The sequence below is a fragment of the Thermobia domestica genome, chromosome 6, assembly GCF_964235325.1.
Source record: "Thermobia domestica chromosome 6, izTheDome1.hap1.1, whole genome shotgun sequence".
NCBI classification, from domain to species: domain Eukaryota; kingdom Metazoa; phylum Arthropoda; class Insecta; order Zygentoma; family Lepismatidae; genus Thermobia; species Thermobia domestica.
The window spans coordinates 39,782,884-39,927,062 of record NC_137459.1 but is presented as its reverse complement, the minus strand read 5'-3'; the positions used below and the strand labels follow the sequence as shown (position 1 = coordinate 39,927,062).

General features: G+C 36.5%; 1 protein-coding gene across 2 annotated transcripts; it reads right to left on the bottom strand.

Moving 5' to 3' along the window:
• Nucleotides 1-27,601: 27,601 nt before the first annotated feature.
• Nucleotides 27,602-103,703, bottom strand: LOC145687955 (protein YIPF1-like). 2 transcript variants are annotated; one of them, XM_081761555.1, is made up of 8 exons: nt 103,553-103,697; nt 94,788-94,830; nt 93,142-93,263; nt 56,136-56,319; nt 53,302-53,418; nt 47,202-47,356; nt 42,324-42,506; nt 27,602-28,202 (listed from the first exon to the last, which is right to left on the bottom strand). In XM_081761555.1, the coding sequence occupies exons 1-8, from the start codon at nt 103,586-103,588 to the stop codon at nt 28,119-28,121; spliced, it is 924 nt and encodes a 307-aa protein (XP_081617681.1). In that variant the 5' UTR covers nt 103,589-103,697; the 3' UTR covers nt 27,602-28,118. The 2 variants fall into 2 exon arrangements, with proteins under 2 accessions (XP_081617681.1, XP_081617680.1); XM_081761554.1 differs by lacking the exons at nt 27,602-28,202; nt 42,324-42,506; nt 47,202-47,356; nt 53,302-53,418; nt 56,136-56,319 and adding an exon at nt 80,686-83,139 and having other exon boundaries at nt 103,553-103,703.
• Nucleotides 103,704-144,179: the final 40,476 nt, after the last annotated feature.

Below are 144,179 nucleotides of genomic sequence, written 5' to 3'. Positions count from 1 at the left end.
CTATCAATAAATCCAAATTTAGCCCCTCCAGCGTGACAAATAACTAGCCTACCACCTTTTCCAACTGGGATTTTAAGTCCACCTCTACTGTCACTTGTTTGCCAAATGTGAGTTTTGGTATGATTCTGGTTAATCCATGTCTCATCCAAATAAATCCTAGGTCTTGTATCTTGGTTTTGGCGAAGATCGTGCATCTTCTGAAGAAATTTAGCTCTGTGTGCCACAATATCACTTCTTTCCATTAGGAAACGTCGACCATCGTTGCACTTCTTATACTTAAACCCTAACTTGTACAAAATTCGATACATAGATGTCAACGACCCTGAATAGTTTATCTTTTATTGAAGGCAAATACGAAACTTATCTGAGGTAGGAAACTCACTTCTGTCGTACATTTTGTCTCACGACATCCTTTTCAAAGTCATCAAGCTTTGTGGCGGTTTTTTTAGATTTGTATAATCTTTTCTTAGGAGAATGAAAATGTCCATCACGTTTAATTTCACAATTTACTCGTTGAACAGTTCTTAACTCTATTCCACAGGCTTCAGCCGTCAGTTCTTGACATTTTGACCAATCAATATTTCTTCTTACATTTTCATCAGATAACTTCTTAAACCAATTATAAACATTATCTACAATTTTCTTCGAGATTTTCCGATGATCAGGTGTCTTCTTTTCGGTGTTACAAACTCAGTTGACGGACCGGGAAGCACATTCATAATGTATTTCAAGTAACCACTGACTCCACATATAAAGCATTATTACTTACATATTAATGAAGGTAAAGCAAACACAAATCAAATACATAAGCAGTCACATGGAATCACAAATCACAGAAATTAAAATATGAAGTAATCTAAATGTAGTAAGCTTCCAAACGCGCGCGAAACATGAAACCTTGATAGTGACTGAGCAAGACAAATGTAAATGTGGCAAGTGCGTAGGTTGCTAGTTGGCTGTTGCTCTCTCCACCCACTTTTTGTTGCGCGCGCAACCCGCCTATATTTTTAGCGTTTCCTTTAGTAAACCATATACTTCGATAACGTAGTCACCCTGAACCTTTGCCTACCCTCGCGGGTAAAAGAAATTATCTCCGTCAAAATGACATTCTTCTATCTTTACTATTAAGCGCAAACATAGAGAGACCATAATTTTTTACTGGCACGTCTCGTCTCCCGTGAGAATTAAATTTTTATTTCGCCCGGCCAACATGGTCTGTGTTTTATAGGGACATATATCGCACGACATAGTAATAAAATAAAACTTTAAGCAATGCGTGAAATAAAAGTTAAAAAATTACATAACCTTTACTGGCGAAAGATTACACGCAGAACATCCGTACTTTGTAGATTCGTGTTTGACGTTAATTAATATTTAGCGTGAATAAGGGAAAAAAGTAGAAAAAGTCTTTATTTATTTTATGAAGCATTCATGGGTCACTGAACCATAATTTCTCGTACAAATCATCACTGGAAATGAAACGTGGATTCATTACTTTGAACCAGAGAGCAAACGGCAGAGCATGGAACGGAAGCTCTTTGGATCTCTCGTCAAGAAGAAATTCAAGAGTCAACCTTCTATAGAGAAAGTGATGCTCACACTGTTTTGGGACGCACAAGAGCCAATCCTGGAACATTACCTAGAAAAAGTCAACAATAAACAGTAAAAGGTACAGTGATATACTGGTAAGCAAGTTCACGCCTCCAATTGATAATAAACGCAGAGGTCGATTGTCGGAAGGCATTCTTGTGTTGAATGATAATGTGCGTCCACATACCACCACCCACAACGCTAAAACTCTTCAGACGCTGCGTTTCGAGGTGTTAGAGCAACCTGCATACAGTCCCTATCTCGCCCCGTCGTATTATTATCTGTTTGGTCCACTTAAAGATGCTCTTAGAGGCCATCGATTCAACTCCGACCAACAGATAAAGGAGGCGATGCGTTCGTGAATTGCTGCGCAAAGAAAACCTTTTTTGCAGAAGGTAACGGAAAGTTTGTGCAACGGTGACCAGGTGCATTGAAAAGTAGGGTGACTAGGTTAAAAAATGATATGAACAAAAACATTATACTACTGTGGCAATAAATAATAAAAATTGCTTGCAGATACTGATTGATTTACCCTTGTATTATGAAAGTGATTGAGAAAATATTTTTTTCGGTTTAACGTCACACGACTATGCCCTTTAGGCTAAGGAAGACGGACGACTGATGATGGAAGAATTGGTGGGATAAGATTGTGGAGGGAAACGGGAGTACCCCGAGAAAACTCACAAACACGATCCCCATGCCGTAAGCGTCGGTGGACCACCGATAGGCAACTAGCGACATCTTGCCAAAAATTGACGGCCCCATTTCCGTTTTGAAAATTATATCACCAGTGGCCTACCAGCCACAGAGACGCCACGAAACACCAATGAACCACCAAATTACTCTTTCAAAATGTTAAATCGCCTATAAGCGTGACTTGTTTACATTAAGGTTAGTCTAAAAATACACTAAAAAAGTATCCCGGAATAGGCGCGAATCACCAAGCTTATGACTAGTAGGTGCACGTTCTTCCGACTTCGCCACGGAGGCGACGAAGAAAACCTCATTTATAGAGGGATAAATTGTTGAGATCTTTTTAATTTGGCCAATCAGAGTGCTCCTTTAACCGTGTATATACGACGATAACAGTTTGGGATAAGATAAAATCCGTTTACCATGTAATTTTTTAACAAAATGACGCGCGTCTATATACTTTATTTAATAGTTCTACGATATTTACTTTCTAATGATTAGCGACACTTGTCATCTAAATCTATACAATTATACGCACTCATCTCAAGATTTTTCACTGCATGATGTAGAGGCAGGGGTTACTCCTTGACCTCCGGAGCTCACTATAGGAATAATTTGTCAGGAAAAAAATAATATATAATAACCTCATGCACATGACTGGCTATAGTTCGTGTTGGTCCTTCGCGATTTTCCGCGACGAATCGAAGGAGCGCGGACCAAAATGAAGTACTCGCTGCTACCCGGTGGGAACTTCGAAACCCCGACTCTAGATATCTGTTTCGATTCGACGAAATCCTGCCGCCAGTGGCACACTAGAGGCAATCCTTTGACGCGTCGCTATATCGACGATCGACATTTGCCGGCAAGTGAGCCACTAGGTGTTGGCGAAGTTTACGGCATGGGGATGTTATCCATCACTAACTTACTTGGCCGGGAATCGAACTAGGGACCCACGCACCAGAGGTAAGCGTATGGTGAGAAAATAAATAGCGATTTAAGAAAAGTTAGTGACTGGTTTACGGCTCACGAGTTAGATTTAAGTGCAACAAAAAACCAAATACATCGTAATTGGCTCAGTAAGAATCCTTTTTTCTGCGAGTTCCAAATACGGAATTGACAAGCACTGTTAATTCCAATCTCTACAACCTGTCAAAAACTAAGGGTGACATAAACCAAAATTTCTCCTGATCAAATCAAAAAAGTGAAGTTTGCAAAAGGGCATTTTGTGCCTTGTACACAAGTTTTATTTATTTATTACCGATATCTCTGGCGATTAAAACTTGTCAATGTAATAGTATTTCCACATCTTGACCACTGACACGTAGCATATTCTGATCTTCCGTATGATCAACCAAAGCGCTTACAAAGGGAAAAATACTTGCATTCGATTTACGTTCAATTTAAATTACAGTAAACAACTCACACTATTTTATGGTTTATTATGGTTGAGTGAGAGCAAAAAGAAATTCAGCCGATCTTATCTGTTCGTAAAAATACTTACATCAGTACCGATGTATCTAGCCCGTACATTTTCATATTTATCGGATTTTCATTAACCCTTTTGGGACGTACCCACACAATTGTGCGGGTACAGTCCGCAGCAAAAAAAAAAAAAAAAACCCTGCAACACGAGCATGTAAGTTTATTGTCAAACTACACCTAACAGCCAAGGGAATCAACATAACGTCTAAGTGGCACGAATCACGCCAGGAGGAACATCTGCTTCCTCTCTTGCACACTTATTTTGGAGCAAAAGACTTCGTCGTTTCACAATAAACTTACATGCTCATGTTGCAGGTTTTTTTGCTGCGGACTGTACCAATTTCAATCACTAGTAATTATATGTTTCGGAGTTGCATTTTATTTCATCCGCCGGGGACGGGTCGCTACAATTTTGCGGGTTACATGAATCGTAGATGCGTCAATTCCGTAAGAGCGTGAGTACTTCTTTCGTTTGTGGTTGAAGTTCGGTGGGAGGTTAAACAAAGAAAATACGTTAAAAAATATTTGTTGTCGTGTTATTTTTATTTTTGCTTAAAACATAGTGGTGACAGACATATTTTAATTCTAAATATTGCACTGAATAGACGTAACTAATCAATATTAATCTATATTTTACGTTAATCTGAACAACTTATAGGCTAAAAATGGTGCGCCATCACAATCGTGCGGGTTAGGCCTAAACTCTCCCCGAAAGTGTTGTGTAAGTGCTATGTTTTTCTATTCAATAGTTTCTGCTCTGTTCAATAATTGTTAGAGATGATGGATCATTTCCATAAGAAACTGGTTACTGATGAAGATATTATCCAGTTTCTTGACGGTAACTCCGAAATAAGTTGTTTCAGCGATGGCGAAGACCGACACCCAGTCTTACCTTAGTTTTACGTTTGTCTTACCACAACACTAGATTGGTAATTCTATTGCTGAAAGTGGTGCTGAGACGGAGGGTGATGACCTAGTAGGTGCTAGGAAAGATATATCCAAAAATCAGACTTGTCAGGAACCCGGCCATAGTTCTAAAAACAATTATGACACGATATCTACGAAAAACCTCATGGAGTTGAATTGGAAGTGAAGTTTCAAGCAAAAGGTATCCTTGGTCCGCTGGATACAACTAGATTTCAGATAAAGTTCTTCTATCAATTTTAATTTCAATTCAGGTAGAGGATCTTTCACTTCTGATTTAAATTCGTCTATGTTTTGAGAGTCGGTGTTTTTGTTGCTTAATAGACACCAAATAAACAAACGGTTTAGATGAGATGTTCTGATTGACGGCTACAAAGACAATGAACACCTACCTCAAGCAAAGAAGAGTAAGTTCTTCAACCTATGCAGTAAAATATCTTACGATAAAATGAATATGATCATGAACCTGATGTCAACGACGTCGCATCACCATGAATCTGCGGTATGGAAGGATGCAGTAGCAAATTAAAATTACGATGTGATAAATGTAATATACACTTACGTCTGTCAAAAAAAGACGAACTATTTTAGCAGCTTTCACAAAAAGTAATTTCTGTGACAAGAGAACAGTTTTGTAAAGATGTCAAATAAAAGCATTTCCCTTCAATCGTTGATGATATATTTTCAACCCAGCTGTATTATCAGCCAATTTCTAGCACTTCTGTAATTGATTCGTTAAGGCCTAACCCTTACGATCGTGTGGGTCCATTTCTTGCAAGGGGTCGGTGGAAAAAAATTTAACATTGTTTTAGTCTTTACTAGAACATTGTTTATTATATTACAATGTAAAATATTTCTAAAGATCTTAAAAATTTTCCCGTTCGGAAAGGGTTAAAGAAGTATAAGATCACAAGATAATTTTCAACTTCCTATATGTCGCCATAAACTTGTGCTCATCATTTAAAGCCAAATAATACTACACGTCTCTGAAATATTTGATTGGAGTTTAATGTCTTTTTACAGCGAGGTTATATGGGACGTAGATCTACAGCTTAACATGACATCCCACTGGGAATCGAAGCCCGATCTTCCGGACCAAATCCCTGGAACAGTTTGGCTCCGCCAACACACAATGCATCGACAGTTGTAGTTGCCAAGTTTTTAAAAATTCCTTAATTCTCTTCTTTTAAACAAATCAAAAAGTAGTGGCATATATAGGGTGGCGCCGAGCCGACTGATACATTTCAAATTTAAATATTGTGCAGCAGGTCCGTATCCACGGGAGGTAACCCCCTCCTAAATTTTTGCTTCCCCCTAAAATTTTCACGGTATGCTTGCAAATGAACTATAACATGGTTGGATCGGCCCCCCTAATTTCTACCGCCCCCCTACAGTTTTGGGCTGGCTACCGGCCTGTTGTGTAGGCGTAATGACTTATATTATATTGGTTAGCGGGGTGGGAACTGAAAGACGAAAGAACGCCACATTATATGGTCAGTCGCAGTGGAACACAGAACATCTAGTTACCTAAGTTTGTAGTTATTACGAAACTAAGTCTATGCCAGAAGTGCAACGTTTTTTCAGACGAAACTTTAATGTTGGTTGACATAAGGTTCCGTCTCGGAACACCATATTGACTTTGGTGAAGAAATTTGAAGAGACTGATAGTGTTGGATGTGAAACATGGCATTCCAAAAACAGTTTGAACTCCTGAGAACGTGACGAGACCAACATTAAAGTTTCGTCTACAAAACCGTTGGCACTTCTGCCACAGACTTAGTTTCGTAATAACTATGAACTTAGATAACATGATGTTCTGTGCTCCAATGCTCCATTACGGCTGACCATATAACGTAGCGTTCTTTCCACTTTCAGTTCCCATTCCGCCAACCAATATAAGTTATTACTCTGCTCAATATTCAAGTTTGAAATGTGTCAGTCGGCTCGGCGCCACCGTTATAATATTCCTCAAAAATCTTCATTTTATTAGCATACTAGCTGAATATACCCATCCTTCGCATGGGAGTTGTATTTGGAAGTTAACGCCTGTGGGAGTATCACCATTCATTTCATCGACCGCGAAAACTATGGATTTGACACTAATATCGGTCATTTTGGGCTACTTTTACATGTCTCGGTGCCTCCCCCTCCCCGATAACCCCTGACCCGCATACAATGGCAGCTGAATTTACAAATCATCGCTAATGGACGTGTCACCATTGATCTCAGTGACTGCAAAAACTATGGATTTGACACTAATATCGGTCATTTTGGATTATTTTTACATGTCTCGGTTCCCCCCTCCCCCCGGTGACACAAGGTCCGCAGCTGAACAGGGTGAATTTGGATGTTAATGCGATCAGAGTTTGACAATTGATCTCAGCGACTGCGAAAACTATGAATTCGACACTAATAACAGTCATTTTCTACTACTTTTACATGCAACTCTATCCATCACGACTCTGGAACTCACTAAAGAAATAATAAACACTTCTGACCAGAGTATATACACTTGTTTATTAAAAACTAAATTCCAGTGTAACAGTTTCAACAACGTAACGTTGTCTAAGTTAGTGTCTGATGAAGACAACGTTACGTTGTTGAAACTGTTACACTGGAATTTAGTTTTTAATAAACAAGTGTATATACTCTGGTCAGAAGTGTTTATTATTACTTTTACATGTCCCGGTAAACGCCCCCCTGGTTCGAATTTTGACGAAAACGCTTCGCCTTGGTCTGGGACCTGGACCAAGGTATCTGCAACCAAAATTTGGTAACTCTTGGTCTTGTCCCCAGGCCGGTTCCGGTAAACGCCCTCCCCCTGGTTCGAAATTTGAAAAAATCGCTTCATCTTGATCTGGGGCCTGGACCAAGGTACCCCTGACCAAAATTTGGTAACTCTGGGTCCACTCGTCTGGTCCCCAGACCGCAAACAGACAAACAAAAACAGAAATAAACTTTTTATTTTATTTATAAGTACTGAGGAATGCGCGCACACACACACACACACACCTTATTCAGTAACATCTTCGACCAATTTGTACAATTCTCAATTTCATATTTCCTCCTCTATAGTTTTATTTTAGTTTGTATTATCTCTCCATGTAAATTCATACTTTCTTTCATAGTAGTTATAGATTGTTTTTTTTTTAACATTTTATTCTTTTATACAGTGTGGACCATTTAACTTGAAATGCACTTTTAAGTTTTAAACTAATAACGAAAAAAAACTAAAATTTTGTACAGGGAAATACTGTTTGACATATTCTGCAATACCACCAAGTTATTGGTGTTGCTAACCTAAAATAGTTACTTTCTTTTTTATTTCAAATAGCACTACGTCGAATTGTTACATACTTCAAATCTACATGTTAAATTAAAGCTAATAGTATCACTGTGATTATGCTATGTGTTACCTATGATTAACATAGAACGAACGTACACGAGGGGTATCATAGTCATAGCAATAACAAACTTTTCTTAAAAATCTAAGCATCGATAATTCATACAGCAACATTCCTGAACATACTGTTTATGTGAAATGAAAAACTAAGAGTTTTGAGGGAATGATTTTAATAAGTGTAATTCTGTTTATTTCTGTTTGTTGAAACTTTTTAATTATGAGTAGGGGTGGGGTGGGGATTCTGCGCCACTTCATCATTTCCAATAACAATCTAGCACACCATCAATAATAATAGCGCACCCCTAATAACAATAGCGCATCCCCCTACCTCCAAATAACTTCTAAACTACCCCTAATAATTTCTACCGCACTCCCTACTTCCCAAATAACTTCTATCACATCTCAAATAACTTCTATCTTACTCATAATAACTTCTAATGCATTCTATCACTAAATCTAGTTACAAAAAAGTCACTAAATTTGGATACAAAAAATCATTAAATCAAGTTACAAAAGCAAAAAAAAATCACTAAATCTAGTTATAAAAATCACTAAATTTAGTAAAATAAAATTACAAAACACTTTTATGATTTTACCATAAAAGTTAACTAAATTCTACATAATTACATAATACTTAGAAATTAGTATATTAATAGTTACAAGTTCGGATACTGATAATGGAATCTTCTGCTAACCTCGTTCTCTATAGGAAACAATGACTTCCTAAACTCTGTCCACTGATCATAATTCAAACTGAATAGACAGCCGTTAATATCAAAAACAACTTGAACTTCGGTTTGCACATTTTTCACAATTACATTGAAGTTATTAGTAAGTATAAATTTCTTTTGAGGATCCATTCTATTCACTCCATTTTTTACTTCTGACAACATATTTTTGATCATTTTTATTATTTTTTGGATTCACATACAGAACTCAAGAGTTGGATAGTTATCTTTTAAACCAGTGTATTTGATTTTTATTCCATCTTTAACGATCTCATCAATCATTTTATCTGTTAAGTGTTTTGTAAATCTAGGTGGAAGAAATACCTTAAACTCTTCACATTCAACTAAAATGCTCTTTCCAAACTTAGTTTTAATCTTTTCCATTTTCACAATCTTATATTCTGTATTTAATTCTAATTCTCTTAATCCAATAACCTGTTTTTGTTCAAGACTTCCAAGTTTATTTAAAAGTTCAATATGACTCGCCATCGTATTTATTATATTAAAACTTTTTAAAAATCAGTTTCTAATAGCCTCGAATTTCGTTAAGTATGTCATTGATTCTGTTAACAATATCTCTTACATTTTCATCTGTTAATTCACCATTCATGAGCTTAATTACATTAAGCTCATCTTTAAACATCCCAATTCGATTCACCATATTTTTATAATATTCTTTCTTTGAAGCTATATTAAACCGTGTTGATAGACCAGTGATAACAGCAGAAGCCGAAGCAAATGCAGTTGTAATAATTGAATACACTGTAACAGGAATAAATACATTGATGAACCCTGTAGAAGCTGATAATAGAATTGATAACGTAATAAGAGTAATATAAACACATTTTATTCTCTTAAACTTTCTTTTGTTTTTCATTAATAACTTCTCAAGATTTAATATAGTATCTTCAATTAACACAATTAAATTCTCACGTGGAATGTTATCTGGAATAGTCATTTTATTAAATAAGTTTTTATGATATTATCATAAAAACACTTACAAACTAAACTAATCTAATAAACATTTAATTGATTTATATCTTCTCAATTATTTTTTCTTTCTCAACATCATACTCTAAATTTTTCTTACCAATCATAACAACATAGCAAATTGTTTTATCTGATACATCGCTTTCAAAATTAACAGTCAGTTTCAAATTAGTTCTATCACTTACAGTTACTGATTTATGCTTGCTTGTGTTAATTACGAACATCGGCCTATTTTCTAAAAATTCCTTAGGATAATAAAACATCTCAGTATTTCCAATTGTAGCTCGCTTATATACCGTATACATTTCATAAACTTTCAAATACTTATGTTTTGCAAAATCTAAGTTTAAAGATTCTAATGGGAAAGATTCATTTCTAGAATTACGAAAATGGATATTCTGAACTTTACAATGATCAAAATAGCTTGAATCTCTTTCTTGATTATCATTTCTATCAGTTTGGAAAAAGGCAATCACAAAATTAGGCATATCAAATTCACTTGAGTTAAATTGTGTGGTTAAATCGAATTCTAAATACTTTCCACTAACTGATTTCTGTAAACATTGATACGTGTTAAATGAAATAGGAATCTTACCTTCTTTTAACATATTAGATCTTAACAAGGTGGCATAGTTAGGTTCATAATTAACAATAGGCATTCTTAACTCCATATTTGTAATCTTAATTTTACCTGGATGTGGTTGATCATTCTCATATGTTCCATCCTGCTTTTTTGTTTTCCAAATAGCAAATGCATTATCATCAGAACCACTTCTTTTAAATGTATATTTCAAACCTCCTTTCCACATAATATCTTTAAAATCTGAACAAAATCCTGGCAAAAGTCTGAGCAAAAACACTATTTCTTCATCTGTTCTTGCCCACGTAATTCCTTCCCATCCACATTCATCATAGTGATTTGCCTCTGGTTTTGAAATCGTACATGTGTTTACAGCTGTTGAAGTTAAACCAGGATAATCTATAATATCTAATATCTGTCCATGCTTACTAACTTGAATTTGAGAAAACAAATGTGGGAAGAAATTATTAATAAGTCTAATATTTTGACCAGTAGTATATTCTCCATCACCATCTCTACCTCTAATTTCAAAAGTTACATAAATATCAGCATAATAAGGATGTATGAAGCCATCACCCACGTCAATATCAAATTCAATAGACCTGTTTGGCTTATTTAAATTCTCGATTGTTTTTTGATTAGGTTTAAAGGACTGTAATTCATATGATTCTATCTTATCCATATTTATTATAAAAAATATTTATAATCGTTTTATTAATTAAGCCCATAAATTAAACCCATAAAACTTAAATATAACTTCTCCAAATATCCTTATTCCTACTCACCTGACTAATAATTTCTGAAAAACTATACCCATCTGTAAACATTTTTAACACTGTAATGCATAAATGTCCACAAATTACCTCGTTAAAATGTTGTATACGGCTGCTATTGTACTTTATATTATGACCAAGATATTTTACGAGTGTTTTTGGTGGATTACCTCCAAATGAATCAAACACATACTTTTTATTTCCTTTTTTCCAATAACAAATCCAATGCGTTCCTATATTTTTAGACGTATCAAAATTAACAATACCACACTCATTCTTCCTTGGTTGTTTAGGCAATTCATCACTCATAAATACACCTCTAAAGTTTCTTATCTTAAGTTTTTTAACAAGTTGTATTAGATCTAAATTACTTAAAGGTTTAATTTCTTCTTTTTCTTTACTCTTTTGGAGTTTACGTTTTTTGAAAGCTTACCACCTTGTTTTTCTTCCATTGCTAAGTTATGTCGCTTTTGTTCTTCTAATTCCATTTTATTCTTTTTTGCATCATCTACAGTCTTAGCAATAGCAGCCGCACCTCCAGCAACAGAACCTAGAGCACCTATTAAAGCTAAAATCGTTGGAATAGTAAATATAAAACCACCATAATGAACTTTATTATCATTTGCCTTCATTTCTTTGTTTATTTTCTTAAGTTGTGGTATAGAAAGAGATAGAGACATACATTGTCCTTTACTTAGTTTTGCCTCCTTTTGTTTGAGTTGTTTGTTAGTTAAAATGTGATCTATATTTAATTGTTTAAGTTCCTGATTAGGAATCGTAAATGTAAAACCTTTTAACTGCATATTTATTATATAAATTAAAAACTTTTTATGAAAAAATTCCATAAAAAGTACATATATAAACCTAAATCTAAAAAATACTTATAAACCTAATCTTACATTCATTACTTATAAACCTAAACCAAATCTTACTTTTGTATTCATCATTAAAGCAGTTCCAAGAGCAGGTAGTTTTTCAGTTATTAAATTAGCATCTTTATCAAAAACTCTTTCCCAAGCTTTATTTTCTAATTCCTTATCTGCAATATGTCTTGATTCTGTATCTTTATTATCCCTATAGTATATATCATGTTCTTTACAAGCCTCATCTAATTTGTTAATACCTTCATCACCTCTTTCTTTCTTCTAACTTAGTCCCAGGCCCGCAAAATCTAAATCCTGGAATATGCAACTCAAATGGAAGTTTATTAATCAAATCATTTACTAATCCTTTTCCATACTTTTCACTATTCCAAAATTTTGGTGGCAGCGTATTCAATATCTTTATCAAATAACCTATACCTTTTGGATCATTAGGTATAAATTGTGCAAGTTTAGAATTAATCATATCCATAATACCTACTTTCTCATTATAAAAGTTATCATTTCCAGATTTTTCTTCCCCATCAATAACAATCAAGCGATCAATCAGTTTTCTCACATCATCCATCCATATGTATTCTTTTGATAATTCATTATATACCTTTATTCCTTCTCCAGATTTTGGTGTCATTTTTGAAGGTGGTGTTGGTTTTATATATTCATCCCAAATAGGTTTGATAATTTCTTTATATTTTTTACCTTTACTAGATTTTTGTTTTCTTGTACTTGGATCATTATTATGAAATGCAACACCAGAATCAATTACTATTTGTTTATATTTTTCTAGATCATCATCATTATAATTTGTTGGATTATGTTTTTTCAATAATTCCCATAAACCTTCTGTTACTGTATAATGTCGATTATTAATAACTAAATCTCACCATGAATTTTAACTTCCGCATTTCCTATCATATGTATAATTTTCCCATCTTCATCATATGGTTGTATTCCAAAACTTTTATCATCTCTAGTTGCATAATATCTTGAGGCAATATTACCAAAATGAGTTGTTGCTAAAGATTCTATTCCTTCTACTTTATATTTAATTTGTTTTTTCATGTGTTTTATTTCTTCTGTTATAGGCGTATCACTTTCATTTATAGAACTATCATACATAGGCGGTGTTTCTAATAAGCTTGAATCCACTCTAGCACTTTTATGTACAACTGGAACTAACTCTTGAATTAGATTTTTATTTTCTTCTGCTACTTTTGATATATCTTGCCCTAAATCTTTAATTGCATCAATAACAGGCTGATCTTGTTCTTTAAATTTTTCATACTTACTTCGATTACTTTGTTTAATTTCCTTAAATCTTTTAATAAGTTCTTCTTTTAACTTAATATACTTCTTAGCTTTATTAACATCCATTTATTATATAAAGAAAAAAAAATAAAAACATAACATAACATAACATATACGTTCACCTGCATTCATGTACGTTTTGTTTACATTTTTAGAAATTCTTTAATTTTATTTCTATATTTACCATTATTCACCTTCCTAGTCATATCTATTGTTAAGAAACCATGTTCTTCACTCCAACACTTGCTACATAATGATTGTAATTTTTCAAACGACATATCAGATGCAACAAATTCATCATATATATGTTTTAAATTTACATTATCCTGTCTAAATATACAAAGAAAGTTTAAGTTGTCCCTAATTAATTGTTTTGGCACTTTAGAATATGTTTGTCCAAGATAGAAACAGTTCAAACCCTTATGACGCCCTCGAGTAAAATATTCTCTAACGTGATTTTGTTCTTCTAATATGAAATCATCAAATACTACCACAGAATAGTCCTCACATTCATCTAATGGAATAATCTCTTCATTGTTTCCTTTTATTATTGCTATTGTGTCTTTAATATTACGTTCTATATCTCGAAAAAGTTGTATTAAGTGTTGGTATTTAGGTTGATTTAAACTTTTAGAATATATATAAACATTTGCATATTTTAACCATTTAGGTGCCAACAAAAATTATCAATCATTAACGTTGTTTTACCACATCCACTAGGCCCAACTATTAAACATCTTATATAATCAGGTAACAACTCTCCATTCCTCTTACTCTTCGCCGTTTCTTCTGTTAACCTTACTTTAATATCCCAATTATCCATTTTAATTATTTATTATATAATAAATGAAAGTATTTAATTTAAATGGTTATTCATCTGTATTAAACATGTCTTTGCACTACCCATTTGAAAACGATTTAGAAGTAGCTGTTGCAGGATTTTATACAACATACTTAACACCAAACATTACAGAAAAGAACAATAAATTAACGTTTTGCACTGAAGAACCTGAAGTTACAAGACAAGCCATAGTTCAACCTGGTCAATATAGTTTAAAAGAATTAGAAGAATATATTAAATCAAACCTTCCATTCTACACTGATGAATTCAAAGATACTTTTGAAATTACAGAAGACAGGAAAAGAAATAGAGTTAAAATATTTAGTGAGGTTTGTGATATAACCTTAGATACCATTAACACTGTATTAGGTTTTAGTGATACAACTTGGCTAATAACATAGAACATATTGGAGATAAACCACCAAGGTTTCATCCATTTGATACTATAAATATTCATTGTGATTTAGCAGAAGGTATGATTTTAAAACACAATGATACAACACACAACGAAACAGACTTAATTGCAACATTTAGAACAAATGCAGAGTTTAGAGAACCAATTATATATGAACCTAATGAAAAGATATTTTTCCCAATACATCACAATAAATTTAATAATTTGAAAGTTTCAATTAAAGATGAAAATGGTGATTTGATTGATTTTGGTGGAGCTCGTATAACTGTTTTACTTGTTGTTAAATAATTTGAATTGTTATATAATAAATATGGATATATTTGGTAATACTAAAACGAGGACTACAAACCTCAATCATGTAAGTGAAGTTTTTACATCAAATATAACATGGGTTGATTTCAAAAACAAAAGACTTGTAATGTAAGTGATGCAATTGACCAACAAGATGTAGTAACTTTACAACAGCTAGATTCAATAAATAGTAATGTTAATAGTCAATTGGAAGGTGATAGAAACAAATTTGAAGATGTATTAAAAACATTACAAGACACATATATAAAGAAAGATGATTTTCAAAAGATTAGGATGGAATACTACTAAATTGATTATGCAGAAAGAAACTATACCCCTAATATGTCGATTGAGAGTTAAAAATGTTAAGGAACCAATCTTTAGAATATTTAATCTCTCTAATGGTTACAAATTTCTATATAATGGGAAAATAATGCACATGGAATTAAGTTTGGATAAATACTTTCTAGAGATATATTTAGGTGATACTTTGATTGAAAATTTACCTGTAAACATTAAAAAGGGTGATATAATTATGTTTCAAGCAAATAAGAATTCAGCTATGGAAGAAGGGCAACCATTGCAAGTTATTATGTATATAGAAAGAGAACTTTCATAAAACCATTTGCTATATTCAATCTATATAACAACATTCTAATTCAATCCATATATATATAACATTTTAATTCAATCTATATAACAACATTCTAAATTGAATTATACAGATGAATTATAAATTGTTAAATAGATTGAATTATAAATTGTTATATAGATTGAATTATTGTTTGAATTATAGACTAAGTTATAGAATGTTATACTGATTAAATTATATAGATGAACAGTGTTTGAATTGTAGAAGTTATTATATAGATTGATTATAGATTGAATTATAGATTGAAGTTCATGATCAATTATAGTATTAATCAACAAATACCAACAACAGCATTAATTATAGTATTAATCAACAACAGCATTAATTATAGTATTAAACATCAAATATCGACACCCGTTAATTATAGTATTAATCATCAAATATCGGCAACAGCATCAAACAAACATATGCTTGAATTATAGTTTGAATTAGGCCGATCTTTAGAATTATGTTGTTAGTTGATATAGTGTTTGAATTATAGATTGAGGTTAATAATTTTCCATATAATAAATAGTATGATGTATTGTGTTAAGTGTAAGAAATCAACAGATACAAAAATAGATAACATTAGAATAGAACAGACAAAGAATGGGAGATATGTTAAGAAAGGTATATGTGTTGTATGTGGTACTAATAAATCCCAATTCATTAAAAAACCCGATTGACTATATGAAGGTGAAGGTATTAGAGAAGACATTATAGAAGAAATTCATAAACCATCTAGAAAGAATTATGCTAGGTTAAGTGTTATTGTTAAAGGTATAGATGATTTATGGCAAGCTGATCTTGTGGAAATGGATAGTGGTGTGTTAAAAGGTGTTTCAAAATTAAATAAAGGTTATAAGTATTTACTAACAATTATAGATGTGTTTTCAAAATATGCGTTTACTGTTCCTGTTAAAGATAAGAGTGGTAAGAATGTTACAGAAGCATTTGAATCAGTGTTAAAAATTAGAAAACCTAATAATTTACAAACTGATCAAGGTAAAGAGTTTTATAATAAAGAATTTGAAGATTTGATGGGAAAAAACAATATCAATCATTACTCAACATATAGTGGTAAAAAAGCTTCTGTTGTTGAAAGATTTAAAAAACACTTAAACAAAATATGTGGAAAAAATTTACTGTTCAAGGTAATTATAAGTGGTTAAAAATATTGCAAGGTTTGGTTGATGAATAACAAAGTACATAGAACAATTGGTGTGAAACCTGTAGAAGTGAATAAGAAAAATGAGCATGCGATATTGAAAAAAGTGTATAAGAAAGAATATAAGTCTGTTAAGTTAAAGTATAAGATTGGTGATTATGTTCGTATAAGTAAAATTAAAGGTTTGTTTGAAAAAGGTTATACACCAAATTGGTCAGCAGAAGTGTTTGTTATTAATGAGGTTATACCATCTAATCCACCAACATATAAAATTAAAGATTTAAACAATGAAGAAGTTAAAGGAAGATTTTATGAACCAGAATTATTGAAAACTAAATATAAGGATGAGTATTTGGTTGAAAAAATATTGAGAAAGAAAGGTAATAAAGTGTTTGTTAAATGGTTAGGGTTTGATAATTCACATAATAGTTGGATAGATAAAGAAAATGTTGTAGTGTAAATTTAATGTGTTTAACTTTTATGAATATTTTCATACAAGGTAATAAAGTGTTTGTTAAATAATTAGGGTTTATTAAATGGTTAGGGTTTAATAATTTACATAATAATTAAATAAATAATTTGCATTAATAATTAAATAAATAATTTGCATAATAATTAAATAATTAGTTTATTAAATGGTTAGGGTTTAATAATTTGCATAATATAATATTATAAATGTTGTAGTGTAATTTAATGTGTTTAACTTTTATAAATATTTTCATAAAAGGTAATAAAATGTTTATTAAATGGTTAGGGTTTAATAATTTGCATAATAATTAAATAAATAATTTGCATAATAATTAAATAATTAGAGTTTATTAAATGGTTAGGGTTTAATAATTTGCATAATAATTAAATAAATAAAAATAATATAATATTATAAATGTTGTAATGTAATTTAATTTGTTTAAACATGAAAAATATTTTCATAAAAGGTAATAAAGTGTTTATTAAATGGTTAGGGTTTAATAATTTGCATAATAATTAAATAAATAATTTGCATAATAATTAAATAAATAATTTGCATTAATAATTAAATAAATAATTTGCATAATAATTAAATAATTAGAGTTTATTAAATGGTTAGGGTTTAATAATTTGCATAATAATTAAATAAATAAAAATAATATAATATTATAAATGTTGTAATGTAATTTAATTTGTTTAAACATGAAAAATATTATGAAAATGAATTAAAAAATCTGGTGAATATAAAAAATGATACAGTGTTTTTTCATATAAGGTGTGTTATTATATGGAAAAACACTGTATCATTTTTTTATGTCGACATTAACAGCTGTATTAGAAAAATAAGTATGCTAATGTTGGTATAAAAATATTATGAAAATGAATTAAAAAATTTAGTGAATATAAAATTACGATACAGTGTTTTTCCATATAAAATGAGTATGAATAATGTTAATTTTACTGGTGAGGAGATGAAGGAGATGTCAATTACAAAACTAAAACAAATATGTAAAGTCAAGAAAATCCGCGGCTATAGTTATTTAAATAAGAGTGAATTAATCAAAAAAATCGAACAATACCAAAATGAACCAGATGAATTGAAAGTTATATACACAATGAAAGTTGATGAACTAAAAAACCATTGTAAAAGGAAGGGGATAAAAGGTTATTCTAAATTAAGAAAGGCTGAACTTATTGACCGTATTATAAAATATGAAGATGAACAAAACAGATCACAAATTAGAAACATATTTCCATTTAAACAAGATGTTTTTGAAGAATCCAAACCACAACGAATACCAATTAAAGTACAAACAAAGGAAACAGCAATACAGAAACGATTACAAACTATCACAATCGAAAACATAGGAGGATATAAGGATCCGGTGAAGTTTTTAAATATAAGTGGGAATGTAGTTATTTATAAAATCAAGGAAGAATTAAAGCACCATCCATTAAAAGTCAACCTTGTATTCATTTGTGATTATATTAAAGATAAAGAAGTACAAGAACGCAATTTTAAAACTATGAATGAAAGAATATTACAATCAACTGACTTAGATGAATATATAACCAATGCTAAACAAAAACTATGTAGAGAGATGGAGGAATTTCAAGGAAGAGGTTCAAGTTGGTCATTACATCAAATTAAATATTTAGAAATCAGATTAAATAAATATGTACCATTACGAGCTTCTTCCTATATTGACCTTCCTAAACCAATTAAAGATAAAAAAGCAGTGATTAATGTTCAAAATAAAGATAATAAATGTTTCTTATATTCTATTGCATGTTATTTAAAACCTATAGATCATCAATCACATCCTCAACGGTCTTCAAACTATACAGAAATTGTGGATGAATTACAAGAGAAATATTGTAAGGGTATTGAATTTCCTGTACAATTAAAAGATATAGTAAAGTTTGAAAAAAGAAGTAACATATCCATTAACGTGTATACCTATGATGATGAATATAATATATACCCACTTCAAATCACAAAAAATAAGCAGGATAAACACATCAATTTATTATATGTAAAAGATGAAAATAATGATCACTTTTGTTGGATAAAGGATTTATCAAGATTAATAAGAAGTCAAGTAACAAAGCATAAGGAAAAATTATACTTTTGTGATAGGTGTTTAACAAGACATTTTAGAAATGAGATACAATTACAAGAACATGAACTATATTGTAAGGAGCATGAATCTGTTAGAATAGAACTTCCAAAACCATATAACAATCAAATACAATTTCAAAATTATAATAGATCATTGAGGGTACCATTTGCGATATATGCCGATTTTGAATGCTTGTTATGTAAAATGGATGTAGACCATAATTGTTCTAAAACTGTGAAGTATCAAAAGCATTTACCAATGAGTTTCTGTTATTACATCAAATACTCAAATGGTGTGTATAAAAGGCCTGTTAGTTATATTGGTTTAGATGCTGCAAAGGTGTTTGTGGAGAATTTAAAACAAGAAGCAATAGAAATAAAGAAAATATATAACAAAACAGTTGAAATGATTGACCTAACTAAAGATGAGGAAAATAGATATAATAATTCCAATAGTTGTCATATATGTGAGAGAAACTTGAATGATTTACCACCAGCAATTGAAAAACAAATAAATATGATAAATATGTTAAATAAGAAAATAAAATTCGCTAAAAATAATGATAGCATGGTTGGAAAATTAGAAGAATGGAAACATGAATTAGGTAAATGTTTGAAAAATATAAATATAAATAAAGCAAAAGTAAGAGATCATGATCATTTAACTGGAAAGTTTAGAGGTGCAGCTCACAGTTATTGTAACTTAAGCTATCGAAATCCTAATTTTATTCCAGTATTTATTCACAATTTAAGTGGTTATGATACTCACCTGTTTGTTAAAGAACTTGCTTATGATAAGAATGAAATAAAACTAATTGCAAATAATGAGGAAAAATATATAACATACTCAAAATATGTGAAGGTTGATAAAAAGAATGGAATTAATTTACGATTTCTAGATTCATTTAGGTTTATGTCAAGGGGTTTAGCAGAACTAGCAAATAACCTTACAAAAGAACAATATAGAGAAACGTCAAAGTATTTCACTAATGATTTATTAGATTTAGTAATTAAAAAAGGTGTGTACCCATATGATTATATTGACTCAATTGAAAGATTAGAAGAAACAAAACTACCTTCAAAAGAAATGTTCTTTAATAAACTTACTAACACCCACATCAGTGATGAAGATTATGAGCATGCGAAAAATGTTTGGAAGTCATTCAATATTAAAAATCTAGGTGAATATACAGAACTTTATAACAGGACAGATGTATTAATATTAGCCGATGTATTTGAAAATTTTAGAGATGTGTGTTTAAAGGCATATGGTTTAGATCCTGCTTGGTATTTCACTGCTCCTGGTTTATCGTGGGATTCAATGTTAAAGGTGACTAAAATCGAACTAGAAATGTTAACTGACTATGACAAAATATTAATGATTGAAAAAGGTATAAGAGGTGGAATTTCACAATGTAGTAAGAGGTATGTAAAAGCAAATAATAAGTATATGAAAAGTTATAATAAAGATGAACTTTCAAAGTATTTAACTTATCTAGATGCAAATAATTTATATGGATGGGCAATGAGTCAATACATGCCTTACAAAGACTTTAAATGGGTTCAACCTTACATAAACATAATGAATATTCCAGATGATTCAGAAACTGGCTACATATTAGAAGTTGATTTAGAATATCCAGAATACTTACATGATAAACATACAGATCTACCATTAGCTCCAGAAAATGTGCCCACCAGGATCGAAACAATCAAAATTATTAACAACGCTTTACAATAAAGAAAGATATGTTATTCACTATAGAAATTTAAAATTATATATGTCACTTGGAATGATATTAAAGAAAATTCACCGAGTATTAGAGTTCAAGCAATCAAACTGGTTAAAGGAATATATTGATCTAAATACAAATATGAGAACGCAAGCTAAGAATAATTTCGAGAAAGATTTTTACAAGTTAATGAATAATAGTGTATTTGGTAAAACAATGGAAAACATTAGAAAGAGGCCATCAATTACTTTAGAATGTGATCCAATGAGGGTGGAAAAGTTAATAGCGAAACCGAACTTTGATTATAGAACAATATTTACTGAAGATTTGTGTGCGATACATATGAAAAAAGAAAAATTGATCTTCAACAAACCTATATATGTTGGTATGAGTGTGTTAGATTTATCAAAACTATTAATGTATGACTTCCATTACAACATTATGAAACCTAAATATGATATTGATATAAACTTATGTTATACGGATACTGATAGTTTTATATATGAAATTGGGACAGATGACTTCTACAAAGACTTAAATGAAATGATTGATTTATTTGATACAAGTGATTATGGAAAGGATAATCAATATGGAATACCATTAGTAAACAAAATAGTATTAGGAAAGATGAAGGATGAAAACAATGGTAAAATAATGACAGAATTTATTGGGTTAAGGTCGAAAATGTATGCCTTTAAAGTTGAAAATAAAGAGGAGAAAAAAGCAAAAGGAATAACAAAATGTGTAGTAGCAAAAGAGTTACAATTTGATGATTATAAGCAAACCCTATTCAATGATGTGAAAACATATAAAAATATAAATCTAATTCGAAGTTGTAAGCATGATGTGTATACCATAGCTGTAAATAAATTAGCTTTAGATTCGAATGATGATAAAAGATATATATTAGAGGGTGGTGTAAGTACATTAGCTTGGGGACATTATAAGATATAGTTAAAATGTATTTATGTGTAGTTTAGTTTTAGGTCATATTTAATTAACTTTTATGTATAGTTTAGTTTAGTTTTAGGTCATATTTAATTAACTTTTATGTATAGTTTAGTTTTAGGTAAATTTAATTAACTTTTATGTATAGTTTAGTTTTAGATAAAATTTAATTAACTTTTATGTGTAGTGTAGTTTAGTTTTAGGTCATATTTAATTAACTTTTATGTATAGTTTAGTTTAGTTTTAGGTCATATTTAATTAACTTTTATGTATAGTTTAGTTTAGTTTTAGGTCATATTTAATTAACTTTTATGTATAGTTTAGTTTAGTTTTAGGTCATATTTAATTAACTTTTATGTATAGTTTAGTTTAGCTTTAGGTCATATTTAATTAACTTTTATGTATAGTTTAGTTTTAGGTAAAATTTAGTTAACTTTTATGTGTGGTGTAGTTGATAGGTGTTAGTGAGTAATTATGTATAATTTAGTTTTAGGTAAAATTTATATTTTTGTCATAAAAGTTGTTTTTGTAATTTTATCCTTAGACATAGGCAACCAGTAACGTGTTAGAAAAAAATTATAAGAAAATAGAAACCATTTACCGTTTGAATTTTGAAAATCGGTTAATATTTGATGAAGTTACAGCAAACTCAAAATTTCGGGAATTTTTTACGGGTTTATTTTTGAGTTTTCGGGAAAATGTTATTCTTTAAAAAAGTGTTAAAATTTTATTTTAATTATGGTAGTATTTTTATTTTTTCGATTTGTTGAAATTTTGTGGAGATATTGAAAAAGGGAAAAGTATCCTTTGGGTTATGCAGCCATTTATGCATTTTAGAAAATTGGTTATGTTATTAGTATTCATTTGCCGTTTGAATTTTTGAAATCGGTTAATTAGGAGCCGAGGAATTAATTAATAACGTTATTTGGGGGTGGCACTGTAAGTGTTGCCAACTCACTTTTAACAATTATCATATTTATTAGTAGTGGGGTGAATTCATCCCGATATGTTTTAAAGCGATATCTTGAAAAAATAAAATCCTGGAACGTTCCGAAAAAATATATGGAGTTGGATACACTGACTTTTTCTTTTTTGAACATTAATGTTTTAGCTATATTTACCATCTAGGTGACTATGATCAATAAGTTACTCACCTACTCAATAGATGGTGTGGCATGTAGTATGTTTCAGAGTAATAAAAGCTAGAGAGTTGCGAACAGATTTTGTATCAAGAATTTTCTTCAAAGTGATGACCGTGAATCGAAAAAAGCGGGACTGACAAGAAGCTGTGACACCTAGGACAGACAGCCAGGACGGACAGTTTTGGTGTTGTTATTATTACATACTCAGAAGAAAGAGAGAAGGAAACTGAATTGTAAATGTGTGCGTGTGTGTTGTGTTGGGTTGTATAAATACAGGCGGCAAAATGCTAAATTCGTTATTTTTTATCCGATTTTGATAATTCAAACGGCATTTAAAAGAGTATGTATCAGAGTTTAAAACGCAATTGTTCATTCTTGTTAAATGTTGTTAGATTTAGTGATTTTTTTGTTTTTGTAACTAGATTTAATGATTTTTTGTAACCAAATTTAGTGATTTTTTGAAGTCAAAACCGGTTATAACCAGATTTTGTAACTAGATTTAGTGATTTTTGAAGTCAAAACCGGTTATAACTAGATTTTGTAACTAGATTTAGTGATTTTGTAACTAGATTTAGTGACTTTTTTGTAACCAGATTTAGTGATTTTTTGTAACTAGATTTAGTGATAGAATGCATTAGAAGTTATTATGAGTAAGATAGAAGTTATTTGAGATGTGATAGAAGTTATTTGGGAAGTAGGGAGTGCGGTAGAAATTATTAGGGGTAGTTTAGAAGTTATTTGGAGGTAGGGGGATGCGCTATTGTTATTAGGGGTGCGCTATTATTATTGATGGTGTGCTAGATTGTTATTGGAAATGATGAAGTGGCGCAGAATCCCCACCCCACCCCTACTATTATGACCAGGCACTGACAAATATAAAACGAGTACATACCTTAGACTTATGATGTAAAATTTATAAGGGTAACCAAGAAAGTTCTGTCGCTTTTTCACTCACCACCTCCGAACATCGATATGTCACCTAAGACGTGCCTGGAAGATCAAAAATAGTCCCCATCAGCATCGACGACTTCCTGCCAACGTTCTGGAAAGCTATGCATTACATCGCGGTAGAAATTCGTGGGCCATGAAGCGAAGAAGGCATCAAGTGATTTTTACACCTCTACTAGGGATTGAACTGGCGTCGTCCTCTGGGATTGTCCAAGGAATGGAACAGGTTATAATCGGACGGTGCAATGTCCGGGGAGTATGGCGGATTCGTCCAAGGCGTAGAATGATGTCCCGAGTCATCCTATCAACGTGGAGCTTACCGTTGTCCTATAACAGGAGGATCCCTTTGCGATTAAGAAGTTCTAACTCCAGAATTTTGAGTTTTTCTTGAACACGGCTTAACTGCTGACAGTACACAGTTGCATTGATGCTCTGACCAGCTGGTGTAACGATGTGCGCTGGTGCTGGTTCCCGATGCACGGTGCCGCGAGCACTCCATCAAACGCATGGCAGGACCTACTTCTGGTGCAGTGCTGGTTTGAGCTGTTTTGGAACCGGTTCATGGGATGCTAACTAATGATTGACAGGGTCTTGGAGCTTCGTACAGGACCCAGTTCTCATCACATGTCAACACCCTGTCCAGAAATGGCTCCTTCCTCAGACAAGACAGCAAAGAAACAAAGATGTCACGTCCTTTATACTTGCTAAACTACCGCTACACTGTCCGCGTAGTCATGACACCCTCACCAGAGGCCTGGCATATCTTCCGCCCCACTGTAGCGGCATTTGACCTCAGTTTGTAGTCGTACAGCATACACGCCCTTATGACGGTCTGTGGAAGTCCCATGTTCACTCTGTCTTTACGCAAGTTCACGTTGTAACTGACCTGCCACAACCAAGCAGTATGTTGGATATACCCACACCAACAACTGACCTTCGCCTTATCTCCATTCGCATTCAACTCTCGGTGTGAGGGCCAATGGAACACAGGCCTCCACAAAAAAGCGACAGAACTTACTTGGTTACCTTTATAGGTACAAGTCCAGTAAATCAATAACTTATATTGGTTAGCGAGGTGGGAACTGAAAGAAGAAAGAACGCCACATTATATGCCCAGTAACAGTGAAGCATTGGAGCACAGCACATCGTGTTACCTCAGTTCGCAGTTATTACGAACCTAAGTCTGTGCCAGAAGTGCGAAAGTTTAATGTTGGTTGACATGGTAAAGTTCTGTCTCGGAACACCATATTGGCTTGGGCGAAGAAGTTTGAAGAGATTGGTAGGTGTTAGATGTGAAACATGGAGCTCCAAGAATTGTTCGAACTCCTGAGAACGTGGAAAGACCAACATTAAAATTTCGTCTGCAAAAACGTTGCACTTCTGGAACGGACTTAGTTTCGTAATAACTGCGAGCTTAGGTAACACGATGTGCTGTTGCCCAGTGCTCCATTGTAACTGATCATATAACGTGTTCCTCTTTCGTTTCCCATTCCGCCAACCAATATAAGTTATTACGTTTGTGCAATATTGAAGGTTTTTTTTTTTTAATCAATCAGGTCTGGTCCCAGCTCCGGCACGATGTTCTCTTCTTAGTAAATTTTGCGTCGCAACTACTACCGACTTACGTAAGCGAAGTAGTTCTGTTTCTCGACTTGTACTGAAATCATGCACTTCCTGTACTCGTAGTGAAATCCTAAGTATGTGTACCTACGAATATACTTATCTCGTTCTATTTGTCCATGCATGTACAGCTCACAGATGACGAGAAGAACCCTAAAACAGGGGTAGCGGGGAAAGGTCAACATGGTCTAGTCCATTTTCGGTTTTTGAGGTGTGGTGTATACTTAGATGTCGTCTGCTACTCCGGGTAGTTATCTGTGTGCTATTCCGTGGTGTCATTTGAAACCCCCCGTGCGAAAAGTGGGCGAGCCCATACCTACGTCACACTACTTTTGCTAGGGTTCTTCTCGTCATCTGTGAGCTTTACTTACAAGATAACTTGTGTAAGGTAAATGACTTAAGTACTTGGAAACAAATTCCAAGACAGAACTACATAGCAGTTTTTTTTTTTTTTTTTCAGATAAAGAATTAGTTAATTAATTACAATTGAGTTTTGAAATATCCAAATGTTTCTTTTCACTGTTCTTGATAAGTCATTTGAAGAGTAATGAACTAAAAATACAATCATGTGAGTCCGTTACATCACATTCATTGTTCTCCGTATACACTGATACTATAGCGGCCTTAACTTGTAATGCTGAATAATAAATGTGATATTGTAAGTTTTTGTTTAATATGTATAATTGAACTATGTAATAATCTGACGCAATGTCACTTTAAAAAATACAACTTTCTGTTGGTATCGCAGAGTATTTCTAACAATGTTCCCCTGTTGTTATTTGCATCACACCGAATTTCAGCGTTTATCTAGGAGTTTAAAAATTACGAGAACATTTCAAGACAATGCTCCACCCTGTATATTAAGAATATGGAAGCTATTTTGTTTATTGTTATATTACTTACTTTTGTAACTGTATTCTTTGTGTGTTTCACATACTTTCAAATCAGTAGAAGCTCATGTGTGTGTACGTGGTTAAGTGTTTGGAGAGAGCTGCAGAGCCTTAACTTCAACACGAAAAATAAATGTTTTTCTCATAGAAAAAAACATTAGCTGAAAAGAAAATAAATACATACATATATCAAATTAGTAAGTAAAACACAGAATATGGTAAGAACTTACACAAACACACTGTCTCTGCTTGTTTACTTACCAATTTGAGAAGCTCGTAACATAAAATCCTTTTAAGATGCTGCAAAGAATTGCGTTCTGGAAGCATTTGGCAATCGATCAGTCAATTGGCTAGTTTTCCATTCTCTCTCTCTCTCTCTCTCTCTCTCTCTCTCTCTATATATATATATATATATATATATATAATATAGAGTGTTCTAAAAATGGCATCCACGGACTACAGAACACTATTCTACAAGTCAAAATAAAGCGAAATATATATATATATATATATATAATTGTACAGTTTTCTGGTCCTTGTCTGGAGACGCAAATTGCACTATGTGGCAACGCCGCAGATATAGACCCATACAGTATATCTACAAATCAATCAAATAGTAATATCAATTCTTTCCAGATGGCAGCTAAAGTCGATAGCCGTTGAGACTAGCACCATATATTAGCGTAACTATCGATGTAACTGCTTGATAGATTCGAGGAGCAATGCTAATGATTCCAAGTTAATCTGCGACGTTGCCACATTGTGAAATTTTGATTCCCCATAGCGGCTGAAGGGCACCCCGGAGGGTATACCATAATATAGTATTTTCGCTTTATTTTGGCCTGAAGAATAGCGCTCTTTGTCCGTGGGCACCATGTTTAGAACACCCTATATATATTCATCCCTAGCAGGGAGTCTCCAAGAGCTTCACCCGACGATTTGTAATTGGAGAATCCGGTGGATTTCATACGCAATATGTAAAATACCACAACCTTTCAAGAGTTTTGTAGTAATGTACAGAACACAAACATATATATTAAAAATACTTTATTGAACACATAATGAATACAGAAAAGTGATCCCAATACTACCAAAGATAAGAGTGCAAAACAAAAGCACTCACACTCTTTTGTGGATCACACCGCTGTAACTTTTTATACGTTCTTTACACCTCGAACACTATTACAAGGAGTTAATTTGCTCCATATACACAAAAGAGTATAAGCACTTCTTTAAATGTTGGCAATTTCTGTCTAACATAATTCATCTTGAACTCGGAATCATTAACTTACTTTTATCACGTAATTGTGGACTCAAATACTCACTCAGCTCAGCGTAGTTCCTTTCGTTCTTAACAATTAGTAATAACATAATCACTGATAAATTTCTCTATATATTGGTCACGTTCCGTCACGTCACCATCTTCAAAATATTGTCTCTGCACAAAATACTTTCACTTCTTAAGACTAGAAACAATAACAATCTCAAAGTCATTAAAAACTCAAACTCAGCGGTCACCAAAAGTGTCTTGAAAAATACTTAACTTCATTCACGTCGTATGCGTAGCAACACTGGTAGATGGAATTGGTGAAGATGATGGATACTCCATGTCTGGGGTGTGAAAGAAAAACAACTGAAAGTACAAAAGAAAAAAAACCCTTAGTTACTGAACGATCTTTTTCGATGATAAAATACAATCATATAGCAAATCAATCTATAGACGTCAAGATCTTAAACTACAACGGATAACCTACTTTTATGAATCCAGATGGTTTCTAGTTATTAAATTATTTGACCTCGAAGGGTGGGGAGGGTTGAGTTGAGTTTAGTTTAACGTCCCTCTGAGCCGCGAGGGTATATGAGACGGGACCTACCTGATTAACGTGGAATCCGAATCACATGAGCTCCCGCCGGGAATCGAACCCGGGTCTCCCACGCCGAAGGCGCGTACGCTAACCGGTTACCCACGAAGGAGCTCTGGGAGGTGATGGATTTTACAAGTGTCACCCATTTATTTTTTTGAAGCGTTGGACGGAAAGGCACGAAAACTTGGAATATGGAAGCCTCTTGAAACACTGATAATTCACTTCTATGAATTTCAATATGCCGAATGCAGGACGATGGAGGTTCTTTTTTCTAGTATCTTTGTGTGTCCAATTTTCACGTAAAATAACTGTAGATCTTTTGCGTCACGACAGATAATGAATTTTGGACGTTTCACATTGGAAGAGAGTAAAAAATGTTACTACATACTAGCTGAACCAGCACACTCTGCACAGCGCATCATTCACATATCAGCACAAATCTCCTTGTCATTCCTCACAATATATGTACATGTCCCTTTACAGACACAAGTGAAAGACGTCTTGATAAAAATAGGCAAGGGGTAACATACAGGGGAGATTTTTTTCAATATCTCGCACTGTTTGCAAGATTTGAGCCTACTTCTGGTTGGAGTTTCTAATTCATGTATGATCAGTGTTTTCTTTCTTCTTGCATGCACTACGTAATAAGCAAATACACACACACACAATTAATTATATCAGTAATATACGGTGTTCATTGGGCAAAACACTCCAAAGAATAAAGATTCATCTTAGACTGGAGAAATGGTTATCCTTCTTTTTTCGTTATCATTTAGCCATGAAACAAACGCCTGAGAGATATACTAACCCTGTATACAAATTTGTGATGTTGGAATCTATAACTCGTAGGATATTATTTTTTTAATTTCAATACTTCCACTGTACCCCTAAAAAAATGTAATAAAAGAAATAACGGTCATTTTTAAATATTCAATTAGAACTGAACAATCTACACAAAATCTGCAATCGATCAGTGAAAATGGCATCTTTATAGAGCTTGCGGTTTCCGAGATATCATTGTCGAAAGGATTGGAGAGAAACATATAAACTTTTCTTTCAAGACCTATAACCGCTACCAGGTTATAGAAGGATTTTTGTGGACACTCTGTATATTTCGTAAAGAGACTGATTATTATTTTCAATTTATACTTTATTCTGCAACGCACATAAGTTCTTTCTTGGTGGGAATTGCTTCTTTCCCACACAATTGGACAAAGAATTCTTTCATCGTTTTTTCATATATATATTTAAAACATTGCTTTTGCTGAGAACATTTCAGTTAGTGACTAACCATTTCAGTGTTTCTCCCTGACTCATTATATACACAGTATATATTCTATAGTTATTGGGAACTGAATTAAGTGCTTTCGTTAATCGCTTATGGAAACATTCCAATAGATTAGAGAAATACGGGCTGACCAGATGTTCAGTAGCCAAAGTGGCACCAGCCTCACAGTTTTCGTAGTTCGTTATCTGTACTTTCTCACGCCAGTGTTATCGCCGTGTCTAGTGCATTATAGGCAGTTGACTAAAATTAACATAAATTGTTTTCTATATTCTGTTTGTATGTGCATACAGGTGAGTTAACCGAGTGATTTTTGAAATGAACTGCCAACACTTTTCTGTTGACCATTGCAACCCGTAGCTTGAGCTTGGATGCTCGGAGAGTTTGACTCCAGGTCTGGAAGATGCAACCACGCATCTCGCGTTGAACTTCAAACATAAGTTGTGTTAAGGGGCACAAGCTATTTAGCCGGTGAAGGACGATTTCTTACGGCTAGCCCCAATCAGTGAAATCCCAGGTCCTCAGACCTTGTGCGTTTAAAATGTTATATACGCGCCCTCCAATATCTGTATTCCATTGTGGAGATCTTCTTTTGTGTGTTTACTGAAGATTCACCTTTACGCTGCAGGACTGTTCAGCGTAACAACTGGATTCATCGTGGGACGATCCAGACAACTTTTCCCCAGTGCGAATCCCCCAAGTGTGTTAATGGTGTGAGCAAAGTATTTATAGTGATACCTGAATTATAATCATATATATAGAAAGGGCTCTATTTCCCGAAAAGGGCAAAGCGTAATTTCAGCGGCAAAATTTATTAGTGTCCAGTGTTGTATTCATTTCTCTTCGTTATTTTTTTTTCAAAATAGTGTTCTAATAAATAAGTATAGTGTCATTTAATTCAGTGTGTTTTCGTTGTTTGTATGAGTGATGTTTGTGTGCGTTATGGTCTGGATGACCGTCTGATCGTCCGTGAGGTTTTCGAGACGAGACACCCGAACCTCTCGGCGCCTAATGCTCATCTCATTATTGAGACCGACGAGCTTTTTGGGAAACAGTTTGTAACCTTTCTTGGAGAGGTCTTCGTCGTCCTGTCCAGGTAAGTTAAAGTATCAGGAGTATACTTATTGGTAATACCACAAGCCGAGGACAGCGAACAGAACTATAGGCGGTTACAAATAAATGACAGCCCGAACATGGACCCAGACCTCCAGCCGGTTACAAATAAATGACAGCCCGAACATGGACCACGAACTCAGGACCGGTTACAGACCAACATACAAACCTAGCATTTTAATATATAAATTAGTGCGTTTCTTTATTGCGGAAAACACTCATTTTTGATTGCTTTTTATTTAAAGCAAAACTTCACGAAAGTGTGTTTAAACATAACTAATCAACCATCTCATTACCATTCTGCTTCCTTATGGCTCAAATTAACAAGCTTGTTTCATATATTTTTGTTCTAAAAACAATTAGTGTTCTAAGTTTGAACCAGAACTTTGAGACAATATATAACAAGTTGGGGTTTCATAACCTCCTAGAGAAAAAAAAAACTAATCAAGTTAGTGGCTCATATGTAGTGCAAACCTAACTCTTTCATATACTAGCTTTATCTTCAAACTACACATTGTCTCACGATATTTCAACAAGTTTGAGGAAATGATAATGGTTCAAATGCCAATATCTATAAAGGGGAAACGGAAGAGTGGCCAGAGCCTCTTGATGGGACTCCATTCTCCCACCAACACTGTTGTAGTTATAATTACTAACTCACCTAAATAATGTTCCTTTATAGCTGTATGTGTTTTATAACTGGTATTTCAAATGCTTCTCGCGGGCACTTATCTTCAGGGCTTAGGCTTAGAATGTATTCTATGCTGGTCTGGTATGCATATAAAAAATATTTATATCTATATAAATATCTATATAAATATCTATATATATTTATATCTATATAAATAAAAATGACAGTGACTTCATATCTCTTGAACCACGCGACCGATCTCGATCAAATATGCCAGATATATGAGGTTCGAGCGTTGGGTGCTTTCTTTATCGTTTCACTTTGACGTTGCAACGTAGGGTGTGGGGAGATATATATATATATATATAAAAATGATCGAAAATGACTGATATTAGAGAGTGCTACAGTAATAGTAATAGTAACTGTCTAACGGAACATATTACTCTTTTTATTTTAACCCAGCGAAGCGGGTAATTGACGCTGGTATAGTATAATTTGGTTAATGCACTAACAACTAATCAAACCTGTTGTTTTGCATTTTTAAGGAATCTTATATTTGTAATCTTCTGCGACTGATTTGGCAACATTGTACATACAGAAATTTAAACACCGTTGTCAATAAGTGTTCAAATTGAACTCTATTTTTTTTTTTTTTTTTTTTTTTTGTCATATTTTTAATGGCTAAAAGTTGTATAGTTGGTAACCATCGTATTCCAGTCCTTTTCAACGTTTCCTTTTTTTAATGTTTAATAGCGAATTTATTGTCCTTATACAATAAGCTTCAAATGCGTTCCTTTCAATATTACAAGTGACTCACTGTAGGACTTTTACCTCCAGAACTGTATGTTTTGTAGTTTGGGGATGTTTTTGACAATCCTGTGAACAACTGTATTAACCCTTATCCGGGCAAGACATTTTTGTAACGTAAACGGGCAACCGGGGCCTGTGAGGCCCAGTATGTATTTTAAGTGCAGAACACTCAAAATTCAATGTCTGTTGTCACTTACTATTCAGACTAGTCTAGAATGTACCGGTATATATTTTTGTCAAGTAGCGAAACTTCGTGTCACGCTTTTGTAAGCCGACCAAGCAGAATAGCAAATCCGGTCCAGACATTTTTGTAACGTAAACGGGCAACCGGGGCCTGTCAGGCCCAGTATATATTTTAAGTGCAGAACACTCAAAATTCAATGTCTGTTGCCGCATACTGTTCCGACTAAAGGTTACAATAGTCACGTGTTCAATATATAATTATGTGACAATTTGATCTAATATTTGACAGGAATTTCACTAAAGTTATACGGGGCCTCCTAGGCCCCGGTTACGTCAGGAAAAGATTTTCAAATTTAAAAAAAAAAAAAAAAAAAAAAAAAAAAAAAAAAAAAAAAAGCTTTACCAACTCGATATGTTCATGATTTTAACTTCGACGAAAGACATAAGAATTCAGTATTTTATGTCTTCGAAATATGTATGGTTATTGAGAAACTTTAGAAAAATGAAGCTACTGAGCCTGGGAGGCCCCGGTTGCCCGGATAAGGGTTAAACAAAATTTAAGACTGTAAATCAACATGCACGGCAGTACATGGCAGCCAAGTTCCGCGAAGAAAATTAGTCGGAAATGAAAACTGGCATGCACTGCTGTAAGCACGTTATACACGAACAAGAGTTTAGGGTAAAATCGCCGATTTCGAGGCTCTGTAAAAACGATTCTATTAAGGGTATAAATATAAGGTTTAGAATTTAAGGCGATATGGGAGAGACGTGCTCATAGACCAAATCTCACATTCCTAGCTTCAACCATATTCGAGTACTGGACCCCTAAAATATGCACTTTTCAGGCTCACTGATTCAAATTGATTAGATACTTTCCAATGAGATAGAGACGTGAAACTTTGCATAAAGGTAACTTATAATGACTTAAGTATGGAAAACGTTCGAAATTTAAGGAATATACTGTGGGATTATTTTTATGGGCGAAAAACCGTCTGTAGCCATTAGCTACTTCTTAATGAGATGAAGATGTGAAACTCTCCATAAACGTACCTTATAACGTCCTGAGTATGAAATTTGAGGAATTTGCTATGGGGAATTTTTAATGGGCGAAAAACTGCCTTTACAATCAGAAATCGGGAACGATTCCGTTATTCAACACACCATGTACATAGTGATAATATTGTCAATCGTCCGAGTAGTAGTCGCTAGCGCTCTCGCCTTCGATGCGAGCGGTCCTGGGTTCGATTCCCGGTGGGATCACTCGGTCGACAAAGTGTAACACGCTTTCTCAGGCCAGCCACCCTGAATGAAGTTTTCCTGGGTTTCCCTCATTCACACCAGGCAAATGCCGGGGTGGTACCTAACTTATAGGTCCCAGGCCGCTTCCTTCCTTCCCCAATCCTTTCTTCCTTCCCTTTCCCCGGAATGTGTGCACGCCGAGGGACGTCATCCCTCAAATCGTGACAGGCTAAATGGCCTTAGATGCCGACAGCCCAGAAATCTAAATCCTACATCAATCGTCCGAGTGTTTGAGTGGGCTAAGGCGCGTACATACTGTCGTAAATTTGGTGGTTGGAAAACCAGACAAGGAAAGTTAATATTTTTGCTTTTTTCGCTGAATATTTTTCCTTTATTGCAGTCATTGGTATTAAATAGATATTGAAATTAAATTGATAAGTACGAGAATGTAGAGGTGGGGATATTTAGAATTAATGAAGTTTTCCAAGGAAAGAGGAATCCAATCGGTCGAATTTTATATGCGATATGTTGGTGACAAACATAGTTAAATTTATAAGCTATTTAAAAAAATGTATATCATTAGAAGGAAAACCCGAGGCAGTATGAAACTGCGCAACATGTGCGTCACGTAATGAACTCTGTAATTTCACAATGTGGAAGGGTAGAGAACAACTAAGTATGTTGAAACACCAGCCATGTCTAGTGATGTAGCATCGAGGATTCAGCATCAAGGATTTTGGGGCCCTGTAGTATTTAGGCAATGAAAAATCAGATGTTAGCGATCGTGATTTTGTAGCTCGAGTAAATGAATTAGAATCTCGTTTGAACATAACTCTCTGTCAGGTATTTAAATAGAAGAACCCTCCCCGCCGGTCTAGTGAATAGCATGTTGTTGCCTTTGTTGTACGGGATCCTGGGTTCGATTCCCAGTGGGAGGGCCCTTGCGATCTAATGTTGCATGTGGCACATTATGACCCCTTTAAAAATGCACAATTCTAAATTTCTATCCAACAATATGCCACAATTGAGAATCCTAATATACGATATTGATATGGTGAACTACAAAAAGAAGTGAAATTTGAACAAAAACACCAGAGGTGCAAAGAATGCAGCCAAGTTCTTCAGCTTCAAAAAAGTGCTGAGATGAGGATGGATAAGCCAAGTTCCTTGGCCACTGCATCTGAAACGAACACTGGAACCTGGCGCGAGGTGTCAAGGAAAATTATGTTTAGGAGCCTTAGGAATAGTGTTGGTGGGTGTAGTGGGTTTAGGGATTCGAACTTTAGAAATATTAACTTCGCTAATGCGCTGAGGCACATATATATATAGTGCAGTAAGATTGGTGGTTCGAAACCCAGACAAGGAAAACTTATAATCCTCCACGAAGTTTCAAGGAAAATAATGTTGACGAGCCTTAGGGGTGGTGCTTGTGAGCGTGGTGGATTTGGGGCCCACCACCAGCCTTAGGGCTGAAATGTCCCGGCCGTGAAATCTTGGTGGTCTAGGAACAGACATCTTGGTGTATTCGAATATGATTTACACCTTGCACCAAGTTCCAATGTTCGTTTTTGATGCAATGGTCAAGGAACTTGGCTCAACCATCCTCATCTCAACACTTTTCGAGGCTGACGAACTTGGCTGCACTTTTTGCACCTCTGGTGTTTTTGTTAAGATACTTTATTATAAATTTTTAGGCCATACATAAAATAACAGAAAAAAAGGGTTGAATTTGGACATTGAAAATATTGTTTAATTTGGCAACATTGTACATACAAGAATTTGAATATAGATCGGTTGGGAGACATAATAATATTCATCGTAGAAGATTACAAGGATAAAATGAAAATGTAATTAAATCTTAAATCCTACAGGTGCTTACGCCTTTACGTTATACAATCAGAATATACGCGATATGTTGTAGCGTGTACTATACTTCAATGAATCCTAATGAAGGTATTAAAATCAGTTTTTCAGTATATTAACTGCTTGAATATATGTAAGTGCATGTAACTAAACTTCAACGGTTTCAGTAATAATAATAATAATAATAATAATAATAATAATAATAATAATAATAATAATAATAATAATAATAATAATAAACTCCGTGCCCTCCTCTTTCCTAGTTTGAGCGTACAACTGCGCTATGCTTGTGTAATAATAGTGGTTTTAGGTAGTGGTCTCATGAAGAAACGATACCTTTAAAACCACTGAAATGTTCAGTTACAAATTACTGTATCTGTTGTTGTATCTGGTAAATTAGTAGCGATGATCTCTTTATTTTACTGTCTTCACTTATTACGTTTAGCTTGCTTGTTTGTATACTATGTTTGCCTAGAGCTCTGTATGACTTGCTTTTCTGTCTTAAAACCTATTACCTTACTATTCGAGTTCTAACCTAGAGTGCTATGAGAAAACAGCGGGGGAGGGAAAACGGAAAAAAGGCATCAGCTGGAAGCGATCAGTGTTGCTAATAGTAGTTTTTTTAAGAAAGAAAAGAAAGATGTGTCTGAACCCTAAGAACATTTTTAAATTCCCCCTGTGTAGAAGGATGAAATGATTACAAGTACTGTTCTCTACGGTAGCGCATCGAAAGCCTACAACATTCAAAGGTATGCATTACCTGGAGCCATCATGGTTTAATAACTGCTGTGATACAGCGAAGCATAGAGAAGAAAATTCTTTAGACGCGAGCGGGAACAAAATCCAATGTCACTCTACACCATAGTGTTCAGTATAGCATTGCAATGTAGAATACATCGCTTAACCAGTCTGTCCTCGCCGTACCAGCACATATGGATGCAACCATAATGGTGCAAATAGAAAAGTTATTTGTCCAAAAGAGATGTCATGCCATTTAGCCCGCCATATGCAACGTTCTTGGCACCTCTATAGCCGCAAACGCCGCAAGTATGAAGAGGAAGCCGCAGCTATGGGCGCCGAAGAAAAGTGCTCCAACACTTCAGACAACGTCGAAGCGTACAAAAGGACACTGGTCGCTGTACAATCCTACTTGAATTACTGTGCAGGTGTTCGTGATGTAGCTGTACGAACCATTAGCATCCTTCAGTCTCTCTCCTTTCTCGAACCATCGATTCTATTTTCGAATCACTGTAGTTGATTCCGTCCAACAGAGGCTCCAATTCGTGGAAGAACAATATGAACTGTCGGTATCTTCTGCGATCAAATGCGGAAACCTAATGGTATTGGTGTTGATGCATATTACAAATGTCGGGCCATACGAAGGTAAATAAAATACATTTCACCCACATAATTGGTGCTCTCTGTTCTTCACTAAGTTGCTGTTTCTAGGGAGCGTGGCCGGTGAACGTCAAGAACAGCGAAGTTGCGACGCTAATGCTTTTAGTATTCTATACATTCTGCAAATGTGGGGTCAATTGATGTATCCTTTGCGTTGCATTTTAATGGCCAGTACAGTAATTCCGAAGAGTCAAGTATCAAAGATTAGGAGCAAAAATGAGACTTTTATCACACTACACATCCCCATTTGAGCGGTCAATAAATGGACAACGATAAAATGACATTTCTTTTTTTATTTATTTATTTATTTTTTAAATAAAGTTTTGACTTGAACATTTATAGTTAATAAAATCTTTCCGACGAAGCTTATGCTGATTTATCGTGAGTGCGATGATTGTCCGAAAAAGAACTGAGTGCATATTCTACGAAGTATTAAATAACGGAATAAGTTAACATAAAGTGTAAGTATGAATTTCACACACATATCTATAATTGGAACTCGCCGCTAGTCTAGTGGCTAGTGCGTGTGGCTTTGGTGCACGTAGTCCCGGGTTCGAATCCCGGGGGGCAGCACAGAAAATTCAATTTCACAATCATTTACTTTCATTAGTCTAAAGGGCACAACCGTGAGACGTTAAGATCAAAATTTTCATTTCATTTCATTTCATTTATGTCAATAGTTGACTAGAGTCAATGTAGAACTATCCAGTCAAGATTCATCTAAGTTCCTACTACAGTGAAACCTCCGTTAACGGACACCTCCATAACACGGACAAATTTCTTTTTGTCCCGACTAAACTTTACGTATTATTAAAGGACAGAGACCTGCGTTATACGGACACCGACAGGAAATATTCATAGTTCATACGTGTTTAGCGATAAAATATTTCCTGCAAATTAAAAATAACTCTCCGACACAGTACAGTAAATAGAAAATCTTTTCCTAACAAACGTCTTTGTCGTAAGTCAATGGCATGGTAAACCACACAATACAGAACAGTTGCAAGCTGCACATGCAATTGTTTTCTCGGTCCAGAATAAATTGCTTTCTGGTGGGAATCCGAGGAAACCTTCAAGGAATTAAAACTATCGTGGGTTGTCTCAGTCGTACGGCCAAGGATTTTGTGTTAAACTCCTTTCTTTTCCTGACAAATTCATTTCTCTCTTCCTTGGGGTTTGCATCTTACCGTGCAACTTCAAACATAGATAAATAAAACATTGTGGGCCTTATGCAGAGTCGTTTTGACGCGTGATTAGTGCCATGCTAAAGAGTTCGACTAACGTGTGTTTCCTACAGCAGTCAGGCCTTTAGTCAACTAAAAACAGAGAATTCGTGTTATTATTTAGTTCAAAATCTGCTTATCGTCGCGAATTTTGTCGAGGAATTTCAAGCTTAAAATACATAAAAATATAATCATGCCTGTTGTTCTGTATGGTTGCGAAACATGGTCGCTTACTCTCAGGTAAGAACGTAGACTGAAAGTACTTGGCAACAAGATTCTGAGACGAATATTCGGACACAAGAGGAGCAACAATGGGGAATGGCGGAAACTTCATAACGAGGAACTACATAACTTATAAAGTTTACCAAACATTGTTAGGGTTATCAAGTCTAGGAGGCTCAGGTGGGCAGGTCATGTTGCCAGAAAGAAGAAAGTAGGAATTCTTTCAAAGTCTTCACTGGCAGACCAATTGGAAAACAACCATTAGGAAGACCTAGGCGCAGATGGGAAGACATTATTAAGATGGATCTCGCAGAAATACGAATACAAAGCAGAAACTGGATCCAGTTGGCTAAGGATAGATGCCAATGGAGAGCTTTTGTGAACGCAGCAATAAACCTTCGGGTTCCACAGGCCATAGAGTTAGTTAGAGCCTGTCTATTCCACCTGTGCCCTCGGAAACTATGCGAACTAAACTTCGGCCCTGGCGGATGAAACTCTCCCTTTGCTTAGGGAAAAGAAGTGAATGACCTCAGCTGTGTTGCCAATTTGTCATTGAGTCGTTTGGTCTTGACAGAGTAAAGATCGTAGGCTACTTAGAGTGGCTAACAAGACGAAGTACAGCGAAGTCAATGAAAGAATTCATTGTGGCGACGCTTCCGCATCCAACAATTGAAAGATATCGGCCGCACCAACTTGTCCCTCCTCTTTCGAGAGAGGTACGGGAAATCACACATCGATAGCAGCGCCAGAAGGAGCACAGTTGAACTAGAAAGGCTCTAGTTTTAGTTTGTCAGGCTTTTAGTATGACGCTAATTATACGTCAAAACGACTCTACATAAGGCCCTGTGTGTTTTATAAAATTTCAGGAAGCAATATCTCCACTGTCACAAAGATTCGAAAATACCACTTGTACAGTATTTCGATATTAGTTAATATATACATTTATAACTAATTTATTCACTACGTAAGTTATAATCTAGATTTTTATAACCTCTCTGTAGCGAAAACTGCATTTACGGGTTATCAGAGGTTTCACTAAGTCCAATAGTTATATACTTTTTTTTTTTTAATTACTAACAGTTCACGATTTCATTAACATCCAGTGTGGAGAGATGCAATTTGCTATTAACAATTGCCTCTATATTTATTCAGATTTTGGATACTTAGGTTAGATAAACGTTTTTACCAAAATCATAAAAGGTAATAATAAACTGTCAACATATTTTTCTTTTTGAGACTATTTATGAGTTCACAATATACAGTGTGCTGTACAAGTCGATACCCAGCTTGGTCACTTATATCAACTTTTGTACGCTACTGTGCAATTGAAAGAAAGGTAAAAAACCTGTTTACCAGCCCTATACACGATTAAGATATACAAGGCTGTTAAAATATACCCAAGCATACTTCTGAATACCAATACTGTATTACAATATTATTCAAGAAATATGCGCTACTAGTTAAGTATTGTATATATATAACACAACCTATCAGCAAAAAAACTGTATTGCACGAAAAAATTTTAGAATCCTATGAATTCCATACATTTAAAACGTTACTAGGTGAAACCTATCGAGAGCGGAAACAATTTTTTTTTTTTAAAAAAAAAACTTTCATTGGCAAGCATTGATAGCATTACAATTAAAATATTTAGTTAGCTTTTATGGTTGAACCATGTCTTCCTGATTATAATTTCGTAATTTTTAAAGTATTTTTGTACTTTGGTTACAAAATACAGAATGTTTATTTCAAAGCAACATTGCAATAAAATAGGTCTTATGTATAGCTACTGAACAGCATTGCCCTATTATGGTCAAATATCGAAAGAATATTTTCAGTTATTAGCACTAGTTTCGGTGAAATATCTTCCTACGGAGCAAGAAACCACAAATAAAAAAATAAAAAAAAGAGCTTTCGCAGAACGTAGGAGATAAAGCTTCTACAATACGAAATTTCACTGTCCTCTGTTGACGAAGATTGGAAATATCTAAACAAACGACTCACAAATCATGTATATGAATATTGTATGAGAGCAATAATGCCAATTAAATGATCACTGAAGTTATAATTCGTGCGGATAACGCAACAGAATTCGATGTTGCTTGAGAGCAACAGTGTCAAATAAAGGGTTAATGTTTAGATACATTTGTTGTACAGTTCCTAGAGAACGTGCAGATCATAATACAATAATACAAAATAAAGGCATTAAAACATTAATAACAAATGTTAAATAGGACATTTAGATAAAATAATACAACTGAGAAGAATTAAAAGGAAAGAAGAAATCTTTACGTCTCACGATAATGCCGCGTACTCTAAAGGACATTGTGGTGATAAGAATGAATGAAATGGTGTAAGTAAAAAAGCGGGAGAACCCTGAGAAAACTCACACTCGGTGTTGGTCCACCACAACGACGTACAATTAATTTTACCAAAAGCAAGTATATGCACAAAATAATAACGGACACTACTAATACAGCAGTATAACAACTAAAAATATATACTAGCAGTGTGATGGGGAAGAAAAAAAGAAAAATAAAACAAAAAAAAATCTCAAACACCGTCACGAAAAAATAATGATCAATTATGAAGATTTCTTCAGAAAGATAATGTAAGATTTTTTATCTCAGGCAACTTTACTTTTTCAACCACCCTTTCCTTAGTTAAAAAATAAATAAATAAGCGTACATGACTTTCAAAAATGATCTAGTTAGAGAACTTCAAGAAAACTATTAGTATGCTATTAATGAAATTTGTACTTTACACAAGTATATGCTTTATTATGCTTCACGAAAACGATTACAATGAGAGTGGCTAGTTCATTTTCTGCGATAATTATTCCTTAGACTTAAAAAATTTTTCCGTAACATTTCTTATTAGTATTATACTTTTACAAAATGTAGGCTATCATTCAGTGTACATGTTGAAAAACTGAAACAAAGCTATTAACATACGCAAGTAAAGCTATTCAAATAAATGTTTTTCATGATAAATTATTGCTCAAATATAAAATTAAACTATTTTACGTATTATTTTCTTCTCGGAATCAAAGTTGTTCTTCAAATAAGGATTTTCATTAAGAGCTTTTCACAAAGCTCACCCATTTCTTTATTCTTTTAAATTTTTTTGTGAATAACGCAGTGACAATGAAGAATATAAAAATATGTAGAAATTAAGCAAGATAGTATGTTTAAAAAAAACGTTATTATATGAATTTATAAATGTTCTAATTATTTGGGGTCTAATAATTGAAGCGCTTGGAGGATAAAGGTGGTATGTGACAAACTGAATATGATGGGAAAATTGACTTTCACAACTTTGCCCGTTAACATACCATCTTCATCGTTTCTAAATATCTGCACTAGGACGAGGACTCACCAAATACTGTGTTAGATAGTATGAGTAGCACATAACACATGCATGAACAGCGAAAACGCAACATTTCGAAAAATGTAACATAAAACCTTTATCCTCCAAGCGCTTCAATTATAACGTCATAACCTTCACCCCCCAAATTCCTGGTCTATAAGAAAAGGTTTAATAGCGTTTTGTAGATACCACTTTAACGGTTATTAATTTATTTAAAGGTGTTTGTCCACCAATAAGTTCCTTGACGCGAGTTGGGATCGAACCAGGAACCCCACGTACCAGAAGTGAACGCTCTACCATTGAGCCACCATATCTCCAACGATATAAAGAGCATTGAGAGATGGGATTTTGACAATTTTACTGTACCGTCACGTTCAAACAAACTTGAACACTCATTTCCATTTTAAAAACTCTCTTTTCTTTGCAAATCTCATCTAAGAATAAAAATATTCAGCTCCCGAGAAAACTATGTTCATATTATTTTTCTTCCCTTTTTTAACATGACTGTAAAGAAAGTATTTACTTAACACTACATGTAAATTAATTTACTTACCATAAATCCCAGGGCCAGAAGAAGATGAACGACAAACACGGTGAATATCAGAATTAGTACTACTTGGCGGCTATCCCTCTGGACAACTGGGCCCATTGTCATCACAAGCACTGTTCCTGACAATACTCCTCCAACAAAAACTAATATCCAGCGTAAAAGTACAATTGGGATTATCCAAAGGATCTGAAACAAGGTTTGTAGTTCATTACAATACTGAATGTTTACAAAAATACTATTTATTTGTAATGCACTGGAAAAAAAAATTGAATATCAGCGAGCTTCTTTGCCAGGTGACAGGAATGAAAGGTAATACAAGATCAGTAGAAATAAAGTAACATAGTCATTTGAAAAACACTATGTTTTGAGTTAAAGAGCCACACCAGTGCTACCGCTTCTATCTACCTTGCACCGAATTCTGTTCTTGCGCAGTGCTGCCAGATTCCGACTTCCCTGTATGCAAAACAAAATTTCAAAACTACGATCCAACTTATCGAATACAAACTTAACGAAGAGATCATTATATCCACGCATGGCTTGCATCAACTCTTTTTCTTTTATATCACGCAAACAATCGATTTTCAAATGCTGCGACTGGAGCTTCTTCGTGGCTGTGGAGTTGGCATATGCGCCTTTGGTGTGGGACACCTGGCTTCAATTCGCGGCGAAAGTTCATGTGGTTCGAATTCTACGTTAACATGTAGGTTCAACGTCTCATATAGCCTCGTTACTAAACTAAACTAAAATTCAACCAACTCAAATGCTGAGATTACCCCGAAGTAGAGAATTAGTTTCTAATATTTACAATGTGTTCCTTGATTCTAGCAGTAGTCTTCCTTTTAACACACTGAAACCCAAGTCCAAGGTAGACGAGGGCAGCGGCGGCAAAACTGCAAATATTGATGCTCAGACATTAATATTATACTATTATTATTATTATTATTATATTTATTGAGATATCCTTGAGAAACCTACTTTCAGAATATAACAAGAGTTCCTACGAGTAATCATCCATTCATGCCAAAAATGCTTTAAAATACGTCTTAAAACCCTGGGTTTCTAGATCCAACTAGTAAATAAACACCTGGGGTCTCAAAGTGTAAAGTATTCCCACGAATCGTTACATGACAACTTGGTAAAACTGGACTACTTTCCAAATGATCAGTAAAGTAACTTGTTATTAGTCACATGATGTTCATGCTCGTACTTAGTGAGATAGCAATATTTATCTCAGATCTTTTACTTTTCGCCAAGTGATTATTAGCGCTGTAAAATCATTAAGTCTATGTTATTTCCGTTTAGTTCTACGTTTCCTTTCATTTCTGCTACTTGCCAAAGAAGCCCGATATGCTTCGAAATGTTGCGAAGTCATTTTGGTTAATGGGAAAGGTAAGTTAGAAATCTGTTTTCAATACACTGTCAACAGCTATTCTTGCAATCAATCTTTCAAATTATGGAAAATGAGACAAAATCACTAACACAAAGAACATAAATCCCTACTAATGGACTTCTACATTACTTACTGTATATATTATTTTAATATCTTTGTTTGGAATCAATGTTTTAGTATCTTCTTAATTCGGTAGTGCACATATGACCTTCTAAAGAAAAGTCGGTGGATATTTTTTTTTTTTTCATTATAATTTTACCTATTTAGTATTGACAGCAAAATCAGGGTACGTCAATTTTGAAACGTCTTATAGTGACCACAACAACTCGTGAAGCCTGAGCTCTACACGCATCATAGAACTGCTTTTCCTTAAATGTGATGGATTGGAAGAATTTGGGACGATTCGTAGAGCTGCCTCCCGAACGCACACTTGAGAAAAAGTCAAACAGCACAAGTACACCAACGACGTTGCCGAACTTACAAGACACGGCAAACAAGCGACAAATAAAAATCACTTACAGAACTATCACACGAACACTAATAAATATTCGAATTAAATGACAACAATAATAAGCAAAAATATTAAGTAACGATCACAACAATAAAACAAAACGAAACTTAGCGGCAATCCGTCATCACCGTACAGTCATGAGATGTTCTCCGTATAGCGCGAGAGAATGAAATGAAATGAAATTTTTGAGTTTTACGTCCCACGGTTATGCCGGTTAGGCTAAAGGAGACGGTGATGATGAGTAATGAATGAAATGGTGGAATGAAGAAAGTGGGAGGAAACGGGAGAACCCCAAGAAAACCCACGCACACGTATAGCGCGGGAGACGACACTGGCTAAATTTCATGGTGAAAGTTGACGATCAGGACACACCCTCGTATTCTATTGGTGGTGAAATTGGTAAATCTAGGTCAAGCTTCACGAGTCCTTGCGATCACTATAGCAACAAGAAACATTACAAAAATATATAATGATAATTACTATAACGATTGTACAAGTTTAGATGATCTCAACAAAAAAGAAATATTCGTTAGTTATATAATATAAACGGATACTAAGATCGTTTCCTGTTCTTTTGTTAGAAATTGTAAAATGAGATGATATAATATCTTTCAGTTTTTAAGCGGTTAGCGTACGTGCCTTTGGCGTGGGAGACCCGGGTTCGATTCCTGGCGGGAGCTCATGTGGTTCGGATTCCACGTTAATCAGTAGGTCCACGTCTCATATAACCTCGCTGCTGAAGGGGATGTTAAAGTCAAAAACTCAACTCAACTCTTTCAGTTTTATATCCCACGTTTATGTCGTATAAGCTAAAGGAGAGATGAGAATGAATAAAATGGTACAATGGAGAAAGTGGGAAAAATGGGAAAATCCCGAGAAAACCAGCAAATAGTGTTAAAAAAAATGTAGTTTTAAACAAAATATGTATGTCCTTTACGCTAAAGGGGGCGCACCAGAATTGAGCGCTCTACCATGGACCACCCAGACTTCTATGTGCGTTAAAGTACCACAAAAATAATTCTCATTTGACGTAACAGATCATAGAACTGGTAATACCAATATTATTTGGAAATAAATTTGAGTATTACATGTTAGCAATTGGAGCACACGTACCAGCACGCATACATACTTACTTCTAAAAAAATAACTTCTTCCTATTTACTGTTAGGGAAGCTCTGATTAAAGCTGGAAGGGAAGTCAAGAACGCATACATTCGACACTAGTTTGATACAATCATCAATAAGAAGAGGATTGCAAGTGTTGCATGGCTCGAACCAAGTACCATATTCTTTATTGGAGTTTGGAACCTGTCATTCATTCATTATAAACGAACATGTGCTGTTGAGAGGAAGTTCATCGCCTGTTAGATGTTATTCACACCCGATTTCAACATCACCAGCTGAGACAGATTTTCAACAAGGAAATAATTAATTACCTTATGTTTGCTCTACTACAAGGAAGTCCTTGTATCTGTAAATGATATGTAATAAACACTGGTAGTAATTTCCTATTACCTTTTGCCTACCAAACAGTCTCACACGCGTTAACTGGAATTCAGTTCTGTTTAGATGAGATGCTTTCTCAATGTGTTTGTTTTTACTGGACTCTCATTGTCATGCACCTACGACGAATCAATGCTTGCTTCGACCATTGACCTGGTAAATATTGACACAATAAGGAAATATTGTTGTTGACTAGTAAATATTTCGACTCTTGGAAGTCTCTCTCTTCCTGGTTTTAGTCTATGTGATCCTGACGACGTTAGCAGCCTAGTAGGAAGTATAGCTGCTTTATGTTGTGTCATCGATATGTACTTTGGCTGTGTCAATTTGGGGAATTGAATGTGCATGTCATCGAGTGTCACTACCTTTCTTCCTTCATGACGTCAGAGAGACAGTCGAGACAAATACACTTTAGAAAGCTCGATCTTGGTCATTTGGTGATTTGGTCATTGCTCATTGGGACCTTCGTTACTTGGTCTTTTGTCACCGTACCTTCGGTCCGGCATTCGATGCCTTGGTCGATTGTCGGACAAGTCATCATGGAGATCTTCAAGACGCCTCGATCTACAAGTCTACGTCTTCAACTTCATATTAGGGTGATATTGTTCTAAATTTAAGTTGCAAATCCTAGCTCTACCATCCTTAACGTTCTCATTGCTACCACTCAATATTATTAGAATCATGTGTTTCATTTTTAATCAAATTTAGTAATGTTGGTAGTACGTACTGTTTCACAAGTGTCATTCACTAACAGAATCTCAAACCACAATAGATCGGATCCAAACAGCACCTTAAGGAAAATTTGTTATAATATTATTCGTACAAATTCAATTAATAAGGAAAGAGGGGTTGGATAATGCATGTAGCCAATAAAATTACATAGCAGAAACAAAAATTAAAACAACTATTTATCGGCAGGTCTCAGAAAGAAAAGAAAGATTGGACATATAAATGTATTAGGCTCACTATTGGCATACTACTCATGAAGTCAGTACTTGTTATTCAAAATATTCACCTTGTAGAGCAACACAGGCCTGCAAGAACTGTAACCATTCATCAGGGGAAATGCATATGGTATCAAGCCAAAACTCTGACTGTGTTCGCTCTACAGCACATTTCAGTGAAGGAACGTTATGGTATCGCTCGCAGCAAACTGTGGGCTACACTTTAAACCGTAGAATATCATCCAGAGGATTGAAGTTAATGCTATCCGAGACCAAATCTAGAACATATTCCCACAGAACCACGTTTGAACTGACTTGTGACGTTAACACATCACCACATATACTTAATACGGAACTAGCTGTGGATATCAATGTAACAGAAAATAATACTATGAGGGGGAAACTTCTATCAGATTTTTGTCAATACAAAGTACATATGTGTCCGTAATTAAATTACACCACATACAGAAAATGTGTCAAAACATGAATGTTATATATATATATAGTAACCAAACAAATTTTCGCCATACTCACCGACACTGGAATAAAAACGGATAAGGAATATCCATACACACACAAGATTTCTAAAAACGTTAATCGGGATTCGCCGAGGCGCCACCACAAGAATGCCCATAATGCAAGTGGAAGAATCCACGCATATGTAAATATTGCGGTTGCAGCATATGTAACTGAAAAGAAACATTATTAACATTCATCCTTTCCTTGCAGGTACATAATTATTAATGACTTATGTAGTAGACTCTCGAGTATCCGGTCTAATGTGGCGTAAGGGTAGGCCGGATAACAAAAACCGGATAGATCGGAGTTCTATGAACTCATTTATTTATGAACATTAAGCATACCCCAAGAACAATTTACGAATACACTATTGTACGTACTGTACAGTTATAATCAGGAACAGCGGCAAGCGTACTGCATTGAGCTCTGTTACATACTGACGAAGCAATGAACAAGGAGCAGAACGCTGCTCTTTTCCTGTCACAACTTGTATTTTGCACACGACACGTAGGAGGATCGTAGCAAACACCCGCTTTCAACGCCTTGCTAATGTTGCCAATGCAACGCCTTGCCTTCCTCATTTAATTACGGTAAAAGAAAGCTAGGCCGGATAGTCGCGAGCCGGATACTCGGGAGTCTACTGTAATAGTAAAGTAGTGCATTTACATTCTTTTACTAGAACCGAGAGAAATGGAAACATTACAATGAGAAAGGGGATAATACTATGTAACCAAGCATTCTTTTGGCATGTACAGCGGTGGACACTTCTAAATGGTACACCTTAGCCGTAAATCTCCATATGGCTGTACCATTTAGAAGTGTCGCCCGCTGTACAACGTACGTGAAACCAAATCACATTATTATCATTTTCTTAATACACTCAGAAGACTACAAGGTTTCTGATACATGGACCTTTAATGAAACGTTTACAAATTAATTTAAAAGAGTGGAATGACATAAATTCAAAATGTCGAATAAATCAAGGAGGGGAACAATGTATCACTAATATAATGTGATATTTGAAATTATTCACCTCAAATTCTTTTGGTATGATGATAAAAAATAAAAACGAAATGAAATCTTTAACGTCTCAAGATTATACGTTATACACAAATTTAACAAAATGAATAATACAGTCAACCATTTTTTTAAATACAATAATAATCATATACGCTCAGCAAATGTAGTATTGTTGCTGTGATTTTCCTTGATATCCTTACAAATGCTGATGGAAGGTCAACATTACACTTGTCAGACACCAGACCAGAGAAATATCAGGCCGTATTCATAAAGTTGAAAGATATCCTTCCGAGAATAAGGTTGAAGTATAAGGTTGTGCTTTAGAGTATAAGGTGGAGGTATAAGCATATCCTTTTTTCCGTATTCATAATGATTATCTTATACTTGGAAGGATATCCTTCATGGTTTAAAGTAAATGTGTCTAAATAATTGAACATTTAGATACACAAATAGCTCGCTTATTAAAAATACTACGAAAAAAAAAATGAAAATGATACAGCATAAGGAATCTTCCTTACAAACTATACTAACTGATGCAAATAAATTGCTTGTGAAGCTATAGTGTAAGGTGTATAAACTACTTGTTAATAAATTTACTGCTTGTAAAGTTAAACCTCATGTGCACGTGTGATTAGTTATACCACACTAATCATTACCGACTGTTTACAGTAACACTAACGTCCTTGGCAGCGAAGAGCAAGTTCATCATGATCATCGAGTTGATGATCATCATAATCTTCTAGTACTTCCTCATCTGGTTCGAAACCCGGATTGCCTCAAGTTTTTGCAATATTACGGAACACAAAACAAGCAATAATTTTCCAATTATGAACGGCAAACGTACTGTAAGATCGGAAATCGACGTTTCACTTGGCCAAAACATCGTTTGATTATTGCTCTATCCTTTTCCAGAGTTTGTTATATTTCAGTTCAGGACCAGGATTTATAAATGGAGTCATGAGGCATTGTTCCCTCTCATACCTATTATCACCAAGTAGTACAACTTTCGCTTTGTTTCTTAGTAGTAACCTAACCTGTGAATTTTTCCATATTCTTGAATCATGCACAGATCCAGGTCAGCTAACATCAACACTCATGAACATTTCTCAGGCGTCACAAGTTGCTTGTACATTCAGACTATGTTTACCTTTCCGATTTATGTACTCATCTCCATGGAATTTTGGTTTCAGTATTTCTACTCTACGTGGGTATAGTCAACTACACCAATTGTGAGAAATCTAAAATTGCTTTGCCATAACTTTATAGCCTGCATTATTTCACTGTTGATAGAAGGGAGCTTTATCCATTCATGTGCTTGCGTAATTATCTTGTCAACCACTGCATTTACAGTCCGAGATACCGTAGCCTGACTAACATTAAGCTCCTCCCCGATTCCTTTTTGATAGCCGGGATCAGCGAGATAGCGCAAACATATTTTCATTTTATGCACGGAGAACAGCACACCTCCCCGAGTTTCTGGATTTGCACCAATAAATCTATATGTAAGCCACAGCAGATTGTCTTCTTCAAAACGGTATAATTGTTTAAAATCACGAACAAGTGTACGTAACCGGGGTTTGTAATGTTTAACATCCCTTAGGTGAACAACATCCGCCATCACACCCCGAAACATTTAACTGCAACGGTGAGTTTGCTACTGACCACACTCATAATTTTTGAAGGATATGCTTTTTAATTAAGTAAAAGGTAAATGTTATGAATACCCTTTTACTTCGATGTGAAGTACAAGGATCAATCTAATAGGATATACTTATACTCTAAAAGTAAAAGGTTGTACTTGAATCTTTATGAATACAGATTGAAAGATTTCCTTCATAGTTTACACGTATAAGATTATCCTTCTTTTTATGAATACGGGCTATTATTTGGTGGTTTAATAACTCAAAAAAACAAATACAACGTTGTAAAAAAAAAAAAAAAAAAAAAAAAAAGTCATTAAATGGAAAACAAATTGTTCGGTTTTACGGCATGTCTATGAAACAGGATGTAGTGCTGTACAAAACTGTGTTTATTATTAAACAAAAGGACATCGGTTCGTAAAATTATATCTGATGATATAATCCTTTATTGCTGTTTCAATCCAAAATGTCAAACGCCTTTTGTAGCCAAGTAGTAAAACTGTTTCGTTTAGCGCATTCCACTCTGCACGAGGTCCAGGACTTTCTGTTCACTCGTTTCACACGATGAAAGCATTGTTTTTCTTCACGAACACGATGCTTTGGCTACGGAGGACATAGAACATAATTTGGCATTGTCATATCCTGTTAGCAATGAGATTATGCTGCTCTGTAATAGAAACAGTATCATGAATGTATGACGGGTTGAGTAATTCCTTTTATACACACATGTAATATGTTTCTGCATTTGTGGTACGCTCCAAAATAAATGCCAAATATATTTTCATTCTCTTTAATGGCCTGCTAATCAAGATGGTTTTGCTTCGTACACTTCGAATATTTCTTAAAATTGCGATCGTAGGAAATGTGTAAGATTTAACTAATGATAAAATTCTTATTCTCGAACATCACATTGACCAACGGAAACTTAGCTTTCTCACCACTTTTCAGAATGCCTTAAGGACACCTGTGAACTGCACGATATGTTTTCTTCACACACTACTTCGTTTGTCTAGCTATGACGTCCTTTGCCTAAGAGCTAATATCCAATTCATACATTCTAATATGACTACCGGCAATCTGGCAAATTCAAGTTTCTATCAGCTAAGTGCACTGATATAGAATGAATTTTATACCGATTTTATTCTCGATTCCTAAAAATGACTGACTTAATTCCAGGTCGTCCCATTATTGATTTGTATCAGGCTGTCTACTGGAGTTGACTTGGATATTTCCAGTATATTCCCAGGGTTTTGCTAGAAAATTCCCCAGTACTCTATGGTGAACTCAAAACAAGGTGAATGCTACATACGACTGTATGTTGTAGTATTTAACAGCCTGTAAAATACGTTAAAGAAACAGTCATTTTCAATATTTTAATAGAGAGAATGCGCAGAAACTGATGGTTAAAAAGGAAAAAAAGTATTTTTGGACGTTATTTCTCCCAGAATCCCTGTAGTAATTCATACTCACGTTTTTGTGTGTATGTGTTAGCCTCCACCCATACGTCACAGCCAACTCTTTCCTCATCTGGTTCACCGTGTTACATATAACTTTTTTTTAAATATTTATTTTAAAGATTCAAATTATATTTGGTGGTGCAGAAAACATTGTTAAGCAGAAGACCAATTAATTACAAATATATATATATATAAAAAAAAAAAAAAAAAAAACATGTTTAAGGTTCATTCTTACATATTTAGATGTGTTACACGATCGAACAGGACTGGTTGATACCAGAATTAAGATCTTATAAAAACTATCCATTTACTTTCTTGAACTAGCTAGTTTTTCAGTGGTTGGCCAGTTAACCCTCTCACCACTTATACCAAGATGATGGAGCTACCATCTTGAAGGGTCTCAAAGGGAATTTTTACACTTACCCAGATTTCCAGTATTTCAAGTATCAGTAAACACCCTGAGTATTCAACTAATCCTGCAATTGTTGCTTGGAAGTTTAACGTCTTTTTTCAGCACCGAGGATATATGAGACATCCTATGAACCTACATCTTAACGTGAGATCTGGACCAGAAGAGTTCTCACCAGGAATCGAACCCGGGTCTCTCGTGTCAAAGACCTGCAAGCTAACCATATAGCCGCTATGACTTTCAAACCAATCTTGTAGTTTAGTGTTTTCTTAATGGTTTGCGTACTACGTGTGGTAATTTCCCTTCCTTCATCAAGTGATGATTTTACCACTCTCTTAGTGGAAACACTTGATTTGATGTATGATTGCTCACTGGTACAGCCTTTCTATATCTAGTGTGCCCCTGCTGGCGCTGCTGTCGATATGTTTTTTCCCTATCTCCCTTGGAAAACAAGTTCCTATGGCCGAGATCCTTCAATAGCTGAATGTGGACAGGGTTCGCTGTGCACTGTGTTATTAGCCATTCTAATTAGCTTACGACCTTCACTCGCTAAGACTAAAAGACTGAATAACAAATTGGCAACACAGCCGAGGTCATTCACTTCTTTCCCCAAACCAAAGGAAAGGTTTCCTCCGTAAGAGGGCGGTAGGGCTGGGGCCGAAGTGTTTCACATATTTTCCGAGGGCACACTTGAAACAGAAAGGCTCTAGCACTGCAACTCAGTTACTTTGTTCCACCACCATCAATGTCTGAATTACAACTGGCACAAGTTTGTTCGTTTCAACCGATATAGGTTATCTCGGATCATGTGAGCTACATCCTACTCTAGTTCATGGATATATATCTCATAATTGTCTTTCATCTTAAGAAATGACGGCTGTCACTCAATGCTGCCTTTTCGGGCAATTTATTGTTATCCGAGGAAAATATATTATACCATTTAACGATCCTTTTCTACTGCAACACTATATTTGAATTCTACAGTATAGAGACCGAAACTTATTACCTAGACTTACTTCAGAAAGTTTGTTATCAAACAATGTTTCTGACAGAAGTGTTCGTCATAATCTTACTTACTTATTTATTTTTAATCATCGGAATTATTAGTGGAGAAAAAAGCCACCATGACGAGCTTTTTAAATTGTATCTATACACCTTTCTCTTGAACTTTTACAATTTCAAAATGGTTTCACACAATTTTTTAAATATAACTCTTACGATTTTATATACCTAGGTATATATATGCCATGATCCTACTATGAATAATAATCTAAGATACATTTAATTAAAAAATACGCGCTTTCAATTAAAGAGAGGTGGTCTTTTGAAAGCTGTATTTTCCTATATCATCATCTTTTGAATATTATTACCAAAACAGATATTACAAGTAATTGTTAATTTCCACACTCAGAAAAGTTAAATAAATAATAACTTTCAAAAAAAGAGAAAAAAAGAAAGTTTCAACAATGATTACTAAGTTACGTGAATAATTACGCACTCTTTTCTAAAACTCAATATAAAAATGAAAATAAAACAAAGTAGTTATCAAGTTGCAAAGCAAAATGTAATAAATAAAATGCGTCAGCTACCTGTGTGAAAATCATACTTCCAATGATATTTGCCGGTTGTTGCAGCGTGGAAATAATTCGCCACATTCCCATTAATAGCTATTGCGAATACCAGGGTGACACATATCCAAAATGGACCTGAAGTAATAATAAAAAAAATTATTATTAATATTATTAATTAATTAATTAGTTAGTTAATAATAATAAACTTAATACCAAGGTAATTAACAATACATATGTATAAAAGTAACACTACTACATATTCAATAGTACAGTTTCGGTGGCGTTGCTGATAAGGTGTCTACCTTCCAACCAGGCGAAGACAGGGAAATCTGTTCGTTCTACTGTCGGTGAAATATGACTCAAAGGTTCATCCAGCTTCTCTTAAAACATACATCTGTGCCACTGTGTGTAGGGGGAGCAACGGGTAGCGGTTGAACTCTGGTGCTCACTACATCCAGGGTTCCAATTGATCTGGAGAAATCTATTTCCCTGACCTTTGGTAGGAAGTTCCTAGACTTTCATGACAGGTGTCGGATAACGTTGACATATAAGTAAGGAATAAATAACGGTGAATACCTATATATGAGAACATTTATTCTATAGAGACAGTAATCAATTGCACATACGTACATTCCACTTAGCTGCCATAAAAATAAGTATTATAATGATTGCCAAAGCTGAAATTGGTGTACAATTAATGTTAGAAAAATATATTTTATAAAATTTCCCTGACTTTCCCTGATTTCCAATCTTTTTTCCCTGACTAGTAGGAACCGTGACATCACATCCGTAAGTACGGAAATCCAGAGATCTTGGGCCAGAAACGTATATACAGCATCTCCCGAATGTGCTGCCACATTATTATTATTATTATTATTATTATTATTATTATTATTATAGTTAATGAACTATCTATTTAGTCCTTGAAGGGTACACACTAGATGTCAGTGAGAAGTTATATTTATAGTAATGGGCAACTACTGAAATACACTTTCAGTTCTGTTTCAAAATCTGCTGGGAGGTGTAGCTACACTTCTACAGTATTTTGCATTTCTTCTAGTAGAGATCTTGTAGATCTCTGAGGACGTTTGTAGGATGATATACAGATATCACCACTATTCACAAATCTATATGATGTTTAGGAAGTAGTAACTTTCAAATGATACGTGTCACAATTTCACAGCAATCTGACGTTTAGTTCACAAGTTACAGTGACGCAACTTTTGTAATTGTCAAAACAATGGAAAAAAAGCTGAATTTTGTGTGTTGATAAAGCATTTTTTTAATGGGGGAAAATACTGTTCAAGCAAAGCAATGGCTTGACAAGCGTTGTTCGGACTCTGCTTAATCGAGAAGTGGTTTGCGGAATTTCAACGCGGCCGTACAAACACCGATGGTGATGAACACTTTTTGGTCACCCAAATTCGGCAGTTTTCCCAGAAAACATAAAAAAAGTACATAAAATAGTTTTGGCCGATCGTAAAGTGAAGTTGCGTAAGATAGCTGACACCTTAAAGGTATTAGAAGGCAGTGTGTTCACCATTTTGCATGAACATTTGTCCATGAGAAAGCTTTATTCGAAGTGGGTACTGCGTTTGCTCACAACCGACCAAAAACAACGCGTCGACGATTTAGAGTGCTGTTTGGAGCTGTTACAGTGCAAAGAAAATTATTTTTTCATGCTGTGTGTGACAATGAATGAAACCTGGATCTATCAGTACACTCTAGAATCAAATCGGTAGTCAGCTGAGTGGACAGCAACCGGCGAAAGCCGCCCAAAGCGACCAGAAAAGCAAATGTCAGTTGGTAAGATTTTGGTCTCCGTATTTTGGGATGTGCACAGTATTTTATTCATCTATTATCTTGAGAAAGGAAGAACCATCAATAGCGAATATTATATGGCGTTATTGGTGCGTTTGAAGGAAGAAATTTCGAGAAAACGACCCCAAATGAGTGTTCTTTCATCAAGACAATGCACCGTATTAAAGGTCAATTTTTATTTGTTGCATTATATACACTTAAAGCTTTGTTCTATTTAACTAACTTCATCTGTAATATCCCTTGTCGAGCATATGGAACACCTTATAACTAATTACTCATCTGCTGATGTTCCTCAGTCAATTTTTATACCGATATTTCGAGTGCACTCGGGGACGTCTTCTTAGGGACAAACAAGAGCTAAGTACTTTTTAACAATAAGATTTTCATATTTGAAGGGTAAGGGGAAAAAACAAGGAATATCCATGTGCGTGCTTTTTCGGGTGCTTTGTCCTATCTGTTTGTGACTCTTGGTACTATTTGACTGTATATGCCATGCATGCATAGATGTAGAAATATCCATGTAAAAAGGGGCAAAGAATTTGACTAACCCTATTCTTTTCACGCTGTTTTCGATATTAAAACGCCGTTTTCTCGAAAATGCAATTTTGTGACATTCCTTTTTTTTCCCCTTACCCTTCATTTATATTAACAGTGAAAACTTACGAACAATTACGTAATTTTATCAGTACTGGTGGTAACTTATCGTTCCGAGTAAAATAGTTGGCTACTACTATTATTTTCCTATATACAACAATTGTAGAATATATATATACAAAGATTAGCGCACTAAGCAACTTACTAATAACTATTTTTCCATTAGAAGATAGAAGAATCTATTTATTGACAATCCTGGAATACATAAAAAAAAACTTATCATTCCACACACCAAACCTCCTTGTGGTGGACTGCACTCCCACTAATTTTTAAAACTTGGCGCCCTTGACCATTTGTGCTATATGCATAGCGCAATAGTCAAAACAAAACAAATCACAATTGTACGAAAAAAAAAGAAAGAAAGAAAAAACACTTACCATATAAATCTGGCTTAGGTTTTGTGTAATTGTTTAGATAACTAAATCCTGGCCATGGGATCATGGACCAGATGACTCTGTCCATTACTTGCTTCGTTGACACATCAAACAGTTCTTGGTAATACTCAATAGACCAAAACGAATACTTTGTTTTTTGGTTACCAGCGTTCCTCTCATACAACAGCTGTAATTATAACAAAAATACATGACTGAAGATGTACGAGAATTGTTACATAAATTCTAAGCCTAACCAAGTAATACTTTCAGGCATTATTTATTGAACCTTCTTATTGATGTCATACCAAATTTGGTATTAATATCGACTTTTATTTGTTGTTACAGGTTCAGAAAGATAGAAGAGTGAGCAAAGTGTGACCAAATGGGGAAATTGAAGGCGCGAGATGCTATTGAATATCTCCACAAGAGTGGTTTAAAGCCGCAGGAGATCCACTCCGACATTGCTGCTACTTTAGGTGACAGTGTCTCTTCATATGCCACAGTGAAGAAATGGGCAGGGAGAGAACCTCCATTGAAGATGACACTCGATCAGGAAGGTCCGTCGAAGCACTAACTTAGAAAAATATTGACAAAGTGCATGAAATCATTATAAATGATTAGCGAATAATCATAAGGCAGATTGCTGAGACAGTGGACCTATCTATTGCAAGTGTTGACCGAATTAGTGTGATCCGGCATCTGGGAATGAGCAAGATTTCCACGAGATGGATGCAAAAATTTTAGCTCACCAGACGCAACAATTCAAGGGGCAATCTTAATCTTTTTCACACAAATCCTGATGCCTTTTGCACTCGATTCATAACAGTAGATGAGATCTGAGTCCACCATTACCAACCAGAGTCCAAACAAAGTTCTAAGCAAATATTAAGTTGAGGGTTGGACGACCATTCTGCAGAATCATCTTTTTATTTTTATATGCTCATCAAACAAAATTAGATCGTCGAAAATAAGAAATTATGCAGTCACAATTACCTCTAGCTCCCTTTTGTCTCCATTTTATAAGCTTCTTGCTTCCACTGCAATAATCATAAACTACTATTGCATACCTTCCTCCCGTACATTGGACAAGATTCAAGTGTATCACTACACTCTTAAACAATCGAAACACGTCAATACAATTTCTAAACGATTTTTTGACTAGTCAACGAACTTAAAAATTTCGTTACTCAATTCTCTATGTCTGTCTGTCTGTTATTTGCGATTTTTTTTTTCAATTTTGAACCCTGCATTCGATAGAGCATCAAAAACTATTAGAGAAAGTGATTAAATTTTTCGTGTCACTCTTACCGTTCCCGAGATACTGGCCAAAAAATGACCGATTTCAAGAGATTTTAGAAGCCATATCTCGAGAATCGTAAGTCATAAAGAGATGATATTGGTGTTGATCAATATCTAAAGGATGATAAATATTTCGGTACCAAATAGTAACCGGCGGCCACTGTCCAACTGGCCATTGGCCAAACCAATGGCCAGTTGGACAGTGGTCACCAATTAATATCGATACCAAATGTTTACCATCCTCTTAGGTATTGATTAACACCAATATCATCTATCTATGACTTACCATTCCCTAGATATTGGGCAAAAAACTTCGAATTTCTAGATATTTAAGCAGCCATATCTCGAGAACTGTAAGTCATACAGAGATGATATTTTGCTAATTTTTGCGAGGAAGAGAAGAAGGTGCTGATAAAAAGATTCAATTTTGCATCTAGGAACAATCAGAGTTATCTTTCCCGCTCTATCCCTCCATTATTTTTAAGTTCGTTCTGTCAGTGCTCTCAGAGCATTCTTAACTGGTTTAGTATAAATTTTCTCCAATGATGATAAGAAGATTTAATACTTTTTCACAATCTTCCTTTTTTAACTTTCGGCAGGGTAAGTAATGCGAAGAATTGCTTCCAAACCAAAGAATGACGCCAGAGGACAGGCCTATGATATTACGCTGCTTCCTAGAGACAGTATGAGGAACTCGCAACAACTATTCAGTTCCAATGTTGAAGTAGGAAAGCTAAAAAAAAACTGGAAATCTGTTGGAATAACAAAATAAATAAATAAAATAAAAATAAAGAAATAATATTGTTATGTATGGGTTTTACCTATTGGTTTACTGCTTACTTTACATACATGAGATAACTGCCACTGGTAACAGATAGCAAGAAGCGGTTTTCTGCAATCAATCAAGCGCCCAAGAATATATTCTGTCTTCAATCTAGTCTCTCTACTGCAACCAGAACTGGTAGGAATCTACTATCACTTCCGGTTTCAATATTAATTGAGAAGATATCAAGTCATACTAAACATTCCTCCACGTGGTGTACATATCGCCTGTTTATTTCAAGAACTCAAAAATCGCCCTTATTGACTTATGGGTAGAAAATGAAAGCTAGTCTTGATGTCTATCGCTGGTAAAAAATTTCACAGATCTAATTCCAAAACTGGGCGCTAGAGAGCACTTTGTGTCGTTCTTGTGCCCATTTGTTTTCATTGCGTTTCGAAACTTTAAACGCTTCTCCTGAAAAGTTAGGCATTTTGAGTTATGTCGTTCTTGAAATAAACAGGCGATATGTGTTTGTACGGATCGAAGAAATAATTTCATGCTTGTCCGTCAAACTCAGTACGACCATGCATTCTAAAACTAGTGCTGACATGTGTACAAAGCATGAAGCAATAGTTTGTGATGGCATATACATATAATGTATGATGATTTGGTATCACAGATGTCCAAGCTCGCGAACTGGGGCAGCTCGCGAGCCCCAATGTAATAAGTGAAGCTGAGCCCAGTTGAAAGAAGTGAGCGCGGACCCAGTTAAGAGAAGTGAGTGCGAGCCCAGTCGAGAGAAGTGAGCACAAGCCCAGTGTAAAAAGGCCATCTATGCTGGGTACATATATGGTGAAATCATCCCCCTCACCCTGAGAAAAATATTCAATTAGCACACTGATATTTTCCTTATTTCTAAGTACTCGGAAGTTATGGCGAACAGCTGAACTTCCAGCCAGTGCTTCACTTTCACCTCTTTTTCTTTTTCACGTTTCAGTCCCAGTCAGTGCTTCTGGCCTAGTTCGGTTTAAATCAGTAGTTCTGAACTTTGTGTAGCTAATCCCTGGTACTCCTTGACAAGTTTCAATAAACACCATGAACTGTTTAATGATATAATTACAAACTTATAATTAATATTATTGACAAATTATTTGTGAATTGTAACTCACTCACTCACTCTATGGCCTATGGAACTCGGAAATTCGATGTCGCGTTTACAAAAGCTCCCCATTGACTTTAGTCCTTAGCCAATTGGATCCATGTCTACTTTGTATTCCAGCAAGATCCATCTTAATATTGTAATCCCATCTGCGCCTAGACTTCCTAATGGTCGTTTCCCGAGTGGACTTCCAGCTTTGAAAGCGTTCCTACTTTCTTCCATTCTGCCTACATGACCTGCCCATCTGAGGCTACTAGATTTCATAACAACGTTTGGTAGACGGTATAAATTACGTAGTTCCTCGTTATGTAGTTCCCGCCATTCTCTATTACCGTTCTTCTTGGGTCTGTATATTCGTTTCAGGATCTTGTTCTCAAATACTTTGAGTCTACTTTCTTCCCCCAGAGTAAGCGACCATGTTTCGCAACCATACATCCCAACAGGCATGTCTATCGTCTTATATATTTTAAGATTCAAATTCCTCGACAGAATTCGCGAAGAAAAGTTGACTTTGAACTGAATAGTAGCATGGATTCGCTGCTTCAAGTCGACATTAAATTTCTTCGTGAATATGGCTTTGATCTGTTAATACTGATCCTAGATATCTGAAAGTATTCACTTTGTCGAAAGTATTATTTGATATTTTGTTGTATCCATAGCTCATAGTATTACGATCCCCGCGAATTTCCGTGTATTTAGTTTTCTCTGCATTTACCTCTAAATCCATGTCCCTGCAAGCATTTAATAAAACCTCTGCGTTTGTTTCTAACGTTCTCCTATCATCCCCTATCAGGTTCACACCATCAGCATGCACCATGACCTGGTGAATATTATTCAGCTCTAGGCCCTAATTGCTATTTTTGATTTTCCTTATAGCGTACTCTAGAACAAATTTAATAATAATGACAACAACGCATCCCCCTGCTTCAGGCCATTCTTGGCGTGAGAGCTCGTGGACAAGTATTTTCCTACTCGGACGTTAGTTTGGGATTCATGTAAACACATCTTAATTAATTCAATTGGCTATTAGCTTTATTGGTATCCTACACTCTGTAAGAATGTTGTACAATGTTTCCCTCCTAACCGAGTCGTAGGCCTTTCTACAGTCAAATACAGGGGGTAGACAAAAAATATGTAAAAGCACTTCATACAGGACACGTAAGTTTGGCCCTCCACTGTACAACACGTGTTGCGATTGCTGATCGTTTTTTGTTTTCAATGTGTCATGTGGACCTTCCTCTTCCGTCAGCAGTAACCAGTTCACCTGTGAGTGTCGTGGTAAAATGACCTGACAGACTTCCAAAGAGGCATAATCGTTGGTGCCCGTCTGGTTGGAGCTCAGAGGCAACAGTGGCGAACATTGTGGGGGTATTAAGGCACTGTGTTCAATGTAACGAGGGCATACACAATTCATGGGCAAACGACGTCTGCAAAGGACAACAGTGGTCGAAAGACAATCCTGTCAGATAGGGACCGGAGGGCATAAAACGGATTGTAGCGGCTAAAAACAAGACCACTGCAATGAAAATTACGTCTGAACTCAATTCCGGCCTACATAACCCAGTTTCATCGAAAACAGTGCGACGGGAACTTCATAAAATGAAAATTCATGGCAGGACCGCTATCGCCAAACTCCTGGTCACAGCAGTAAATGCGAAGAGGCGTATCCAGTGGTGCAAGAACCACAAGGCGTGGACTCATGAGCAGTGGGAACACGTAATGTGGTCCGATGAATCGACCTTCACCTTGTTTCCAACAACCGGTCGTGTTTACGTATGGAGAACACCGTCGCAGACTTATGATACAGACTGTCTGCTCCCAACTGTAAAGCATGGGGGTGGTTCTGTTACAGTATGGGCAGTGATATCGTGGTTTTCCGCAGGCCCCATCATAGGCCTGTATGGAATGATGAATGCTAAGGCGTATGAGGCCATTTTGGGGGCCAGGTTCTACCCATGGCCCAAATATTGTTCCCTGATGGTGATGGCATCTACCAAGATGATTTGGCACCCTGTCACACTGCAAAAACGGTAAAATCATGGTTTGAAAAGCATGACCAGGAGCTATCACACCTTCCCTGGGTCCCACAATCACCAGATCTGAATATAATTGAGCCATTGTGGTCTGAGTTAGAACGGCGTGTTCGGTCTCATTACCCTCCACCAGCATCCCTTAACCTATTCAGGACGAACGGCTCAACCGTTGAGCCAGCAATTCAAACCTCTCTAGCTCAGCTCCTAATTAACCTAGAGATATGATTTTGATATGTATCTCTTCAGACAGAATGGAACTTTCTAATCCTGTGTATATCATTCATGTAATGGGTCCCGCCGTGAAGGGGGAGGGGGAAAAGTTGGGTGTTTATAGTTTTCCCTATATCCCTTCAGAATTTGGGGGAGGTACCCCACTGATGGAGCTACAAGGATAAAAAATGGCATCCATAGAGACAAATGAACATACTAACTAGCCATACCCAGTCCATGACTTTTGGGCTTGAGAGGGGTGAATAGGAGTGGTATTAAATTTACCCTTTTTCTTATTGTATATTTTCTTATAAAGACATATATATATATATATATATATATATATATATATATATATATATATATATTTCAAATTTGAGAAACTCTGGCAACATTGTTATTCATCGTACACAAAAAAAAAATCTCACATTTACGACAGATATTTGGGACAATGATACACAAAAGTCAAACCCGTCGGTTCAATACGAATGGAAAAAGAAATTCGGAACCCCGAACCTACGTGACACATCCTGTATATTATTCAATATCCACTGTAATGTACTCTAACGTTGACAGCCCTAGCGACATTCCTAATTACCACAGATACACAAACCATACCTCGCTGAAAACCTTATAGACCAGCCATTCCAACAATGTAACTTGTGTGTGTCTCGGGCCAAACCAGTAAAAGAAGACGAAAGTCAAAATTTTGGGTGGAAAATCAAATTTTTCGAAATTTGTCGGACTATGGCAACGCTTTTATTTGTCGTACGCAAGGGAAAAACATCTCACATTTACGCCAGACATTGGGAACAACGATATAAAAAAATGAATGGTGTAGGTGCAATAGGAGTGAAGAAAAAATTCGGAACCTCGAACCTACGTGAATCATCCTGTATGTTTTCGATAGATTGTGGTATACGCTAATATCGGCGGGCTTGGCCACGCTCCTAATTGTCACAAACATATCAGCTATACCTCGTTGGAAAGCTTCTGGAACAGACATTCCAACAAGGCCACTTTCATGCCCCTCGGGCTAAACTAGTAAAAGTAGAAGACGACGAAATTCAAAATTTTGGGTGGAAAATCAAATTTTTCGAAATTTGTCAGACTATGGCAACGCTGTTATTTGTCGTACGCAAGGAAAAAAATTCTCACATTTACGCCAGACATTGGGAACAACGAGATAAAAAATGAATGGTGTAGTTGCAATAGGAGTGAAGAAAAAAATTCGGAACCTCGAACCTACATGAATCATCCGGTATTTTTCTCGATAGATTGTGGTATACGTTAATATCGGCAGGGTTGGCCACGCTCCTAATTGTCACATGCATATCAGCTATACCTCGTTGGAAAGCTTATAGAACAAACATTCCAACAAGTTAACTTTCGTGTCTGTCGGGCCAAACTAGTAAAAGAAAAGAAGACGAAAATGAAAATTTTGGAGGGAAATTCAAATTTTTCTAAATTTGTCCGACTATGGCAACGCTGTTATTTGTCGTACGCAAGGAAAATAATTCTCACATTTGCGCCAGACATTGGAAACAACGATGTAGAAAAATGAAGGGTTTAGGTGGAATAGGAGTGAAGAAAAAAATTCGGAATGCCAACCCTACTTGAATCATCCTGTATGTTTTCGAGAAATTGTGGTATAAGCTAACATTGGCAGACTTGGCCACGCTCCTAATTGTCAAAAACATATCAGCTATACCTCGTTGGAAAGCTTATAGAATAGACATTCCAACAAGGTAACTTATAGAACAGAGACAGACAGACAAACACACACACACACACACAGAGAGAGAGAGAGAGAGAGAGAGAGAGAGAGAGAGCGAAAGGAAAACAGTTATCACCTCAAAACGCACCGTTCTATTTTTAGCCTGGTCAAGGTCAGCTGTAGCTATCAGTTGAACCTAAGGGTCGTAAATATGCAATACATTCATTCAACTCCCTCCTTTGACAAGTTATTTGGTTTTAGAAAAAATCTTCCTGCCTAAGCAAAAGAAAAGAAAAGAAAAGCAATGATCTTTCGACGAACAATGTTAGGTGAACCAATGCGAGTTTATTCTCTGCCGTTAGTAAGATTTTTTTCACAATTGTTCACAATAACGGAGGTAAATGTGAGATTTTTTTCTTGCACACGACAAAACAACAGCATTGCCATAGTCCGACAAACTTCGAAAAACGACCCCCCCAAATTTTCATGTTTGTCTCCTTTTTCTTTTACTAGTTTGGCCCGACAGACACGAAAGTTACCTTGTTAGAACGTTTGTTCCATAAGCTTTCCAACGAGGTATAGCTGATATGTTTGTGACAATCAGGAGCGTGGCCAAGCCTGCCGATATTAGTGAATACCACTATCGAAAAAAATACAGGATGATCCACATAGATTCGGTGCTCCGAATTTTTTCCTCCATTTCAATTGCACCTACACTATTCAATTTTTTGTATCATTGTCCCCAATGTCTGGCGTAAATGTGAGAATTTTTTTCTTGCGTACGAGAAATAACAGCGTTGCCATAGTCCAAAAATTAAAAAAAAAAGGATTTTCCAACCAAAATTTTGATTTTCATCATCATCTTTTACTAATTTAGCCTGAAAGACACGAAAGTTGCCTTGTTGCAATGTGCGTGTTATACGGATTTCAACGAGGTATAGCTGATATGTTTGTGACAATTAGGAGCGTGACCAAGCCTGCCAATGTTAGCGTATACCACAATCTCTCGAAAAAATACAAGATGATTCATGTAGGTTGGATGTTCCGAATTTTTTCCCTCCATTCCTATTGTACCTAAACCCTTCATTTTTTTTATATCATTGTTCCCAATGTCTGGCGTAAATGAGAGATTTTTTTCCTTGCGTACGATAAATACCAGCGTTGCCATAGTCGGACAAATTTGGAAAAAATAGATTTTTTCGCAAAAATTTTGATTTTCGTCTTCTTCTTCTTTTACTAGTTTGGCCCGAGACACGAAAGTTACCCTGTTGAAATGGGTATCTCATAAGGTTTCCAACGAGGTATAGCTGTTATGTTTGTGACAATTAGGGGCATCACCAGACTTGCCAATGTTAGCGTATACCACAATCTATCGAAAAAATACAGGATTCACGTAGGTTCGGTGTTCAGAATTTTCCCCCCCATTCCTATTGAATCTAAACCCTTCATTTTTTGATATCATTGTCTCCAGTGTCTGGCGTAAATCTGAGATTCTCTTTGCTTGCGTACGGTATATAACAGCGTTGCCACTGTGACAAAATCTGAAGAAATGTATTTTTGAAAAAAAAAATTTTGTCTTCTTCTTCTTTTACTAATTTGGTCCGAGAGACACGAAAGTTACTTTGCTGAAATGTCTGTTCTATAAGGTTTCCATCGAGGTATGGTTTGTTTATGTGTGGCATTTAGGGGCGTCGTCAAGCCTGCCAACGTAAGGGTAGACGAAAATTTCTCGGGAAAATAGGAACAGGATGATTCACCTAGATTCTACCTTTCGATTTTTTTTACCTACCTATTGTACCTTTGCCCTTCAGTTTTTGGTATAATTATTATCAATGCCTGGCCTACATGTCAGAATATTTTTTTCTAGCATACGACTAGAAACAGTGTTGCCAGACTCACAAATTTCGAAAAAAATAAATTTTTCACTTTTTCTCATTCTTTCTTCTTCTTCTTCTACGGGTTGGGTACGGTAGCCTCAAAGGTTATCTTACTAGAATCTTTGTTTCATAAGCTTTTCAACAAGGTATAATTCATACCCATGGAAGGATTAGGAGGGGTGCTAGGGCCGCCAAAGTAAAGGTCTACGATTTTCTTGAAATCCCTGCCCGCCCTGAAAAGGTTAAGGAATTGGAGCATGTTTTGGAGGAACAATGGTACAAAATTCCACACACCACGATTTCGAAGCTGTATACGTCCATTCCACGTCGGCCCCAAGCTGTTTTGGACGCAAAAGGAGGCCCCACAACATACTAGGTATGATTTTCACACTTTTGCAAACGTTTTTGATTATTATTATTATTATTATTATTATTATTTGTCCAACCCCTGTAATTGATGTACTGGGATATTATACTTCCATTTCTTTTCGAGTATTCTTTGAATGGTAAGTACCTTATAGATAGTTGATCGATTTCGTATAAATCCCCATAAATAATCTCCAATAATTTCGTCTGCGTATGGGGGTCAATCTTGCCAACAGAATGTTTAAGAAGGTTCTATAAGATATGGACAGAAGAGAAATGCCTCGATAAATATTACGATCAGTTTTGTCGCCTTCCTTGTGAATTGGAACAAAAATTGATTCTTTGCACTCGTGTAGCAATTCCTCCTTGTTCCAGATAAGACGAATCAGTTGACGTATCTTGTTCCAAAATTTTTCCCCTCCATCTAAAATCATTTCCGCCAGAATTTCGTCTACACCCGGAGATTTGTGTTTCTTTAATTTATTTAGAGGAACTTCTGTTCCTGTTCGGTTAGGCTCTGGAAAGTATGGTTCTACTGCGTGCATTTCCCTTTCTCTATGAATATTAGTTTTTGGCTGCGTATTAAGGAAATCGTCAATTAATGTTTCTGTCTACTCAAAATGCTATAAGTAACAGTGAGAATTGCTTCGTCGTCCTTTTTTTTTAATATACAAGGTGTCCAAAAAAGATTGTACTCTTTTCTTTATTTTTTCTAGGTGCCTGGTGTGTGGAGAGAGGCGCTGTTATTAGATACTCCCAAGTTTTGATTGAAATACTCGCCGTTCGCAAGACCAGAATTTTGTACTGTGGAATACAAAGAAAGACAACGTCTGTCATCACAGTTCAACGCAATTTTTGGCGACAGCTTGGGGTCGATCCACCTGGCAAGAACTCCATTAAGTGTTGGCATACACAACTCATGAAAACAGGTTGCCTATGGAAAGGCAGAAGCACCGACCGTCTTTCGCATTCAGAGGAGACAGTGGATAGAGTTCAGCAATCTGTCTAATGCAGCCCTACGAAGTCAATTCGGAAAGTGGGCCGTGAGTTAGCATTGCCCGTTCAACAGTCTGGAATGTTCTTCGTAAGCGTGTGAAATTCAAGGCTTACAAGTTGTAACTTGTGCAAGCACTCACTGAAGATTAAAAAAAAAAAAAAAAAACTTTGCGTTGTCTTCAGTATAGTCAACGTCGGGATTCCCGGAAAATGATTTTAGGGACAGGGTAGTCTTCAGTGATTAGCGACCTTCCATATCAATGGCAAAGTCAATAGGCATAATGTTCGAACATAGGGTTGAGAACACCCTCGGCGAATCATTGAGAATATCAGAAATTCTTCAAAGTTGAAGATCTTTGCTACCATGTTCTGAACTAACCTTCATGGGCCATTTTTCTTCACAAAAAGAAATTTAACGGGACAGTCGTATCTTGACGCTCCAGATGTGGTTGATACCAAAACTTGAGGAGAATTCCCGAGATTTCATTTTCCAACATCATGAAACTCCACACAAATTCTATAATGACATGAGAAGGTGTCTGAATGAACATCCTTCACAACGCTGAATAGGTCGCACTGGTCCTGATGATGAAGCATTCTTGAAATGGCCTCCGAGGTATCCAGATATGACACCATGTGACTTCTTTTTATGAGACTTTGTCCCACCAATGCCTCGAGATCTGACGGAGTTGCGAGAGAAGATCACAGAAGCCTTTGCCGCCGTTATATGAGACATGTCGATTCCAGTATGGGAGGAAATGAACTATTGAGTAGATATCTGGCGTGTCACGAAGGGCGCCCATATTGAATCTTTGTGAAGTAAGTAAAAAAAAAAAAAAAAAAGTCTTTGATATATTACCTTGCTTTCGGTATATAAAGGAGTCTAGTATCACATTAGGGGACCCGACAATATTCTTTTGAAAATGGTACACTTTTTCAGACACCATGTATAAGAAGAATGTTGATATCTTTTCTTAAATTTGTTGATTCCTTTATATATGCCACAAATGCTTTTGTTTTTACTATTATCTGCAAGTTTATTAATTTTAGCTCTAAAAAAATCGCTTTTCGTTGTTCTTAAAATTTTAGACGTTTCCCACCTGATGTCAGTGGAATTTTGTGTAGTTACATCGTTAAACTTGACCTGTTTTCTATAATAGTTTAATGGATTCCTGGTCGAACACAATTTATTTCTATGTATTTCCACGCGTCCCAATATTTCTTTTGCTGAAATTTTAATGCTGTCTCTGATTGCAACCCAAGTATCCTCAATACTAGCACATTCTGAACCTTCTAAAATCGAGAATCTGTTCGACACTTTAACCTGGTATTCCCCTAACGTCTGATTTCCTTCTTGGTATTCTCCTAACGTCTGATTCTCTTCTAATTTTTAAATTAAACCTCTCCTTTTCCAAATGTTGAATATTTCCCTTATTTAATGGTAATCTCTCTCTTATTATCGCTGCTACCAAGTAGTGATCAGTGTCACAGTCAGCTCCTCTAAACGACCGAAAATCAATTATACTAAACTGTCTTCTTCTATCTTTATAAAACGTGATCAATTTGATTGTGTGTTTCTCCATCAGGTGAGGTCCAGTGTTCACTTATATTTAAAATTTAAACTAAAGGAACTCACACTAGATAGACCTACGTTCTGATTTTTAGCGCAGTGGCAAAATCTTATTGCATTTGCCAAGGACGATGATATAACTTGATACACCGACGAGGACCCCCGCAGAGAAGAGCTAATATACTAACAATAAACCTACCTGATTTCCAGGTCGCCATCAAATGAAATAGTTTGTGGTCCTTGACAGATCATCTTTTGAAAGAGCTTATGACGGACCCTTTTGTCACATCATTTATTTTGCATTTACTTGCGCAATCACCAAATATCTATAAAGTTGACTTTGAGATTCATTATGACGGCTTTCCGTAACTTGGCGATAATGTAACTCTTTTTGATCTATGGTGATGGGAGTGGAGAATGACCATATTCTGTCCATGGAGGGTAGATGTCAAAAGTATGTGGGTAATTCAAGATATACATAAATTATTTGAAATATACTAAATAAGAAAGAATTCTTCGTACAAATAATACTGTTATATTTGGCCATTTATTCAATGGATAATAACGATGTAAATTGATACAGAAATTAGTGGAATCTTGAAGCGTTTAAAAAGAACCAAAAATCAGTGAAAGTTTGCAACCTGTTGTACCGTTTTGGCACATACTGCGTTCTCTGTTACCAGAGTAGAACTGTATGCGTGATGATGTGTTGTCGTTTGTTCCGAAAAAGAAAATTATATAAAACATGTAATTATTTGTATAATATAGTCAAAGTTTGCAGAGAGGTGTGGGTAGGGGGAAGATTAATAACTACAGAGGTTGTTCAGCCTACGTTTGGCCGATTTCATTCCTTCCTCCTCCCGGGCAGAATGGACTCACCCGACCTGGTTCGTGGCGTCCTGCAGTGTTGTACAGTGGCTTCCTGGGAACGGAGTTGTTTTTCCGCGCGGACGATAATAACGTACAAAACAGGACCATTGTTGTGAGTGTTGTGTTAAATTTGTTTCCAAGTGTGTGGGTTTCCGCTCTGTGACCAAAATGCCGCCCAAACTAAGCCGGTTTTGGGAAGGCTACGTTGCGGCTCTTTAAGACGCCCACTTAAGTGTTTCCGTCACTAGAAAACAGTGGAAGAAGAACAGTTGCAACATTAGTTTAAGTGGAATGAAAAATGTTATTAAAAAGTACAAGGGCAACGAAGCTCCACCATTTGGATAAGCAACGAAGTTGAATAGGAAGCGGGAATGCACCAAGGCCACCTCCACCATGATGAGGAAACTTCGCAAAATGGCAATGCAAGAAAATCCGCCAACACAAAGGCGTATGGCTAATCGTCTTGACGTGTCTTTGGGGACTGTGAGCCGGACGTTACACCATCAACTCAAGCTGAAAAAGTCATGAAAACTCGCGGCCATCTTCTCACGGATGCCCACCAAAAGGAACGAAACTGTAACGCCCGGAAGCTGTACGAACAGCATCTGGCAAAACAAAGGTGGATGTACGTCGCAACGCTCGATGAAGCATGGATTTATCTTTCCGACTGTGGCAAACCGAAAGCCATCATGTACTGAGAGAAAGGCGCCAAGAACTTCAGAATGTGGGTCCGTGTCTGTAAAGAATCCTTCCCAAAAGGGTTCATTTCATGGTTGTTACTGGCTACTGTTATCGAGGTAAACTGAAGATTCGTAGGGTGGCGAAGAACTGCAAAATAAATTCGCAGTATTTTCAGGAGCAGATCTACGAGCATGAGATTTCAACAATGTACGGAAATGACGCCAATCTGGTGCACATTCACATGGACAAGGCCTCATCACATACCTCACGATCGTCCCTCGCATTCTAGAAGGAAATGGAGGAGGTAAGTGGTATAAAGGTGATACATTTCAATGAGGTACCTGTTAAATCTCCAGATGCAAGCCCTATGTACTGTTGTGAATTTGGATTGCTGAAGCGGGCTTTGGGAAAACGGCGTGTGACAACTGTGGAAGGACTTTGCAAAGCTGTGCAAAGGGAATGGGACAAGATTCCCCTCCCAGTTCTTCAGAGAAGCCTATTACAGTGGAAATTACGCTGTCGGGTTATTGTTAGGAACCACGGGAAACACATCGAGCACTTACAGACGTGGCGCCATGGATTCTTCTAAATTTTTAGGTACGTCGAAATTGGCCAAATGTAGACTGAACATCTGTATTACATATAACTGGAATTCAAGTGAACTTAAGAGTTTGCCACTTACTTCGTTACAATTCACTTTTCCTTCCACCTTGCACATGTGAAGAGAGTTTGGAAGTCTACCCAGTTTATTATCTTGGTACGTTTTTACTACAGTTTAAGAAGAGTTTCGTTTCGAAAGTGTCTGTTGCTTTTGCGTTGACTGGTCCAGTGGTTTCTTCGCTGGAGTTGCGTTTATTATCCCATAAGAAAAGAATGTAACGAATTGCGTATCTCTTATACAGAGCGAGGAAATTTGCTGCCTTCTCGTGTAATGAACATGTGAACGTGTAAATAATCAGAGGTATCAGACGTAAACAATGTTTCCTTTGGAAGTATCAAATAATATTTTACATTTACCTTTTCGCTCTTGGACAGCCTTATAAATTTGAATGTGGAAAAATTTATACTCTAAATTGTTCAGATGTCCATTGTTACGCAGTTAACATTGCTAACTGACTAAACCCGCTTCTCCTGGAAGCATAAGTAACGCTTGGAAATAATAGCAGTATTAATTTACCTGGATTCTTATGTACAAATTCTTCACCTGCTGATATTTTTATACCAGTTTACTTAATTTACTTTGGTGTGGTGTAATATTGCAATAGATAATGCACGTTGAGTACTGGCGAATTTATACTCCGTACAGGCATACCAAGGAATAGTTCGGTTTAAATCTCAAGCGGTGAATAATGAGTGTGATTTTGATAAAGGACACCGTACATAAAGCATAACATTTCCTTGTCTGTCCGATTTGGGTGATTTTTGGATACATTGTAGCTGAGGACATTCCGGTAAATTGTTTATATAGGACCAACTCCCTATGACCAACCCTGTTCACCTCCAGCATAGAACGTCACCCAAGGGGTTTTGTCGGAACTGTCGCAAACTTGGCATACAAATTGCAGTAGTGATGTAATGATAGGGCACAAATTGAAATGTGCTGTAGGAGACGTCAGCCGGCAGATCAGTCTTACCGTTGCCCGGAGCAGGGAACTTGGACCCCTCTCCTCACGCTGCTCCAGTACTTTCCACATCCCCGGCCTCCGAGCCAGCCTTAGTGACTTTCTACTTCTGGTACGTGTATCGAAAGCACAAAAAGATGACTCTGTTCCCTCGGCACATTTGTTAACAAGGGCAGCCGGTTGCCCCGCCTTGCTACATGATTTCATGCCTTGATAATGCCGTACAACAAGTCGTCAGGTTCAAACTCTATATCTTTAAAACCAGAACTTTCAACCTCGCCTCCTTCTAGAATAACGGAGGGGGCGCGGTGGCTCAGTGGTAGAACGTTCACTTCCGGTGCTTGGGGTCCCTGGTTCGATCCCAGCTCGCGCCGTGTGGACCTTGTGGTAGACAAACACAGTGCTCGTGGGTTCTCCCGTTTCCTCCCACTTTCTCCATTACACTATTTCACTCATCTCTCATCATCACCGTCTCCTTTAGCCTAACCGGCATAATCGTGGGACGTAAAACTTAAAGATTTCATTTAATTTTTTCTAGAATAACGGACAAGTCATGCTTTGCAACATCAAGGAACGTAGACAGAAGTCTGTTGCTGGGATAGCGAATATTTTATACATGTTTAGCTTAACACGTACCACAGCACACTAACAAAGTGTGCGCGGCAACCAATAATTCTGACTCCGCTCTTGCACGTGTAGTACCAACCTAATATTGGATCTTCGAACAATTCCTCGGTACCGTCTTCGGGGTGCATGTAGCTGGGTTTCTTTTAAAATGCAATTCAAAGTTGATGTGTAACGGAACTTGAGAACAGGGAGAATATTTGTGAACGCAAACTACCAGCCTCCTCTAATTGAACCTCAAACGTACAGTATATTGCGCGTCACGTTGTACCTTGTCTTGAACGTATGACGGAGCTAGTTTAATCTTGTAAACCTCTAGTTTCAGGTCCCACAACTGCATTTCCGAAAGCACTGGAAAACCTATCGAGTGCTCTGATGTAATGGGAACCAGTTTCGTCAACACCCGTGGTGTGACTTTTGGTGACTTCTGGAGGTCACAGGGTTGGTCATAGATGGTTAGCCCCATATAAACAATTGCCCGCGAGATCCTCAGCTACAACATATCCAAAAATCGCGCAAATCGGACAGACGAGGAAATGAAAATTTTTTTGTACAGTGTACTTTTCTTCGCTTAGTACTTAAAATATTAAATGTTTCTGTAAAACATCCACTGCGCCTTTAGGGATAACTTCACGACGGAGGTAAGGTAATTTTGCACAGCCCACTCACGCTGTGATATGTACCTCCTGAATTACTCTAATATAAAAATTATTACATATTTTTACAAATTTAGGGATATTTAATTTTTATTAGTTTTCAAAAAAGCGAAAGCTATGACAAATTGTCGAAGGCTCCAGACATATTTACAAAGATGACAATTATATATTTTTCATTTAATGCTAGTTCCTTTTTCACGATTTCTTCTAATCCATTTATAGCATCCTTTGTAGATTCACCTTTTCTATATTGTAAATTGCAATTTTGTAAAATCAATCTATGTTTATTAATTCTGTTGGCTATTGTTTTCTCAAAAAAGTTTTCTATAACATTAATGAGGCAGATCGGTATGTAAGATTTAATTTCTGTTCTGTCTTCATCCTCACCCTTTACGAGCATTTTTAAGTTTCTTCTATGGAGGAACTCTTCTTTGTTGGAAGCATACGATTAATCTACATGCGTAAGGGATCCAGATTTCTTTGTTTTCTATAAGTATTTCTGATCTTATGCCAGCTGGATCTACAGTTCTTTCTTTTTAAATATACGAAATCAAGTAATAGTTTGTTGAGTAGTATTTGTGCAATTTCCTTCAAATCTTTGGAATATGTTCTACCTTCTTTCTTAGTAATTGATAAAGTCGTAGTTTCTTAATTTTTTTGCATAGCTATTTTCTAGGGATAGGGATTTTGTTCAACAAAAGTTTTCCAGACAAGTTCCAAAATGTATGAATACTGAACACAGTAGTCGGCGAGTGCAGTGTTCTTTCCAGATATACTTGTTGTTCCCCCCTACCTCGAGTGAAAACAAAGATATACAGGGTGTTACAAAACAACACCGACAACTCTTGGGAGGTGATTTCTGACACAAAGACAAGACAAAAAGTATAGACCAACCTGGGTGCACAAATGCTTTCTTCTTTCGGAGCTGGAGGCTGCCGAAATTATGTAAAGATGAACTTTAAACGTCCATTGCTCCAAAACTACGGGAGCTACCGCAGTCGAGTCAAGATCTCACTTAGGAACTAATATGTGCGATATCCAAAAATACATGTTTCAGAATCCTAAGGTACTTAGGCAACAATTTTTATAGAGCCAATTTGGGTACGGGCACATAATTTGAAGTACTCACCAACTACCTCTATAAAAATGTTGCGGAAGTACCACAGGATTCTGAAACATAGATATTTGGATAGGACACACATTAGTCCCTATGTGAAGTCTTGATCTGACTACGGTAGGTCCCATAGTTTTGGAGCTTTGGACGTTTAAATCTTTTTTTTTTTTTTTGTGTGTGTGTGTGTGTGTGTTTGGCAGCCTATAACTCCGAAAGGAAGCACTTGTGTACCCAGATTGGTCTATACTTTGTGTCTTATCTTGGTGTCAAAAATCACCTCCCAATTGTTGCCGGTGTTGTTTTGAAACACCCTGTATATATCAAATAGTACTGAGGGTAGTCCAACTCATTTTGATTTCTGCCCTCCCTGAACAAACTTTTCTAGAAGAAACTGTGAATGAGTACTCTCTTGTGAGTACACTATTTATCTTTATCAAGGGGTAAAGGTACAAGCACGTTTTAGTAAAAATTCGTAATTTAGGATATGATTTACATCCAAAACTTTGAATCTCAGACAAAACAGGTTTGAAAGCTGTGAAAAAACACACTTCATTTCCACTCCCAAAATACTTGATGTGACACCGTTCGTGGTATGGTGATAGCCAGTGATTTATGGAATTCTCAAGGCATTTTTATGATGGACTTTCTACCAAATGGTGATACGGTGACTAGGTATACTATAGGGAACTACTAAGACGTATAAGTGAGATCACCGCAGAAAGTAGCCTGAAGTCGTTCTGATGCACCAAAAGAATATAAAGTTGTGGATGTAAATGTAGATGCCACAGCAAAATGCGAAGAAATAAAACGTTGGCTCACCAAATGTAGTAGCCTGAGGGTTTTTTTTTTTTTTTTTTTTTTTTTTTTGTTCCCTAGCTTAATAATCGTAATAATAAACTGTGTTCTAGAAGTGATAAAGAAGTTATTGTGGCTGATAGTGATTTCCTGAACACTAGAATCCCGGATCTTTACTCCAGGTTTGTGAAAATCTTACGAATCGATGTACAAAGTGATTTGCACTGAGGAAGAATTACATTGGAAAATATAGAAAACGTTTCACACCTGTGCGACTTCTTATTTTTGGTTAGATTGGAAAATTGTCAATTACCTTCGTGTAATGCACGTCATAAAAAACCGTACGGGAAGAACAGCAAAATGTTAGAAAAAAATCAGCTAATAGGATTGGAACCAGGTTCGAAAGTACTTAATACTCACAGAAAAGAAGAACGTAATATGTATGGCAATCCAAATAACTGTAGAGCTTGCCTGCAGTAGTACTGATAAATAAGGAACTCCTTCACAACCTTCAATTTTTTTTTTTTTCAATGATTCCTTTTTTCGACAAGCTTATGTGTTTTCTTTAACTGCAATGAAGTTTTCTGCATTTGCCAAGGCATTATTTTGTTCTGAGAGTATCATTACATTAAGTAATAAAAGTGGAACTGAGTATTACAAGTAGCATTCTTTGATCTGCGTTTGAAGTCTCCGTTTTTTTTTTTTTTTTTTTTCCCTATTATTCCACATGCATTGTCGCCAAACTGACAATTTTAATGGACTTAAAAAAAGTCAGGCACGAAATTATGTTTTGGAGAAGTGTATATAACGTTTTAATTACCTTTTCAGAATCCAGAAGTATTTATTAAATATCTAGCACAATGTAGTTTATTAACGAAAATATGAACAGTATATAAACTGCATACAGTTTATTACGGTTTACCTTAAGGATAGTTATAACTGACAAAAATGAAAGAAAAAAGTTACTGAGAAATATCATTGTATATATATTATGTAAGAGGATTCAGAACAGGATGTAATTCTAAATGCCGTTCATAGTTGACGCTTCCCTCCAAGTGTGGTATTTTCAGTTAATTTCGCGTTTCCGTGAAGCGCCAACAGAGTGTCCTAGTAGCGAGACTATGCTATGCTATGCTGTGCTTTGTGTCTGTTGTAAGCAAAACGGGCAGCTACTTAAGCACTGGAAGAGGTAATGTAGTGCAATAAATTTTATTTGTGTAGTATTGTAACAAGTAACTATACGTGGCTTAAGTTAAACGGAATAGTGGATTCAGTGTAATATTTAACCCTACATTGTATGAATTAACGTATTTAAGTGAAAAAAAAAAATCAAAAGGTGGCTCAAAATATCTATATTTATGGTCTAAAATAATTAGCATTGGAAATAGTCCTACCTCATGTATGTTACGGGGGTGGGGATTGTGACTTCCAGGTAATATCATGAAATAATAGTAACTATTAGAAAGGAAGACGCAATTAACTATTAGAAAGAAAGACGTGATTTCTTCTCTTATTAGTTTAATGTAGTTAGGTAAATATAAATCTATATCAAATGACAGTTTATCTTCTTCAAATTCATAGAAATTAACCAATGTCAACTACACGTCTTCCAATGGCAAACAGAGCCTTACGAGCTAGCAAGAACAACAGCTCATATTCCATTAACGAAGTGATAGTTGACATCTAGTGATGGAAAATGTAATCACTAAAGTTACCTGAGAGTAACAACATACAATAATGACAATATTTGATTTATACCGGATAATTAGAAACAAAAATACATTTTGTTACCTTCAAGTAACAATATGAAATGTAGGGTTAAATCGTATTATGGAGATTATTGACTTTCTTACTATGGGTGATTTAATTCAAAATTTATTTGGAAAATGACAACTAACCATCAATTTACGTAAGTTTCTGTGAAGAAAAATCACCACCACTTGTACTTTGAAGTGAAGGCTTCTTTTGTAGTGGTAGGACATGGTGCCCCTGCCTGTTTCGTTTCTAGTATTCTAAATTGTATCTGTTATCTAGCATTTCAGTAGGTTTCCTCACTGACGAAAGGAATCGTACTAAAAACGGAAAGAGAAAAAATCGTAAAACCTTACGTTTGCTTTGTAACCATTCCATGTTCATGACATTTGCGTTTATTTGCCTTACGGTAGTCGTTTTATAGCTACATAGTTTCTATTATTTAGTACATTTTGTTAGATATTGCATGCTATTCTATATTCTCGGCACTTTCGAGTATTGTAAGAGTAACGTTGCTATATATTACTCACTGAAGGAAGTCCCATTTGGAACTATATTTGTGACCTTCCGCCCATCCGTACGTGGGACATTTTACTCAACTTGGAATCCTTTTGTGTGCACTGAAGAGTCCCAGTTGTTATTTAATCCAGGGGCGTCATTTAGGGGGGCAGGAGGGGGCAAATGCCCCCCCCCCCAAGAGTTTGAGGAATGTATATACTTTAATCGATTGCCTACTAATATACTAGTACAAAACGTGAAATTCTTATGTCGGTGGTGCTCTTGCCCCCCCCCCCCCAAGCAAAGTCTGAAATGACGCCCCTGATTTAATCTCTAGCCTTTTACCTGTATTTCTGGCACGTTAAATTCAGAAAATTTGCATGTGCTAGATAGAACGATTTGTTATAAAAGTATACTGTGCGTATATATATTGTAATAACCTGCAGCGTTTAAGTTTGTTGGAACTTATTCAACCTGTGTGCACTATTTTGTTTCTTGTTTCACATAATATTTTGTTAACGTTTGGATGAGTTTATATATATATTGTAATAGAAGTCTGCAGTTGAATAACTTTTATCCTCTCGAGAAAGATTTTAATACGCGTAAATGAAAGTCACTGAAACTGAACCTTTTTGCAAGTTCTGTTACAAGTTGAAGCTATTCTTGGTAAGGAGAGGGTTTAGTTTTCATCCACTTATTAATGAGAATTTCCCCTAATTTTAATTTGTGAGTGGATAAGCATATCTCCCGTCTTCTCGAGAATAATATGGAGGTGTGTGAGTGCGAGTATGGTGCTGTCTTCGGGTGGTATGGTTACACACTGCAATATTTAACAAGCTTTACCGCAAATCCACATGATGCATATACTACCATTAACAGGCCGCAATCATGTTTAGATTTGAACATTAATACTTGTGTAACCTAAGTTAATTGGGCAAACTGACAAATAAATAAATAACTAATATTGTATATTGAGAGATGATCGTGTTTATTTTTATTTGTTTTGTTATTTTTCTTACCCCCTCTTTTGTGTTTGTTTTTCGATATCTTTTTCTTTCTGTGATTTTATTTTTTATGTTGATGAGTTTCAGCCAATTCGCTTCTCTGGTATGAAATTTAGTGAATAAATAAATAAATAAATAAAATAAACAATTAGAATTAATCAGGATTTTAACCTGTAGGACACAGCGAGCCGAAGGATTCGCGGGGAACAACTAGCTACTAATAAATCAGAAACTAATGAAGATACATATAAACTGATGGCAGTGATAGACAAGTTCAAAAAGTTTCGTCTTTTCTTTGCATATCACAAGTTAATCCATAGACGGCGCTAGCACGGAAAATTTATCCTGATTGATATTTCGTCACACATACTGCTATAGACAAGAGGAGGAGGAGGAAGAGTTCGATTGAATACCAGGAGCACGAAGTCGATTGAGACGTGTGTTTCTGAATGCATAAGCACACGGTGCAAGTATTTGTCAGGACTTTGAACTTAAACTGTTTGTAACATGTTCTATGCCGTGAACTGTCTTATTGCTTTGAACTTTTCACGCACACATTATAATTACTGCAAGTACACAGTTGCATTGCCGTCTCTTCGCGATGCACAATACTCCAAGGATAGGGTTGCCATATTTCAAAAATGAAAACAAGTGTTATATACTAATTTACTTTCTTCCATTAGATAGAGTTGTTCAAGTATTACGTAATCATATGTTTAGTTATTTCAGTAGACCTTCTCCTCCCTAGTTAAGCAAACATAAGCAGATAATTTATCCCCTCCCCTGGTAAGCATTTTTCGTTTTTTAATTTTCCAGGATCTGTTATGTTTCGTGGCTTTCAGAGTCTGTTTTAGCTCATTTAAGGTATGATGTTTCCTTTTACACTTAAAAAAAAAAAAAAAAAAAGTTAATTCATTAGCAATATCTCCCTTGCTTCTTCGCTGAAATCCGGGACATTTAAGCGACCCGAGAAATATTTTCGGGACGCCGGGACACAGATCTCGAATCCATGTGACGGTCCCGGATTTTCTGGGACGAATGGCAACCCTATCCAGGAAGCCCATCAAACTCAGACCAGGCGCACATTGAGTAGAGGAAGGCCAGCGAAGCCGAGGGAAAGGTAAGTAGAAAAGGACACGAAGAGAGAGTTGAGTTGATTTTGAGTTTCACGTCCCGTTCAGCAGCGAGGCTATATGAGACTGGACCTACTGATTAACGTGGAATTCGAACCACATGAGCTCCCGCTGTGAATCAAACCCGGGGTTCCCACACCAAAGGCGCGTACGCTAATCGCTTAGCCACGACGGAGTTTGCAAAGAGAGAAGCCTGAGTGTATTGACTGTGTATTTCAGTCATAATGTTGGCAAGGCCTTTGTCTAGCAAGTATTCAAATAAATATGCGATAGGAGGCTTTGTTGCATTGCTCAAGTGGTGAACCTCGGCTTGGCTGTACTGTCCTCTGCTCCAGATACACCCGGCATCAGACCATAACTTCCTGTTTATAGGTGAGTGTATGTGCATTTGGTGTGAGGGACCCTGCTTCGATTTCAGGTATGAGCTCATGTGCCTCGAATCTCACATCAAACTGTAGATTCACGTCTCATGTAGCCTCCAAATCAACCAACAACTTTCTGTCGATGCAGTGAGTGTGGTTTAGCATGGCAGTAGGTTCATGTAGTGAGCCGTGTAGTATAGCACACAACTGATTTCACATCTCGTATTAGCACTCTGTCCAGAAACATCCTTCTCCTGATCAGGAAGTACAGGCATTTGCTAGCACCGCTATTCGAATGAGTCAAATCATGGCTCTACTTTATAACATTACCCAAGTTGACGAGAGTTGCTGAAGAATTGTTTCTGCAATGTAATTGCATGCTTCTTCTAATGCCTCACAGTTGCCCATTATAACGGTCATCTTGAGTCCTTTGTTTCTGTGGCTTGAGGACATCCTGTAAGTGATGCGTTCTGGAGGGCCACATCGCCATTTTTTAACCTGTTAAACAACAGTTGTAGTGTTCACTCATTTACAACATCCCTGCAAATTTTAGGCAATTTTTTTCTTCCCATTTCAATGTTTTTCTCGGCTTAAACTCGTAAAGCATAGATTCCCATTTAACTATGATATTGGTTCTCATATTCGACCTGCTCTGATATCCCGCATTTAACGATAGCAAACCAGAACAAATAGTAAATGTGTTATCTCTAGAACAATTTTCCTGGTATTCTTACTAGTAAAGTTATTTGTTCTTGTACATATATATATAAAAAAAAAGCATAATAGGGCATGCTCTGACTAACCTGACCCTAACGCATAAAAAAACTGTGGCAAAACTATGAATGATTTGCGCACCACTACAACGCTCTTTCGCACACCGATTCATATGGGAAAGTTTCTCACAGGTAAGAATATTCAAATGCTGCAACAATCACCTTGAATTTAGAAAATGCGATTTTTTTTTTCTTTCCCTAAAAGTGAAATGTGCATTGAAAGTGACTCATTTTCAGACTGTGCAAGAGTTAAAGCAAGAAACGATGTAGACGCTCAAGGAAATTGCACGTAATGAGTTCTATCACTGACCCCAACAGTGGAAAATTCGTATGCAACGACGTATTGACAGGGGAGGAAAGTATGTTGAAGAAATCACAGAAAATTTGTGAATTTGTGGCAGTAACCCACTTTTGCCCTTGGTGTTGTATTTTAAAGTCAGACTTCGTACATATAACATGCATAAAGCTGTTTCACACACTTAAGCACTTGCCCTAAGCACAGTGTAATTGTATAAAACTAGAATCTTTTTTACCAACGAATCTATACTCCAAGTAGAAATGCAGTGAAAGCTATCTATGCTAGCTAGATTTGATTCCTAGCAAAATGTCTGTCTCAAGGTATATACTAACATATAGCTCTATATACATGATTTCACATACACAAGGATGGGGATAATTTAGGAAGGTACATATTTTACTGTATCTTACCAAGTTTTTAATTTTCTAACTTTACACATTTCAATTTTCAAAAAATTTCGTCTATTACATCTTATCCAAAAGAGTACAAAATTTACATTTTATGATACCGAAATATAAATTTTGTGCGTCGAACATGTGTACCGTATTTTTCGGTGTATAAGACGAACTCTTTTACCCTTGAAATGGTCTTAAATATGGGTGCGTCTTATAAAATGAAGGTACAGATTGTTGAGCAACTTTCGTTTAAAGCCTTGCGCGTCCTCTTTAACTAATGAGAAAGAAAAAGGCGTCGATACTACCGAGGACGTGGAGTGAACACTCCGCTGGCAGTGACATGACTCTGTAGTTTGTAAAAGGTCAGTGCACTGTTCAAAAGGTATTTCAGTATTTTGTTAAGAGACTTAGTCACTGCGAAATTCAAATACCACTAATTTTACAGTAATTACGTGATATCTTACAATAGATAAAAGATAATATAAATGTGGAACAAGAGCGCGCTAGACAATATTATTATGCACTAAGTACCGTTATCAAGAGTCACCTAGTAGCTTTCCGTTTGCAGATATTTTGGAACGTGAAAATAAATGCCCATTTTCTAAATGGCTTGAAATCGGAAGCAGAAAAGTGAGTCGTGATAACGATATCTCATGTAAAATAATATTGTCTAGCAAGCTCTTGTTCCAATTTTCGATTATATTTTATCGATTTGAAGATATCACATAATTACTGTAAAATTAGCGGTATTTTAATTTTGCCGTGATGGGGCCTCTTAAAGATTGCTATTCGTAAAGTACTGTCATTCTTTTACTTTGATTTTTTTTCGAAAACAAAAAGTTAAGTTTTGGGTGCATCTTATAAACCAGAAAATACAGTATTAAGAACTACTACAATTGATGAAGTAATGTAATATAAAAAACAGGTTACAACATGAACAAAGTGTAAACATAAATGTAATTGAAATACAAAATCAATAAACAGCTTTGTTAATCCAAACTGATGATTCTAGTTGTATAACATAAAACATTGACTGAAACATTAAACCCACAGGATACAGCCAAAAGTTCAATAAAACTATAACAAGAAGTAAAATTCTTTTTTACTAAAAATGAACACTAGTTTCGAAGTTTTATATATGTAAAAACAACAGAGGAATGATAACACGTTTTAAAAGAAAAATTAAATCTGAGACTTTTTAAAGTTCTAAAACCAAAGTATTTTCTGGCACTAATCACGACGGATTCGTCTGAGAACGACACAGTGTGGAACACTTATCCTCCAGAATGCCACGGAAAACTTCATAGTGATGGTTCAACGCTTTTAGTGTGTGAAGTTTAACACGCGTTCCCAATGCACCTGCTGGGCTTGGGCAACCATAAAAGATTCTTCTTATCCTACTATGAACAAGCGCCATAGAACACATAGAACACGGTTCACGAGTTACATAAATGTCGTATCCAGTACACAAATACGGCCCAGTAGCAGGCACCGTTGGAATAACTTTATCAAAATATCTTGACGTCACAATCTTGTCTTTCACACCTTCGTAGTCCACCTTCTTGTACCACTCGCCCTGTTCTATATCTAAAGCTCCACCACCCTGACCATGGGCCACTAAATCTAACACCTTCATCACTGCATGCCTCAGAGGATGTTTAAACCGAACATCGAAACCGAAAGCTATTGGTTCATTTCTTACAGTGTCTACAACCACTGCACCGACTCCAACACCTTGCGAGTTTGCACTACACACAGCAGCTTCAATTGCGAGAGTCATCATACGTTCTTGAAATTTCTTGTCTTCAATACTAAAGAATGAATAATTAAGAAGACTTTCAAGGTATTTATCCTCATGGAAATTACATGGCCACAGTTTCTGAGCTGCTTCGTATTGCGCCCTTGTCCGCGGACTCAGTGACGGCACTAGGAACTTTCGCGGTGGGATCCGCAGTCCTGTTATGTCAAGCCCTTTAGCTACCAACGCTTCTACACAAGCTTCAGGGGAAGCGTTCTCCACATGGCCGAGAATAACGAGTGTAGATTTGTCATCACCGGTGCGAGCTCTCTTTAAATGTTTAAGTTCTGGACACGGACACACTTCATTGAGTTCTCTAATTATTCTAGAAGTTTGTTTCCGGTCGACAATTTCGCACGCATACACTTCCATGGGCGGAATTTCTCGCTGTATATTATCTTCCAACACGGGAATCACTTGCCAAGAAAAGTCTCCGAAATCGACACATGCTTGTGTATTCTTTGCTTCCTGAGATGATGATAAAGTCTGATTATCATGGATATCTGTACTGTGCTCTGTAGATAGTGATAACGGCCTGAACTCCTCAGTTGGAGAATTATCCTCCGATGATTGTTTATGAGGCATTTCTGCGTCTAATTTGAGACGCTTTGGATGGCAACTCAACTGTCTTTTCTGTAAATTCTAGAATGAAAAAGGATACATCATATCCGTACTCTTATACCTTTGTTAACATCTTAATTTTAAAAGCGCTTTCAATAACTACAAATAACTATCATTCCAGAATTTACATGGAAAACCTTAACATTTGTTTTAGGAAGAAATACCAACAAAGAAGAGTACAAAAAACCGACACATAATAATGCTTCTTTCACGAACAAGATTCTTCATTAGAAGATATTATAAATCATAACTGATTTTAATTTAGTTAAACAGTTCATTTTTTAAAGTTATTTCAACAGTATTAATAACAGATTTCAATTGAACGCAAACATGCCACAATGTTGACCCTAACTTCCACGTATCATTTCCTCGATGAAAAAACAGATTAATAATCCAATTTTTGACTACAAGGTGCATACCAAAATTATAAGCCATTTTCCCGTAACTATCGCAATTTTCAATTTTAGAGAAATATACTTATTTTTCAACACAATTTCCGTCCACACCTACCCACAATTGCAATCTTTGTATCCTACTATCAAAAGCGCTTCAGAAGACTTCTTGAGGGGTATGTTTTAGACACTAAAACGCCCTGTCTCGCAATGTATCCCTCAGTTTTAAAAACAGACAAAGAGGTCACTCGATGATAGTTCTTGAGGGTAGAGTGGATGAGGGACTACTTCAACGTTCTTATCCTGTAAAAAGCCTTCTTCTTATTCCGGAGACCATTTTATCTTCAACCAGCTTTCGAGGAATTTAAAGTGAACCTACCTTGACAACATCAAGGAATCAAGTCAAAATTCTTTCCACAATACAATGAAAGAATCCTCTAAGATTGCATATATCCTCAACAGCTAGCTTTTATCCTTCATGACCAGGGCCTGGATAGAAGCTGTTTTCTGCGATGGCTACACAAACTATGCATCCTTCGAATTTTAAAAAAAGAAAAAAGGGGGGAGGGCTTCCGAGTCTTGGGAAATCTTTAGGTAATCCCCCCCTCCTCCATAAATTCACGCACACACACTTCTGGATAGCACACTAAACAAGGGCAGTGATTCCACAAACATTCTTCAATTGGCGATGAATATCGACCGCTTTTTAACAACATGTAGACAAAAACTTTACTAGAATTCGTTAATCCGTCATTTAAAATTACAAAATCAGTCATTTTAGAAGATTTTTTTTTAACCGAGTTCTCAAAATTATTTTTATCTTTTTCCCCTGATTCTTAGGTGTCAGACTAATCATTTCTCATAACTCGCGGCATTTAATAAGACAAAGATCCATTAATAAAAGAATGTTTGTAGGAGCTAAACAAAGCCTTGATAATATCAATGGATAAGCAAAGACATAAACTACTCAAATTGATTTGCGGTGACTATTAGCCTTATACTTACGTTATTTCTACTCAAATTGCTATTTGAGGTGCTGAATAAATTTTGTAAGTTATATTTAAGTTAATACACCAGTAATAAAACATTTCTTTTCCTTAAGAAATTGGCCACCCTTCCCCCAACGAGCACCTGTAACATTAGATTCAGCCAATTCCAAATAAAATGAAACGGGCTCCTAAAAGTGTAGTAAATCAAGAAAAAAACAATTAATTACTTTAATGAGTTAATTTTTTCTGAAACTCCGTAAACTACGATATTGAAAGGAAGTTTTATTTAAACATATGCAAGTATTTAAACGCTATGGCATAATAACGAATTCAGAGGGATGTTACAGCTGCCATGCCAATTATTGAATCTACATTTTTTTGTTTAAATTTATAAAAAAAAATATTATTTATGTTAATATAGAAAAAAATATATTGTACATGTTAAAATGTAAAAGCAAATATAAATGACATTAAATACCAGTAATAGCTAAGCAGCACTATATGAAATCTACTAACTCACTCACTCACTCTACGGGCGTATCGAACTAGAGGCTCAATGCCGCAGTCACAAAAGCTCTCCACTAACTTCTATCCTCAGCCAACTGGATCCAGTTTCTACTATGTATTCCTATTTCTAAGAGATCCATCTTAATACTGCCATCCCATCTGCGCCTAGGTCTTCCTAATGGTCGTTTTCCGATTGGTCTTCCAGTCAAGACTTTGAAAGTGTTTCTACTTTCTTCCATTCTAACTACATGACCTGCCCACCTAAGCCTTCTAGATTTGATGACCCTGACAATGTTTGGCAAACGGTATAAATTATGTAGTTCCTCGTTATGAAGTATCTGCCATTTCCCATTCCCGTTTCTCTTGGGTCCGAATATTTGTCTCAGGATTTTATTCTCAAATAATTTCAGTATACGTTCTTTCCTCAGAGTAAGCGACCATGCTGCACAACCATACAGAAAACAGGTATGATTATCGTTTTATATGTTTTAAACTTCAAATTCCTCGACAGAATTCGCGACGACAAAAGGTTTTAAACTAAGTAATAACACGAATTCCCTGCTGAATATAGTTTTGGTCTGTTAATAATGATCCTAGATATCTGAAAGTATCCACTTTGTCGAAAGTATTATTTGACATGAAAGCTAGTAACAGTAATAGCTGTATTTATCTACTTACTGTTTTAAAATTATTACAATAATAGTTTTCTTATAAATGTGTTAAAAAAAGTTGCATCGCACAAAATATTAACACGTAAAAGAAATGTTAAATGATATTACTAAGTAACACAATTATCCAGAGTGATCGGTTCAGATTTGCTTCATTGGGTTCCCATGTTTCAATTATCGGCTTATCTCAACAAATAAACAAAACGAAAAAAAAAAAAAAGTTATTTCCTAAGCAAAATTCCAAATTTTCCCTGATTTCCAATTAAGCACCATTTTCCCTGATTTTTCGTATCATTTAAGTTTCCACTGACTTTTCCTGATTTGTAAGAACCATGTGAAAAGAAACATAGGAACCTAAAATTTTGCACAGTTCAGCCTTAAAGTATAAAGTTAACTCCTGTGTGATTAGATTAATATATCGTTATTAGTTTTAGAACTGCGGCAAAAGGGCATGTAATTTTGGTATGCATCTCGTAAAAATCATTCTCACCTTTAGACGTGGCAAACAGTTACTTTGTCCGCCATTATCAAGAGGAACATTATGTAAAATCTTTAGTGTTAGCAGCAGGCCCATACGCTAACTTGCCGAACTAAACAAAGTAAATCCAATAAATTACAGAACAATACAATTCACAACAATCATCACTACATATTTTATCTTCGTTTTTAATACCCATTCACATATCCCTTTTAGGATAAAAATGTCGAAGATACACCAGTATGCAACCAATTCAACAAATAAAAACTTACTGAACTTAATGTATGACGTATAAAACTAATGTTAGTTAATAAATCGACCCCATAAAATGTTCTACAGAGTCGACACGATCCGGTATTAACTTCTAAATAACAAATTGTATCCCTGACACAATGGAACGCAACAGTGCAATAAATTGAATGTTTAGTACGAAAATGCATACCACAGCAATACATGTACGGCATGTCCACTGTTTTGCCATGTAGCCAGTTACAAATGGACATTACCGATGGTTCGGCAGAACATGTCTTCGCCGATTTCACCGTATGCCTTAACGAGACTTCTCAGTGTCACTAAACCATCAGGCTCTGAGATTTTAGGAATCTCTTTAAAGAAAGTAGTAGCATAGATTCAAATCTGGACTATTTGAGAGCCATACTGACAGCGCCGAGATGCTGTGGCGATTGAGCAATAATAGGGAGAAGACGACTGAATTCTTAATTGATCCTTTATTTTGAAACTTTTTTTCTCTTTCATTTCGTGTTCAAATGACACTGAAACTGTCTCTCAGAACAACAGTTTTTGTCTCGTGTAAAAGCTACACTGTTAAGAGTGTTGTTGAATAGCTATCTTTCTTCATTTACTGTTTACAATAGGCCCTTAACGAAAATATTTCGAACAGATTTAGATTTCTGGGCTTTTAGCATCTATGGCCATTTAGCCCGTCACGTATGAGGGATGACGTCTCTCGGAAAGCACATTATCCGGGGAAAGGGAAGGAAGGAAGCTGCCTGGGACCTATAAGTTAGGTACCAGCCCGGCCTTTGCCTGGTATGAATGAGGAAAACCCAGGGAAACTTCATTCACGATGGCTTGCCTGGAAAAGCTATTTACACTTTTTCGACCGAGTGCTCCTACCGAGAATCGAACCCGGGACCGCTCGCACAAAATATTTGCAACAGAAAGCAGAAAATCTCTCTCTGAACGCCGCTTATTCTAGCTTTACAACTACGTAACTTAAATAAAATTTGAACAAAGCAAACCCTTATTACTGCTAATCTGTAGGGCTACGATGCCTCAGTGGTAGTGCGTGCACCTTTGGTTCGATTCCCGACCGCACGAGTTTTTGGTAGACAATATCGTGCCCTTAGGTGGGTTCTCTCATTGCCTTCCATATTCTCTTTCCACCATCTCTCTCATAACCATTCCCTTTCATTAATCAGCCGTCTCCTTTAGCCTAGAGGGCATAATCGTGAGATGTAAAACAATATATATAACAATGTAAAACAATATATTAGTGATTCTTGTTACAGTTTCGGCAATACATCCTTGACTTCACTAGATGAATCATACGAGGAATAATCGAAAAAAAAAAAAGAAAAAAACACGGTTACAAAGCATATAAGTTTTGTGTTAATCACCGTAACTTAACGAAAATATAACAGTAGATTAATAATATATGTTTTAGTGCAGGTTTGAAGATTTCGGATTCTGATCATGTGTACCCGAGAAGCGGACATTAAAAATGATGACTCTTCTGGGAAATTGGTCAAAAGTAGAAGTGACGTCAGTGGTGCGGTTCCTATGGGCGAAAAACACTACACCTGCTGATACTCATAGTCAGGTTCTGAAGGTATATGGGGAGGGCTAAATTTTAAAGCAGCATGTAGGGAAGCGGTGTCGTACCTTCAAAGACAAAAATTAAAATGAAATGAAATCTTTGAGTTTTACGTCCCACGTTTATGCCGGCTAGGCTAAAGGAGACGGTGATGATGTGAAATGAATGAAAATGGTGGAATGAAGAAAGTGGGAGAAAACGGGACAACCCCGAGAAAACCCACGCACACGGTGTTTGTCCACCACAAAGTTCACTTGGCGGGGGCTGGGATCCAACCTGGGACCCCGAGCACCAGAGGTGAACGCTCTACCACTGAGCCACCACGACCTCCACCTTCAAAGAAAGACGGACCAATATTGTTAATGACAACTCTGGACACAGCGGTAGACCCAGTACTTCAACTACTGACGTTTACGCTTGGAACGACTAAAGCATCCCTTCTACAGAAAAAAAAAGCCTGGCCATCATTACCTGGTATATGGTTATGTCAAAACAGCTGTCTCACAATGGCTACGATAACTTGACGTGGATTTCTATGCACATGGTATGGAAAATTTTATTTACCGTTGTGATAAGTGGTTGAACAAAAATTGTAATTACATCGAAGACTAGTGTAGAGCGCCCTCTATCAAACGAGTTCATTAGTAACAGCTGATGGCCTGCCATTCTTCTCTTCGTCATGAATGTTTGTTCGTGCACTTTTAAGTGAACAACTACTTCAGTCATCACACTTCATTAATACACGCCACAGTGTTCCCGATGAATAGCTGCTGCTGCACGCCACAGTGTTTCTATTGCAGCACACATTTTGAGACGCTACAAAAGTTCAACTAGTGATCAGACAACCTTTACTCTACCACTCATGAATGCAGACAGATCTACCACGCACGTCTGTGAAAAGGTGGCAGCGTTGCCCCTCACTACTTTACGCATAGTGACCAATCGGAGGTTACTTTCCGAACGCGCATCGTAGTATAAAGTTGCTATGTCCAAAAGTAGATATAAGAGAATTGCAAGCAAATTGTCGTCAATGAAATAGAAACATGTATTACATCTAAAAGATTTAATACATCCAAAGTAAAAGAATTAATCTTTCTGATGAGCGAGTAAACCATTTTCCAGTTGAATATCGTTACCGTAAAACAAAACAGCTTTATAATCCTATTTTTATGTACTAGGAGCCTCAATTTAAAGAACTTCTTTCTCTAATAAATGTTATACGGTATATATATATATACTTGGATGAAACGCTCCATGGATATTTAGCTCGCAGAATTACATGATTCGTCAGTTAATGAATCAAAACCTACCAACCATATACATTTAACAAAACTATCTGTACAAAAAACGTAAACACTAGATCCAGTCTATTAATATCCATGGATTTCAAACACCAATACTATAATCATTAATATTATTACTAAAGTTCCCCATTTTCACCTAACTTCACCGATACCTCAACTTCACGCTCTCTTCGTTGAGGTTGAGATCATGTGAGCGTGAGTTTCGAGCTCCCAAGCACCGACTTCATGAGTTCGGGCTCCTTTGATTGATACTTTTCAATAAGATCGTTAATAGTACTGGGCTTCACATCACGATGAAGTGAGATGGCCATATTTTATTTACAAAACAATAGCGAGATTAGCAAATAAAAACGGGAAAAGTATAATACACGACAAAATGCAATATTTCTCCCTTTCTTCTCCCCCTCACTATTCGGTATGGCGATACGGCATTAACTGAACGCATGTGAACATGACCCCTGTGTGGCAACATTTCTGTCTTTTAAGGATCTCTTACACCAGTGACTCGACCAATCTTATTTTGCCCTGTAGGTTTATCAACCTTCTTTTTTCATTCCTTTAAACGCCAGACGAAGAGTCTGCGTGAATTTGAAATACGGTGTAGCATAACTTACATCAAAACTGATAATGGTATGTGCAAGGTTATTTTCTTGACTGTTCATTATGTACAATAAGTACACAAAATATTTACTTAAAGTATCATCATCACTATAGGCACCCTGCCATTATTGGTAGGTCACTTGCCCCAAGTGAAGAGCCTCATGCACCAAGCCTTCAGCTAAGCTCTTCGTCTTTACGTACGATATTTGTGTTTCGATTCCATCCACCAATTGTAGCCTCCTTCCCCTCCCTCTCTTTCGTGCCATCATATTTTCTAGAACGATCCTCATGATACAGTTCCTTCTCAGCCAATGTCCCAATAAGTTTCTCTTCCTCTCTTCAATTACATCTAAAATCGTTCTTTTCTCCCCATCATTTCTAACACTCTCTCATTCGTTTTTCGTTTGACTCAGCTAAATATTCCATTCTTCTCCACACCCACATTTCGAAAGCTTCCAGTCTTTTCGTCGCTTTTGCGTAATGCAGGGGTGCAAACTAGGTGCAGTTTCGATATCAAAATTAATGACTTTAAATATGAAAATACTGACTTTGAAACGGAGAAACGAACAAAAAGCAAGATTTCAAACGAGAAAATTGTTATATATTAAACTAACAACCTACCGTACTCCCCACTGAACAGCAATAAACATGTGTTTAACTCGTTAGATTATTAATATAACATCCAATATTTATACAATAGTACTTATACTGAAATCTACTGATGAAAAGTTATCAATATTGTTTTTGTTAAAATATGAACGCAAAACCTGTGTAACACCGAATTTCAGATTGCACTAACCTCGTTTCAATTGACGAATGAATTTAAAATAATCTTTGAAAAAAATTATAGTCGTCCAAGCCAATATTGGTAAGTCTATAATTTATTTTTCTTTTGAGTTTAACATCCCACGATTATGCACTGAGGCTAAGAGAGACGGTGTTAACGAGAAGAGTGATAATGATGAAATGAAGGAAGTGGAGAAAACGGAAGAACTCACAGCACAATTACGCACACGGTGTTTTCCCACCACAAAGCTCACTTGGCGCGGTCTGGGATCGAACTAGAGACCCCACTCACCAGAGCTGAACGCTCTCCCACTAAGCCACAGCGGTCCCTATTCATAAGTTTTAGTTACATTTATTGCACAGAGGAGCTACATACAATAAGGACACACACACAAACGGTAACTTTCCGAAAATCAGTTTTAAAGATTTCATAGAATGAATCTATAAAATGTGATAATACTGACTTCGAAAGGAACAAAAAACGAGGATTTCTGGTTGATAGGAGTGCTTATTACTGACCTGTGCATATCACATATAGTGTGGGCAAGCGGTTCTTCTTTTTGAAAGTACCTCGTAAAGGACTAAATAACTAAGAACTTGAGCTCGCAAACGTAATTCCTGCTTTAATTCTACAGTTTCCAACAGACTTACAACGTTCTTATGTTTTGAACATTTCACCAAATTCAAAGCAAGCGAAACATTTAAACTGCTGTTTAATAATCGAAAAATTTTCGTTTAATATTCCAAAGAGACTAAAATACTGACTTCAATGACGAGTTTGCAGCCCCGTGTAATGTCCAAGTTTTTGCCCCATACAGTGATATTCCATACGAAACATTTCATGAGTCTTTTTTCTAAACTCTTTTATTCAAGGATCCACAAAATATACTTTTCTTCTTCCTCTTTTACCACCCTTGTAAACTTATAGAAACAAATAATCTCTATAATTAGTGGTAGAAAAATTAACATAATAAATCCGTCCTGCCTAGTCCCAAATCGCCCTCTCTTGTCCTCATCACGAATACTATCCCTTGATAATATCCGTTATGCGGATATAGCAATCCTTAGACCATACAGCAATATTCATGTTTCCTTCAATATATCTTTCTACACCTGTACTGAATTCAGATCACATAAGTTTCAGTCCCTTACTATTATCTTATACAAAGTATTCTTTTTTTACTTTGCAACTGTCTTCACTATTCGCAGATTTATTTCTAAGGCAGTCTCTCCAGGGCTTCTTTTCCTTCACACTGCCTGAAGTACTCTTTCATTCCACCGCTACTCCCTCTTTCTCTTCTTCTTCCGGATATCCTTTCATTCCTCTACTACAAACTTCACTTCATAGTTTGGCTTTTCGGGAGCTTACTACTTTTTCTGAACTAGTTTTTAACTGCTTGATTCTAGAGCTTTTACTTTTGTTTGTACACTTGCACTAAAGTGTTTTTTCTTATCTCTTGAATTTCCCGACTAAAAATAAGTAATAATATCTCTATCCACTCTAGGAATCATTTTCAGTCCCGAAGTACTTTTACCCTGTTCCAGTCATTAATTATAAAGTACAGTGATGACCAAATGGTGGCAACGCCGATTTCTCTTTCAAACTCTTGTAGAACTTTTTGACATATCTCACTATACTTTCCACTCAGACTCGGGGCAACTTATTAATGCAAACGAACAAAGTCTGAGTCTAGCTCGGTAATATTGTAGCAATTTCAGCCAACAATACCAATAAAAGTTGTATTCATCGTAAAATAGAATGTTTAATGATTAGTTTTCCATATATTTTAAATGCCTACCTTTTTTTCTACTACTTGAGACACATCTTTTAAAATGCAATAAACTGATAGGGAGCTGGAATTTGCTATATACGCCCTAAAGCGAAAGTGTTAAACGCTTTCGTTTCAAGATTTGAGTAATAATAATACATTGTATGCTTGCATCCATTTATCTATTTATTCTTCATTTCCCTGGCCTCCCATGGATTATAAATCCGCCATCACTGATTTTATCTTTCCATCTCAGGTGTATTTTCTTATGAGTATTTTTCTTTACTTGAAATATCTGTTTCGGACTAAAAATACACAAACCTATTACCTAGTTCATTTTGCTCTCTGAAGTCGAAGTGTCCAAATACTTCTACATGTCCTTGTCTGTTCTTTCGAGTTGTGCTTTCATGTCTCCTAGTAACCAACTGATTGTTTACTTTAACGACAACATAAAAGCAACAAACTGGAATAATACTTTCTACTATACACCTGCATCGTCATAAAATTAGAGAAAGAAATGCTGAACTCTAAGAAATAATTTGAAAACACTAACCACTTTCGTATATCTTCTGAAACCCATACTTTTCAAACTAGGCGAAAACGTTATAGAAGCACACACACACAAAAAAAAGTTATAAATCAAATATCTTAATTCGACCTACAAAATTTTAAATGTTTTAGTAAAGTACATACCTCGGTTTCGGGACCATCGTCATCAGAGCCAGGTGTGTCAGGTAAGGATTCGAATAAGTGGACCTGTTCTTTCGTACTGGATTGAACATCTAGTTCCGCTATACCACCGGTTTGAGTAAAATCTGGAAAAACAGATAACTGTCATTGGTATAAAGGATCATATAATATTTGCCAGGGTAAACCATGTCTTTAACTGGCAATACGTTTTTAACATATGTCGCTACTTTAAATAACCAGGTTTATATATAAAGTTATCATAATCCTAACAACAGTTCAAATGACACATCCGTTCTGGCTTCAACCGTGATTAATATATACAAACAACAAGTTCAAGATGCTCCTTCAATTAAATTTTCCCTCTGACGTCAATTTCACAAAATCTACTAAGATATATCCAGTAAAATAATAAGTAACGTCATTCAGAGTCATGCACTGATGTAAAATGTGACCCGTGTTCTGCCAATTATCCTAGAATATCCTGGATCTGATCTGGTGCCATTTCCACTACCTAGCTACGTTCACTCTTGGGACTCAGCTTCTTACGACGTTCCAAGTCAATTAGATTACTTGGGGCAAAGTTAATATGATCTTGATTTGAATTGAGTCTACCAGCCCTTTCGACAGCGAGGCTATATGACACGTGGACCTACAGCTTAACGTGGGATTCGAACCACATGAGCTCCCGCCGGAAATCGAATCCGGAATTCTCGCGCGAAAAGCGAGTATGCTAAACGACTAGCCACGCGGGAGCTCTTGGGGCAAAAAAGTGATAAACCTTATTAGAAATGTCATCCCGTTGTAAAGCTGAAAATACTTTAAAAAAAACAGCAAACGTCTCCGAAGGACTATCATCGCAAACTTGACCTCACAAATCCAGTCTTATAGACCATATAAAAAAACTTAACCGAAACTAGATATCAGGTTATCTCAAAAATGTAATTTGAGACCCAACTAACTCTGTGGCCTATGGAACTCGCACGTTCAATGCCGTGCTCATAAAAACTCCATTGACTTCTGTCCTTACCGAACTGGATCCATTTAACAACACCAAATTATATCTAGTTAAACAATATACGCTTTCTTTCGGATAATCCGGAAACAGATACTAACAGATAAAAGAACTCGTAATTTAGCGCATGGCTGGTAATGGTCACTCATCCCAACACAAATTTAAAAAAAAAAAAAAAAAAAATCTAACTATATGTCGTCCTCGTTAAGACATGTGACTACGCTCCCAAGCAGATCTAATCAGAAGATATTAATAAAGATCCTAGTGCCCAGTGAGTCGAGACAAAAGAAATTTACAAAGACGATTCTGAAATTACGCTTATTTCTTATTATGGGAAAACAGTAAAAGTTACCATAAGTTGTCGAAGCGTAATTAAGATACATGTAATGCACTTTTGTTATTTATATTAATAAAAATCATACGATTAAGCAAAATCGAAAAAAAAAAAAAACTACGTGATATTACGTAATTGTATGATATTTCATTATTACTCAACTCTAAAGGCCTTCTTTCAAGACTATAAGATAAGGGAAACACTTAAACGGGTTTTGAAACAATTCGTATTTGTTACGCATTATACAGCAACCGAGTTTGAAAATTACAAACTTAAATCCCACTACTTGATATGTAGTCTTACCTTGAAATTGTAATTGATCACCAGGTTTGGTGTGGGACGTCATCTGTAAAACAAATACAAAAAAGTTATATCAGATATAAATTATTCTCGATCCACTTTCAAGACAAATTATAAAACCAGATTCGTACTTTACTATACTCGGTTTCAGAACAAGAGAACCGCAATTCTTGAAAATGCACGGAACAACCACAGGGCTCTGTCCCTTGTGAACAGGCCATAAATCTAAGAAAACAATAGGCGACCTTCGGTTAGAAAGAGTATTGCCAAACATTTCCTCTTCTCCAGATTTTTTATTTATCACAAAAAATAATAACATTGTCTTTATTTCTCACTTGTTTTCCTTTCTTTTTTTGTTTCTTCTCCTACCTAATGACATCGGACAACAACCAACAACCACTGTCCTAACAAGGGTTGATTGCTCTTTCGCTAGTGATGTGAGACAAGGTTACTGTGTTTTGAAACGGACAGTACCTTATGACATTATTAGTCTCAGAAAAGCTGCATTTCTCTTATTAAATTACAGCATATAAATTTTACAACATTAACCGTTAGTCTTATTTGTCCTTTTTTTAAAAAAAAAAAAAAATCCTACATGGGGTAGTTTATTCTTAGGGATGAGTATTTTTCGGATCGATTTTCCCAAAAATGATTCAGGTAATTTTCTTCATGTTTCATAAATAAGTATTCCAAATAATCTGTTAACATGCCATAGTTGATTTGTCCTAGAAAAAACCAAGGGGGATAGCTTATTCTTACGGGTGGGTTCTTTTGGACGGTTTTCTCAAGAACAACTAAGGCGATTGTGTTCATATTTTATAAATAAATATTTCACTAGTAACTCTATATTGTTACGTAAACTATTCCCTAAAAAACAGGTAGTTTATTCTTGCGGGCGAGTTCTTGGACAGTTTTGTATAATACGACTCATGCGATGCTACTGATATTTTATATACAAATGACTCCTGGCGGGGGCACCCGGTCGAAAAAGTGTAAAAAGCTTTTTCAGGCCAGCCATCCTGAAGGAAGTTTTCCTTGGTTTTCCTCATTCACACCAGGCAAACGCCGGTATGGTACCTAACTTACAGGTCCCAGGCCGCTTCCTTCCCCCCCTTTCCCCGGATAGTGTGCTCCCCGAGGGACGTCATCCCTAATACGTGATGATCTAAATGGACATAGATGTCGAAAACCCAGAAATCTAAATCCTTTATAAACAAATATTTCATTTAACAATCCTAACATATACCGATGTGACTGCTTATGGAAAAATCTACAAGTGACAGCTCTTGTTTTGGGGATTAGTTTTCCTCGGGTGAAGTTTTCGGAAAACGCCTTATAATTCTGTTCGCATTTTACAAGAAAATGTTTCATTAATAACTGCAACTCAACATGATTTAAGGAACTGAAGCATGAAAGTTTACTGTAGTGGCCCGTACCCTTTATTCTAATAGCCTTGGTCTTAGAGCTTATAGAGGACATAGCCTTGGTCCAAGTTTAATCCGTTAAATTTAATATTCAAATTACGCCAAATGTCTCTCATGAGCACCACTAAGTGCTACTCGCGTGATTACTGACACACTGGCTTCTGAACTTGGATATACTTTACATAGACAGTAAACGCTTCCCGAGTAAACGGGCGCATTGTTTGCTTTATTTTTGATAAAGACTTGAAACAGAGCCGGTAACATACCTACCAGTAAATAATCACTAATTTATTTGAAATCCTGCGAAATAAAATTAGACGTATGGGGACAATGTTGATTGTTTACATTTTGCTCCTTTTACACAAGGATGTGGCAGATGATTTGTGGATGGGGATAGATTTTCATTATGGCAGAATGTTTAGTGAATAATTCGTTGTAATTTAACCCTTATCCGGGCAGCCGGGAACTCCCAAGCCCAGTAGCTTCATTTTTTCAAATTTCTCAATATGCATACATATTTCGAAGACATAAAATTCTGAATTCTTCTATCCTTAGTCGAAGTTAAAATCATGAACATAGCGAGTTGGTAAAGGTAATGGATTTTTTTTTTTTTTAATTGAAAATCTTTTCCTGACGTAACCGGGCAACCAGGGCCTAGGAAGCCCCGTATAACTTTAGTGCCATTCCTGTCAAATATTAGATCAAATTGTCACATAATTATATATTGAACACGTGACTATTGTAACCTTTAGTCGGAACAGTATGTGATAACAGACATTAAATTTTACGTGTTCTGCACTTAAAATATATACTGAGCCTGACAGGCTCTGGTTGCCAGTCAAAGTTACAAAAATGTCTGGACCGGATTTGCTATTCTGCTTGGCTTACAAAAGGGTTACACAAAGTTTTGCTGCTTGACAAAAATATATATATATATATTCTAGATTAGTCTGAACAGTAAGTGACAATAGACATTGAATTTTGAGTGTTCTGCACTTAAAACATGTACTGGACCTGACAGGCCCCGGTTGCCCGTCTATGTTACAAAAATGTCTTGCCCGGAGAAGGGTTAAAATGAAATATAAAGAATTATTTAATTTTTGGCAGAAATTATATATGTTAAATCGTAATTCATGTTGTTAGATGTAATAATTAATCTTCATTGAACTATATCTTTAATTTGTGATTGCACTAATTACTGGAAATGGGCATGCGGTATACAGTCACTGTACGAGTTTGACAATACGTTGCTCTCAAGTATTTTAATGACAGCAGGATATTCCCGAAGTACTATCTATATACGTACGAGAAGTAAGCGGATATTCTTGGCAAGCAGAGTTATTTATTGCTAATATTAGTGTAATCCTTGTCAGAAGGAACCAGTTTATTTGGTCAAAGAAAAAAAAAAAGCCTGTTTCACTGCCATCAAGTGTTGTGAAATGTTGGAAATTCAAGACGCAACAAGGATGTGATTAAATTATATGTAACGGAATATAGTAATGATTATTATATGCTCGAAAACCTGTAGATCAGGACTAGTTGAGCAATAGTATTATACGAGGGACGGTCAAAGAAACGAAAAATGAAACGAAATCTTTAAGTTTAACGTCCCATGGTTATGCCGGTTAGGCTAAAGGAGACGGTGATGATGAGTAATGAATGAAATGGTGGAATGAAGAAAGTGACAGGAAACGAGAGAACCCCGAGAAAACCCACGAGCACGGTGATTGTCCACCACAAAGTCCACATGGCGCGAGCTGGGATCGAACCAGAGACCACAAGCACCACAGGTGAACGCTCTACTACTGAGCCATCGCGCCCTGGGCAGTCAAAGAGTTCTCGCAATGTTGTTGTAGTTCAGGCATTTGTGATGCAATTACAATGTATCTTATGCAGTACATTACTTAGGTTTCCTAATTACGAATATGACAAGCGTAAACACGTCATAAGAGTCAGTTTACGAGTAGTGTAGTAGAGCAGAAGAGTATGTGGTGATCAATTAGTACACTGTCGTAGTTCACGAAACGGCCAAACATCTAGTTTTTGTGCAGATTGGAGAGATAGGCTGCAGATACCTACTTTGATTCCCTTAAAATCAGTTTACGGTGACAATGCCTTAAGAAAACAGCATCGGTACCCGTTTCGTCACCCTAGAAGATATCAAAAGCAACGCGACGGCTGAACTTCGGAAGATACCAAAAGAGGATTTTCGTCAGTATTTTCAACAATGGCTGGAGCGATGGAGGAAGTGCGTGTTCTGAAGCTTCCTCCTTTCAAGGCGATTAAGTAAATGTATAACTATACAGGGTGGCCCAAAAGTAGGTATACAGTCCCGTACTGCTTAAGTCATTTTTATATCATTTCTTATTGTTATCCATCAGGTAGACTTAGTTTCTTTATCATTTGTTCTTAATATGTTTTTACTTATATCTTAAGCTCGGAACAGCCGAAGCAAATAAATCTATAAACTAGAATGTAATACTTGATCAATGCAGGGTTGTATACCTACTTTTGGGCCACCCTGTACTGTAGTAATAAAGAGGTACAATAATATTCCGGGAACTTTTTGTGTATCCCCCGTAGATAAAAATTGAAAATGCTTTCCAGAATAAATGACTATAAATATGGAGAGGGGGGGGGGAAGGTTAGTAAATATCTCTGTATAATACAGTAGACCGATTGAAGCATAGAACAGGGCAGGTTAGCACAGCAAATTATCATAAAGTGGACTATCGAAGAAAATTAGTGTAGAGTAAGAAAACATCTACACACGTTGGAGCAGAATAACGATGAACAAAATAAAGTAGACAAAGAATGGAGTACCTGAGCACAGCAGGGTAAAACAGAAAGTAAAAGAAAATTTCCATTTTTAAGCCCCACGATTACACACTGAGGGTAAAGGAAACGGTGAAGACGGTAATGCATAAAATGGTGCAAAGCAAAAAGTGAGGAAACGTTAAAGGTGTCTGTCTGCCATAGAAACAGCTGGAATCAAACCAGGGACCCAACGCACAGGAGGTAACACTCTATCACTGAGCTACGGTGGCCTCTTCAGTGAAACAGTAGCGTAGAATAGGGTATGGTACATTACTGCATACAGTCGTGCAGAGTAATGCACTACAATACAGTAGCGCAACAAAGTAAAATATAGAGCAGGGTAGATAGAATAGCAGAGTGTAGAGAAGCGTAGATTAGAAAAAAAAAAATAAATGAAATCTTAAGTATTACGTCTCACAGTTATGCCGGCTAGGCTAAAGGAGACAGTGATGATGAGAAATGAGTGAAATGGTGGAATGAAGAAAGTGGGAGAACCTCGAGAAAACCCACGCACACGGTGTTTGACCACAAGTGTAGATTGGAGCACAATAAAGTATATTAACATTGATTAGGTTTGTTGCAGGCAAGTAGTCTATTTTAAAGTGTCGTAAGCACAAATTGTTTGTTAGATATTTCCCTAATTGCTTAGTGAAGCAATACTTGGCCATTATTTCACCACAGAGGCCCAAACATTAATGTCATTAAATACAGCTTAAGTTACGGTAGGATAGTATAAGGTAAATCTGAAACTTTCCTGTCAATGTATATTCAAGGACATTTCAACCACAAAATAGTGGACATACTCCATACAAACGTTGCCTTTTTAGTGCTTGAAACGAATTTACAATTACCACTGTATCAACTTGTACGAGATAGACACTACAAACTAGTTTTACAACTAATCAGGTTCAAGAAATGGCGAAGATAGAAACCAACATGCAAGAAGCAGGGGTAATAGTGACGGTGGGTATTAGTGTAAATGCCAACTTCCTTTATACGTTATTGTCGCAATTACTGCATGTGTAGAGATGCCATACCCTTATATTATGTGTATTCCTGGCTACTTATATAGTAGGAGGAGATGATAAGGTACATTGTTGTACACTAACATGCCACATTGCCTCTTTTACGTCATAAGGTACCGAGAAGGTGTAGGTTACGAAGAGTCAGTCAAATAATAATGTATGTTTCAGTTTAATCCCTTAAATGTTATAGACTATTATTCCCCTCACGCATGCACAAACAACTGCGCACAGGTTGATAATATGCGTGCAAACTGATGTGCACTGGAAATAATTACGCACTATGCTATTTTATGTAATCATTTCATAACAAAATTCACTAGTAGCGCCTTAGAAGTCGATTCTTGGGGTAAAAGCTGCATTCACGGGTGCAGATACACCTTAAGAGGACTTTCCGTTACATATATAAACATGTAAGCCATGCAAACAAATGTGCATAAACACAAACCAACTTGTACCAGGTGATAACTGAAACTGTCGGGAACAGGCGCATCAGTGACGGAGAGCATGCGAATAATAAGAGGATAGCGCACAAACACAGTCACTCATTTCAATCCTAAATATAGCCCTTATAATAGTTTGACACTCGTGACATTCACTTGTAAAAATAAACTACTGGTTTCTTACATTATGCAGAAATGCTCCGACAATGGAATCTAATATCGTTGACAATCTTTCATTATACTCATAAAATTGAACCGTAAATTTGCATTTTTATGACGGAATATAGTAAACATGAAATTTTGCTAATATAAGAGAATGATTTTCTGCAAAAGCATTATTATTTCTTGTAATGACTAAGAAAGGTCCGTTATTAAAAATGGTAAATTTACGGTTAAAATGAGTGACTGCATATTTTAAAGTGGATTGTATAAGACATAATATTCCATTGTCGGGAGAATTTTTCAGAAAATAAGGAATCAGTATTTCATGTTTACAAGTGTGACTCCATTACAAGAGCTATACTAGAATTAAAATGAATGAGTGCATATCAATAATGACTGTGTAACATACAAATGTCAACCAGTGGAATATTTCTGCATGTTGCAAGAAACCTGTATTTTATATTTACAAGTATATAGTTATAAGTGCTTTAACCTGGTTTGTGCTCATACCCTCCGTCACTGACACGCCTACAGCTTGAGGACGCATCCCCGGACAAGTTCCCCTTCTCAATCCCTGCCCTGATTCTGTTAGATAGCAATCTCGTTTTTAATGGTCACCTAGCACAAACTGATTTGTGTTTTCTGCACACGTTTTATTGCATACGTACGGACGCATATTTATACTCGTAGAGAAAGTCCACGGAAAATGAGTCTGCACCCATGAATTTAATTTCTACGCTAACAAAAAAAATTCCTAAGGCAAACAAGTGAACTTCTTGATGGCATAATTGCATATAATGGGATAGCACGTAATCATTTCGAGGGCACTTCAGTTACTACACACATTATCAATCTGTACGCAATGATTTGAGCAAGCGCTAGAGTAGCACCAGTGCAGAACACCTTAAGGAATCATTTAAATGAACAAAAGTGAAAGAAAAACGCTTTTCTAATTTCACTGACTACTCTTAATCTGGACTCTATTTTCCAGCAATACTTCCACGCAACGTATAGTCGTCATATAAATGTAAACTCGAAAGTAAAGTATACGTCATTACGAGAGGTAAATCTCATAAATCACATTGGTAGTATTGTAGCAATTATCAGCGTGTATTTGTACTTTGAACCTGCGCAAATGTAGGTGAAACGAAAATCTAAATATGATACTACGATGCAAATTATCTTTAAAAAAATTTACAATTACTTGTGCAGGTCAAGTTTAGGAAGACCACTCGAAATGAATGTTAAAAAATTATAATTCTTTCACAAATTATCTTCTTGTTGCCCTCCAAACGATTTGCGCTGAGCGACATACCATTACAGTACTTACCATAGATGAAATTCAAGGAGGCCACCGTAAGTAAGTGTTAAAAAGTTACCGATCTTTTACGATTTACGTATAAATACAGCGTCCAAATGTATGACATAAAAATTACAAATCAAGAAACGCAAACCAAGCTGTGCTAGGTGGCCACTCAAAAGCACGAATGGTATATAATCGAGTCAGGTCAGGGCGATGCTGATAGGCCCGAACAATAGCACGGGGGTCTGTCCGAACAGAGCAAGCGCGTCAACGATGGTACGTACACGCGTGAGCTCGGGTAGTAAAAACAATGGGTCTTTGGAATGTCATGAATTTTATTAGCACTTGTAATGATTTTATACTAGTAGCGCTTTATTTGTAAATATAAAACACAGCGTTTGTACACCGTGCAGAAACACTACGCCGGCTGACAATAGTACCTAACACAGTCATCTTTCATATGCACTTACTTATTTTAACTGTTGTAATGCACTTCTAATGATTTTACACTAGTGGGCAAGAGTGCACTTTGAGCAGACCATGCGATTCTGTCACAGGATGTGGCATTGTTCACATAAGGTAAGTTAGGGATAAGTATGGGTAGGGACGGGTCAGCTTAGGTTTAGGGACCCATTTTGTTAAAAATAAATAAATAAAAAAAAATAAAAGTGTAATTTCTTTGTATTGCCATTTATTGTGAATCAGTTCCTTTTCTATGGATGTTCTGATGAAAGTGCACTTTTGCCTACTAGTGACCCTACACTTGCAAAACCTAAAATACAGCCGTATTTACATAGTATTTAATCCTGCTGCCTGTAGAACTTTGCTCCGGTTAACCTTTCGATGAAAGTGACCTAAACTAATATTAACAGAAATTAGTGAAATTGGAACACTTTTTCGATTAAAAAAGGGGGGGGGGGGTTGGCGCCCTCAACTAAATATATTTTTACATGCAGAGTATTAAATTTTACGGCTATTGTTTAGCGACGGCCTGTAAGTTTTGCAAAATGTGATGTGCCTAAACTTGACCAGCACCCAATTACTATTTTCTTGTGCGCTCAGCAGGTCGTTAATCTGTACGATTACCTTCGTGCATGTAGGAATGAATCTGAACAGATAAAAGCTTGATAAGCCGTGAGCAGATATTCGGTTACGCATTTATTCTTTTAAGCTTCCCCAGCTTTTCAACATGACAATAATTACTTACGAACAGGGGTGAAGTTCGGTTTGGTCTGATTTCTTTCACTTACTTAGGCTATAGCACGGGTCTTTTGGGAACTTAACCCTTTGCTTCTTTACACATTCGTCTTCTCTTTCATTGGAAATAACAAATTACAAATAGATCTTTAAGAGGCCTAAAGTAAACTTCGACTATCATATTTAGACATTAAAAAACAATAGCAAAACATATCTCTTCATGCATAAAATAATTCGCAACAGGGCTGTTATAACAACACTCCTTCTGGACATTAAGTGACGTGTTACTTAAGAGATACACTCCTCGCACGTACTACTAATAAAACAAGCCTTCTATTTAAAGTCATAGTAATATCAGCTTTCAAACACATATAAGATGGACTTGTTTTACATTACTTACATCCAAATCAATAACTGATGATGTAGACGATGCCATGCAATCAACAGTGGCGGAAAAGTTTATCACACTAAAGTTGGTTTGCCTCCATCATCAACCGAACCATAGTATCAGACACAGAATATTTATATTCTTCTTCTGTTTTGCAACCAACTGTGGCTCCATTCCTTCACTGTTTGCGTCAACGCAAATCAAAATAAGCTCATCAGTTTGTGATAATAGGCAAAAACATTCAAATTCTTGTAGTATTTTTTTTTCCCACTGAGATCCTCAAATTTTGTTAAGACAAATATAATCTAATATAAATAAAATAAAAAGTGTGTGTCTGTCTGTCTGTGTGTGTGCGGCCTGGACACCAGACGAGTGGACCGAGAGTTACCAATTTTGTCACGGGTACCTTGGTCCAGGCATGAGACCAAGAGCATGCGTTTTCTTTTTTTAAAAAAATCAAACCACGGGACCTCAGGGGGGCGTTTACCGAGACATGTAAAAGTAGTAGAAAATGGCCGATATTAGTGTCAAATCCATAGTTTTCACGTCGTTGAAATCAATGGTGAAACGCCGATTGCACTAACTTCCAAATTCGCCCCATTCGGCTGCGGGCTGAAGATCACCAGGGGGATACCGAGACATGTAAAAATAATCCAAAATAACCGATATTATTGTCAAACACATAGTTTTCGCGGTCGCTGAAATCAATGGCGATACTCCTACAGCGTTGACTTTCAAACCAGGGGGACTCAGGGAGCATTTACCGAGATATGTAAAAGTAATAGGAATTTGCCGATATTTTCCTTTCGTTGTTCAGTTTGTTTACAAAGATATTTTATCTTACCCATGCGGAGAATGGGTTTTCGGCTCGTACGGAATAAAGACCTTGCTCTTGGAAAAAGGATTACATTCTATAATGCTTTACTTCAACACTAAGCAAAATTACGTTTTATATATAGTTCGAGCATGAACGAACATATGTAAAAATATTTTCGTATTATTATACTGTTATTCTATAATTTTGTTACAGTCTCTAAATTTGTAAATGTATATACTTCTGTACATTTGGAACTTTCGATGTACTTTTGTAATTTGTACTGTATATACCTATTGTAATTTTTCTTTCAATAAATATGGCTTAGGAGCAAATTGTTATAATTCCGGAAGAATTTCAACTAAGTCACACTGCACATACAAAGGCAACATAATATGAAACTGCACAATCGAGGAGAGAAAGGGGAAAGTCAAATAAGACAAGAAACACATGAAAAACAGAATTAGAATAGAAACCGGAGACAACAAAACAAATTGGACAACATAACTTAAATCTACTCGAGATGTGAAATCAATGCAGGGGCGGATCCAGGACGGACTTCTGGAGGGAACTCTGGGATGGGTTTTATTTATATATAAAATAAGAAAGTTTCCTCTTCAGGGGGGCGATCTCCCCGATCGCCCCCTGGATCCGTCCTTGAATCAATGCTGTGAATAGGGAGAGGAAACCTCATTTCACTACAAAATAATAAACTTTATACTCCTTTATGCGGAAAACAACAACAAAATTGAATAATTTTGTATGCATGACATATTTATATATTGGATAAATCTATACATTACTAGATAATGAGTTCTCTCGTGGCTAAGTGGTTAGCGTACGCCCATTTGGCGTGGTATATCGGGTTCTATTCCTGACGGGGGCTCATGTGCTTCGGATTCCACCTTAAACTGTAAGCCATATCTCATATAGCCTCGTTGCTGAAATGGACGCTGAACTGAAAAACTTATTAGATAATGGAACCACCATCATAATCACTAGGCGCGCATACAGAAACTTTTGTTGGAAGAAGTTCAAAGTTTGAGAGATTGTCGAATATTATAAAACGCTACATCTATGTTATATTTTACCAGTGTTATTCTGAATCCGAGAAGACGATAAGTAATTGTTAAATAGTGCCACCTACATTAAAAAAAAATTATAGATTATTTTGGGTGGGGTCCGGGCCTAGTGGACTCCACGCATGGGTGGACTTCTGTGCCTTACATAAGAATTTAAAGAATTCTTTGAAAGTGAAAAATTACTGAAGGCCCCAAAGCCAGGGAACAGTATGACAAGGTCGGCTTCTATGAGCCTTATCTTCTGCAGATCTATTAGAACTCGGGAGCTTTCATTGGTATGGTTATCACCGTTATTACAAATAACTACACCACTAAGCATTATGCACTATAACTTATCGTGTATTTTTTCATATACTTACCATTAAATGCAATTCCTTCTCTTTCATAGTATTGATGCAAGTCCCTGAAAACAAAAGAAGTTCAATGTAATAGCTTATCCAACATTTATTTTTCATTGAATAATATGGAAACAAATTACTTCCTAAGCTTCCCACCAGCTTTTTGTTTACTTTTATCTTTCCTTCTTTCTTTTGCAAATATAGAAATAACTTCGTAACAACAAACAGTAATACAATGTATGTAATACTTATAAAAATTGCTATATTAACCCTTTGTATATTAACACTTTGACACTTCGAAGTACAAAGATTATCATAGAACCTGATGTTACAGGGTGACACACATAAGAGTAGCCCATACTAGTTATACCAGAGACAAGGAAATAAGTGTGTGTAATTCTCTAAGTAAATCTGGACTTTACCGCCGATTTAACCGATTTACCGCCTGATACGCCATTGTTTAGCACCTTGCGAGGTCTATTTGGGCCTTATGCAGAGTCGTTCTAACGTGTGATTAGTACGATACTAAAGAGTTCGACTAACATTTGTTTCCTGCAGTAGTCCAGCCTTTAGTATTACACTATTCATACATCAAAACGACCCTGCATAAGGCGGTTTATGTCTGTCACCGCGATGTCCCGCCCAATGACTAGTTATTTAGCTAGAATGCCTTAACTGGTAAACATGTCGCGTCGAGAAGATGGTGTTTCCTGTCCAGCACTGAATTGTGATAATGGAAGAATATGTGCAGACGGGGTTAACTAAGAACACGCAAGAGGTATTCGCTGCCAGATACCCAGGAACAAGCCCACCTGAGAAACGCTATCTTCCAAACCTGCTGCAAAAATTGTGTCAATCCGAGTCACAGGCGAACGTGAGTAGACGGAAACCGGACGTTGTTCGTGGTATTCAAAACACAAAACTTACAAAACTCTACACAGAAACTATCCCAGCAGGTCGGTGTGCCAAGGACAATGTGTCAGCGTATGCTGAAGTCTCTGAGGGCCATATGCATACCATACCAAACAATATGGGCCTATTTAAAAGATTTGTTCTGACTCATGATTAGTGTCATACCAAAGAATTCGACTAACATATGTTTTCTGCAGTAGTCATTCCTTAGTATGAGGCGAATCATACGTCAAAATGACTCTCCATGAGATCCTATATGTCCATAGGAACTGAAAATGCCGGGCACAGGTAAACGCCATGCTTACTGTAATTGTTTACTAGTAATTATTTAAGACAGTTGCTTGAGTTTCTTGTTGTATTTTGTGTCTGACGAAGCGTGGTTCATGTGCTGAAGCGTGGTTCCATTGGGTTATATGAATGCGCAGAATACGCAGTACTGATCTGCTGAAAATCCAGATACCCTGCACGAAAATACTCCCCATGACAAAAAAAAAAAAAAAAAAAAAAGCATTTGGTACGCAGTTTCCAATGCGTGGAGGTCCAATGTTCTTTAAATCAACATTGTGTAGTGAAGTTTATCGTGGCTTCTTGCAATAGTTTTACGATGATCTGACATCACAAGAAAGATGCAGCCACATGCCGAACTTCGAACGAATCCCTGGTGTTGGAGCGTAAACTGTTTACGGGCCGCGGTCCCCATGCCGTAAGCGTCAGTGCACCACCGATGGGCAACTAGAGATATCTCGCCAAAAATTGGCGGCCCCGCAGTGATGATCCACGGTGGCCCAACTTCCGTTTTGAAAATTATATCACCAGCGGCAGAGACGCGACGAAACGGCAATGAACAATAAAATTACTCCCCCAAAATATGTTAAATCGCCTATATGCGTAATTTGTTTACATTAAGGAGAGTCTGAAAAACACTAACAAAAAAGTTAAAAGAAAGTGTCCCGGGGTGGGCGCAAACTACCAACCTTCGGATTACTAGGCGCGTGCTCTTCCGACTTGGCCACGGGGGCGATAAAGAAAAAGCCGCTTGTAGAGGCATAAATCCTTGAGGTGTTTTTAATTTGGCTAATCAGAGTGCTCCTGTAACCATGTATATGCGACGATAACCGTTTGAGATCAGATAAAGTCCGTTCGCCATGTAATTTTATAACAAAATGATGCCCGTCTATTTATTTATTTTATGGTTCTCCCATATTCACTTTCAAATGATCGGCTACAGTTGTCATCTAAATTCATACAATTATACACACACATCTCAATATTTTTCACTTCATGATGGAGAGTCAGGGGTTACTCTTGACCCCGGTAGCTCACTTTAGGAACAATTAGTCAGAAAAAAATGATATATAATAGTAACCGCATGCACATGGCTGGGGATAGTTCGTGTTGGTCCCTTCGCGATTCTCCGCTACAAATCGAAGAAGCGCGGACCAAAATGAAGTCCTCGCTGCTACGCGGTGGTAACTTCAATACCCCGACTCTAGATATGTATTTCGACTCGACGAAACCCTGCCGCCAGTGGCACACTAGCGGCAGTACTTCGACGCGTCGCTGTAACAACGATCGACATTTACCGGCAAATTGGCCACTAGGAGTTGGCGATGTTTACGGCATGAGGGTGGCTCAGTGGTAAAGCGTTCACCTCTGATGCATGGGTCCTTGGTTCGATCCCAACTTGCGCCAAGTGTGCTTTGTGGTGGGCAAACACGGTGCGCGTGGGTTTTCTCGGAGTTCACCCGTTTCATCCTACTTTCTTCATTCCACCGTTTCCTTCATTTCTAATCATCACCGTGTCTTTTAGCCTAGCCGGCATAACTGTGGGACGTAAAACTTAAATATTTCATTTTCATTTTTTGAACTGTTTACAGATGAGCGCAAAGTAAGCAAGAGGTCGTGGCCCTCTGGTTCTCCGGATCTCTCGTCTTCTTGTGATTTTTACTACTAAATATGCTTAAAGCACATGGTTTGTGCAAATACCATACCGTAGCTAAACTTCAGCAAGACATTTCTCACATCATCCGGAGCATCATCCGTGAAAAGTTACACGCAGTGCCTCGATGTTGCCGGAGACCATTTTCAACATCCCTTGTATCATGCAGGTAAGCCCGTGTTTATATTTCGCTACTCTATCGGTCAGTATCCGGTATTACTACATCGATTAAATAAAGTGAAATCTTTCAGATAAACGTCACAATTATGTCCTTTAGGCTAAGAGAGACGGATGACTAAAGCGTGTGAATGCTGATGGAAGAATTGGTGGAATGAAAATGTGGGAGGAAACGGGAGAAACTCCCGTGTTCCGAGGAAACCCACGGACACGATGTCTTGTATTTTCAAATACTAACTTAGAAGAAATTCAAGATTGACCAACAAGTGGTGGAAACAAGCTGAACAAAGATTTTGCATACATGAAGCGCCTTGTTATAAATACTTTTGATTAAAGACAGATTTGCATCATTGTGTTTTATGAATTTACTATTAATATATATGATTTACTTCTATACTTTAATAAAATAACAAAGAAATCAAATGAAACGTATAGTCTTCTGCTAAATCAAATACAGACCTATTTATTTTTAAATTATAAAGGTCATAAAAGCCGGCGGAACAAAGGCGTAATTAGTGCAATCGAGCAGGTGGCCGGGCGGCGGCGTCCGCCACCGGCCCGCCATTCGCACGTCAATGGGCCTACGGCGGCCCTCTGGCGGAATGCTTATGGGAAGGTTTCATGGGTTTAACATTTATTCCCAAAGTGCATCATACAGGAAGAAAATGAGAGTGCCCAACAATTATCGGATCGTGAATTGCGTGTCCAGATTTTTGGACTATAAAAAAATCTAGAAACTTATTAATTCAATTTTCATTTATCTATTTATTTACACCGATGATCATAAATTAAGGATAATTAAGATAACTGAGGAAAAAACGAATAAAACACACTGTTCAAAGAAAACATGTCCAAATACACACTGTGTTGTAATAATCAGACAAATGCAACAAAATCACACATGTGGCACATCTACAGAGCGTGAACAAAATATTGGTCAAAAATGTTTGAACATACAAAATTACGTCAGTATGAAATGTGATATCCACGCATATTGAGGCAGACTTACTCCGGATCAGGTTGTTGAGTAGCTGCTGGGAGTGTCCTATTTAGGAACTTGGTGTCCCTGCGCACTTTTGCCGTCTGCGCCCTCAATAATTACGTTTCTCCACCCCTCTTCCCTAACTTAATAAAACTTAATTAAATTATGCTTAATTTGTGAATTAACAATTTATTACATTTAAATGCCACATATTAGATGCTACATCTACCACTGCATAATAAAAAAAAAACACGATTTTTTTTAACTTGTAAATCTTGCGCCCTTCAAAAATTTTGCACTCTAGGCACGGGCCTAGTTGGCCTAATGAGAAATGCGGCACTGGCTGTTGGGGGTACAGCATCTCATTCTTCCACTAGTGCCTGTCGGTTTTTTGGAACTGTCCGTGGGGATGTAAGACGAGCAACAATACGTCAATCAAGAACATCCTATGGGTGCTCAATTGGATTGAGGTCGGGTGAACTTACAACCCATACCATTCGCCGAGCACCTGTTTCCAGACACTTCCCCATTATGTAACTCGATATGACCTGGTATTGTCGTCCATCAGTAAGAAAGCGGGACCCACATCGCCCTGAGAAAGAAGGACATGCTTTGGCAGAATGATATCCTCTACACCTGACCTGTTACAGTTCCTTTGTTGAAGATATGAATTGGTGTATGTGCACCCATGCTTGTCGTGAGAATCCGGTCTTCATTTGGGGTTGTATACTGTGCACTTCTCTGCTGTAGTGCCGGGTCACGTTTCCCATCGTTTGGATTTGTTGTCATATTTATGAGACGACACTCTGTGAAACTTTCACTTCTTCTTACATGACTTGCAGTCTTTCGAGACTCCAGTCGCCCGTATATCTTGACCGTTGCTACGTCATCAATATGTGTTCGTTCTGTCATTCGCATCATACCACAAACACACCTCGAACAATTACATACACCCTCTTGTTGATGCCTACTTAGCAAATTCATCGTGTTACGCCGTTCGCCTGAGTATAGCGCCTCCAGAAATCGGGTCTTGACCAGTTCACCAAAGTGTTTTGATAGGGTATCCCAAAGAGAAATCGTGCCCCATCCAGTACCACCATACGTTTTTCTGTGCGTTTTTCTGAGTTATCCTTAGTTTTTGATCATGAGTGTATTTTTCAGAAATAGATTATAAGGCATTTTTTTTTTAAAAAAAAGAATATCAATTTGTTGATTACATACATGCAATAAAATTAGAAACCAATTGATAGGTCAAAACCACAGAAAGGAAGCCACAGCACAGGGATATTATTAAAGGTCATCGAGAGAAGGGCCAATCATAAACGTCGTGATGCTAGTTACAAGTGAAGGGTTTCTGTGGAAAGTGGGGAACAACAATACAATTTAGGCGCCTTGTAACACATGTTCAGAAGTGTACGTCATGTGAGGTGAAAGAAACACAGCAAAAGCCCCAGCGGAATACTCGCAACGTGGTATCAAGGCAACACGTGATCCTCCAAATGTCTATTTGTTTCTTATTTTGATCCCAGTATAGCTGGATTACTTTATCTATATATAAAAAGTTCTGAGTGATTGACTGAGTAATCAACGCCCAGACCAAACTGTTTACCTACAAACCTGAAATTTGGACAGCGCATACGATTTGTGACATGAAGAATAAGGGTAACCAAGAAAGTTCTGTCGCTTTTTCACCCACCATCTTCGAACATAGATATGTCACCTAAGACGTACCTGGAAAATCAAAAATAGTCCCCGTCAGCATCGACGACCCTTTGTCAACGTCCTGGAAGGCCATCGCTCTAGAACTTGGTGGGCCGTGAAGCGAAAAGGTATCAAGTGCATTTTGCACCCCTATTAGGAATTTGAACTGGCGTCCTCTAAGGTGATTGTCCAAGGAACAGGTAATAATCGGACGGTGAAATAACCAGGGGAATATGGCGGATGCAATAGTGTTTCTCATACAAAGCGTAGAATGGTGTTCCGGGTCATCCTAGCCACGTGTGGCTTATCGTTGTCCTATAACAGGAGGACCCCTTTGCGATTTAGAAGTGCTGGTTCCACAGTTTTGAGTTTTTTGTTGAACACGGCTCAACTGATCACAGTACATAGTTGCATTGATGCTCTGACCAGCTGGTAGCAGTTCCCGATGCACGATGCTGCGAGCAGTCCACCAAACACATAGGATGATCTTCTGGTACAGTGCTGCTTTCGGCTGTTTTGGAATCTGTTCATGGGATGCTAACCAATGATAATAGCAGCGTGGAGCTTTGTACAGAACCCACTCCTCATCATATGTTAACACCCTTTCCAGAAATGGCTCCTTCATCAGACGAGATAGCAAAGAAACACAGGTGTCTGCTCGTATTGCTTTCTGGCCCGGGGTCAAATCATGAAGGAGCCATCGACCGAACTTGTAGTGCTTGCCAAGTTGATGGAGGTACTGCCGAATGGTTTCTCTACTCACACTAAATTCTATTCCCAGTTCCTCACATGACTGGCCACTGTTCGGCTCAATTGCTGCCTGAAGATCTTCATATTGTGCATGTATTGGTCTTCCGACACGTGGTGCGTCTTTGAGTGTTTCGTCAACATCCTTAAACTTGTTAAATCACAGCTGCACTGTCCGCGTATTCACGACACCCTCACCAAAGGCCTGGCGTATCTTCCGCCCTGCTGCAGAGGCGTTTGACCCCAGTTTGAACTCTTACAGCATGAACGCCCTTATGACACTCTGTCAAGGTCAAATGTTCACTCTTTCCTTGTTCCACCCAAGGCGTCCACCACAAAACTCACTTGGCGCGAGGGGGGGCGCGGTGGCTCAGTGGTAGAGCGTTCACCTCTGGTGCTTGGGGTCCCGGGTTCGATCCCAGCCCCCGCCAAGTGAACTTTGTGGTGGACAAACACCGTGCTCGTGGGTTTTCTCGGGGTTCTCCCGTTTCCTCCCACTTTCTTCATTCCACCATTTCACTCATCTCTCATTATCACCGTCTCCTTTAGCCTAACCGGCATAACCGTGGGACGTAAAACTCAAAGATTTCATTTCATTTTTTCACTTGGCGCGAGGTGGGATCGAACCAGGGACCCCATGCACCAGAGATGGACGCTCTACCACTGAGGTACCGCGGCCCCTATTGGAATAGTTTATTAACACCCTGGGTATATATAGGGTTGACCATTTATCTTCAAACACCCTTGTATCTTTTGATCTAATTGATAAATATCGACAATTTGCAACGTGAAAATATCGGCAGAAGTACGTATATTATTTGCAATATCAGCCGATTAACAGTGTTGCCAATCCAACACAAAGTTGAATTTTATTAATGACACTATATCAGTTAATTGCATATTTCAAATTTACACCTTAAATGGAAACTTACAATACCACATTTATTATACAGTGTAACAAACTAAGGACATTTGAACGTTCCTCTGTCATCACCATGGCGACTATTCGAGGTTCTACGGAGGTCTGCAGCACACCACAGTAAACAGTCCTCGTTCCATGATGGGTAGAAGATTTGGCCGAATATTTCATAGTTGTTAAAGTTACGCTTCCGCGCAATTCGATGGTTGGGAACCACGTAAAAAACACTGAGGCGACGTAATTAATTAACTCGGGTCGCCATCAGAATATAGTTCTGGAACATTTGTAAGTACATTTCGGATAAATGACACAGAAGTCGCTAACTGTGAATTGGTGGAGAAAATAAAACAATTCGTGTTCTTAAAAAAAAAAGTCAAGTAAAGTAGACAAGTATGTAGTATAGCATCAAACACACAAAACCGAACATTGGATTAACACTCAAAGAATAAAAGTTTTTATTATAGCTCTTGATTAAAGGTAAGAACACATACTTAATATAGACTAAATTTAGTTATCATATCGTCTGTAAATAATTAATTTTTCTTACTATTTCAGGTTCCTCATATGGATTCGCTGTCGAAGAACAACGCAAGGATGTTATAAAATAGAGGATATGCCCATACAACAAAATCGTGAACCCATACGTCACAGCTTCGCCACACCTACTCTGCCTACTCTGCGCCACTAAGATCGCAATGTATCGACCCAACAATCGTGGCGGAAATGAGAGTAGCCAATCAGAATTGCCGGTTTAGACGATGCTCGGTTGTTTTTTTGTTTTCATTGAGTTCATATGATGAAGATACGTATGGGCAGATTCTCTATTTTATAACATCCTTGGACCAACGTGACTCCAGCTCCGGTTGTTAATGATAAAAATAAATCTAAAGTTTATCATATACATGTTACATAGTGCTTTCAGCTGTGCATAACAACATAAATTGGAAAGGACTGATACACTAAATCGTTGTAAACATCGTTATGATCCTTAGATTTAATTTTAAACCATGTATGTGATTAGATGTGATACTTATCTAAGAACTTTTTTGAAAAAAAAAATGAAGAAAGTAAAATTTTCAATCCCTTGTAACTTTGTTTCTTTTTGTTAGAAATAGCTACATCATATCATGACCATAGTATTTGACACTAAAGTTCTTCCGATGTGCATTGGCAATTTCTGTTCAGTTGTATTATTATTTTACTGTTGAAGAGGCCTCCAAAGTTAGAATGTTTACGCATATTTGTGATACTATTGTGTCCTTAGTTTGTAACACTGAATAAAAAATGTGATATTGTAAGCTTTTGTTTAAGACGTGTAGCTTGAAATATATAATATTGTGAGGTAGTGTCATTTATACGAGGGAGGATCAGAAACTAAGGTTACAAGCTCGATATTTCTAGAGTTTCGTCTCTAATAGAGGAATGAGGACAGTGTGATAATTTTAATAGATGGAGTTGGCAACTGTGCAGAGTTTCAGCCATTCGCCCCCTACGACGTTAGTTGTAAGTAATCACAAATAGCGACTCGTTTGAAAAACTGGTTTCGCGAAAATGTCTGCTCAGTAATTCGATTTCTGTGGGCTGAAATTCATCGGCAGTTGATAGAGGTTTATGGAGAGACTGTAATGTCTCGTCAGCATGTCGCAGAATGGCGTCGAAAGTTTGCGGCTGGTAGAGAAAACGTCACCGACGAGAAGCCGAGAAGACCACCACGCTGTTGAAGTAGTTTCGCTGGGACATCATTGACCACCTTTCCTGGACCTCACTCCAAGCGACTTTTACCTATTCCTGCACTTGAAGGAGCACCTCGGAGCCCGTCGCTTTGCTTAGAAGAGAAGGTGAAAAATTTCGTGACAACGTGGCTGAACACCCATCGACAGGATTTTTACCAGGACGGAATCTTCAAGCTCATCCCACGAAACGATAAGTGTCTCAACCGATATGGAAACTATGTCGAAAAATAAAATAACCTAATGTATGTACTATCTGTTGGCCGTATTGTTTATATGACATAATATATACACGCGTTTCATTGCAGGCTTTGTAACCTTACTTTCTGTTCATCCCTGGTAAAAGTTTATGTTGGATTGGCAACTTTATTGATTGATGGGCATTGCGGCGTAGACTATGTCAAACAATGTGTGCCTATCAATATTTGCAGTTTACAAGATTCCATAGAGTTTCATCTATCAATTTACAAGTTACAAGGATGTTTCATGATAAGTGACCCACTTCATATATACAGGCATGGGCGGCGATTAGGGGGGGCAAAGGGGGGCAGTTGCCCCCGCACTTTTTTGAAGTAACCCATTAATGTATATAGTTTCATTTAGAAAAGTAAAGTTTTTGCATGTATTTACTGATTCATAAAATAAATGGTGCCATATATTACCCGTTCCGTCAGTATGTATTGGTTGTCTTTCCGTGGAGTAAAGAAAACTACAGGAATTGCGTTTTAATTGCCACAGAAAATAACCCCAAAATTAACCTATTGGAGCACAACAATTTCAGCATACTTTCATCTCTTACAAGGGTTCGATATATTAGTCAGCCGCCTTGAAACTAATTTAGAGAGCATTTCGCGAAAGAAAAAAAGAAGTCTTTCAGAAGTTATTTTTTAATTGCACAAAAATTGGCAGTTCCTAAAATGTCTTTTCTTTTTTCTAAAGTAAGGGAAAAAAGCGTAATAAGAAACAACTTCTATCTTTTCCATTGTTTTGTAGTGCAATATATGAGTGACGTGGTGTGTTAGGGGTGTACGAGTGTATATACAATTAAATTTAGTGAATTCAACATAATTCTGGGTTTTAGTGTTATTTTGTATAACTGGAGTATGGAGTGATTCTAAGTATTGTTGTGTTTTGATGTGCTCCAAGAAAGTGAAAACTGCACCTAATGGCAACGAACATGTTTCGGGAAGTTGCAAAAGTAAATATTTCTTTAAATGTAGTAGCATATACTTGTAGTATTTACTGTCTTTCATTTTCTAAGAGTAATAACATACATTTAATAGTATGTGTGGAATTAAAAATTAAGTTGTTCATTAATCCCTGTTTCAATATGACTTTTGCAAAACAAGCATCATTATTTATTACTATGATTAATATTATCCTTTCCAATTACTTGTTTTGCAAATTTGTTATTCAATAATCTGATCACACAGTTTTCCAGACAGAATTTTAAGATGTTCATGAGCAAGGAATCAAATCTCTTCTTACAATTTTGTTGTTTAAGAGTACAAAGGGCTACTACTTACTGGCGTTGCTCTTGCTCTTGTCAATTTACTTAATAAAATATGAAATACTATATACGGTATTTTAACTGAAGAAGATAGTATCCTATTAGTTATACAACCTTTCGTCAAACCAAATATTAGAAACAAGCAGGAAAACTAACATTTATATGCAAATATTCAGATCATGTCTTGCCCCCCTACTTTTAACGTTCAACCGCCGCCACTGTATACAGGGTATGTGAAAAATCCGAGGCCCGTAGGACAACTACGTTATGAGTGAAGATACCAAAGAATGAAAAGAAGGAAAAGTTGTTGAAAGTAGGTGGTCTTCAATCTAAATTGGTAGAATTTTTTTTACAATCACACCAGCTTCACACTGGTAAGGCTCCCTATGTTAAATAATAATAATAATAATAATAATAATAATAATAATAATAATAATAATAATAATAATAATAATAATAATAATAATAATAATAATAATAATAATAATAAAGCGTTTCAAGTTCAGTAAGCTGTTCAAATGGGACATAAGGGCATAGAAAAGTGGCATAGGTGGCATGTACACGATCATGTATGGGAACCTATACATCTTGAATGCATTTCCCAACAATTCTGTATTATTGGTATGATAGGGCTCAAAGTAACAGCCTGCTTAACTGGTAATGATGACTTTCATTTAACATAAAGGCGTATTATCAGTGTGGAGCCCAAACGGCCGATGGAGTTGGAAAAGTTTACCATTTTAGATTGAAAACCACCTTTTTCTAACAACTTCCAACCACTTATATATATATATCAAGTGTTTCAAAAATAGCGCCCACGAACTACAGAGCACTATTCTGCAAGTCAAAGTAAAGCAAGAAATATATATATAATGTGGACAATTTATCTTGATCATCCCCTATAACGGAGAAACCAAAGGAGAGAGAAAAACGAAATTTTGCACGAAATAACTACTATGAGGGGGACGTTTTTGCATGTAGTAAAAAGAAACACCCAACAAACAGTGTTGCCAACCCAATATTAAAGTTAAGTTTTTCAAATGACACTACGTCAGATTATTACACATATTTCAAATGAGCATGTCACACTAAAACTTAAAGTACCACATTTATTATTCAGTGTTGCAAACTAAGTATGTTATAGTATCACAAACATCCAAAGTTTGGAAGCTTCTATGACACATACAGCACAATGAACAGGATAATGCACATCGAAAGTAACTTAGTGTTGGATACCATGGTCATGGTATGACTTGTTTCGAATGAATAGGAACGAAGTTAGTAGGGCTTGAGAATTTGTTTTTGAAATACTTTATTTCGAAAAAATGCTTAGATAGGTACCATATCTAATTATATGTATGGTTTGCAATGGACGTAAAATTATTTTACTTTTTACAGCACTTCGATATCGTTCCAGAGATATGATAAACATTGATAAAGTTCGCAACACTACTAAATATGGCGTAATTGTGGAAAATATTTAAAATGATTGTTGCTTTTTTTTGTATAGCATTATAGCAGTAGCTTTTAGCAGGTGTAATTACAATAAGTTTTCGTAATTACGTGATTTAAGCAGTGTTGCTAACTTTAGCAATGTTTATCATCTCCGGATAGGTTTGAGATATCGAACTGCTGTAAAGAGTAACATAATTTGTACTTGCATTGAAAACTATACATGTAGCAAGATTTGATATTTAGCTAAGCATTTTTTCGAAATAAAGTTTCTCCGTTGTAGCGGATGATCAAGATAAATTGTCCACCCTGTATATACTGTATGCATATAATTGTGTACCTTTCGGATTCTCGACTGGAGACGCAAATAGCACTATGTGACGACGTCACAAAAAAAAAAAAAACATACAGTATATCTACGAATCAATCAAATAGTTACATCGATTCTTTCCAGATGGCAAAGTCAATAGTTGTTGACACTAACACCATCTACCATCTATTACCGTAACAATCGATGTAACTGTTTAATGGATTCATGGAGCAATGCTAATGATTCAAAGTTAATCTGCGACGTTGCCACATAGTGAAATTTTCGATTCCTTATAGAGGCTGAAGAAAACCCTGGAGGGTATACCATTATATAGAATTTTCGCTTTACTTTGACCTAAAGAAAGTGCTCTGTTGTCCATGGGTGTCATTTTTAGAACACCCAATAGAATACATAGGTAATAACTAGCCTATGTATAAAAAATGTATATACCACTTATAATAGATTTTGCTTGAAAATACACGTATTTTCCGCAAGTTGGTCATTTGCCTAAGTTGGTTCATTTGCAATGCAAGAGGTAATGACTTACATAGAGAGTTTTCAAATATTTTGGTATTTATGCAAAACATTAAAAAAAAGAAAGAAAAGAAAAGAAAGTCATTACTTACCGGATGATAATTCCGTCAATTCTGAAAGCTATCAATTCATAGGATATTTCACCTGCGACGCATATTTCATTTATAGTCGCAAACCAAGTTACAGTATAAAGATCCGTCTAAAGAAAATGAAACACAAATTATTAGAACAACCTCTGCTTCTTAAAATACAAAGCAATTTCTACAAACGTTCTCACATATTTTAGGACAAGTAAACCAGAACTCAACTGCTTCAACAACCAAAACGCAACTATATAATACATCCTATAAAGATGGATACTACGAGGCTCTTTAAACCGACATTCAGCCCCATTGGTACAGTAGTGAGCAAGGATGAAAAATAGAATATCCAAAACGATTGACAGTAGTGTCGAATCAATATCTTTCGGGGTCAGGAAGGACATATTCGTGATTCCTCTAAGGTGAACGTGTTTTGTACAGTCATTCGTAAGAAAGTACATGCCCCTATGTTTCTCGAGGAGAGCATTGTAAGCGGACTTTTCTAACTTCACACATTGCAGGCATTACTTTTCTCGCAATTGCAAGAGGACATGGAAAACTTTATTTTCCAGCATAATAGGTCATCCCCACATTGACAGTGGGATGTCAGGAGGGAACTGAACAGAAGGTTACCAAATTAATAGATGAATTAATCACGAGAATCTATTCCTGCTTCCTTAGGCTCCTCGGTCGCCCGATATCACCCCGTGCGATTTCTTTTTGTCGGGTTATGTTAAAAACCCACTACATCTCCTACATACCTCGACTTAACAATTTACTTTAACTTAGAGTACGCTTTCAAACAGCAGTTACATCTATTGACTCTGAAATGTTGGAAAGAGTGTGGCAAGGATTACAAAAAAAAAAAGAAAAAAAAAGAAAAAAGAAAAAAGAAAAGAAAAAAAGAAAAAGAAAGAAAAAAGAGATCTTTGAGTTTAACGTCCCACGATTATGTCTGTTAGGCTAAGGGAGGCGATTATTAAAGCGATATTGCCCGTTTATTTTTCTTTTAATTTACATCTTGTTTGCATGTTTGTATACAATGTGGTTAGAATAAAGTTTACCGTTACGAAGAATACAGGATGAAAATAAATATTAGAAAGTCAAAAGCAATATTGATTGGAACGAAGCAGTCGGTAAATTTCAGTTTAATATCCCATGATTATGGCCGTTTAGGTTAACGGATACGATGATTAAGGCAAGTGAATGATGATGGAAGAATCGGTGGAATGAGAAAGTGGGAGTACCCTGAGAAAACCCACGAGCACGATGTTGTCCACCACAATCTTACTTGGTCAGAGATCGAACCACGGACCCCACGCACCAGAGCCAATGTGCCCCTCGTGGCAAAGATTAGACTATCGGATTGATGTATGCCGAATTAAAAAAAAAGGCACACATATTGAGTATCTTTGACGTGGAACATAATACATATGTATTTTTAAAAAAAGCCTTTTTGAATGTTTCTTTCATAAATAAACTTTAGTTACTAAACACTGAAATCGAGATGATCATTTACAATACCACTGTATATTAAAAGAAGGGGGAGGGGATCAGCACCCAAAAGAAAAAAATATCAAGTTTCTTCAGATACAATTTTTCTCTCTCTTCTGTAAATTTCGTATTTTAGAGTTACGATAACTTTATTCTGGGGCTACAATATGTTTTTACCTTTTGTCTCCAACTTTTAACTCACATAGGGCACAAGTACTATAACAAAAGTAGGCATATGGAGCGTCATGGCTTTTACTCATATTCAAAATAACATGCTAACAAAGGAATCTACTGAAAGTGATGAACACTTAAAAACAAAAATTTCTCAAAGCGATTGTTTGACCAATGACCCCCATCTGCCTGTTTAAGACCTACTATTTATACAACAGATTAGAATTATGATTAGTGCCTCTATCATGTTATACAGGACAAGGCAAAAAGATGTTTTCATAAAATGGGTGATCCTTTTTTTTTTTTTTTTTTTTTTAAGATAAACCATGTCGTGAGGCTATTCCATTGAGGAACGAAGGACAATAGCTGCCTGGATGGAGGTTTCTGAGTCCTCAAACACCTTATAGTCACGAAAGAAAGTATCCTTCAGTCGACAAAATTCTTTTCTTAATAACTCAACAATAAATCAACCTATTACAGTACCGATTTTGGCAAGTTATCAAATTATAACTATCCTATGAATAACTACAAAAAGATTCAAATTAATTCATTTGTTCCCGAGTTATTGGCAAAAGAAAATTTGTCAACTGTCCAATACTTTCTTTTCCGTGTGTACAAGAAAAATTCACGGCCTAGACCGAACGGGATGTTACTTCGCGCCTGACAATTGATAGGATATACGAGAAGTTTGTAAGGACAGAGTCTGTTCCAGACGATTGCAAGGGAAGCAATGGTAGAAAGAGATCTGTCCGAACTGAAGAGAATATCATCCTCATCCACGGAGCGATGGTAGCCAGCCCAACCAAGTCCTTGCGTGGACTTTCTTTAGAGACCAACATTTCTCAAAGATCAGTGATTATAATTTTACACCGTGATTTAAGAATGAATCCACAGCACTTGCAGATTGTGAAGCATCTCACAAACACGAACAATCAAGCACGTGTGAATGCTGGACAAATTATCTTGGAAATGGTGTGCATGGAACCGGACATTTTCACATCAGCGGTCGTGTGAAGAAACACAACTGTGTCATCTGGGCGATCGAGCACCCGCAAGAAATTCGCGAGCACATGCGGGATTGTCCCCAAGGTGAATTTTTGGTGTGCAGTGAGCAAATTTGAAGTGATTAGACCCTTCTTTTTCGAAGAAGAGACCGTCAGAGGAGAGAATTACGTTGCCATGCTCAGCACGTTCATGGAGGAGAAAGCACCATTTGCAATTCTCCAGCGTGGGTACTTTCAGCAAGACGGCACCCCAGCCCATTACAGTCAGATGATTCGAGATTACCTAAACGAAACTTTTGGTAAACGTTGTATTGGTAGAGGTGGTCCTCTTTCATGGCCAGCACGTTCTCCTGACCTGACGTCATGTGATTTTTGGCTGTGGATAGTGGTCAAAGATCGTGTGTACGCCAGCAAACCTAGCAACTTGGACCACCGCATCACTCAAGTTATCGCTGGTATCCCTGCCCAAATGACCCAGAGGGCCATACAACCAATAATGAACAGACTAAGTAAGTTGATTGGACTGGGTGGGTGCCAAATTGAAACCCTGTAAAAAAATCCTTGCCTTGTAATTTCACGTGAGCAAAACCCCATCTAATGTTAACATCTTTTTGCCTCATCCTGTACTTCCGTCGTTTACCCTCGATGACGTGAAAGCACGTAGAGGCAATGCTGTATTGCAATATAGCGTGCAGTCCTGAATTTTCCCAATCAGTTACGGTTGAACGGTTTTAGCTTCTTGGAGTGACGTAGCAACAGCTGAGTGCTTTCAAGAATATCAAGTCATCAGCAGCCAATAACAGCGCAGTAACTGACGATGCCCTCTCTGATTTAATGGTAGTGTTACGTGCTTGAAAGACGGTTCATACGGCGACACGACTTTAATTGTCATATTGCATTCTTCTTTTATAGAAAGACCAGCATATATTACACACTTCGCAGGGTTGAAATAAATAGTTTAAATGCACATCTTTGTATATTGTATGGCTGAATTTGGATCTATGCTGCATCATAAGTATCAATTTTCGCCTTACTGACCCCGAAAATTATGAATTCAACACTGATATGACTCATTTTCGATCATTTTAATGTATGTCACTCCTCCTCCTCCCCAAGTATCGGGGCTGAAAATGGTTTCAAACAGCATCAGAAGTGCCACTGTTCATCTCGACGACCGCAAGAACTATAGATTCAACATTAATATCGGTCATTTTGACCATTTATATATATATATATATATATATACATCCCCCTCCCCCATATTGCGGGCCATGGCATCTGAAGTGTCACCGTTCATCTCAGCGACCCGCAAAAATGTAGTTTCAGCACTAATATCGGTCATTTTTGATGAGTTTTAAATATTTCTTCCTCCCCCTCCCGCAAGTTGCAGGTTTGGATTTAAACGGGATCGAAAGTATCACTGTTCATCTAAGGGACCCAGAAAACTATAAATTCGACACTGATGGTGGCCATTTTCGATCATTTATATATATATATATATATATATATATATATATATATATATATATATATATATATATATATATATATATCTTTCTGGACCCCCATAGAACAACTTGCTGGCCACATCCCTGAATGAATATGCGTTGGTTTGTGTACGTGCATGTTTTGTGTTGTATATACATTGGTTGTTTAGCAATATATGTTGATTTCCTTTTTGCTTATACATGTCGATTCTATTACAACCAGTGGCGTATTTAGGGTTTTGTTTCGGGAGGGGCTATGCACAACACGTGAATAAGCATTTATATTTTTCTTTTTGGGTGCCGACAAATTTTAATGAAGTTTTGCATATAACAAATTTATTTCGGGGGTTGGACTTGAGCCCGATAGGAGGGAGAGGGTCCTGGACAGATTGAATTACAGGAGAGAGAGAGTCCTGGATGTCTCACCCGAAATCCTAACTTTTCTGTAAATTTAGTTTAATTTTAAAAGGGATTTTACAAATTTTAATATAATTTATCCCCAAATTGAATTTAGGCGCTCCCAAAATAAATTACTTCTTATGTGCCTGCCTCATAGGAATTCTGTTGAAGAGAATCTGAACAACTCCAGCTTCCTCAGAATCACCAAAATTAGAATTTAAAATTGTACGCAACTCCCTTTAACAAAGTAATTATATCATTAAGTTTGCATTTGTACAAATGTTGCTCAGCCTCTTTGTAACGTCGGCATTTTTGTTTTTTGATTTGTTTATTTTTTCTGACTTCATGTCCGCCATTCGTTCTATTTGAATCGCACGTAGAAGTTCATCTCTTAGAATAGCATTTAAAAACTTCCATAATGAGAGGTGTAGGCATGGGCGCGAGACCAAACGAGACGAGAACTGAAACAAGTCTCGTCTCGTCTCGCAAAATCAAAAGCTGTTCTCGTCTCGCGTCTCGTCTCGTCTCGCAGACCTAAGTTCTCGTCTCGCGTCTCGCAAAATTTTGGAAGTCTCGTCTCGCGGTCTCGCGCGAGACTTCTCGCGTTGGTCTCGCGGTCTCGCAAATCAATACTGGAATAATGTAGTCTTCATTCGACCCTTTTAAAATAAGGTATATTCAAAGTTTATATAGTTTTGTTTCATAGTTGCATTGTTACACAATGCTTATCCACTCATTCCAATTCACAATGCTTGATTTTACACCCCACATTCTCGGTATTAAAAAAAAAATGCCAGTTTTCTCTAGTCTCTGTTTATGTGAAGTATGAATGAAATCGGCATGTTACATTTGAGTAATCTTACTTGCAAGATAAAAGCTTTCAAATAACTTGGTAAGAATGGTAACTCAAATAGCCGTATTTATATTAAACATGTAGCGTTAGTAATATATATTTCACAACTTAAAATGCATTTTCATCTGAACGTTTTCTTAACAATTGAGAGTTAAGAGATTTATCTTTAATAACTACAAGAAAGACTACAATGAGCTTAAATAAATAAATAAATAAATAAATAAATAAATAAATAAATAAATAAATAAATAAATAAATAATAATAATAATAATAATAATAATAATAATAATAATAATTATTATTATTATTATTATTATTATTATTATTATTATTATTATTATTATTATTATTATTATTATTATTATTATTATTATTATTTAGTCTAACCGAACTACATACAAGATTTCCAATACTTGGAATTATTGTCACATGGAATTAAACAGTTACAATTTTAGATCTAACTCTGTTACAAGTAACACACGTTGGAGATACAGAAAGCAGCAATGCAGAATCTATAGTCACCTTGAACAACTAACATAAATCTGAATCTTACTTACATACTCTACAAAGACAACCACAAATATTACCTAAGAAATTGAAATTTCACATTAATTCGTCTTCAATAAGAAATGAATTCATTTTCTACAACCCCCCCCCCCCCGTCACACACACACACCAAAACAATTTCACTGTTCCGTACTGAACAAATTCACGCAACGAACCAAGCTCATCTGAAATAATATTTCAAACTGTTTGCAATCTGAAACGCTAGTTTTTTCCTCAAAATCAAAACAAAACCATTAAAAAGTAGTGGAGTACCGACAGTATTTTTCTCCCCCTCCTTTTCTGACGAATAAAAGCTAAGCATATATCAGTTCTGGTTTTGGTGAGAGGATCCGTCTTGCAGCCATAAATCCATTTATTCTAAATTTATGTTTACGGAAAGAAACAACTGCTTTATTTTGGCTAAAAAATTTTCCTTCTTAAATAAGCCAATAGGCCCTTTTTCTGCCTTCATAAAACAAGTTCCCGTAAGAAAACAATTTGGTGGACAAGGGGAACAAATCTGTCCTAAACCCAGAGGCTTTACATCGCATTGGAACTAAACACGTGCCTTTTTCCCTCATATTAAATATATACATATATATAATGCATTGAAAATAGGAAGAAGAAAGTCAGAGTGTCAGAGACAGACAGAAACAGAGAGAGAGAGAGAGAGAGAGAGAGAGAGAAGATATGGTATCCTTTGACCGACGCCTCGAATTTCTGCACTGAAGGAAAAATCAAAGCGAGCCGTATATTTTTGAACTAGGATATTTTTACCGAGGGTGCAATAACAGAAGACTGGAAACCGCAGCCGCGGTTCATTGTTTCCGTCTACAAAATTTTCCGAAAAGACAGCTTCCAAATATGTCCTTAATAAAGAAATATATAAAAAAAATGTATTGTACTGGTGTTTGCTATCCTGCTTTTATGATTTGTCAAGATGTTGTCTCATCAGGAGGAGGAGGGTGGATACACAAGACAAAACGTGTCGTTTTTTTTTCCTATTTGCCTCCCCCTCCTCAAGAACTTTATGACCAAAGATCTTGGCTCACGACTCCAAAGAGAAAATAAAGAAAACAGTGTAGATAATTCAAGAATCTATTTTATTGCATTTTGGGAAAGTAGTGACAAAGAAAAACTAACAATCTTTATTTCTTGAATCTTTTGTCATGAGGAAATCTCCTAAAATAACTAGATTTTGATTAACCTTGTTAAGTTAAACCTATCATGAAATCAGTAATTGTGGCAACCTGACCAAACCATTTCAAGAAACAAGAACAGCTAACTAAGCAACTATCAGTGTTGCCGAAAAGTCACAACACTTACCCCGTTAACTAGATACTTTGAAACTACCAAAATAACAGTAAAACATAAACAAAATCAATACAAATTTCATAATACAAAGGAAAATTGTATTTGTTTATTTCCACTAGTCGACATAGTTTATAGTAAATGTTCAAATAAATGCTAGCCCAAAAGTTTAGAAATAAACTACTGTATTAGTTACTGACTTGCCTTCGTCTGTGATTGTCTCTACGATTTCAGGTGATGATGTTGTGTGGAAGGGATGTTTCGATGAGAACCATGCACTTCTAAGGTATCAAGTTTGTAGAACATTAACATCTTTGGGGAGTTCATAATTATGACAGCATTGTTCCTTACTGCAAAGTACAGCACGAACGCACAATATTGATTTACCTTTTCTGGACCCATTGTGTTCGAGGGTTGGGGACGAGCAAGTTCAAACAAATTTTCTTTAAATTTGGCTTCACTCGAAATAAAAATATTTTATATCCACTCGAGAACTCGGTTCAAAAAATCTCCAATTCGACTCAATATTTGCTCAAGTTTCGAGTAGTGTCGGGTCCAAACGAGTTTAATTCTATAGTATTAGTAGTTTTTATATTAACTAGTGATGCTCACGAGATGCGACAAGAGGAAAAATTAGTCTATCTTGAGATGTCGTTAATGTATTATCTCGAAACAAATGTGAACTGATTCTTGAATATCACCAGTCCTGGTCACGAAGCGAGACAGATTTGATTTTGTCTCGCCCAGTCTCTATCTCTCGCCTCAAAAACAAGATTAAACAAAACAACATACGGAAATTTAGCTGTTTGTTTAGGCAAATAGTAAACATTTTCACTTTCGGTATGACCAGGCTTGAATTCAATTCATTTTTGGTGTTTATTTAGCGTGGTAATGGTACAGGAGGAATTATATAAAGAATAAATACGCGAAATCAGTGGAGAATTTACTGAAGATATTTTCAGCGAAACAATTGTTGTTGTTCTCCTTCTTTTGCGAAAGCTTCATCCTCAACCATATAAGTGTCTACACGTTCAGCCGAATCTTTATCGAATTCATCGTCTGAAACGTCTGAATTCTTGTCAGCTTGTCAGAATTTCTCTCGAAACTGTTTTCGAATTGAAAACATGGATGATAAGTTCCGAAGGCTTTTGGCAACAACACATCCTTTCATTTCTTCTTTGGGCAAATCATTTCATAAGAAAATGAAGAATTTGTCATCTGAAGCTGTAAACCATTTAATTATTTCCAACACGGAAGCTGACAAAAATTTAGACGACTCAAACGAAGGTGATGAAGAGAATAACTTCCATGGAGATTCGGCTGAACATGTAGACAATGCCTATAGAGTTATTCCATGTGGAAACGACAAATTATGCCAAAATCTTCGTGCGGTGGCATTCGAGATTTGAGTGTTTGTCTGAACACATCAATATGTGATAGGAAGGAAAATGGAATGGTTTGTAATGCACGCCATTTATGTTGAAGATACGGCCATAGTTGAATCTTAAGTTATGTTCATTTTCTTGGAGCTCTATCGAAAATGAATAAATAAATAAATAAATAAATTCAAAATTGCACTATAGATATGTGGACAGTCCTTTTTTTTACCACGTAGTAGTGACGCAAATACACATTAAGAAATATTTGGATCTTTTTAGTCCAAGTCGATGAATTAAACCAAAATTATATTTTCGGAAGAAATATTGAAAAAATTGTTGTGTCAAAAGGAACGTAATTTTGAGAGAATAATAAGTATCATCTGTACTTTCTAAAAAAAAAATCATCTTTTGTGTTTCTAATTCCTATTAGTGCTAGTGGTATAAAGTATATAGTGCATAGAGAACGGGTGCTGAGCTATGCCCCCTCTAACTTCTGATCGGAAATGACTAAAACGCTCAAATTTGTGTTTCTGAGCCTCACTAAAGTATCTGTTTTCATGTTGTCACTTTATATTGTTGTTGTTGCTCCAAAATTCAAAGAAAGAAAGAAAGAAAGAAAGAAAACAAAAGAAAGCAATACATATCAATCTCCAAAACAGATGTGACCATTACAGCCTTTTGAAGCTCCAATGCTACATCAAGATTGTTGTGTTGTCTGCATTCCAGGGTCTGAAACCGCTACAAACAAAATCAAATTTTGCAAACAAATCAAAATCAAATTACAAACAATCGTGAACTGAGTCTACTAAAAGGAGTGAAAACAGAAAAACACGACTCTCGTTTGTGATTGCATTCCTTTTTACACCCGGACTTTGTTTACAAGAATGTTTTTGTGGAATTTTACAGCTGCTAAGGAACGTGAAGCAGCAAGGAACGTGCAGCCACGTAAACACATGCCGGGACAGAAGTAAGTCGAAATACAAATTGAAATTTTCACCACTTGTGGAGGAAGCATATTTCTTGCTGGAATCAAAATATTGTTAGTATTCCACTGTGCCTTTTTGTTCCACACGGTTTAGAACTTTATATATATATTTCTGGTTATTATCATTCACATAATCGACCGTCTTGCTCGATTTTTCGCTTTCAGGTGGAATGACTCTATATGGTTGAGGACTAAGCTTTCGAAAAATAAGGGGGAGAAGAACAATTGTTTAACTGAAAAATTAAAATGACTTCATTAAGTTATATTTTAATTATTAAATGACTGGTAGATTGACTCTGTCCTAGCTATTGAAGTAGACAAAGTATCTTTCCCTCTCGAATCTCAAACTTTTTCAGACGCAGTCCGCTATATGGATCCGCCATTTTAAATATTTGAATCTAAATGTCAAATTAGTAAGTTTGTAATCAACAAAGTCAAATGGACCAATGTACCAAGTCCAATTCGCCAATTTTACTTTTTCCAAATTTGGACCTTCATTTTTTTTAATTTGATGTCAAATTGATAATTAACAAGATCAAAAGCCTCATTATAGCAATGTTTTGTCCATTTTTACTGATTTTGAATTATGACCACGTTTCAAGCATTTGATCCATAGTTTATCGATCTCTGTGCGTCGCCCTTTTGGACCGTCGCTCTCCTGGCTGTCGCTTTCTTTGTGCGTCGCCTTTTGACTCGTCGATCTGTTGGCTAACGCTCTCCTGGTCGTCGCTCTTTTGCCATCACTCTCTTTGCTGGCGCTCTACTGTCGGTACACCCATGTTTATTACAAAACTCGATCCTGACATTATTAACTATCTTCTCTTCAATATGTATGATGGTACTTGCAAAAGAATACCATGTCAATATCACAAATGTAAACTATGGGAGACCGCGAGAAGTCTCGGGAGACTTCTCGCGCGAGACTTGCTGAAGTCTCGTCTCGCGTTCTCGTCTCGCAAAATATATCAGGTCTCGTGTCGCGTTCTCGTCTCGCAAAATATTATAAGTCTCGTCTCGCGTTCTCGTCTCGTTTGCGAGACGAGACGAGACGAGACTTCTCGCGTTCTCGCGTCTCGCGCCCATGCCTAGAGAGGTGCGAATCTTCTACATTCGACTCGAATTCCCGTATCTTGAGTTTCGTCGTCCTTCCCTCCCAAATGTCAACAAAGTCTTACTTCTTGCTTCTGATTTGACACTTTCCCTAATACTGCTATACATAAGGATACTTGTAGTAAGTTTCCACATAGGTAGTAAAATTTCCAGCTTCTATTGGTATCAACATTAAGAAAGCATTAACCATGTGCTTCTCTTTCATATTGTAAAATGATTATTTTTTAAAAAAATATTTCATATAGATTAGTAACATTTCATGGCAACATTTAATTTTCATTTTAAATATTTTAATTTTCATGAATTGATTTTTCCTAATGAATAACTTGCGATACGTTTATTTCTCCCTATTGAAAAACTTTCATTAGAAAGACTCGACGTTTCGATGTAAAGACTGGAAACTTTACACCAAACTTAGTACGTCGAAACGTCCCAGGGGTGCCTACAAAGGGGGGCTATGACGCAAACTGCGTCATTGAAATATTTGGGGGGGGGAGTAAAAAGCTATATAAATATGTTTGAGGGTGTCTAAAAATTAATCGAAAAGATTTTTTTCATGGAAGAACACTTATAGATAGACAATTGAGGGGTGCGTCATGGACATAAGGGGGGTGGGCACCACTGAAACGTCCTACACCGAAACAGCCGAATCCCACTCCAAATTATTGCGTACGATTGACATGACAACATGATGGATGATATATTTTCTTCTATTTCAGTATTAGAAGTCTATGTTCAGTGTCTATTTTGATAATCATTTTCTTTTTTCCGTTTTCTTTTTTTCTTTTTTCTTTCTTTCTTTTTTTGTTTGCTGCTTACGCACTTTTCTTAGTGTATGGTTAAGCGCAATTTGCGACCATGGAAAAAAGAAAAAAAAACTGTTTAAGTGCGTCAGATGTAGCTATTTATGGTTATGTCCATAAGTTCTTTAGATAGACGTGTTATTATTTGCACCCATATGTAACTGTTAGGTTTGTTTCGACTAATTCTGAATTACACAAGTTGAATGTGCTTTTTTGTAATAAAGATGATATTTGAAGAAATGCGTATGTCTCGACTCACCATAATATGTATAGTGGCTTAAGTTTCGTGGAAAACCACCCGCTAAACTGCAATGGCGGATCCATGGGGGGGGGGCGATCGCCCCCCAGAAGAGGGAAGTTTTTTTTTAATTTTATATATAAATAAAACCCATCCCAGAGTTTGAAGCTCTTTAAAAGTAGCTCTAAGTAGCAGTATTACAACCCACCACCACCCCAGAAATCCGTCCTGGATCCGCCCCTACTAAAATGTTCGTTGTAATATTAACTTTCAAGTGAAAGCAATGGTAAGAAGTTGTATATACATTGCTACAAGATATGACATTCCAAGGTGGCGAGGATACATATATGGAATACCAATGGGGTGATAAATATGGAATAGTATTTCATAATTGTATCTCTTACGATTTTTTTTTTTTTTAATTTTTGTTTGGTATCATACAGATATGCCTTCATCCAAAAACAAAGACTGTCATCGGAAACAATGGGACGAAAAGAATATGCAAGCAGCCATCTTCCAGGTTAGAAGCAAGAAAATGGGATACCTAAAAGCGGTTAAATATTATCATGTTCCCAGAACTACTCTATTTAGGCAGCAGAGGAATAAAAACAAAAACAGCTGCAGTTTACCAAATAAGAATGCTCAGCAGCAGCAGAAGGAAAGAAACCCAATAGACAACAAACAGAAAATAAAAACCCAGATAATAAATAATATATCACGTAATAGGACAAAGAAGAGTACAAATGAGCCAACAGCTACCTCAAGATATCGTGAACGAAATAGCAAACGTTTAAACGATACAGAGAGAGTTTTTCCGATTCATCAGGAGAATGTGATATAAATTTCGATGGCTTGTCTTCAGACTTTTCTCAGTCATAAGATGAAGTTCACTCCAATAGTCCTGATTCAGAATGTCTGTTTTGCGGTGGAAAATTCTCACAACATAAACACCGAGAGCAATGAGTGATGTGTCTTATGTGTGAATTATTTTGCCACGTAGAATGTTCTGGATATGAACGAGGGTGTTATATTTGTGACTGTTGTAAATAGATTATTACAAGTATTCCATATTTAGACCCATTTACTTAAACAGAAAAAATCATATGTTGTCAGTAAATCATCAATACCTATCTTAGTCTTGTTCATGTGAAGATTGTAACTCTTTAGTGTTGTAGCAAACGTTCTTCTTTATCTTCTGAAGTATATTTCGCTGATATTTTCAGTTTTGGTTACGAGTAATTACTTAATTAGTAAATGGTATTCCATATTTGTATCCTTTCATATATATATATATATATATATATATATATATATATATATATATATATAGGGTGTTCATTTATTATGTAACCAAAATTTACTGGTGAAATCCTGACACCTAAACAAATTCATATGAAGGTAAAGCTTAAAACGCGTTGTTTTAAAGTTACGGAATGCTGAAATCAAGATAATTGTAATTTTGAGGCTGCCTAGCTCGAAAACTATGAGAGGTATCAAGGGCGGTTAAACAAATATTAGATGAACTAATACACCGTCTATCTATGGTTCCAGAGTTGGGTTGTACCGGCACATATGATTTTAGAGAGAGGGGAGGAAGAACGGAACCTATACCGCAGCTCCCTCTATAAAATCCGTTGCGCCGATACGTCACAAAAGTAGGTATACACCCGTGCATTGATGAAGTATAACATTCTAGTTTATGGGTTTGTTTGCTTCTGCTGTTTCGAGCTTAAGGTATAAGAAAAAAGGCATTAAGAACAAATAATAAAGAAACTAAGTTTACCTGATGTTTAGCAAAGGAAATGATATAAGATGCAATGAGCTGATCAGTACGGTACTGTATACCTACTTTTGGGCTACCCTGTATATATATATCCTTTCACCCACCCCTAACGTCTACTGTCAATTGAAATTATAAAAATATTCCCAGCCCCAAATCTCATCCATGTTGAAAATTTGATCGAGATCGGTCGGGTGTTTGAAAGAAGTTGAGAGTCACAAACATAGTCACTTTAAATTTTATAATATATAAAAAGAACTATTTATAAAAAATTGGAACTTTAGTAATATAACAATGATACAATACCTGGATATATTCATAAAGTTGATACTCGGTCAACACATCTGACACTCGAAATACTGTCATGGACCGTGTCCCGTAACTTACTCCTTCCTCCACTACTGGGCCTAGCCATTCCAAAAAACTCTGACTCCAGCGCTCTTCATATTCAGAAAAAATGTTCTGGTCCATATCATCTCCACTCATTTGAACTATGAAATGGAAAATAATAATAAAAAGAAGAACAAGAATAAACGGCATATGGTCTGCTATCACAACTTTCATCATGAAATATATACGAGGGTGTTTTAAAAATACGCGACTTTCAACGAGATAGCACTTTGATTGCAAGTTTCATTTTGTAGTTTGTTGGTATACTCTTGTTGGTGGCGTTCTAAACTGAAGAAGTGTGTGCTTAATATTTTTGAACTGGGGAAAACTTAATCCCGTCTGCTGATTAACTACTGCTTTCTTTAAATAATAATAATAATAATAATAATAATAATAATAATAATAATAATAATAATAAGGAAACAAAACAAAAGCTTAAAAAACATTATGCAAAATCGACCACGAATGATGAAGAGTGTTCGGAGGAGTCCACATGAGGTCATATCTGAGAAAATGGTGAATAAAATACAGGGTGTCTGGAATGGGGCTGTCGGTTTTTAAAAGTGTATAATTTTAATATGGTCAGAGATACAGAAGAAAAAAACACGCATTTTAAAGGAGAACTCAAAAAGTTTATTTGGTCTTACTTACAAGTCATTCTAACTCAGCCTAACTCCACGTGAGCTCCATTTGTAACTCTTACAATACCTAGCCTGAACTCAATCTCTCTATACGTATTCTGTAACATCTGAGGTGTTACTGAAGCAATCGCACTCCTAATACGGTTCTTCAGTTTATCAAGGTTACGCATCTTTTCACCAGAATACACAAGGTCTCTCACATACCCCCACAGGAAGAAGTCCAGGGGGTAACATCAGGAGAGCGTGGAGGCCACCTAGTTGACCCATCACGGCATATCCAACAACAGGAAATTCAGTATCAATGTACTCCCTCACTTGTAGGCTCCAATGTGACGGGGCACCATACAATTGGAATATCACTTGAGGTTGCAAATGTTGTAACTGGAGAACAGCAAAATGTTGAAGCATGTCTAAGAACACATTTCCTGTTATGGCTTACTCTATGAAAGAGAAGGGGCCTATAACTATATTATGTGTTAAAGCACACCAACATTCAATTTGGGACTGTCTCTAGAATGTTCTATGTACGCATGCGGATTCTCAGATCACCATATCCTAACATTGTGTCTGTTAACACAGCCAGACAAGTGAAAAGTTGCCTCATCAGAGAAAACAACGTTCAATAGGTAATTATGATCATAATCAATCCTGTCCAGAATTTCAGTAGCAAATGCTGCTCTCTGTGGCTTATTGTTGGGCTTAATTTCTTCCAACAATTGCACCTTATACGCGCGCAAACGTAATCGTTTGTGTACCACATCGCGCACTGTTGACTTTGGAATCGTCAATTGCCTTATCGCTGCGCGAATTAACTTCCTCTTGTTACATGAGAAACACTCTCTTATTGCTTCCACATTTTCTTCTGACACGCGATTCACCACCGCTGTGTTGTTTACTACACTCCCCGTTGATAAAAACTGATCCTTCCACGCCTGGATACTGTTGCGTGATGGAGGATCATTGTGGTAAACACGTCGAAAGTTTGTTGAACTTGAACAACACTTTTTGTCTCTGCAAACCACCACACGCATTGCGCCTTTTCGACTGCCGACGCCATTTCTGTTTATCGGTGATACTAGCGCCGTCACCGGTAGTTGTTCAAGTATGAAAATTTGCTGAACAAAACTTTTTGAGTTTTCCTTCAATATGAATGTTTTTTTTTCTCTTCTCTATCCCTTACCATATTAAAACTATACACTTTTAAAAACCGTCAATCCCATTCTGGACACCCTGTATATGATATTGAGTTGAAAGATTGTCGACTAAAAGTACATGAGATAGATAAGATGGCAAATATATCACTCAAACGCGTTTTCAACATTCGTAATGAATATTTAGGTGTGAGGAAACTGTTGGCAAGATGGGTGCCGCGGTCGCTCACTCTTGATCAAAAACAGAATTGCACGAACAATTCGAGACTTTGTTTGGCCAAGGGGAAACGTAATCGAAGTTAGTTTTGACGATACATTATGTCAATTAAACTTAAATATACAACCTCTGTCCAGAAAAAAAAATGAAATGAAATCTTTAAGTTTTACGTCCCACGGTTATGCCGGCTATTCTAAAGGAGGCGATGTTGATAAGAAATGAATGAAATGGTGGAATGAAAAAGTGGGAGGAAGCGGGAGAACCCCGAGAAATCCCACGAACACGGGGTTTCTGTCCAGAAAGTTCGGTGAATGTGTCTATATTTCGAATGGATTGTTGAGTTACTTGAAACAACAGTTACTGTCCTTCGAAATAATCCCTTTTGATGATAATGTATTTTTGGGAACGGCAGTATAAGTTCTGGAAACTTCTGACGTGTTCATCTTTAGAGATGCCCTTCAACTGGGTCGTAACATTACGTTAGATGTCTGAAATGTCCGAAAATTTATGGCCGTTCACGGCTGATTTCAATTTGGCGAAAGAAGAAAAAGTCCTGCGGAGACAAGTCTGGGGAGTACGATGGGTGATTAAATGACACAACTTCCCTGTTGGCCAGGAACTGCTGCACCAGAAAGGCTGTATGTGGCCGGACATTGTCGTGGGTCCAGTCGTCTTGTTTGGCGTAGAGAGGGCTTACCCGCTTAATTCGTTGCAGCATACGTTTCAGCATTTTCTCGTTCGTAGTGGCATTTAACGTGGTGCTCTTAGGGTGGATTTTTTTATGGATCATTCCCTCAGAGTCGAAGAACACCATAAACATTGTCTTGATTCGGGATTTTTCAGTTCGAACCTTCATGCTTTTCGGCGACCCTGGACCCTGTCACACCATACTTTGACGCATGCCTTCGGTGTCGTACCTCAGGCACCAAATCACGTCGCCCGTGGATATGATTTTCAGGAAATTTGGGTCTCGATCCGCCATGTTGATGAGGTCTCTATAGGTGTTAATCCGAAGTTGTGTCAAAGTGTAGGCACGAGTCGAAGCAAAGCTTGCTTTTACCCAAATTCTGGGTCACTATGAGGTGGGCCTTTTCACTATCAAATCCCTCTGTCTCCGCTATCATTCGCACTGTCACGTAACGATCCTGAACCAAAAGTTCATTCACTTTCTGTACGTTGTCCATGCTTGAAATAGCGACCTCATTCAGCGAAGAAAAATTATTCTTATCGGGACAATGCCCGACTCATACCTCTACAATTGTCATGGCCAAAAGTGTCAAATGACACTATGAACTGCTACACTATTCACCATATTCTCCAGATTTTCCCCTCACAGATACGTTAAAACCTGGCTCGGTGAAAAATTAGCATCTGGTAATGATATCATACTTGACATCAACTTGCAATTTGTAGCATTTGACAAATCTGTGACAGATACTGTTGGAAAAAACTTTAGGCATAATTGTTTCGATCTAAAAGGAAACTATAACATAACGAAAAAATAAATTGATTTTCAGTGCGAAATTCAATTCTCTCATTTCAAAGCCACAGAGTAATGGAACAACCCTTGTACACTGCTCGTTATTAAAATTGCAACAAGAAGAAAGAACAGAGTTAGCAACGGCATCTTAGAGACACTGTATCTTATGACATAAAGGCGAATTATCACAGAAGTATGGTCAGTTTGCATCGAGTTGAATTAGGTACACTAGTCTATCTGGGGAATAATGATAGAACGATGCTTATACTTTCGTGAGCAATAGCGTGTTTGAAGTTGTAGGTGAGTAAGTGTCGGTGAATGTCGCTACAATGAAACTGTTAGAGCCTTTCTATCTCAAGTGTACCCCTTCTGGCGCTGCTGTCGATACGTGTTTTTCCATACCTTCCTCGAGAGAGGAGGGATAAGTTGATGTTCCCGAGATCCTTCAATAGTTGGATGCGGAGAGGGTTGACACATTAAATTACTTCACGGGCTTCGGTGTTGTATGTCTTGTTAGCCATTTTAAGTAGCCTTCGATCTTTACTCACCAAGACCAATTGACTGAATGACAAATTGGCAACACAGCTGGGTCATTCCCTTCTTTACCCAAAGCAAAGAGAAGGTTGCCTCCGTAAGAGGGCGGCGGTGTGGGGCCGAAGTATGTTTCACATATTTTCCGAGGCAACACTTGAAATAGAAAGGTGCTACTACGAAAGGTATGTTATGGTGCTTTTTTCATGCTCTCTTTTTTCAAATACGCATAGTTAAACAATGTCAAAAGAATGGGCTCACACTCAGAGTGATTATTGCGAAAGCCATTCTGGCTCGTTACACAAACCAGGAGCCCGTGACTAAACAATCACTCATTAAAATCACTAGGAAGTGCGCTACATGAAGAGTGAAACTGACGGTGCTGCAGAGAATCCCATTCCTCGAGGTACTGATTCCTTTTACGCATCATTATTTTGTCCAACACTGGCACCAATTACATAGAAAGATAAATCCATAGCCCTGTTATGCCATAATTCCTTTGCCATCAAAGGCGAAAATCACTTAGTGTAGTTTTGCATTCGCCGGGTACTCATGTGTATTTCAAATGTAGGGATCGAACAAACATATCTCCTCTACGCAACTGCGGCCTTTTACCCTGCCTTCGGTTACTGTTACAGGAGAGCGCAGCAATTAAGAGTAAATCTGTACCACTAACCCTATTAAAGTCTTCCCAACCTCTATATTCTAAAAATTTCAGATCGATCAAATGACTCCTTCCTGATATTGCAATTTTAATAACCCTCAGTATAGAAAATAATCCATAGCTCATTATTAATTAATTATAATCCATAGCTCATTGTAAATAACCCATAGTGAAGTTAATTATTTCGCGAATATGATTTTGCCTGACAACATACGCATGATGTCGCGAAGAAAATGACGTCACTCTATTGAGTTGAACAGCGTGTGTTCATTATTACGGAATATGTTATGTGTAAGATATCCAATTAAATTTTAAACTTTTATTATTCTAAGATTGTATGGTGCATTAAAATCTGGAAATAGTTTTCGAAGCTTTGTTTAAAGCGAAACTGGCAATTTACATTTAATTCTTGGTAATTATGTAACGCACACTGCTCCACGTTAGAGAACAATTCGTTATCTGATGCGTGTGTTTCCAGGGCCAGACAATATTATTCTTAAATATTTAAATTACTTTATTAGTATGGCCCACTTTATCGATTTTTCCCAGAGAAACAATCTATTATCATACAATATGTGGTTATTAATGAAATGTTGATTTATGAAAGATAAACAAATTGTTAAGGAGGCCATAGACGCACACACTTGCATGATAGATTTGTTTCATTATGCATGTTAGAAGAATATTTCGCCCACACACATACCAACTTGCTGTCCAGCTTACTAGAAAAATGAATCGGAGGAAAGAGTCGCGTGATTTCTTCCGCTGTCGTGATTGGCGGACCTAAATATAAAACAACCAATTTGCATGAACGAGCACATACATGATCAACTTGAATGAAGAACGACAAAACTATCATGCAAGTTTACTGAAAATTTTGAAAACTTTCAACATGCATGAACGAGGTCACACACGATCAACTTGCCTGTGGTTTTATCCTTTTTCATGCAAGTTGGACGATTTCTTCGTGCACGTGTGTGCGTGTATGGGTTTCTTTAGAACCATTTTTGAGAAAATCGAATTTTTAAAATTTTCACCCTGCAGTGAACTACCCTTCTTTTTAGAGGTAGGAAGACAATTTGACTCGTCTTGCCCCTGGGGAATCACATAAAAGCACTCAGTTTAAATTTTGATCCAGGTACGTTGAGCGGAATGGTCTCCAGGCGAGTGTGCATAAAAAAGAAACGGACAAACAGACGGACAGATGTCGAAAAATCACTTTTGGCCATGAAATTTCTAAATCCGTTGAAATCTTGCATTCGATTTTTTTTTCACGATCAAAATACTCCTTTATTGTCGCTCAAAAGTAAAAACTATAAAAAGGTACATACAGTATATATACCGTCGCATACATCTTCAGGCAATTAACGATGCATAAAAAATTTCTAAACTTCCTATTATTTTTATGAATATTAGTATTATCACATACTGTCGAAGTGACTCTTTAATCTCCCTACTTCCATTTCATCTACTTTTTGCAGAGAGAAATATTCGAGAGACTTTTGAAGCGAGGATGAGAGAGCTTCTATTATTCGACTCAGATGACATTTGTGTGCTCTAAAATAAATGTCGTAAAATCTATACAAAATTTGACACATACCTTCCTCCAAATCTTATGAAATCGTATTTTTTGGGGTTGAAGTCCATTATAAATTAGGAAATAAAATTCACCCATGTTACAAGTTGGCACACATACGTAAATGCTATTACAATTTTTCATTATAACTTCGGTGAAAAAATCAATTTTGATACGGACTCTTTGAGTCAAAATAAGAAAAACATTCTCAATACATTTACTGTGCGCAACAATGCAATATACTTATGTTCAGTTTTCAGCTTCTAGTTTGCGTAACAGGATTTCCACATATTTTTCCAAGCAAGAATTCCCTGACTTTTCAGGTTTTCGAGATCACATTTTACAATTTTGGAGGTCTATATGGAATATAAAAGAAGCAACCATATATTTTCCGATCAGGGGGTTCCTCATCTACTATAAACGTACATATATATAGTGTGTGTGTAGGTAGAGAAATTTTGTAAAACAAACTAATTAATTTTATAAAATATTCGGTACCAGATAACCGGGTAAGTCAGAAAGAGAAATGGGTTCTGAGAAAGAAAAAATCATACTTAAGTTCCCTAACTTTTGTAGATTTTTTTTTTCCAGTTTTTCATGACATTCTCTCTCTTCCAAGACGTTTTACTAGTGAGCTTGACTCCCTGACTTTTCAAGGTTTCCAGTTCTACGGGAATCCTGTGTAGAAATTAGTGGTTTTATTATTCTCAATTTATTCAACGGTTACCGGAAATGTGAATACTTTCCTAGGCCTCTTTCGCATTATTCGGCGATTTGCCGGATCCGGTTTCGGCCCCTTTCATATTATTCGGCGTTTTGCCGTGGATGAAAAATATGCGAGCAGAGTTGCTGTGCAACCGAAGAAACAAAATTCTGTGACTCTTGTGTTGTGGTGGTTGTAATGGACAGACACAAAATGTGTTTTCTGCTCGCCTTGTGAAGACACAGGCAGAAAACAAAAACGTCAGAGACACATATGAGTTCACCCTTTTTTAGAGAAGCGGTATCTTGAATGAGGTTTTTCTATACTGTTTCCACAATTAAGGGAAGACGAAGGAAAATTCTTTAATTACTTTCGTATACCTATCGCATCTTTTGATAAGTTGTTGGATCGCGTACAGAAGAGATTTTTCTATACTGTTTCCGCAATTGATAAACTTGGGCAAAATAGCGGCCCGGTTCTGGATATTTAAAATACCGTTCCGGTATTCAACTGTTGTGACTAAAAAAAAAAAAAAAAAAAAAAAAATCTCAAGCCAACATTCAGCCACTGACCCCAAGATTGTTCTGTAGGCATTATTATTATTATTACTAGCTGTTATGCCCGTTCTTCGCACGGGTCAGATAAAATATCAATGTAAACAAACTGAACAATGAGAGAAGAATTAAGAAACATTTCTAAAATTAGATACATTTTGTGTGAATATATATCCAGCACATCAAATTGTTACGCCCCCCCCCCCCGACTATTTCCAGAGCACCTCCTTCTTCAGTTACAAATTTGCCAATTTTGTTTCGTGAGGCATTTTCCCTTAACTCTCTAAAGCTGGGTTGTCACTTTACAAGAATCTTGTAGCTGTCATTAAAAAGTCTTGTAACCCGATCTTTCTACTTACTGTTTACACATTACAACTTTCTGAAAGCAAGAAAGATATCTCCTCCCATGCAGTACTGCACTCTAGTGAACAAATAGTGAACCTCCTCGTTTAAAACGTGTGTTTTGGCGCGCTTCCCTTCCCCGTCCTTCCCCGTCCCTTCCCTTCCGTTGTTTTGGAAGCGGCGAAACTGTTTTTTTTTATTTTTTTTATTTTAGTGGAAGGGCGATAGCAGGTAGCAAGCAAGACGACCCAGAAAATTGCACATGGTTTGATTCCTTGCAAGATGAAAAAAATGTTGTATGTCCCTTTGAAGACTCTATTTACATGGAGAAATATTGTAGAGTTGCAAGATTTTTTTAATGGCAGCTACAAGATTCTTGTAAAGTGATAACTCAGCTTTACTCTTTCCCCTTTCTTTGTTTTTGCTCTTTGGAGAGTCTTTCCATTATCACCCACCTATGGACTCGACTTGGGGCACGCTTTTAATAATAATTCATTGAACTCATCGAAAGTAGATTATAATTGTTGTTTTCTTTTTTATTCTTTCATCGTGTTGATGTTCAGTTATCTTATTGAGTAACAAGCTAGTAGTTTTAAATGGACGGACATTGTATTTAAAGGTTTCTCGTAAATTATTATAATTAAAAAGTGCACAAGGAATCGTTCCCACTGTCTCGGCTTTCGTTTGCTAATAGCAGGAAACACTTATTTTTTCCTATTATTAGTACAGTTAATAGTTTGTTTTCACCCCCTAGTTATCCACAGACAACTGTCCTTAAGTATTCTTATTTATCAAGTAATATAAATCTCTACTTTCAATTAACAAAAATAAAATTATACGTATCACATTTACATTAGCCGCCCAGATCTAGTTTGTTTGTAACTATGAAGCTCAACCGGAACGGAAATGACGTTTTCTGCACCAGCGTATTTTAGTTTTTTTCCCTCTTTTTTTGCCCTCCAATTTTTGCGCCCCCAAATCTGTTGCGCCCTAGGCACATACCTATCGTGCCTAAGCGAAAAAGCGGCCCTGACAGGGAGAATAAGATTTATGGAATATATCATATATGAAGGTCAATATATGAGTGAAATAAATAATGAAAAAAAGGAAAGTTGTTCCTGTCAATATCAGTGAAATAAATAACAAAGAGTAACGCCTTCTACGTATCCCCTGACAATATCAATGTAATAAATAATCAAATAACTAATAGTAACGCCTTTGGCGTTGTCCCTCTCAAAATAAGTGCAAATAAATAAATACCAAAGAGCAACGCCTTCAGCGTTACCCTTATTAATTCCCAGGCCTGCTACCTTGTTCGCTTTTACCTAAACTTGATCTCAAATGTCATCTGGTATCTCACCAATCAGTTTAACAATCTCATAAACTATAGATTCGACATTAATATCGGTCAAGTCGAACATGCTACTTTTTACGCCACTCTCCAACTCTCATGACGAAGAGGACTAAAGTTGGACTTGAACCGCGTTGGAAGTGTTACTATCAATCTCAGAAAGCCAGAAAACTATTAATTCGACACTAATTTGGTCATTTTGAACATGTTATTTTTCACACTCGCATCCAGAGTCCATTACGATGAGGGCCAAGCCTACTACTCATCTAAGCCATCTCCAAAACCAATAATTTGACACTAATATCGGTCATTTTAGACATTTCTTTTTCACACTTCTCAATCCCCCTCCCCGCATGAGGCGGGAACTAAAGTTGGACTTAAACGGCATCAGGAGTGTTATTATTTATCTGAGCGACCTCGAAAACTAACAATTTGACATTAATATCCGGCGTCGTGATATTTATCGTCTCCCCTTTCTGCTTACATTTTGACCCCCCATAATTCTCCCCTTACTGAAATAGGAAAAGGTAGTTCGTAGTAGACTAGATCTGGTGAAGGCCTATTCTTCTACCAAATTTAGTGGCTCTAGGTCACTCTTGTTTGTGCAAAAAGCTAATGACAGTCAGACAGATACATAAAAACGCACATTATTTTACTAGAAGTAAAGATCATTCGTAAAAGAAAGCTACACCACATTGCGCTTTCTGTTCAGTGGTACAGGCAGAAACTACGCTAGTCGTCGCCTGGGGCAAGAACTCGTCTTTGCGCCCCCCTGACCAACCAAACCAAAACACTCCTCCAAATATTTGTCCAATTTTGCGCTCTCCCAATCCGACGCTTGGGATATAAGCCCCGTTTGCCCCCCTTCTAGTTACGTCACGTTTCTGTTACAAAATTTCGGACTTTTATTAGGAGAATTAGTCACTTCCACAATTAAGATATTTATATACTACGTACAAAATTTATTAAATACTGTTATTCTAAGACCATCGTGAAATTCTGAATATACTGAATGCATGAAAAAAATCTCATCTTAGTTTGAGATAATTGAAAAAGAAATTAATTTATGGATTTTGTTTATACAATCAATATATATAAATCAATGTACCGGTACTGATATACAAATACACTGATATTCCCATATACTCAGTCACTTAACTGAACCTTTTACTGGTTAAGTGATTAGTGGATCTCGGTGCTAGAAAAACACGTTAAACTTTAATAAACAAACAAACGCTAAACAACAGAGAAACATGGAATTCAACCCCTAGAATAAAAAAAAAAAATCTTGAAGTCTTGATTTACTAGGGAATAGAAAATTGTTGTAAATTATGACAATAATATATTCATAAATCACTTTTTAATATTTTTCTCCAATGAAACTGAGGATAATCCGAAAAGATAAATTAAATCCGAAAAAACTCGAAAAACCCGCGAGAGTCCAGGTGTTTTTTTTTTTTAAAAAAAAACCTGTTTTGACGCCAATTGAAACTGAGAATCCATTTCGCATGTTCGGATATCTCTTGTCTGAACTTCTTTTTTTTACTCATTGAAAGATTGGTCTCGAGCACAGTGGCTCAGTGGTAGGGCGCTTACCTCTGGTGCGTGGGGTCCCCGGGTCGATCCCCGACCAAGTAAATTTGTTGTAGTCAACATCATGCTCGTAGGTTTTCTCGGGGTACGCCCCACGCCCGTTTCCTCCTACTTTCTCCTTCCACCAATTCTTTCATTATCATTGACTTGCTTTAGTCATCGTCTCCCTTAGCCTAACAGGCATAATAGTGGGACGTTAAACTCAAAGATTTCATTTTTTCAATGACAGATTATGAAGTACTAAAAAGGCAGTAGGCGTAATGGGAGTTGAGTTGATTTTAACGTCCCGTTCAGCAGCGAGGCTATATGAAACGTGGACCTACTGATTAACGTGGAATCCGAACCACCTGAGCTCCCGCCGGGAATCGAATCCGGGTCTCCCACACCAAAGGCGCGTAAACTAACCGCTTAGCCACGAAGGAGCTCAGGCGTAATGGGAACAGTAGTCGATCTAGCCCGGGGCCGGGGAGCCTAAGTCTCCCAGTTTCTTGAGTGACAAAAATAATTTAAGCTATTATTTATATACCTATATGTTTGAAAGTTTACAGTAAACTCATGATATATCTATCATGGTCTGAGGCAGGCCGGTAGACAGCCCAAAAATGTAGAGGGGCCCGGTAGAAGTTAGGGGGGGGCCGACCCAACGATATTATATTTC

Excerpts from the sequence above, each read along its gene's own strand:
- LOC145687955 (XM_081761554.1), bottom strand. The coding sequence starts at position 103,588 with ATGGCATCGTCTACATCATCAGTTATTGATTTGGAT. Across the intron at positions 94,831-103,552 it reads CATCAGTTATTGATTTGGAT|ATGACGTCCCACACCAAACC; the intron begins GTAAGTAATGTA and ends TTTGTTTTACAG. Across the intron at positions 83,140-93,141 it reads ACGATGGTCCCGAAACCGAG|AATTTACAGAAAAGACAGTT; the intron begins GTATGTACTTTA and ends TTTTCATTCTAG.